Source organism: Pongo abelii, chromosome 10 (assembly GCF_028885655.2).
Source record: "Pongo abelii isolate AG06213 chromosome 10, NHGRI_mPonAbe1-v2.0_pri, whole genome shotgun sequence".
Lineage (NCBI taxonomy): Eukaryota > Metazoa > Chordata > Mammalia > Primates > Hominidae > Pongo > Pongo abelii.
In genome coordinates this window covers 8,374,255-8,518,433 of record NC_071995.2, presented here as the reverse complement: position 1 = coordinate 8,518,433, position 144,179 = coordinate 8,374,255, and the positions used below count along the sequence as shown (strand labels likewise).

The window sequence follows — 144,179 nt, the reverse complement described above, 5'->3', positions numbered from 1 at the left end:
CCCCTCCCCTCTCGTTTCCTTTCCTTTCCTTTCCTTTCCTTTCCTGGAGTCTTGCTATGTTGCCCAGGCTGGACTCAAACCACTAGGCTCAAGTGATCCTCCTGCCACAGCTCCCCCAGTAGCAGGAACTACAGGCACGCACAACAGCACCCAGCTTACACTACTTTTAATGTTTTAAATTACATTGTGCATATTAACATAAACTCTTTTAACCAGCTTAAATGCTTTACATGGCAGATTTGCAAGTAAATCTAATAAATTAAACCTACAAAATGGCAAAACAAGTTTTCTTAAATATCCTAAATATCTCAATGATGTTAACAGATCTAATCAAATTTTCTCAGATCTTTCATCATTTTTGTTCATTTTATTTTATTTTTTGAGACGGAGTTTTGCTCTCGATGCCCAGGATGGAGTGCAATGGCACAATCTAGGTTCACTGCAACCTCCACCTCCTGGGTTCAAGCGATCATCCTGCCTCAGCCTCCCGAGTAGCTGGGATTACAGGCACCCACCAGCATGCCTGGCTAATTTTTGTATTTTTAGTAGAGAGAGGGTTTCACCATGTTGGCCAGGCTGGTCTCGAACTCCTGACCTTAGGTGATCCTCCCACTTCAGCCTCCCAAAGTGCTGGGATTACAGGCGTGAGCCACCAAGCCTGGCCCATTTTAAGGACTTCTTTTTAAAGACTAGTCAAGTGCAGCAGTGGGAAGGTAGGGAAAGAATAGAACAAGGAGTTTCATCTGTAACTGTGAACAGTCAATTGAGGTAACTTGCTACCTTTGGATCAGCCAAATTTTTCATCTTAAAATGCCAACATCTAAAAGATCAGATTCAGCCAGATGCAGTGACTCATGCCTGTAATATCAGCCCTTTGGGAGGCTGAGGCGGGAGGATCACTTGAGGTCTGGAGTTTAAGAACAGCCTGGCCAACATGGTGAAACTCTGTCTCTACTAAAAATACAAAAATTAGCTAGGTTTGGTGATGGGTGCCTATAATCCCAACTACTCAGGAGGCTGAGGCATGAGAATGGCTTGAACCCGAGAGGCGGAGGTTGCTGTGAGCCAAGATCTCACCACAGACCTCCAGCCTGGGCAACAGAGTGAGACTCTGTCTTAAAAAAACAAAAAAAGTAGCCGGGTGTGCTGACATGTGCTTGTAGTCCTAGCTACTCAGGCTGATGGAGGAGGATTACCTTAGCCTGAGAAATTGAGGCTGCAATGAGCTGAGCTGTGATTGGGCCACTGTACTCAGCCTGGGTGACACAGTGACAGCCTGTCTCACAAAAAAAAAAAAAAAAAAAAAAAAAACTGGACAAATAATTTGCATAGCTTGATCTCATTTATGTTTTAACATGTGTATGTGGGTGTGTAGATAGATAACACATACCGACACATATAGCCTTCTTTTCAAACATACACATACATATATACATATGCTTAGCAAAAGGGCTAAAGAGAAACTCCAACCTATTAGCTGTGGTTATCTCCAGGAAGACGAGTAGATGAGAGAAAGAAGCAATGGATATCTTTAATAATTAAAATTAAAGAAAAGAAATACTATTTTAAACTTAGGAAGCAATATAAATTTCATTATTCTATATTCTCCAGCATTTTCTCATTACCCTATAGAATATTTCACAGCTTTAAGGAGTTAAGAAGATTTCAGTAAAATTGAAATCTAGCAGAGGAGATGGCATGGTTCTCTGAGTGTCTAAAAACTGTCCTTCCACATGTAATAGCCTGGGACAGTGATTATAAAGCTACATCTGTAGGACCCCTGTGCTGTAACATTCCACAGCAATGGGATCAGCCTGGATAGGATGGCCTCAAGCGCTCAAGTCCTTGTTCCAACAATGACTTACAAAACATTTTGTGAGGGTTGAGCAATCTGTAGAAAAGAGTTTAACAGTCAGGGTTAAACGGGAGAAAGAGGACTGTAGGTGGACCTATATTGGCATAGGTGGTTATGGGGGATGGTAAGGGAAGTCTCAAATCTGCAGGGGAGGCTGTCAAGAAGGGCAGGATGGAACTCTAGTACATGAACAATGCTATATTCTGTAGGTGGAATTTCTTCTTCAGGGAAGCCTCAGTTCTGTTCTTAACTTCTTTCAACTAATTCAGTCAAGCACACCCAATGATCTAGAATCATCTTCCATACGTAAAATCAATGGATTATGGACTTTAGACATATCTACAAAATACCTCAGAGCAACACCTGCATTTGTGTTGGATTGAATAACTGAGATGGCTGTAGTGATTGGCTACTTTTTCTGTCTGTTTTTCAGGGACCACACGGCCTCTGTCTCTGAATATCTCCTTTTCTCTCTAAGGGTTCCCTCTGCTCACCTCCCTTGTCAGCTGAATTCCTGACTTACTCAGTTTCTTTTCTATAAGATTTTAACTTGCATACAACCCATCATACCTGCCCCTTTCTTCACTTTCTATTTTATATTCTTAATCCTATGGCTACTGGGCATTTTTTTCCCCTCAAATTCCCCAAAGAGAGTCAATATTATCGTCTCTACTCATCTTTTCACAATGAAGAATGTTGATACTAAGGTGGTAGTAGTGAGAATTAGAATGACAGCTATAAAACAGTTTATGAAGAATTAACTTGAAGAAGTGAATGACTAGATATGAAAGTTGCAAAAAGAAAGTGAATTAAAAGCCGACCACCATTTTCTACACTGACTGGAGCTTTGCTCCTTGTTAACAGTTGTACTCAAAGAACATATCGCATCTGAGCCTGGGTCTTACCCAGTGGCTGTAATTCCTTGCCTAACTGGCTGTCTCTCCTGTCCCTGGTCCCATAAGCCAGTATGACTCACAAACATGTACCTAACAGCACTTAAACTCAAAGTCCAAATACCAGCTTATGTTTCTCGCCATCACCCCAGGACACTTTTGCCTTATTTCTGTCCTATCTATGCTCTGATGACCTCTGCTAGGTCTGTATTCTAAACTCTAGTCTCATGGAAATACCTTAATTCTAGTCTCTGTTGTTCTAGACTTTTGTTTTTGAGAAAGGACCTGGCTCTGTCACCCAGGCTGGAGTGTCATGGCATGATCTCAGCTTACTGCAATCTCCACCTCCCGGGCTCAAGGCTTCCCACCTCAGCCTCCCAAGTAGCTGAGACTACAGTCACGAGCCACCATGCCAAGCTAATTTTTGCATTTTTTTGTAGAGACAGGATTTCACCACGTTGCCCAGGCTGGTCTTGAACTCCTGAACTCAAACAATCCGCCAACCTTGGCCTGCCAAAGTGCTGGGATTACAGGCACAAGCCACCATGCCCAGCTCTTGTTCTAGACTGAATTTCCATGTTTATTCCTGAAATGTGCATGTTGGTTTTCCTCTACTCAGGCTTAGCTCAGCCCTACAGTTTCTGATAAAGTTGTTGCTTTGGGTAGGAACAGAACTCTATAGCACAAAGGCTACAGAATTTAATCTCACTTTCTGGTGACTGTGACTGGCTAGATTGGCCATACCTTCCTCAAGCAGAGGGAGATCATTCATTTCTGTATCACATATCTTTTGAGCACCTGCTGTTTGTTGAACCCCATTGTAGGTGCTGGTGCTGCAGAGTTAGTGAAACACAGCCTTTCCCTTTAAAAATGCTCCTAGAGGAAGGAGAACCAACAATACCCAATTTCAAACACAAAATTTGACACCAGCATGCATAGAAAGCACATGGAGGATATCATCTCAAATCAGCTTAAAGGTTCAAAGGTGGCTTCCTGGAGCTTATAGCACACTACGGCCTTAAACTCCTGGGCTCAAGGAAGCCTCCTGACTTAATTCTCAAGTTGCTGGGACTACAACCCCATGCCCCCATGCCTGGCTAATCTAAAATAATTTTTTGAAGGGGAAGTATTAGTTTGGTGCAAAAGTGATTGCAGTTTTGCCATATATTAGTTTTTTGTTTTTAATTTTTTTTTTTTTTTTTTTTTTTGGAGATGAGGTCTCACTGTGTTGCCCAGGTTGGTCTCAAACTCCTGGCCTTGAGTGATCCTCCTGCTTCAGTCTCCCAAGGTGCTAGAATTACAGGTGTGAGCCACAGGGCCTGGCCATATATATAAATTTATTTTGCAGGCTGGGTGTGGTGTCTCATGCCTGTAATCCCTGCACTTTGGGAGGCCGAGGTGGCTGGAACACTTGAACTCAGGAGTTCAAGACAAGCCTGGCCAACATAGTGAAACCCTGTCTCTACTAAAAATAGAAAAAGTAGCTGGGAGTGATGGCACAAGCCTGTATGTAGTCCCAGCTGCTCAGGAGGCTGAAGCAGGAGAATCTCTTGAACAGAGGCGGAGGTTGCAGTGAGCTAAGATCGTGCCACCGCACTCCAGCCTGGGCAATAGAGTGAGATTCCATCTCAAAAAAATAAAAATAAAGAATAATGTTGCATATGAATATGGGCAATTGATATGATGCATAGGAGGGCCTTCTGTAGTGTGTGTGTGTATACACATATAAAATTTTATGTATATCAGCCAGGTGAGGTGGCTCACGCCTGTAATCCCAGCACTTTGGAAGGCTGAGGTAGGCAGATCACCTGAGGTCAGAAGTTCGAGACCAGCCTGGCCAACACGGTGAAACCCCGTCTCTACTAAAAATACAAAAATTAGGCGGGTGTGGTGGCAGGCGCCTGTAATCCCAGCTACTCGGGAGGCTGAGGCAGGAGAATTGCTTGAACCCAGGAGGTGGAGGTTGCAGTAAGCCGGGATTGCGCCACTGCACTCCAGCCTGGGCAACAGAGCGACACTCTGTCTCAAAAACAAAAAAAATTATGATGTTTTAACACGTTAAAAAGTCTTTCTGGCTAAGTGGAGACTGTCTCTCTAGGGCCAGCCAATTCTTAGAGATAGCAGTCTCAGCCAGGAGCACATCTTTAATATACAGAGTAATCAGTCGAGAACCAAACCTCCTCTATCTGGTTCATAAGCCCCAGGAGGCACTATTTCTCTGCAGTAATCATCCCAGCACTAGATGCCAGGAACCGCGTATCTAGTATACTCTAGGTGTACTCTAGATTATAGGCGTGGTTCCTAGTTGCCTGGTATCTAGTGCCGGGATATCTAGAGACTAGATATCTAATTAGCCAATCCTAAACTTACCCCACTCTGTCTTACCTCTTCCCTTTCCCAAAACTGCAAGAAACGCTCTGTCCTAAACCTTCGCTTGCTCCTGTCTTCAGCATCCTGACCACCCCGGTGTTTTCCATGTGGCACTGCATGCTATGCCATGCCTCTATGTCTCTAGGATCTAGTATAATAAACTTTTCTTAAACCTCTCCTCTGACTTCTCTTGTGAACTCACCAGACTAATCATCCCAGCAAAGAATACAAAACACTCCCAAAAGAAGGACCATCGAAGGCCTGTAGGTCTTGAAATTGTTTTGCCATCACCTTGATCCATCACTAGTGATTTTGTCTTAAACTCACCTCTTTCCCAAGGACATGAGCATGTCTAGTTGGTGAAAGATACCTTCACCATCACCTGGGCTATACACTACACTGGGTATTCCCTTTAACCCCTGATTATAGTCCTTGTTTTATCAGATACATGTAGCAGTCTTTTTCTTTTCTTTCTTTCTTTCTTTCTTTTTTTTTTTTTTAAGCAACATAGTGTTGCTCCATTGCCCAGGCTAGAGTGCAGTGGTGTGATCATACCTCACTGCAGCCTCGAATTCTTGGGCTCAAGCAATCCTCCTGCCTCAGCCTCCTGAGTAGTTGGGACTCAAGGGGGAAGCCACTGTGCTTGGCTAATTTTTTTGTTGTGTTTTAGAGATGGGTATATCATTATGTTGCCCAGACTGGTCTCAAACTCCTGGTCTTGAGCAATCCTCCTGCCTCAGCCTCCTAAGTAGTAGGGACTACAGGTATGAACCACCATGCCCATCCCTATAGCAGATTCTTAATCATTCTAAGGTTTAACATTTTCTGGGGTTTTGTTGTTTGTTTGTTTTATTTGAGATAGGGTCTCCCTCTGTTGCCCAGGCTGGAGTGCAGTAGTACAATTATAGCTCACTGCAACCTTGATCTCCTAGGCTCAGGTGATTCTCCCAGCTCAGCCTCCCGAGTAAGTGGGACTAGAGATGCGTGCCACCACACCCAGCTCATTTTTTGTATTTTTTGCACAGACAGGGTTTCACCATGTTGCCCAGACAGATCTCAGACTCCTGGGCTCAAGCAATCCTCCCACCTCGGCCTCCCCAAGTGCTGGGATTACAGGCGTGAGCCACCACGCTTAGCCACATTTTCTGGTTTTATTATTTCCCTAGAGGACTGCTTGAACTTTATTTTAAGACTGGTGTAAAGGAAAACATCACTTAGCTAGTGAGTAAGCCCAGCTGACTGTCCAGAATCTATATTTCAGCATGGCTCTGTTGTTATTTATTTTTTCATCATGTAGGAAGTAACTTCTGTTTCTTTATTTAAAAAAAACTGCCTTGAAGTGATATACTGTGTAAACATTCACTGAAGTTGGCAAAAATGATTACTCTGTGGGTTGAGGATATTAATAGGAAGCATATGATTCCATCGAAATGTAACTTCGGATATGACTAAGAAATTGTACAAACATTTACATACTCAGGGATTTGGATATTCAGTAAGGTGTAATGTTCCTTATTACTTTAAGACTGTAGCTTATTTTATCCCTACTGTTTACCTGATCTATTAGGCTGATCTTACATTGCTCTAAAGAAATACTTGCCAAACATGGCAGCTCACACCTGTAACCCCAGCACTTGGGGAGGCCGAGGCAGGCACACTGCTTGAGCCAAGGAGTTCAAGACCAGCCTGGGCAATGTAGTGAGACCATGTCTCAATAAAAAAAAAAACAAAAAGTTAGCCAGGTGTGGCGGTGCATACCTGTAGTCCCAGCTACTCGGGAGGCTAAGGTGGGGGATCACCTGAGCCCAGGAGGTCGAGGTTGAGGTTGCAATGAGCCATGATGGCACCACTGCACTCCAGCCTGGGTGACAGAGTGAGATCTTGTCTCAAAAAAAAAAAAAAAGAAAGAAAAGAAAGGAAAGAAAGAAATACCTGAGCCTGAGTAATTTAAAAAGAAAAGAGGTTTAATTGGCTTATGGTTCTGCAGGCTGTACAGGAAGCATGACACAGGCATCTGCTTCTGGGGAGGCCTCAGGAAGGTTACAATCATGGTGAAAGGTGAAGGGGGAGCAGGTGTCTCACATAGTGGGAGCAGGAGCAAGAGAAAGAGACTGAGGTGCCACAGTTTTAAACAGCCAGGTCTCATGAGAAGTCACTCCCTATTGTGAGGACAACACCAAGGAGATGGTGTTAAACCATCACGAGAAATCCATCCACATGATCCAATCACCTCCCACCAGACCCCACCTCCAATAGTGGGGATCACAATTCAACATGAGATTTGGGTGGAGGGCTTATATCCAAACTATATCACCCAGTTGTATAATCTCTTATATGGCTCTTTATTATTATTATTATTATTATTATTTGAGACGGAGTCTTGCTCTGTTGCACCGGCTAAAGTGCATTGGCACGATCTCTGCTCACTGAAACCTCCGTCTCCTGGGCTCAAGTGATTCTCATGCCTCAGCCTTCCTAGTAGCTAGGATTACAGGTGTCTGCCACCATGCCTGGCTAATTTTTGTATTTTTAGTAGAGATGGGGTTTCACCATGTTGGCCAGGCTGGTCTTGAACTCCTGACCTCAAGTGATCTGCCCACCTCAGCCTCCCAAAGTGCTGGGATTACAAGTGTGAGCCACTGCGCCTGGCATAGCTCTTACTATTATTATTTTCTTTAGAGACAGGGTTTCGCTATGTTGCCCAGGCTGGTCTTGAACTCTTGGCCTCAAGCAATCCTTTCGCCTTGGCCTCCCAAAGTGCTGGGATTACAGGCATGAACCACTGTGCCTGGGCCCAAGCTTTCATTTCATATCATCGTTACAAAGATCACTGTTCAAATCCTCTACTTAATGGCCAATCAGAAGCTGGGAGAAAATATATGTAATTAATCTGTCAGAGAATATGATTGGTCCACCAATCTTGCCTTCAGAAATCCCGTAGAGTAATTCACTTGTCTACCAAGAATATGCCATGGTGTAGAAGCTCTGGCTTTATCCTAAGCAACTGGCTCATACCTCTGTCACAAGCACAGCAAGAGCTGCAAACTATCCACTAATTTTTTTTTTTTTTTTTTTGAGACGGAGTTTCACTCTTGTTCCCTAGGCTGGAGTGCAGTGGCGCAATCTCGGCTCACTGCAACTTCCGCCTCCTGGGTTCAAGTAATTCTCCTGCCTCAGCCTGCAGAGTAGCTGTGATTACAGGCGCTCGCCACCACGCTGGGCTAATTTTTGTATTTTTAGTAGAGACGGGGTTTTACCATGTTGGTCAGGCTGGTCTCGAACTCCTGACCTCAAGTGATCCACCTGCCTCGGCCTCCCAAAGTGCTGGGATTACAGGCGTGAGCCACCACACCCGGCCATCCACCAAATTTTATAAGATACTCAGTATACTTGATAAATTGTAGCATAAAGTGAAAGCATCAAGCACCAAGAGACAATCTAAGCCAAATGTGTTAACTGATTTGCTTTTTTTGTTGTTTTTTTTTTGAGACAGAGTCTTATTCTGTTGCCCAGGCTGGAGTGCAGTGGTGCTATCTCGGCTCACTGCAACCTCCGTCTCCAGGGTTCAAGCAATTCTCGTGCCTCAGCCTCCCAAGTAGCCAAGACTACAAGTGACTGCCACCAGGCCCAACTAATTTTTTATTTTTAGTAGAGATGGGGTTCCACCATGTTGGCCAGGCTGGTCCCAAACTCCTGGCCTCAAGTTATCGGCCTGCCTTGGCCCCCCAAAGTGCTGGGATTACAGGCTTGAGCCACCATACCTGGCCAGTTTGCTTCTTATTATGTCTTTCCTACCTATTTCAGCCCAAATGAAGCTGTCCCCACAGAGTTAAGAGGAATTCTGGACAGAAATATAATTATAATTAATCATTAATCAGGCTGCTCTTTGGCCCTCTTCCTTGTAATCGATACTCAGTAGCATTAGACACTGACCATTTGCATCCCCATTGTTCCTATAGATAGGGTCCCTGACATTAGAATCATAAGGCTTTTGTTCAAGAATTGCTTAAGATGTTTTTCAGACCCCAAATTCCAGCGAAATAGCTGAGCTAACCAGTTTGAAGACCACCCCCTACCCCCAGAGGAGCCAAATCCGCCTGAGAATGCAGTTTCTTCCTGTGTCCATGATTTCACCCTGAACTCTGACCTATCAATGATCTCCACACTTTGGCTCACTCCAAAACCTTTAAAATCCTTAGCCCCAAACTACCTGGGGAGAGAGGTTCGAGGTTTCCTCCTATTTCCTTGTCAGGCAGCACTGCCATTAAACCTCTTTCTTTGTTGCAACTTGGTATCTTGGTGCATTGACTTGCCATGTGCATTGGCGAAAGACCTATTATAGTTCCATAAATTAGACTTTCTTTCCTTCTTTCTTTTTTTTTCCTACAAAATGACCAATGCAAAACTATTTATTAATACATTTTATCTGGTTAAAAGGTTAATAGCTATTGTCTGGTTAAAGGCTGTTAGGTAGAAAGAAACTTAAGCAGAAAGATAGATTGTATGATGATCAAAATTATTTTAAAAGTTTAATATTACAAAATAGCTATTTTATGCATATATGTCCAGATACAAGAAAGGACAAATTAACAACCTATTATTTTCTCTCTCTTTCTCTTTTTTTTTTTTTTTTGAGATGGGGTCTTGCTCTGTCACCCAAGCTGTAGTGCAGTGGCGTGATCTCGGCTCACTGCCACCTCCGCCTCCCAGGTTCAAGCAGTTCTCCTGCCTCAGCCTCCCAAGTAGCTGGGACTACAGGCACATGCCACTATGCCCGGCTAATTTTTATATTTTTAGTAGAGGTGGGATTTCACCACGTTGGCCAGGCTGGTCTCAAACTCCTGACCTCAGGTGATCTACCCTCTCGGCCTTCCAAAGTGCTGGGATTACAGGCGTGAGCCACCCCGGCCGGCCTATTTTCTCTCTTTTTTAAAGCTACCTAAAGTGATGGAAGTAATGAACTCCTTAGATTTCCTCTCCAACAATCCCTCTCCATTCAGATATGCCCTTCCTGGCTCTTCTAGTCCACAAACCAGCATCCGGCCCCAGTAAAGATGAAAAAAAGAGTAGATACTTGAAGTACTGGCCTTCCTCTGAGTTCTTGGCCGTGTCTAATACTTGATGCAGTGGGAAGGGCACGTGACCCAAAGACAGGTTCTGGGTACTTGCATACTGTAGTTGAGTGTGCAAGAGATGTGCTTACCTTCTAGTCTATTTAGGTATTCATGTCTGCTTTATTGCTAGTTCTGTAAACAATAATAACTCATGCATCCACATCCTGGCCCATAAAGACAATCACCAAATATTACCAATGCCTGCAAAATCTGGGGAAAGTAAGGATGTACCTCCTGTTGATTTCATAAAAACAGTCAGAATCCTGGCAGGAACAGATGGCACACTTTACCTAGGAAACTTGAGAGGTGTTTAATAAAACAATGTTTGCAAAACTGAAGCTTTAAAGGAGCCAAAAAGAAAGAGTGAAGTATCCTGGGGCTAGCAACAGCTCAGGAGCTGTCCCATCCCTTTGCTTGAGAAGCCTGGGGAAGGTGTGATTACCAGGATCAGCAGGTGTTGACCGTAGTGAGGGGGCCACCTTGGGAACTTGTCTGAAGTCACATGTCATCAGGGAGATAGGCACAAAGACTCGCTAGCTTGATGCATAGCAAGCTGTTGTAATCTTTGGACCATGAAATCTGCACAGCAGAAGTAACCACCTTTGATTGCTAATAACATCAAATCTGCCCCTGGGGTTTTAAAGTTGTCATGGTCCATGAAATTTGGTTTCTTTTTCCTTCTAATTGAAATCCTGCAGAGGCTTCATGTATCCTTTACCATAGATGAGATCTGGATATGAAGTTAAGCCAAAAGAGATAGAGTACATTGAAATCCATGAATTACAGAAGTTTGCAAAAACATTAACAAAGATCTATGAAGTTGAACCAGTCTTAGGGGAAAAAAATCAATGAGAAAATAATAAAATTAGAAGGAACCTGTGGTGATCATCTACTTGTATTACAAACCCCCACACTTATTTTTTCCTAAGAAGGTTTCAGTGACTATTTCTAGTAAGATGTGTCACACTGATTCACACAAAGATGAGATTTCATAAATATGTACCACATAATAAATATGGCAGTAACTTATACAGCAATGGAAACTTTAGCTTAAAATTCCATCTTACATCCCAGGATGCCTCAGTTGTCCCATAGTTTTTTTTCTTTTTTTTTTTTTGAGACGGAGTCTCACTCTGTCACCCAGGCTGGAGTGCAGTGGCATGATCTTGGCTCACTGCAAGCTCTGCCTCCCAGGTTCACGCCATTCTCCTGCCTCAGCCTCCCGAGTAGCTGGGACTACAGGCGCCTGCCACCACACCCGGCTAATTTTTTTGTATTTTTAGTAGAGACGGGGTTTCACCGTATTAACCAGGATGGTCTCGATCTCTTGACCTCGTGATCCGCCCATCTCGGCCTCCCAAAGTGCTGGGATTACAGGCGTGAGCCACCGCGCCCGGCCTGTCCCACAGTTTTAATTTTATGAAGCTACCACGAATCTTTCTTTGACACCGTGCCAGCGCTGTCATTCAGGCTTCCCTGAACATTGGCAACTATCAGTTATGAAACAGTGATTCCAGATGAACCAGTGTATGAAAGGTTGTAGTGTACTCTGAGAATTTAAGAACCTAAATTTGAGAAACACTGCCTTGGCCAGTTTCAGAAGATGCCAGTTTTCAGCAAGTACAGGGTCTCAGTAAAGCTAAGTGATTATCCTTGACACTGGACACAGAAGTAGCACTCTTCTTATTATAGTCTGTAGGAAGTATAGAATTTCTACAGGCAGATCAAAGTCCAGCATCCAAGTCTGTACACAGATGTGCACATCTGTGTGTTCACTTGCCGTGAGTCCTGGGGACGAGGTAGGTATTCAGGAAATGACTCCACTTCATCTGTCTCTGTCTCCTATCGTATTTGTTTGCTCTTTAGTAATTAGGCAAGGAAGGAGGACTGTTCAAGCTCAAAGAGCTTATTTTGTTCCAGAAAATTCGTTTTATAATTTAAAGTGAGAAATATATCTTTCATGATGGAGGATCAGATGTTTAAAAATAGTAAATCAGAAAACAAGTCACCACTAGGGTGTCGATTCCAAGTATAGAAAGGATGCATTACTTTACATTAACTGGCAGAATAGGAGTCCACAGCTTGTTTCCTCCAGGGGATATTTTGAATTGTAAAATCCGAAAAAAAATAGATGTGATATGTAAAGAAAGTTGTAAGAAATGCTCTGTCACAAAAGACTGCTTCCTCTTTGGTGAGACGGTACAGTGGGTGACAAGAAACGTAAGCTCTGGAGGCAGAGTGGCTTAAAACTTAGTAGCTATGTTCCCTTGGTCAAATCACTCGAACCTTCTGTGCCTCGGTTTTCTGATTTATAAAGTGAGGATAATACTAGTACTTGCTTGGTGGGGCAGCTGTTAAGATCATACGAGTTCACACATACGAACACTTAGTACCTGGTACATGATGAGGACCCTATATGTGTTTTCTGTTTTTATTATTTCTGCCATCTGACTCAGTACATATAATCAAGTATATGTAAAATTTATTGTTCCTGTTTGTTTAGAAGTCTACCTCCACTAATTATACTGAGAGTTCCTAGCAGGAATAAGCACTTAGGGTATATTTGGAGAAATAAACAATCTATAACTTTGCTGCTCAGGAAGAAAAAGATAGTCAGGATTAGAGACATAGCTCTGGAATAATAAATAATAATAGCGATCATTTATTGAATACTTATAATATGCCAAGCAGTTCTAAATGCTTCACATGTACTATCTCATTCGATTTTCATAACAACCCTGATGATGAGTTACTTTATTATGCTCATTTTGTAGAGGAAAACAACTGGTACACAGACAGGTGAAGTAACTGCCCAAGGTCACACAAGCAGGATGCCACAGAGCTAGAATCAGAGCAGCCCTGTGGCTCCGATCTGCACTCAAAGATGTCATCATATTATTCATAATATTGATGTTTTATAGGGTGGGCTGATATTCAGCCAGCACAACAGAGTGTGACCAGACTGGTTGTCTATTTGGTTGATATCCTGTTCTGATTTAGTTGGTGCTTGGATGATATCAGTTGTTAAATTGATTATGACTGTTACTCCTGATTATAGGTTGAAGTTGTGAAAATAAATGAACTCTCCTGGGAAGTGTATTTATGAGTAAACTAATATTTAAGCACCAAGAAAGCAAAGATAGGGTTTGCTTTTTTTCCCTTCCATATTCTCAGTTCCTAGAAAAGACTGTTTTTACTCAATCTGTTGAATGAATGAATTATTAACAGATGATAACCTTGTAAAACATCTCTATTTAGGGCTGGACAGAGTAAAAGAAGCCTAGAGAAGAAAAATAAGAAGACAATATAGAGGACAATATATGTTATGCATGTCAAGGAGTTTTAAGAATAATGTGGGCCAGGTGCGGTGGCTCATGTCTGTAATCCCAGCACTTTGGGAGGTCAAGGCAGGCGGATCACCTGAGGTTAGGAATTCAAGATCAGCCTGGCCAACATAGTGAAACCCTGTCTCTACTAAAAATACAAAATTAGCAGGGCATAGTGGTGCATGCCTGTAATCCCAGCTACTTGGGAGGCTGAGGCAGGAGAATCTTTTTAACTTAGGAGGCGGAGGTTGCAGTGAGCTGAGATCGCGCTATTGCACTCCAGCCTGGGCAACAGGAGTGAAACTCCATCTCAAAAAATAAAATAAAATAAAATAAAGAAAAGAAGAATAGTGTGGTCAAACACGTGGATGCTACAAATAGGTAAAGGAAGATAATGATAGAAAAGAACCCATGAGTGTCCTTAGCAAAGGATTTCCAAAGGAGTGAGGAGCAGAAGATAAGGACATAGACTAAAGAGTATACACTATTATTTTTGAGAAACTTGGCAGAGAAGAAAAGAACATATGTGTCAGGCACAGTGGCTCACCCCTGTAATCCCAGCACTTTGGGAGGCTGAGGCAGGCAGATTGTTTGAGCCCAGGAGTTCAAGAACATTCTGGACAACATGGGGGAGACCTTGTCTCTAAAAAACCATTTTTTTTTTAATTAGCTGGGTGTGGTGGTGCACTCCTGTGGTCCTAGCTACTCAGGAGGCTGAGGTGGGAGGATCACTTGAGCCCAGGAGGTCGAGGCCACGGTGAACTGTGATCGCACCACTGCACTCCAGCCTGGGCGACAGCAAGACTCTCAAAAAAACCACAAAACAAAACAATAGAAAAGGACCCATGTGAGTAACACATACCTGGAGAATAGAGGGAAGATGATCTTTTTTATCTGGTTTTTAAAGTTCCATTAGTGACAGTTTGAAAATTCTAATAGATCTTAGGAACCCCACAAAATTATTCTAAAGTTCATCTGATAGAAGAAACATGTAGAACACACAAAAAATTCTGTAACAGAAGACCAATGATGGGGCTTACCTTTTAGTTACTTGGCCTCCTCATTTCTGTGTTTCTTCTCTACCTCAGCTGGGACTCCCTTGGTCATACACTTGCATTGTTATCAATTGTAACTACTTTGCTTTCAAAATAGTTAATCCGTCCTGTGTCTGACAATAACATACTTTTTTTTTTTTGAGACGGAGTCTTGCTCTGTTTCCCAGGCTGGAGTGCAGTGGCATGATCTTGGCTCTCTGCAACTTCCGCTTCCTGGGTTCAAGTGATTCTCCTGCCTCAGCCTCCCGAGTAGCTGGGATTACAGGTGTGTGCCATTGTGCCCGGCTAATTTTTTGTATTTTTAGTAGAGACGGGGTTTCACCATGTTAGCCAGGATGGTCTTGAACTCCTGACCTCGTGATCTGCCTGCCTCAACCTCCCAAAGTGTTGGGATTACAGGTGTGAGACACCATGCCCAGCCTCTAATAACATACTATTTTTTAGCTTGTTTGTTTAAGCACACACACTCCACTTATATGATGACCTTATTAAGAAGGCGGCTTCATTACCTTTCTGGCTTTTCCCAACCCACCTTTCTCCATTTTCCTTCTTATCCGGCTCAGAGACTCCTTCCTACCCGAAGCTGCTTTCCTGTCAGTCTTTACATTGATTCCACCTGCCAAAATTCTAAACCTGGTTAGCCCTAACCATCAGTATTCTCCATGCCTGCACCTGAGCAGCTGAGCACTAATGACAGTCACACAATAGATCAGAGTCTATAAAATTATAACCACTATAGGCTCACTCCTGTAATCCTAACACTTTGGAAGCCAACACAGGAGGATTGCTTGAGGATAGGAGTTTGAGACCCAGCCTGGACAACAACAACAACAAAAAATTAGCCAGGTGCATGTCTGTGGCCCCATCTACTTAGGAGCTGAGGCAAGAGGATCCCTTGAGGGGTTGAGGCTGCAGTAAGCTATGATTGCATCACTGCACTCCACCCTGGGCAACAGAGTGAGATCCATCTCTTAAAAAAAAAATACAAACTATGACCACCATAAACTTATAACCAAAATCCCAAATAGGCTCTTATAACTCTACAGTATAGTAAATCTGCTCTAGGCCAGGTGCAGTAATCTCAGCACTTTGGGAGGCCAAGGCAGGTGGATCACTTGAGGTTAGGGGTTTGAGACCAGCCTGGCTAATATGGTGAAACTCCGTCTTTACTAAAAATGCAAAAATTAGCTGGGCACATGCCTGTAATCCCAGCTACTCGGGAGGCTGAAGCAGGAGAATTGCTTGAACCCAGCAGGCAGAGGTTGCAGTGAGCTGAGATTGCACCACTGGACTCCAGCCTGGACGACAGAGCAAGGCTCTGTCTCAAACAAACAAACAAAATCTGCTCTATTTATCTTGTCAACTCACTATCCCCGCCCCAAGTAGCTGGAGATGGAGATGAATAAGTGTATTTATTTATTTATTATTCATTTATTTATTTATTTTGAGACAGGGTTTGTTCTGTCATCCAGTCTGGAGTACAGTGGCATGATCAGGGATCACTGCAGCCTCAAACTCTGGGGCTCAAGTGATCCTCTTGCCTCAGGATCTCAAGTAGCTGAGACTACAGGCATACGCCACCACAGTTGGCTAATTTTTAAAAAATGTTTTGTAGACAGAGTCTCACTATGTTGTCCAGGCTAGTGGTCTCAAATTCCCAGGCTCAAGTGATCCTTCCAAGGCTGGTCTGGAACTTCTAGATTCAAGCAATCCTCCGGGATTACGGGAGTGAGCCATTGTGCATGGCCGACAACTTCTTAAAGTTTCTTTTCTTTTTTTTTGAGATGGAGTCTAGCTTTGTCACCCAGGCTGGAGTGCAGTGGTGCGATCTCGGCTCGCTGCAACCTCCGCCTCCCGGACTCAAGCGATTCTTCTGCCTCAGCCTCCCGAGTAGCTGGTATTACAGGCATGCATCACCACACCTGACTAATTTTTTTGTATTTTTGTTAGAGATGGAGTTTCACGACGTTGGCCAGGCTGGTCTCGAACTCCTGACCACAAGTGATCCACTAGCCTCAGCCTCGCAAAGTGCTGGAATTACTGGAGTGAGCCAACTGTAATCCCATTCTTCTCCTGCAACCCCTATGTTCGATTCATTATCTTCCCTACTTTTACATCCTAATAACTCTCTGGATTCCATCCCCTTCTCTGTATATCTACTATCTTATCCTGATATCATTTCTTGCCTGTCCTACAGTGGAGGAAAGGCAGGATGTGAAAAGAAGAGTGAGATTTCTAGGCATCTGTTCTTTGGTTTGAGTGACTGGGTAAATACTGGAGTCATTTTACAAAATCAAGAATATCTCCTTTTAGGCTGGGCGCGGTGGCTCTCGCCTTTAATCCCAGCACTTTGGGAGGCCAAGGCGGGTGGATCACTTGAGACTAGGAGTTCAAGACCAGCTTGGCCAACATGGAGAAACCCTGTCTCTACTAAAAATGCAAAAATTAGCTGGGTGTGGTGGTACACGCCTGTAGTCCCAGCTACTAGGAGGCTGGAATTACAGGAGTGAGCCACCTGTAATCCGAGAATCGCTTGAACCAGGGAGGTGGAGGTTGCAGTGAGCCGAGATCACACTACTGCACTCCAGCCTGGGAGACAGAGCAAGGCTCTCTCTCTCTCTCTCAAAAAAAAAAAAAAATCTACTTTTTAAAAATTGAGTTTGAATTGCTTCTGCCTTCATGCTTGCAGATGTTTTTAGGGAATTCAATATAATTTTCTTAGGAGAGAGGCCCAATTAAACATGCAGATTTAGAAGATGTCAACATAAAGGTGGTTGTAATACAGAGGTATATATGAGAATTCCTATTGTAAGTGTATATTATGAGATAAAGCCACAGATACACTCTAGAGAATATCATCATTTAAAGACAAGTAGAGGAAAAGCAAGCGTAAAGAAATTGAAGAAGAATAGTCAGGGTTAAGTTGTTTCCACTGTCTCTAGACAACCAGTGAGTGGCCCTTCCCACAGGAAACCAATGTTACATGCTATTGTTACTGTTTTTTTTTTTTTTTTTAATGGCTATCTTCTTCTAAGGAGGTTGCATGAATATTTAAGCAAATACTTGATGTGTGATGACACACAAGTATCCTATGGAGAGGCCTACACAGCAAGGAACTGAATCCTCCTGCCCACAGCCATGTGAGTGTGCCATCTTGGAAACAGATCCTCTGACATGAGCCCAGCCTTCAGAAGAGCAAACCCCTGCAGACAGCCTGACTGAAACCAAATGAGAGACCTGAGCACCAAGGTAACCTACTTGCAAACTCCTGATCCACAGAAACTGTGAGATAATTAAATGTGCCTTGTGTAAGCCACTAAGTGCTGGTATAATTTGTTCCACTTTAATAGATCATCAATACTACAGAGAGAAATAAGAGTTTCTGGCATTCAAGTTTCTTTCTCCTTAAGCCACATATCATCTTGATTTGATAGTGGAGGAAATTAAAGCTTAGTCAAGTTAATGTATTTGTCCAGGGTTACAGTGTTGAAGTGACAGAAGTATGAAAATTTTTAGGCTTTCTGACATATAGACAGTGCTCCTTGTACCGTCTCACATTGCTTTTAATAATTCTAAATAATTCCCTTTTCATCATTTATTAAGTGATTGCTGTAGACAGGTAGGTCTTACATTAGCCATTAACGTAGGTGCTGGCAATATAAAGGTGAAGAAAGCGAGTCTAGTGGATTAGTAAAAAATAGAGCTATGGAATGATGGAATACTGGAGAAATAAGCTTGATAACAACAGTGGACATGAGGCCAGGTGAGGTGGCTCACGCCTGTAATCCCAGCACTTTGGGAGGCCAAGGTGGGAGAATCACTTGAGGCCAGGAGTTCCAGATCAGCCTGACCAACATGGTGAAACATCATCTCTACTAAAAAAACAAAAATTAGCCGTGGCACACGCCTGTAATCCTAGCTACTAGGTAGGCTGAGGCACAAGAATCGCTTGAACCCAGGAGGCGGAGGTTGCAGTGAGCTGAGATCATGCCACTGCACTCCAGCCTGGGCAACAGAGTGAGACAGGCAGGAGGCTGGAGTGCAGCGGTGCGATCTTGGCCCACTGCAACCTCCACCTTCCGGGTTCAAGCGATTCTCCTTCCTCAGCCTCCTGAGTAGCTGGGATTACAGACATGCACTACCACACCTGGCTAATTTTTGTATTTTTAGTAGAGAGGGGTTTCGCCATGTTGGCCAGGCTGGTCTCGAACTCCTGACCTCAGGTGATCCACCCGCCTTGGCATCCCAAAGTGCTAGGATTACAGGTGTGAGCCACCGTGCCTGGCCAAGGTACAGATTTCTATAAAATTTAGCTCTCAGCTTCTTCGAAACCAAAACATATGATAATTTTTTAAAAATAATGCTTTACATTGTTCTTCTTGTATAATATAAGGAAACATATCAGCTCATGTGAGAGACTGTCTTCTAACTTTGAGGGGATTTTTTCACATACATATTTTTTCATATATATATATATATATATATATTTTTTTTTTTTTTTTGATGGAGTCTTGCTCTGTCACCCAGACTGGAGTGCAGTGGCACAATCTCAGCTCACTGCAACCTCCTCCTCCTGGGTTCAAGTGATTCTCATGGCTCAGCCTCCAGGGTAGCTGGGATTACAGGCATGCGCCACCAGGCCCAGCTAATTTTTGTATTTTTAGTAGAGATGGGGTTCACCATGTTGGGCAGGCTGGTCTCGAACTCTCGATCTCAAGTGATCTGCCTGCCTCAGCCTCCCCAAATGCTGGGATTGCAGGTGTGAGCCACCGCACCCGGTCTCAAACAGAAATTCCTTTTTTTTTTTTTTTTTGAGATGGAGTCTCACTCTGTTGCCCAGGCTGGAGTGCAGTGGTGCAATCTTGCCTCACTGCAAGCTCCGCCTCCCAGGTTCACGCCATTCTCCTGCCTCAGCCTCCTGAGTAGCTGGGACTACAGGCGCCCACCACCACACCCGGCTAATTTTTTGTATTTTTAGTAGAGACGGGGTTTCACTGTTTTAGCCAGGATGATCTCGATCTTCTGACCTCATGATCTGCCCACCTCAGCCTCCCAAAGAGCTGGGATTACAGGCATGAGCCACTGCGTCTCAAACAGAAATTTCTTAAAGTGGATCCATTACCTACAGTATCATGCTCCAACTTCATAACTGTTTTTAATCTTACAAACTCCATGAACTTTGTCTATGGTCTCTAATCAAGCATAATGTTAAATTTAGATGTAACTGGCCTTACAGTTTTCATGTTCACAGTGGATTAGATACAGCAGGTCTAAAGAGGTTGAAGGGAAAAAAATATAAAAACCAAAAAGTGACATCAGTGAAAAGAAGGCCGATAATAGTGAGAAATCAAAATATACAACTATCTCAGTCTGGAATTAAATACTCAAGGAAAAAACAATCATATACATGTTAGTATCCATTGCACTGTATTTCTAAACTGTGTTCAGAAAACATCTTTTATAACAATGACCCTAAGTGATTAAGAAATCTCAAATTATTTTCAGTATATTCGGATTAAGAAAGTATGAAAATGAATATCATTGTTAGGAAGATGTTTGCTAAATGTATTAAAAGTACCAATGCAAAACAAAATTTTAAAACATTTTATAATGATATTTAAAAAACTCACCTTAAGAAAAAAACTTCAGTTTCTGAAAATGGATAAACAAGAAAGAAAAAAGCATCCCTTGACATCTGGGAGCTAACCTGACACTCAGAGGACCTGCCCATGACCTTGTTCTGTACAGCAGAAAAATTTCACAGAACGCCAACTTCAGACAAGGAACAAGATAAAAACAGACTATTTCGCAATCATGAACACACAATAAAAGCAGAAAAGCATAAACACTTTTCAAACCACCAAAATGACCACACATCTTCCTATTCTGACTACTAGGGGTTAGTGTTGTTTCTTTACCAAATAAAGCTTCAGACTTCTTGTAGTTTTTCTTCCTTCTAGAGAAGATTTATTAAGATACTCTATGGTAGATTTAGTCTCATTTCCTGTCAGCATCTGCATTAGTCAAAGCCCTCCAGAGAAGCAGAGTCAATAGAATATAAAGAGATATAGAAAAGGAAACTTTTTAGGGGAATTGACTCACATAATTATGGAGGCTGAAAAGTCCCATCAGCTGCCATCAGCAAGCTGAAGAATGAGGAAAGCCAGGGGTGTGATTCAGCCTGTGTTTGAAGGCCTAAGAACAAGGGGAGCTGATGCTGTACTCTCAGTCCAAGGCTAAAGGCCTGAGAACCCCAGGGCTGGGAGGTAGGAGAAGGCTAATGTAAGTCTCCAAGTCTAAAGGCCCAAGAAATCAAAGCTCCAAGGCCAGGAGAAGCTGGATGCCCCAGCTCAAGGAGAAAGAGAGAGAGTAAATTCCTCCTTTTTCCACCTTTTTGCTCTACCTGGGCCCTCAGCAGATTGGATGATGCCCACCCACATTGGTGAGGGTAATCTTCTCCACTCAGTCTACTGATTGAAAAGGTAATCTCCTCCAGAAACACCCGCACAGACACACCAAAAATAATGTTTACCAGCTGTCTGGGCATGTAATTCACTCAAGTTGACACATAATATTAACCATCACAGCATCCAATCCAGAACAAAGCCCTGCTTGCTTAAACCCTCTCCAAAACTACCTAACATCGGCCCAAATACTATAATAAATTATTTCTAACACCCTCTTATGAAGCACCACAAGGTCCTCCATGGCATGTATTTTCCCTCACTGCAAAAAGAAATAAACACAACTTGTTTAACTACAGATGTGTTCCTGGTGGTCTTTGAATGAAGACATTGACAGAAAGCAGCATAGCATGCTGGTTAAAGACTGTTTTTATTCGGATCCTGGCTTTGCCAATCAACAGCTGCATAAATTAAACTCTCGACCTCAGCTCCCTTATTTGTAAAACAAGGATAACAAAAATACATTTTTTATGAGGTTGGGTTTCGGATTAAATGAAATAACAGAAGATTATCTCTTAACTAATTTTACCTGCAGAAAACAGAATAGCTAACCAAATTGGCTTTAAAAATAAATGTTAAAAAGCGGTTAACATTTATCTCACATTGTGTTAGTATAAGATGGCCTAAGAGTTTGATGGGTGGTTCGTTGATGTCAAATGAATGCAAGTGCTTCAAATCTTTCCACTGTAACCTCGCCCTGTGTCCTGAGCACTGCCACGCACACGGTTGCAGGATGCTGCGGCCTCAAGTGTCACGCCTGCAACGCTTCAGTCTTAAAAACCAGGAAGTAAGGAGGACAGCAGCCTTCTCTTACCTCTTTCTGTTTTGGGCGGAGAGAAAATCCTTTTCCAGAATTCCTACCAACAGATCTTCCCCTTTTGTCTCCTTCCTGAGCGTCAACATTGTGCTAGCTCCAAGCTGGGATTCTAGAGCTGCATTGTCTGAAATAGAATCCCGGCTCCACCACTGACTATGTGACCAGGGCAAGTTACTTAAGCCTCACTATATGTTAATTTTTCACTTATAAAATGGGAATAATAGTATCTACATCAAGAATTGGTATGAAGATTGATTACATTGAAGATGGATTACATTGAAGATTGATACATGAAGATTGGTATGAATGAAGATTGATACATTGATATGCATGTATATATGTGACAGAGCACTTAGAACAGTGCCAAACACATGTTAAGTGTGAGTGCTAATTCTTACGATGTGCTGGGTCACATGGCCATTCATACAAAGGAGGCTATGAATGGATGTACGTGGCCTTTTTAGCCTCTTTCTTAGAAGGGGGTCTGTGCTAACAAAGAAGAAATAGAAATGAAAAGGTTCTTGCACAGGCCAACCGTGTATGCCACTATCTGTAGAGTGTTTTGAAGAGTGCTTATCACAGAGTAAGTTCTAATAAATAATTTTCATTATTTGTCATAATAGTCTTTCCTCATCAAGTGACAAAATACTCTGAAACAAGTGAACATTTAATAAATAGATCTCCAAATCCAGCAACATTAATGTACTCCTTCTTTGTGTAGCCAGCCACATTCCTGCACCGCCCTGCGGACTCCATGGACCCAAGCGGCTATGACTCAGCGGCAGGAGATGATGCCATATGCTGCCTAATGATGCAGGTAGGTCATTAGGCTCAAAGAAAGTGTTTTTGCAGGGACTTGTCCCCATCTGTGGAGATGTGCTGAAGGCCTTACTCCTCCTGCTCAGGCACCTGCCTGCTCAGGCGAGGCACCTGTTATACTTACTCTGCCTCTATGGGGGCTGCCACATTGCTGTAGCAAATGGTCCCCAAAAATACCCACTAAGGGAAGAAACAGGGCAGCTTTCTCTATCAGTCATCAGCGTTGGTTGTTCACTCAATTTAATTTCTGAATTTTCTTTATCTCACTATTTAGGTTGCTTGCTCAGCAAATTCCTGATCTATGACTCAGACTCCAGGACCTCAGACCATTGTCTTGAGCTTCAGGCTCTGATTAGTTCATTTCATAGAACTATTTTATTGGTTAAAAAAAAATAGCACACTACGGTGGAAAGCACACTTGACCATCTAGAGTTATGGATTCTAGCTATATCTGGACCACAAATTAAATGTGTGATTAGGTTAAATTAGTTATTCTTTTTTTTTTTTTTTTTTTTTTTTGAGATGGGATTTCACTCTTGTTACCCAGGCTGCAGTGCAATGATGCGATCTCGGCTCACTGCAACCTCCGCCTCCCAGTTTCAAGCAATTCTCCGGCCTCAGTCTCCCAAGTAGCCAGGATTACAGGTGCCTGGCTAATTTTTGTATTTTTAGTAGAGTTGAAGTTTCACCATGTTGGCCAGGCTGGTCTCGAACTCCTGACCTCGGGTGACCCACCCACCTCGGCCTCTCAAAGTGCTGGGATTAGAGGCGTGAGCCATCACACCTGGCCAAATCAGTTATTTTTTATTTTATATTTATTTTATATTTTATTTTATATTTATATTATTATTAAAGTGATGAGTTCAAACCTGATGAACAAAAGTTTTCTTATTTATCTACAATTATAACCTTTGGAGTATATTGCACTCAGTTTTCTAAGGGTCTAAAAAGTCCAGAAACTCTCCGCAGAACTGCGTGTCTTGGTTACTTATTAGATAATTTATCTTAAAACATCTGGTCTTCTATTTTTTAAGTACTGAAAAACATAAATTAGGAATATCTGGGCAATATTAACAACTAAAATCAAATCCTTGGATTTCTGAGTAATTATAAATTATGCAAAATCTACTTAACTTTATGTTTACTGAACAAAACATTTCGGGAGGTCCGCTCAGCAGGTAAGTCATTAGCCTCATCTTCGGGTAATCAATGACAACCTTATAAATATAGGCTCATCTTCAGGTAATCAATGACAACCTTATAAATATAGGCTTATCTTCAGGTAATCAATGACAACCTTATAAATATATGACATTCAAATTCTTGCATTCCTGGGGTAGACATCCGCAGAATACAAAATTTCTGGGTGGGGTTGCCTCAACCCACCTGTCAGAGTGAATTTAATCCTGCCATTAATCCACTTCTCTTGGTCTGAAAGACTTCTCTAAAATATAATGGCTGAAAATATAAAAGGAAGTCTTCATTAATTTCTAACAAAATCATGCCTCATATGAGGTCATGGAGGTAGAGTTAGGTTAGTAGGAAGGACAGATGTTACATAGTAACAAGAAACAGTTACCTCTTAAGGTGAGCTAACTGTGGTGATCCACCAGAGGCGGCGCTAGAGGGTGCCTGGCAAACAAATGGACACGGTATGATTGAGGGTCTTGGTTGAAGCATCAGATGTGGACCAGAAGAACAGTGACAGGGAGCAGGTGCTACTCTAACAAACTTTAGCAACTTTCTGATTGTGCTGAGCAACAGGTCTCCTAACAACACCCCACTGAGACCAGATGCCAAATTTGGCATCTCCTAAAGGCAATATTGTTTTTATTGCTATGATAAAAAGTTTGAGTTCATTCATTAATATTGGTATTACTTTTCTCTCCTTTCACTCTCAAACAGAAATTACAGTCCTTGAGAAGTTAATGGCCTCTGGCTGTGCACCTGCCTCCAATTAGTACCGAGGCAATAGGTGAAAAATATGTTTGGAAGCATGCAAACCTCCAGGGGCTGGTTAATGCCCTTATTAAAACTGATACTTTAGAAAAGTTCTGAGCCATGGATTTGTATTCTGTTTTTGGATTGTCAACAAGATCAACACCTCTGGCAGTTCAAATAATTGCCTGGCCCAAGAGGCTGAATAAATTAGAAAAGTTAAAAAGAAGTAAAAAGTAACTCTGACAAGTTCCTGCAAACAAAATAGACTTTCAGGCTCACTGATGTAACAAACTGAGCCTATGAAGAGCAGCAAAATTAAAAATCAAACTGCAGATTTCCCAGAATATTTTATTTTAAAAGTCTCCACAATAAGCTTTTTAAAAAAGATAACTTCAGAGTTATAAAAGAGTTGCAAAAATAGCACAGACTTCCCTTCTGCCTTTTATGCAGTTTTCCCTTATGTTAATATCGTACATAATAATAAAATAATATTTTACATATTGTACATAATAATAAAATAAATGAAGGAATTATCCTTTGTATGATACTCCTAGTAAATATAGAACTTTTTTTTAATGTCACCAATTTTGTCATCATTTCTTAGCTTCAGGATCCAATCCAGGATTGCACTTTGGATTTAGTTGTCCTGTCTCCTTCGTCTCTTCCAACCTGTGATGGTTCCTTAGCTCTTCCTTGTCTTTGTGACTCTGACACTTTTGAAAGGTGCTCATCAGTTATTTTGCAGAATGCCCCTCAATATGGGTTTGTTTGAGGTTTTCTCATCAATAGATTCAGCTCAAGCGCCACTGGGAAGGATGCCAGAGATTGTGTGCTCTTCCCAGTGCACCCTCTCAGGACGTTCTTGACATGGTTGTATATGTACTTTGATTATTTTAATCTTGTTCACTTTACTAAGGTCATGAAAAATGTTTTATCATTATTTTTGTAGGTGAAGAAAGAGAGGATTAATGAGAAAAACAAATTAGATGGCATAGCCTGGATGCAGAAAGTCTGACTTCAAAATTCATGAACCTTCCAAAATTTACCATGTTGTCCCTCTTCACTTGTAACTCTAGTGACACAGGAAGATGTGTTTTTTTTCATTTGTACTTCCTCTGCTAAGATCTCTAAGTGAGGGGAAGGGACTAAGCTGTTGTCTATTATTTGTTACCGTGTTCTTTCAAAGCTCTAGAAAATACATGAGCATAATTCAAGTAAAAATGTTGGAAGCTTAAAATTTGTGGTCTGTTGGTGTATTAGATATTAACTGTCAATGTCATGTGCTTTCTCCTGAGCCAGGCATAACGTTTTCTGAAGGTCTTGGACAAATATAATTTTGAGTAATGGTTAACAAAAAAATAACAATGCTTTGAATGTGGGTATTAATATCTTCATTATTGAGATATCTGGACATTGACAGACTGAGAAACAAAATTTTCTAGAAAAAATTTCCAACAAAAATTTCAAGAGAAAGTTCAAAAATTTCCAGAGAAAATCCCTCATAATCTTGAGATAATGATTGTGTTAGGCTCTAATACTGGGAAATGGAATAAATTTTCCTTACTCTGTCTCACTCCCCTTTCTCTCCACATCATTTCTATACTTGAGATAACTATGTCCTTACAAATGTGGCACATATAATAGACCTCATATTTTGTTGGAAAGAATTTTTGTCAGTGGTGTAAAAATATTATCCAAAATAATCTAAATATCTGGTATTTGGGGGTGGGGGGGTTGAACTTTTTTATTATTGTTATTAAAGAATCCACTTCTCTGCTTGTCATGATGCGCAGGTTGAGTTGACAGCAATGAGTTCTGGAGGTTACTACATCCACTCTAAATTTTCTGGTTACCATCCCTGTCTTCTCTCTCGACCTCAGCTGAAAGCCCAGACTCATGAGGCCTCACTCCCTGCCCTCCTATTCCTAGAAAATCACAAGGCAACTATGTAGGAGGCTTTCTCAGAGGAGAAAATGACTTTGTCCTCCCGGAAGTCAAACCCTCCACTTTGCATCATGAGGCAGATAGCAACCCCAAAACATAGAGAGTTTGAGGCCTGAGCAGGCCTCAATGAAAAGCTAACTGTTTGGTATGCTAAACATAAAATTGCTTTCAATTAATTTGTATCTGTTTTTATATTTACCCATACCTAGAATAGATTTATTTGAATGAGCTAATATATGAATCTATTGTGAGTACACCATTTCACATTAAGCTCCAAATTGCTCTCAGATTTTTCTTTCATTTGGACAGAGTTATTAATGAGTCATGTAGTTATGCCATTCTTTAAGGCATGAATAACCCCTTTTCAGAATATCCTGATAGAGAGAACTTGAAACAACAGAGAATATCAGAGAGGATATGTCCGGTTCATTCTCTTAAGCTACAAATATTTTATTCTATATCAGGATAATCATGAGCACTGAACCCTGACTTCCTGGACTCAAATCCTAGCTTCCCCAAATACTACTTGTGTGACCTTAACTAAATGATTTAATTTGTCTATGCCACAGATAAGAATTCTTATTTCTTATCTGTAAAATGAGAATAACAACAGTAACTACCTCAAGTGTTGTAATGAAGATTAAATGAGGAAATACATGTAAAACACCTAGAGTAGTTACACATAGAGTGGCAATGCATCCTAGTTTGCTTGGAACAGTCTTGATTATTTCCATCATTCTGGCGTAATTATTAATAGAGCCTTCTCTTCACTCTCAAAAGTGCCCCACTTAGAAATATAAATTACATAATCATCCTAGTTACAAAGCACATAGTAAATGCCATACAACCACTAGTTATTATTGTAACTTTGTTCTAGGCATTGGAACTAGAGCAGAGTAAGTGACCACAACAATAAAACAATCCTGCCTTCATGGAGTTTGCATTCTTTTTTTTTGAGATAGAGTCTTGCTCTGTCGCCCAGGCTGGAGTGTAGTGGCGCGATCTTGGCTCACTGCCACCTCTGCCTGCCCTGGTTCACGGCATTCTCCTGCCTCAGCCTCCTGAGTAGCTGGGATCACAGGCGCTCGCCACTACGCCCAGTTAATTTTTTTGTATTTTTAGTAGAGGTGGGGTTTCACCATATTGGCCAGGATGGTCTTGATCTCTTGACCTTGTGATCCGCCCACCTCAGCCTCCCAAAGTGCTGGGATTACAGGCCTTAGCCACCGCACCTGGCCCGGGGTTTGCATTCTAGTTGGAAGAGACAATCAATAATCAAAATCAGTTGGTAAAATATGTATTAGATGGTGATAAACACTGTGGAGTGCAATAGCAACTAAATTCCTGGAAACTGCCTCAAAGCCTATTGTCTTGGATGTGTCAGGATGATCGTTAAACTTTTCTGAACAGAGAACTATAATAGGGTTCACGATTAAACAAAAATGTTATTCTCAGGACCTGACTGCTAGATTGAGTGAGAGAAGGAGCCAGGAAAGCTGTGAATAGAACCAGTGTGAAGTCACCGCCGTAAAAGATTCCTTCCAGGTGGCAGACTTCCCACAGTGTGTAATCTGACCCGCCCCCACCCCACCAATGACTCCAGTTCTGTGGTCGACTGTTGGTTCTATTCCAAAATCCATTTTTCCTTGTTCCTGACAGTTGGCCACCCAGGTATAGACCCCATTTTATGATTGAGTGCTTTACAATATCTTAGTAGAGAAACAAATATAACCTTTTCCTAAAAGGAAAGCATTTGTCCTGCTTTCTTCTATTTCAGTTTCCTGTGGGCTGGACATGGCAATGACTGTGCTTTGACCAGTAAGACAAGGTGCATTAAGGTGGCCTTTCTCAACGTGGCTCCCAAAGAATTCCCTTAGGAAAATTATTTGAGTGGCCATTTTCTCAATTCTCCCCAGGACAGTACATAGTTGCTACTACTTTATGTGCATGGAAAATAAGTTAATGCATCACATCACATAAAATAAATGCATGGGACATTAGGGCTTCATTCTTTCCCAGAATAGATTACGAAGAGATGGCAGAACTACAAGGTGGAGGGAACCTGAATCCCTGAATTACCTTGTGGAGCAAAGCTACCCAGCCAGTCTAGACCTGCTACAAATATCATTAGTCTTAAGGAAAAATAACATTTTTATCTTAATTAGTCCTCTGTATTGATGTATATTTTTGTTATAACAGTATAGCATTTATCTTCACTTCTATATATCCCTTCTTATCTCTTTTAAGGAGAATACACCTTATTGCACTGAAGTACATTGGGCTAGGGTAGATTGATTGATTGTTAGCTCATAAGTGGTTTGGATACTTAGGTATTTTTACTCTCAATCAACGATTGATTTTGAAGGATGACTGAGTATGGACTCTGAATCTAACTTGTTCTCTAATAAATCACAGCAAGATGGAGAAAGTAACTTATTTGTTTCTCTTACCCATCTTCTTCTTTAGCAACACCTCCACATTTGCCCCCAGTGATAGGCCTTGGTAGCATAACTGGTTGTGATATCATAGAAAATGACTGCATGCATGTAGAAGGATAAAAAAGATGGACAATAACCAGAGTGCATAAGAGGGTAAGATGAAAGGTATGAGGAAGTGGTGATTATCAGAACAGAAAAGAGAGAAAAAGTAAAAAGGGAGAAAGTGGAGGAAAGCAAACTAAATCTCAGGAAACATTGTGAAAAAATAGTGAGAAGTGAGAGACTCTTCCAGCATAGTAACTGTATTCAACAGGTGTGTCTATGCTGTGGCAACAAATAACTTCAAAGTCTCAGTGGCTTAAAACCATAGGAAATGTATTTCTTGCTCACACTACATATCCAACATGAATTAGGGGTAGGAGGTGGTATAAAGCTCTGTTCCATAAAGTCATCCAAGGACTTGGATTAATGGATGTTCTATTATCCCTCGATGCCAACATCTCAACAGGATGCTTCATATTTTGCTGTAGTCAGGTAAGTTAGTAGTAGAGGGCATATCGCCAGAAATGAAATTATCTTTTTGGGGGGTAATAGCTAAGAATGAAAAGAATGGGTCACATGTATATATAATTTTAGGTGTATGTTTAACTTTTTAAGAGACCATCAAATGGTTTTGCAAAGTGTTTGTACCATTTTACACTCCCAGCAACAACATGTGAGAGTTCAGTTGCTCTACATCCTTTCCAACACTTGGAATGGCCAAACTTTTAAATTACACATTCTAATAGATACATGGTGAAATCTCATTATTGTTTTGATTTGCATTTCCCTGGCAACTAATGATGTAGAGCTTCTTTTCATGTACTTATTTGTCATCAGTGTATCTTTCTTGAAGTGTCTAGTTCAAGTCTTTTTCTCATTTTAAAAATGACATTGTTTACATTCTTCTTATTGACTTCTAAGAGTTCTTTATATATTCTAGGTACAAGTTCTTTATTAAATATCTAATTTGCAAATATTTTCTCCCTATGTGGGGCTTATCTTTTCATTTTCTTTTTTTAATAGTGCCATTTGAAAAGCAAATATTAACGGAAATACTTTTTTTGAGGCTGCTGAAATGTTAAAAATGTGAGAAATTTTGGAGTCCTTATATAATTAAGCTAAGCTTTTTCATAACTCTATGCCCCAACGTCCCCACCCAGGTGATGACTGATGCTGTGATAAAAGTGCTTTTACTGCTTGGGCACCTTATTTGATTTACTGTTGGAAAGACCCCGTGATGTGGGGGAAGCTGTCAGGGATCTCCTTGCTCAGCTCCTGAGAATGAGCTTAATGATAGGGAGGTTTCAATTATTAAGAAGAAAGGGAACAATAAGAGTAAACAAAGTGGAAAAATATGGGGACAGTTATATTGAGTGAAGTGTTCAGATGGTTGATTTAAAATGGCATCTTTGTCTCTAATACTAGTCTCCAAAAAGATACCAGAGATCCTTGACAAAATGGATGATTCTAGGACTGGAACAGAATATATATGAGAAGAGACTGAAGCATCTTATAGTGGCAGAAAGTAAGAAAATGCTCAAACGTAATGATGGGCATATGTCGAAGGGACACAGAAGCCAATCAAAAGAGCTCCCAGTCCAAAGCTGGAACAACTTGAACAACAAAATAAATAATGTAGCATTGGATTACAAACCAACCATAAAACAAATATCCATGAGTCTATACTGATGTCAATAAATGAATAAATGAGTAAATGTGGGAAAATAGACAAATCTCCTTTCTCATACAGAAGAATTCCAAATAATTTGTGTAGATATTTCACTTTTAAGGAAGTAGAGCATAACTCCCCACACCCTAAATATGAGCCATGTATGGTGACTTCCTTCTAAAGAACACAATTTAAAAAGAGAGACAAGAGTGAAGAAACCTGACAGATACTGCCTCAGTCGAGTGTTCAGGGTTCACATTAACCATGATGTCGTATTGATAGTAGGTACCCTTGATGCTCTGTGATGACAATGGCACTTGCTTTTGTGGTCTTCCTTCCCAAACCCATAAACCTAGCCTAATCATGAAAAACCATCAGACCAACCCCAATCGAGGAACATTTTACAAAATACCTGACCCAACTGGTACAAAATACCAGTACTCCTGAAAACTGTCAAAGTCATCAGAAGCAAGGAAAGTCTGGGAAACTGTTCATAGCCAAGGATCCTGGATGGAATCCTGAAACAGAAAAAAAAAATAGGCAAAAACTAAGAAAATTTGAATAAAGAACTTTAGTTAATAATAATGTATCAATGCTAGTTCACTAATTATGACAAATGTGCCATATTAAAGTAAGATGTTAATAATTGGGAAACTGGATGTGGGCCATATAGGGACTTTCTGTACAGTGTATTATTGTGACAATTTTTCTATGTAGCTGAAACTATTCCAAAATTTAAAATGTAGTTTAAAAGTCATTTCTAATATTTTTTAAGTGGCGTGAAAGGGGAGGAGATAGATGCGGGAAGTACTAAAATGTTAATGGATCACTGTGAGAGATTAGGTTATTCAGCTGTCCCACCAACTCCTCAAACTGTAAGAAGGTCCACAACAGACTTGTTCGATTTGTCCTAACCTGAATTTTAAAATCTGATTATTACACACACACACACACACACACTCTTTATATATATGTATATGTGTGTATATATATGTATGTATATATACGTGTATATATATGTATGTATATATACGTGTATATATACATACATAATCTCTTCAGAGTCACTGCAGACTAAAACAGTACAAAGTAAAGGAGAGGATTATGAGGAAGGTGAGTGACACGTGGTCCAATGTCTCTTGGCACAATCTCCAGCAGAAGACATAAGACCATATGCATCAGTATCAGTAAAATGGTGAGGGATGATGAAGAAACATTATTGGATTGCTGGACATTGGTACTTAATCTACTGTCACACCTAAATCTGCCAATGAAAAATGAAAGGGAAATATAATTAAATACAGAAAACTTGCAGGTGATAGTATGTCCAGAAGTAGATATAATCATCCCTTGGTATCAGGGGGGGATTGGTTCCAGGACCCTGCTTCGAATACCAATACCTGTGGATTCTCAAGCCCCTCATATTAGTACGGTATTTATGAGTGAAAGTAATGTATGATTTTGTCTCAGTCCAACTAGAATATACTTTAAAAATGAGCATGATGTCTGAATGGAGGACTCTTTCCTTACCCAAACCATTGGAAAAGACTGTGCCAATCTTCTCTTCATCCTGTTTTTAATTGGACCTGCTAGATGGGAACCCTTAGAATTGCTTAAGCACATTCAAATGATTATTTTAAAACAATATAGGATGGGGGGTTCAGTTTTAATTAAGAATAGGTTGGAGGAAGAATTTCAGCTTTAATTAAGAATCAGTTAGATACAGTCATGTTAATGCCCACAGATTCCTTGTTTAATAATCCAGTATGGCCTAGAAGAAAACTTGGTGGATCCTGGAGATTAATTGTATATTAGAGAGGACTGAATAAAATCATGCTTCCAACAGCATCAGCTGTGCCCAAGATGGCATCACAATTCAAGCTTTGCAAAAAGCTAAAAGACAGTAATATTCTGTTATCTAACTGCCTAAAACCTTATTTTCTATCTCTAGGGAGAAAATCAAAGCTAATATACATTCATGTGGGATGGATTCCAGTACACATTTACTATATGTTCCCATAAGGTTATTTAAATTCTCCTTTTTACCACGGCACTTGGCAAGAAGATACTTAGATGTGATCAACTGGAAAGTAATATTATTAATTGCATTAATAATATAATATTAACTCAATTTGAAGACCTAGCAAAGATTGAATTACTGTATAATGCTTGTTAATCATATGAGGCTGATTAACCCAACTAAAGAACAGGGTCCAGGGGAAATGGTAAAATTCTTAGACATCACCTGGACAGGGGAGATGAGAGGCATCCCTCAGACAACCAAAAATAAGTAATTGTCTCTGCCAGCTCCAAAATGAAAGCAAGAGGTGCAAAGATGTTGGCTTGTTAATGTGGTGGAGAAATGGCATACCCCTGTTAATAACGTTATCAACAAAAAAGCTAAATTTGACTGAAGTTTTGAGCAAGAGAATACTCTTTTGTGTGTGTGTGTGTGTGTTTTTGGAAATTAAAAAGCCCTTGTAAAGCCCTGTGGGGCCCCAGGAGTCCCAAGCACAAACGATTTGGGAAGTTTCTACAACACACAGTCAAGCCATGCTGACTGGAGCCGCTGGCAAAAGCCTGTTACTGCCACCTAGTGGCTACCTGTGGGATTTTTGTAATGAAAAGCTACCTGGTTGCAGCTTGAAGTAGCACCATTTGAAAGGAATTGCTAGCTTGTTACTGGGTTTTAGTTGAAACTGCTTTTTGTACTGAAGGATATAAAATTATTTTAAAACTCATAACATCCTGTTTATATCATATCATCATTCCAACAAGAAATGAAATGCACAGAATTCCCTCCTTGAATAGAAAGGAGATAAGAATGTGAAATGGGGTTACCCAATGTACGCACAGTCAGGTGGCTGACAGGTCACCATAAATTTGGTTCCCCTGAGGAGTTGGCTAAACCCATAGCTGAATAGGCCCCTCTCTCTGGTCAGTTGTCAAGGCAGCAGTGTGGCTTACAGATGGCAGTTCAAGGGTAAAGGGCTGGCCGTCAACCTGGGAAGCAGCAGCCCTGGGATCAGTTAGTGACTGCATGTTAGATGAAAAGACAAAAAATAAATCTGCTCCAAGGCTAAAATTGAGTGATATTTCTCATGGCATCAAAAAAAAAAAAATAGATACCAACAATACTGGTATGGCATAGATGTTTACAGCTTTTACTGATTCTTTTTCAGTTGCCTGAAATATTGACAGGCCATCTAGTTTAGAAAAGGGACTTAGACGATAAGTTCCTGGATGATATTTAAAAAGGAAAATCAAAGAATCTAGTGTGGTGCACTATTGTGGAAAACTTTTTGTACTTGAGAGAGGAAAATTAAAGTGGAACTTTTTGACACCCATCAAAAGGACTCCCTTACAAATTTTCAAGAACACTGGAATCAAAAAGCAGATGTCCTTGCTAACTCTTTGGAAGAGGTTTCCTAGGTACGCAAAATGAGTTGCCAAGAGGACACTCAAGCAGCTAATGAAACAATGGGCAGAAAAAGCATGTATGTCATTATTACCTTCAGAAGCTCAAAATGTTATACAATTGTTCTACTTGTCAACAGGAATATCAAAACTAAAAATGTCCATAGGCCACAAACCGGGAGGATTTGAGGATCCCATAGATAGCAGAGGGATTGCATTCACCCATTACTCACGGCTCTGGGTGGATAATGATAGGTGTTGCCTGGGTAGTCAAGAGACATACTCATACTGAATTTGGGATTGCATGTCCAGTAACTAACTGGAGGAAATACCTCTGACATTAAACTTGGATAGTTTCTGTTGCTGTGCCTTCAAGTTCACTAATCTTTCCTTCTGTAGTGTTCAGTCTAATCTACTGATAGCCTTATTCAGTGTATTGTTCATCTCACACATTGCATTTTTCATCCCTAAAAATTTAATGTCTTTTACATTTTTTGTATACCTTATTTACATGTTTTTATTGTATCTTTTTGAACATATGTAATAGAGAATTTTTGTTTTAGTGTCTTTGTCTATTAATTCTATAATCTGTGTCTTTTCTGGGTCCACTTCTATTGATTAATTTTCCTCCTTATTATGGATTGTATGTACCTACTTTGTACGCCTCGTAAATTTTTATTGGATGTAAGACATTTTAAATTTTGTATTCTTAAATGTTGACTCTTTTGTATTTCTTTAAATAATTCTGACCTTTGTTTGAGATTCAGTTAAGTTACTTGGAAACTTTTAAAGGTTGAGCTTTTTAGGCTCTTTTAAAGCTTTGTCAGGTGAGAACAGAGCAGCCTTTACTCTAGAGCTAATTTGTCCCCACCATTGAGGCAGTGCATTTCTGAGTACTTTACCCAATTTCCTGTGGACAATGAGGTTTCTTCATTCTCGCTATTGGAAACATGATCCATTCCTTGCCCAGCATGATGTCCGAGAACTGTTCTGCAAGCTCTGATGGATCCTGATGAATTTCACTCTGTCCACAGGTAGTTTTTTCACACACATGTGCTGATCAGTACTCAGCTGAGGATTTGAGGTCAATCTTCTGTGGATCTTTAGAGCTTTCCCTGTGTGCAGTATCTCTCTGCTGCCTGCTCTGTGAACTCTGTCTGCCTTGTACTCTGAATGCTCAGTTCTGTCTTATCACCTTAGGGAGACTGCAGGGCCCTGTTTTGATTCTTTCTTTCCATGTCGCCACCTGGAACCTCCATCCAGACAGTAAACAGGGGTGATCACAGGACTCCCCTCATCTGTTTCTCTTCTTTCAGGGATCACTGCCCTATGCTGTCTAATGTCTAATGTCTAAAAACTGTTGTTTGTATTTGTTTTGCCAGGTTTTTAATTCGGGTAAGGTATGAGGGTAAATCTGATCCCATTAGTCCCTCATAACCAGATATGGAAGACTTGTCCTTAATTTTCATCACTAAAATATACTCAAAAACTGTATTCTTTACCTATAATTAATGAAGGTATGGAATTGTTCATTGGATTAATATGTTTTGTTCTGTATCATGTCCATTTAACCCATGTTGTCCAAAGTATTTTCTTTCCTGTTTCTCTTGCTAATACTTGTGAGACCAAAACATGTATCTTATTAACACTTTTCAGCCAGACCTCGATAGCTAAAGATACCTTGTTAAGAAAGTGTCTTATTTACTCTATTTGTATTTATTTACTCTATTTGTAAAAATAAGACCATCAAGATTTAGAAAAAACAAAAGGAAATAATAAAAGACCACTCAGGTAAATAACAAATATTTTATGTTTTATTCATTCTCCAAAAGTAGGTTCATTTTGTAACATACAAAAGTAGACTATCTAATAAAATAAATTTAAAATCAATTATTTAAAAAATGATGAGATTTCATCTCTAAATTCTAAATTAGGTGGCCATGGTGGCGCTCCTGTAATTTTAGTTACTCGTGAGGCTAAGGCAGGAAGATCGCTTGGGCCCTGGAGTTGGAGGCTGCAGTGAGCTATGACTGTGCCACTGCACTCCAGCTTGAGTGACAGAGTGAAACCCAGTCTCAAAAAAAAAAAAAAAAGAATATATATGTATATATAAAATTTTAAGAACAATACATCTATATTCATGAAGTTATTCAGGTTAACATTATTTAAGGCTGTAATAAAAGCATAAATGTATAATTTTTGTGTGTATATTCATGTGCACACATTAAAAAAACCAGAAAATACATATATATTCTGTTTTGGGCTCTTTAAATTAATCTGACTCAGCCAAGATGCTACAGGCTCATATCCTAATGGAGATATGCTGATCATTCCCCAAGGCAATTTAAGGCAGTTACCTTGGACTCGATTTTGCTCTAACATTGTCTTTGTCTGACTGTGAGGGACTGGGTCAGTCTCTCTCTGGCCCTGTAGCTGGTCTCATGTTGTCCCATTTTCTCGCTTACCTCATCCTTACGCCACTCTAGAACTGCCTAGTTCAATCTGCACATCTTCCACAAAGCCTTCCTGGAGTGATTTAGCCTGCATGTATTTTTCACCTCTAGCAATTTTTGATAGCATGGAAACTTCAAGTCTCGCTAGAATATGTTGGCTGGTTTAGATGTTCATGTTTAAGACTTTTTTCAAACTAATATATCTAAATTAATTAACATACTTCTCATACAGTCTAAAAGATATCTCCAATGTTATACACATGCCAAACTCAGGAAATGTTATGAGCTATTCACAACTCACTATTTTAACGCTGACTCTCAGGTAGGAAGCTGCTAATAGCTAAGGAGGGAGGGAAACAAGTTCTGTCCCTTTCTTGTGACATTACTGATCCCCTGTATCTAAGATACTTCAGTAGCTTTACTACCTTCTGTCCTTAAAGATCAAATTCCTAAATTTAAATCTTTCTTAACACTAGCTACAATTTATTATAAGACTTGTAATTAGAACTTTAATGATAGCAAAAGACGTAGGAAGTCCCTAAAGAATCTGAATTTCCTTATTTAAAAATGGAAATTAAACGCCTGCTTCATAGAGATTTTGTGAAGGATGGTAAATGAGATAATGTGTGAAAGTGTTTAGCATCTACTTGGGGCCTAGATTGTCAAATAGAAGGTATGTTTAATATGTACATTTTGAATGTATTTTTAAATGGTTTGGAAAAGATACAGGATAAGGAGAATGAGTTGGTTGTAAGTTCTGTGACCTAAGAGAAATGGCCTTTGTCTATGAATGAACTTATATTAGCTTTCAGTGTGAGGGAGGAAGGACACCTATGTGGGTATTGCGGGGAGGAAGAAGGAATTGTTGACATTTCATCATTCCTACCCTTGACTTCTTTAGCCTAGATGCTATTTTCATATGCCTGTCTCCTCACTGGGTCTACTTTCCTCAAGATCACTAAGGATCTTACCTTAGATTATGCCATGTGGAATAGCTCTTCTTCTATCAAAAGCCTATGATTTATTGTGGACCAAATTCAAGTCTTGCTTCTTCCAGGAAATCTTAACTTACTATGGCAATCTTGTTCTTTGTCCTCACAACTATATGTACTACTTCTTTGGAACCTTACAGTATAGTATAATAGAGAGAGCATATCTGAAAAAAAGCAGAAAATCTGGATTTAAATTCTGCTTCTATCATGTACAAACTCGAATACCTAGAGCAGTTCTTATCTTTTCTGCCTTGGTTATATGTAAACTTTCGAGCTACCCTTAATATTCTTTTTGTATTTCTCACATAGTAATCACCAGCATCCTGGTTGATCTGATAAGAACCCAAGGAAGAGGAAATTAACATTGCTTATATACCTACAAAGCAATCTATATAGCAAGGTGCTATAAAGATACTTCTTTTTTACATTTAGACTTTGAGCTTTCATGAGAGGAACATTGAAAAGTACAAGAAAAATCTGTGTGTGTGTCTTTTAAATAAATATTCTGTTGTTTTTTTCCAGAGAGAAACCTGTATCCTGGTAAAGCTCTCTTTCAGTTCTCCCCAGTCTAATAAGTCATTTACCTGCACCCAGAATTACAGTGGTTTGTGGAAGGAAACAATTAGAAGTCTCAGTAACAGTAATATTTCATAAAAAAGAAGCAATAAATGATAACACATTACACATGATTCATATTTATTTAACTTTCAGTCTTTTACTCATAGGAATATCTCTTTAGAAGCAGAAATGTCTACAGGTTTGTAGAAAATCAGTTACTGCAAGTCATTTTATATCCAGTTCAGAGCACGTGGGGATAGAGAAACACCCTGTGTAAGGGGAGCAGACTTCAGCCAAAGGAATATGAGTTAGTTTGTGCATAGCAGGTTTCACTAGAGAAATCCTTACATCCTACCAACCTATTGGTGTGGCTGACATTACTGCAATTTTTTGTTTTGGCCTTTTGAGGTCCTATAGTAAATGGGGCATACGTAACTTTGTGTGTCTGTAACAGTGAAGGACACCTCAGCTTACTCAGTGCATGTAAGCCAGGAAGGAACACAACATGCAACCAGGAGGTTCTGATTTAAAGGCTCTTACAACGATGTGGAGGACTGGACCAGGGAGTGTTGCCCCAAAAGGCAGGGGCTGCACATCTATGAGGCATTAGAAAGGCATAGAACAGAAACAGAAAGTCTCCATCCAAGTTTCTAACAAACAGAAAGGGAACAGTGACAAAGTAATGTTTACTGCTAAAGCACACTTCAGCAATTTCATAATTGTAGCTAGGAATAGGCCTCCTCTGAGAATTTATAGCACTATTGAAAACGGATGCAAGAGCTGCTGCTTCCTATGGGGTCTGTGACTTCCACTGTTATTGGTGAAAATTTTTAATTACTTCATTAACTTTACTGTCTTTTTTTTCCTCCCTTCAACTTCAGACAAAAACTATAGTCTTTAAGAAGTTACTGTCCTGAGGCTCTGCACCTGCCCTCAATTAGAATGGAGACAGTGGATGACAAGTATGTTTGGAATATGCCAGACCCCTAGAGGGAGGCAGCTGCCTCTGGCAAGTTGGAAGCCCAGGGAGAGTTGTGAGTGGGAATTCCAGCCTCTTCTCCCAAGCGGCAAGTCTTGTCTGGGCGATGCCTAAAGTTTCAAATTGCTGCCTGGAGGTTGATGCTGAATAAAGTCAAAAGGTCACAAAGTAAAAGTTAAAGGCTAAAAACTTGGACTCACCAAGCCAAAGCCAAGGAATCATTTTGTAAATTCAGTCAAAAATAGGGTCAATCCTATAAAAGACAAAAACAAAAACAAAACTAGGCAAATACTTTTTAGACTAAACTATTCATCTTTACTGACTGGTAAATTTATTTCAAACAGAAAAATATGTTCAGATACTATTTCAGTTGAACCATTCTGGAAGCACAAATTGATAAAAACACCAATTCTCCTTCTCTTTGAAAAAAAACAAAACTATTAAATCAGACAGTCCGTTTTTTCCCAATCCTTCAAAATATAAGTTCCAGCAGACATTATTGCATTCTCATAGTCCAAAGGGCTACAAGTTTACTGTTAGAAAATTAACTCTCATGAAGAAAGTGTGTTTGGGAAAGGTACAATGGTGATGATTTTGATTATAAAAGAAGTCAGGACATCACAAAGTAACTAGGCATCTCAAAAAATAAATAAGAGGGATTGAAAGTTGGAAAAAGGAAAAAGTTTACCTACTTTACAATTTGTCCAGAGTCTTTGAAACAATTTGTGGACAAAGGAGGGATGAATCCTATTATGGATATTTGAGAATATTGTTCTCACACCCAGTGAAATTAAACTGTATTTTTAAATTTTAGAATGTGATAAGGTTCCGGAAAAAAACTTTCTGCTATAAAAGGGCTTTTTTTAATAAAAAATAATTGGAAGTAGTAGTGTTAATTGCCACAACAAAGGGGAAATGGAAAAACAAAGAACTGTTGTAAAGTCAAGTCTTTGTATTCAAATCTGACTTCTGAGTATGTCAAGCTAGGTGATAGTGATGTGCTGACCAAGCAGCCTAGACGTTAAGACTCTTGTTAAAATTTCTCTCATTATCCAGTTGAGCATTCTTAATAAATATAATTCAACTTCCGTATTTATAAAATATATATAATTGCCACCTCATAGGAATGGCACAAGCATTGAATGGGAAAAGATTTATAAAAGAATTTAGAAAGTTAAACATCTCGAAGATGGCCGAATAGAAACAGCTCCAGCCTACAGCTCCCACAGTGAGCGACACAGAAGAAGGGTGATTCCTGCATTTCCAACTGAGGTACCAGGTTCATCTCACTGGGGCTTGTCGGACAGTGGGGGCAGGACAGTGGGTGCAGCCCACTGAGCATGAGCCGAAGCAGGGCAAGGCATTGCCTCACCTGGGAAGCGCAAAGGGTCAGGGAATGCCCTTTCCTAGCCAAGGGAAGCGGTGATGGACGGCACCTGGAAAATCGGGTCACTCCCACCCTAATACTGCATTTTTCCAACAGTCTTAGCAAACGGCACACCAGGAGATTATATCCTGCGCCTGGCTCGGAGGGTCCCATGCCCATGGAGCCTCACTCATTGCTAGCACAGCAGTCTGAGATCAAACTGCAAGGCAGCAGTGAGGCTGGGGGAGAGGCATCTGCCATTGCTGAGGCTTGAGTAGGTAAACAAAGTGGTTGGGAAGCTCGAACTGGGTGGAGCCCACTGCAGCTCAAGGAGGCCTGCCTGCCTCTGTAGACTCCACCTCTGCGGGCAGGGCATAGCCAAACAAAAGGCAGCAGAAACCTCTGCAGACTTAAATGTCCCTGTATGACAGCTTGGAAGACAGTAGTGGTTCTCCTAGCACGGAGTCTGAGATCTGAGAATGGACAGACTGTCTCCTCAAGTGGGTCCCTTACCCCTGAGTAGCCTAACTGGGAGGCACCCCCAAGTAGGGGCAGACTGACACCTCACACAGCTGGGTACCCCTCTAGATGAAGCTTCCAGAGGAATGATCAGGCTGCAACATTTGCTGTTCAGCAATATTCACTGTTCTGCAGCCTCTGCTGCTGATACCCAGGCAAACAGGTTCTGGAGTGGACCTCCAGCAAACTCCAACAGACCTGCAGCTGAGGGTCCTGTCTGTTAGAAGGAAAACTAACAAACAGAAAGGACATCCACACCAAAACCCCATCTGTATGTCACCATCATCAAAGACCAAAGGTAGATAAAACCAAAGATGGGGAAAAAACAGAGCATAAAAGCTGAAAATTCTAAAAATCAGAGCTCCTCTCCCCCTCCAAAGGAATGAAGCTCCTCACCAGCAACGGAACAAAGCTGGACGGAGAATAACTTTGACGAGCTGAGAGAAGAAGGCTTCAGACGATCAAACTTCTATGAGCTAAAGGAGGAAGTTCGAACCCATTGCAAAGAAGCTAAAAACCTTGAAAAAAGATTAGACAAATGGCTAACTAGAATAAACAATGTAGAGAACTCCTTAAATGACCTGATGGAGCTGAAAACCGTGGCACGAGAACTACGTGACGAATGCACAAGCTTCAGTAGCCGATTCGATCAACTGGAAGAAAGGGTATCAGTGATTGAAGATCAAATGAATGAAATGAAGCGAGAAGAGAAGTTTAGAGAAAAAAGAATAAAAAGAAATGAACAAAGCCTCTAAGAAATATGGGACTATGTGAAAAGACCAAATCTATGTCTGATTGGTGTACCTGAAAGTGATGGGGAGAAAGGAACCAAGTTAGAAAACACATTTCAGGATATTATCCAGGAGAACTTCCCCAACCCAGCAAGGCAGGCCAACATTGAAATTCGAGAAATACAGAGAACGTCACAAAGATACTCCTCGAGAAGAGCAACTCCAAGACGCATAATTGTCAGATTCACCAAAGTTGAAATGAAGGAAAAAATGTTAAAGGCAGCCAGAGAGAAAGGTCGAGTTACCCTCAAAGGGAAGCCAATCAGACTAACAGCTGGTCTCTCGGCAGAAACTCTACAAGCCAGAAGAGAGTGGGGGCCAATATTCAACATCCTTAAAGAAAAGAATTTCCAAGCCAGAATTTCATATCCAGCCAAACTAAGCTTCATAAGTGAAAGAGAAATAAAATACTTTACAGACAAGCAAATGCTGAGAGATTTTGTCACCACCAGGCCTGCCCTAAAAGAGCTCCTGAAGGAAGCACTAAACATGGAAAGGAACAACCGGTACCAGCCACTGCAAAAACATGCCACATTGTAAAGACCATCGATGCTAGGAAGAAACTGCATCAACTAACGAGCAAAATAACCAGCTAACATCATAATGACAGCATCAAATTCACACATAACCATATTAACCTTAAATGTAAATGGGCTAAATGCTCCAATTAAAAGACACAGACTGGCAAATTGGATAAAGAGTCAAGACCGATCAGCGTGATGTATTCAGGAAATCCATCTCACGTGCAGAGACACACATAGGCTCAAAGTAAAGGGATGGAGGAAGATCTACCAAGCAAATGGAAAACAAAAAAAACAGGGGTTGCAATCCTAGTCTCTGACAAAACAGACTTTAAACCAACAAAGATCAAAAGAGACAAAGAAGGCCATTACATAATGGTAAAGGGATCAATTCAACAAGAAGAGCTAACTGTCCTAAATATATAAGCACCCAATACAGGAGCACCCAGATTCATAAAGCAAGTCCTTAGAGATATACAAAGAGGCTTAGACTCCCAGACAATAATAATGGGAGACTTTAACACCCCACTGTCAACATTAGACAGATCAACGAGACAGAAAGTTAACACGGATATCCAGGAATTGAACTCAGCTCTGCACCAAGTGGGCCTAATAGACATCTACAGAACTCTCCACCCCAAATCAACAGAATATATATTCTTCTTAGCACCACATCGCACTTATTCCAAAATTGACCACATAGTTGGAAGTAAAGCACTCCTCAGCAAATGTAAAAGAACAGAAATTATAACAAACTGTCTCTCAGACCACAGCGCAATCAGACTAGAACTCAGGATTAAAATACTCACTAAAAACTGCTCAACTACATGGAAACTGAACAACCTGCTCCTGAATGAATACTGGGTACATAATGAAATGAAGGCAGAAATAAAGATGTTCTTTGAAACCAATGAGAACACAGACACAATATACCAGAATCTCTGGGGCACATTTAAAGCAGTGTGTAGAGGGAAATTTCTAGCACTAAATGCCCACAAGAGAAAGCAGGAAAGATCTCAAATCAACACCCTAACATCACAATTAAAAGAACTAGAGAAGCAAGAGCAAACACATTCAAAAGCTAGCAGAAGGCAAGAAATAACTAAGATCAGAGCACAACTGAAGGAGATAGAGACACAAAAAACCCTTCAAAAAAATCAATGAATGCAGGAGCTGGTTTTTTGAAAAGATCAACAAAATTGATAGACCACTAGCAAGACTAATAAAGAATAAAAGAGAGAAGAATCAAATAGACACAACAAAAAATGATAAAGGGGGTATCACCACCGATCCCACAGAAATACAAACTACCATCAGAGAGTACTATAAACACCTCTATGCAAATAAACTTGAAAATCTAGAAGAAATGGATAAATTCCTTGACACATACACCCTCCCAAGACTAAACCAGGAAGAAATTGGATCTCTGAATAGACCAATAACAGCCTCTGAAATTGAGGCAATAATTAATATCTTACCAACCAAAAAAGTCCAGGACCAGATAGATTCACAGCCGAATTCTACAAGAGGTACAAGGAGGAGCTGGCACCATTCCTTCTGAAACTATTCCAGTTAATGGAAAAAGAGGGAATCCTCTCTAACTCATTTTATGAAGCCAGCATCATCCTGATACCAAAGCCTGGCAGAGACACAACAAAAAAAGAGAATTTTAGACCAATATCCCTGATGAACATCGATACAAAAATTCTCAATAAAATACTGGTAAACCGAATCCAGCAGCACATCAAAAAGCTTATCCACCATGATCAAGCGGGCTTCATCCCTGGGATGCAAGACTGGTTCAACATACGAAAATCAATAAATGTAATCCAGCATATAAACAGAACCAATGAGAAAAACCACATGATTTTCTCAATAGATGCAGAAAAGGCCTTTGACAAAATTCAACAGCCTTCATGCTAGAAACTCTCAATAATTAGGTATTGATGGGACATATCTCAAAATAATAAGAGCTATCTATGACAAACCCACAGCCAATATCATACTGAATAGGCAAAAATTGGAAGCACTCCTTTGAAAACTGGCACAAGACAGGGATGCCCTCTCTCACCACTTCTATTCAACATAGTGTTGGAAGTTCTGGCCAGGGCAATCAGGCAGGAGAAGGAAATAAAGGGTATTCAATTAGGAAAAGAGGACGTCAAATTGTCCCTCTTTGCAGATGACATGATTGTATACCTAGAAAACCCCATCGTCTCAGCACAAAATCTCCTTAAGCTGATAAGCAACTTCAGCAAAGTCTCAGGATACAAAATCAATGTGCAAAAGTCACAAGCATTCTTATACACCAATAACAGACAAACAGAGAGCCAAATCATGAGTGAACTCCCATTCACAATTGCCCCAAAGAGAATAAAATACCTAGGAATCCAACTTACAAGGAATGTGAAGGACCTCCTCAAGGAGAACTACAAACCACTGCTCAATGAAATAAAAGAGGATACAAACAAATAAGAACATTTCATGCTCATGAGTAGGAAGAATCAATATCATGAAAATGGCCATACTGACTAAGGTAATTTATAGATTCAAGGCCATCCCCATCAAGCTACCAATGACTTTCTTCACAGAATTGGAAAAAACTACTTTAAAGTTCATATGGAACCAAAAAAGAGCCCACATTGCCAAGTCAATCCTAACCCAAAAGAACAAAGCTGGAGGCATCACGCTACCTGACTTCAAACTATACTACAAGGCTACAGTAACCAAAACAGCATGGTACTGGTACCAAAACAGAGATACAGACCAATGGAACAGAACAGAGCCCTCAGAAATAATGCCACATATCTAAAACTATCTGATCTTCGACAAACCTGACAAAAACATGAAATGGGGAAAGGATTCTCTATTTAATAAATGGTGCTGGGAAAACTGGCTAGCCATATGTAGAAAGCTGAAACTGGCTCCCTTCCTTACATCTTATACAAAAATTAATTCAAGATGGATTAAAGACTTAAATGTTAGACCTAAAACCATAAAAACCCTAGAAGAAAACCTAGGCAATACCATTCAGGACATAGGCATGGGCAAGGACTTCATGTCTAAAACACCAAAAGCAATGGCAACAAAAGCCAGAATTGAGAAATGGGATCTAGTTAAACTAAAGAGCTTCTGCACAGCAAAAGAAACTACCATCAGAGTGAACAGGCAACCTACAGAATGGGAGAAAATTTTTGCAATCTACTCATCTGACAAAGGGCTAATATCCAGAATCACAAAGAACTCAAATAAATTTACAAGAAAAAAACAAACAACCCCATCAACAAGTGGGCGAAGGATATGAACAGACACTTCTCAAAAGAAGACATTTATGCAGCCAAAAAACACATGAAAAAATGCTCATCATCACTGGCCATCAGAGAAATGCAAATCAAAACCACAATGAGATACCATCTCACATCAGTTAGAATGACGATCATTAAAATGTCAGGAAACAACAAGTGCTGGAGAGGATGTGGAGAAATAGGAACACTTTTACACTGTTAGTGGGACTGTAAACTAGTTCAACCACTGTGGAAGTCAGTGTGGCGATTCCTCAGGGATCTAGAACTAGAAATACCATTTGACCCAGCCGTCCCATTACTGGGTATATACCCAAAGGATTATAAATCATGCTGCTATAAAGACACATGCACACGTGTGTTTATTGCGGCACTATACACAATAGCAAAGACTTGGAACCAACCCAAATGTCCAACAATGATAGACTGGATTAAGAAAATGTGGCACATATACACCATGGAATACTATGCAGCCATAAAAAAGGATGAGTTCATGTCCTTTGTAGGGACATGGATGAAGCTGGAAACCATCATTCTCAGCAAACTATCGCAAGGACAAAAAACCAAACACCGCATGTTCTCACTCATAGGTGGGAATTGAACAATGAGAACACTTGGACACAGGAAGGGGAACATCACACACCGGGGCCTGTGGTGGGGTCGGGGGAGGGGGAGGGATAGCACTGGGAGATATACCTAATATAAATGAGGAGTTAATGGGTGCAGCACACCAACATGCCACATGTATGCATATGTAACAAACCTGCACGTTGTGCACATGTACCCTAAAACTTAAAGTATAATAAAAAATAAATAAATAAAAATAAATAAAAATTAATCCCTCCCCCCCAAAAAAAGAAGAAATCATTAAGCATGGTCAACTTTAGAAGAATGCACTAAGGATAGTTAGGAAGGCTTTTACTTGTCACATGCTTTTCATATTATTAATCATAAAACATATTACTTGTATAATTTGGGGAAAATCAATGAAACAAAAGATATAAAAAAATTTTGGCTGGAAAAAATATTAATTTATTGATTTCTGTTTAATTGTATATTGATAAAAATTAACATACAATTGTTTAGTAATATTGATGGTTGCTGGTTGATTGTAATTAATAAAAGATGGACTGTGGTAATTCTGTTCTTCATTTTATAATTCATATAGCTCATCCACTAGATAGTTTCTCTTTTTTTACTGATCAAAAGCCATTTGCTGAGAATACACATATTAAATATGGGTATATTCTATAATATACACATATATAATTTAAATATATTTTTTAAATTGTATTACTATAAAACAGAGAATGCAGAGAAGATTGACCAGTAAATTGAAATAATAAAAAGTCCCTTTGAGAACAAGAATATTTCCTCACACATGGAAAATTCGTGAGTCATTGGATGTAGGGATTACCAAGTCATGTACATCATACTTATGCCTCCTGACTTGTGAACTTAAATCAACTGAGACCAGTGTGATCTTATTCTTAAGTATCTTTAAGTAAGGAGAAGGCACATATCTAACTATTCTTCCAGAGAAGCATTAAATTCTTTTTTTTTTTTTTTTTTTTGAGACAGAGTCTCGCTCTATCGCCCAGGCTGGAGTGCAGTGGTGCAATTTTGGCTCACTGCAACCTCTGCCTCCCAGGATCAAGCTATTCTCCTGCCTCAGCCTCCCAAGTATCTGGAATTACAGATGCGTGCCACCACATTTGGCTAATTTTTGTATTTTTAGTAGAGGTGGGGTTTCACCATGTTGGCCAGGCTGGTCTCGAACTCCTGACCTCAAATTATCCACCCACCTTGGCCTCCCAAAGTGTTTGTTGGAATTACAGGCATGAGCCACTGCTCCCGGCCCAGAGAAGCATTAAATTCTAATGTCTAATTGAAATTGCTTTTTCTGACCTTCAAATACATTTCTCCTACTGTAGGCTGCAATATAGAACTAAAATCGCCAAATAATTCAGAACAGAATTAAACTACCTGCTGGGTCTCTGAGACTTCAGAAGCTGCGTTATGTTGTGAAAAACTAAGCTGAGTTTCAAAGTGGTCTTATCACATGAGGCCGTCCTGCTGAGGGGGACTCTAGTAGTCAGCCTAGTAGTAGCAGCTTAGTAGTCAGCATAAGATAAGACGGACATAAATCCACAACATTAGAATATTCAAGAGCTGCAAATGAAGAAGAGAGAAAAACCATAAAAGATGAAAAAGAGGCCAGGCGAGGTGGCTCACACCTGTAATCCCAGCACTTTGGGAGGTCGAGGTGGGTGGATCACGAGGTCAGGAGATCAAAACCATCCCGATGAACACAGTGAAACCCCGTCTCTGCTAAAAATACAAAAAATTAGCCAGGAGTGGTGGCGGGCGCCTGTAGTCCCAGCTACTCGGGAGGCTGAGGCAGGAGAATGGCGTGAACCCAGGAGGCGGAGCTTGCAGTGAGCGGAGATTGCGCCACTGCACTCCAGCCTGGGCGACAGAGCGAGACTCCGTCTCAAAAAAAAAAAGAAAATGATGAAAAAGAATTCAGGTTGCCATGTCCTAAATACATACACTATATGCCCGGCTTTGTGCTATGTTGTCTAAGTCTTCTTTTCAGTTACCAAATGTGTGGATGGTACAGATCCAAAGTGAAATTGAGAGTGCAGAGGTGAGCTCCATATTGTCAAGGAAAAACTGGGGGATGAGTTATGCCTTGAAGAAACTAGAGACATTTGGTCCAACAAAACGAAACAACATTTTAAAAAAACTCTCCTATTTCCCTATGGCCAGTTTATTTGTGTTGATGCTTACTATTTCATAATTTCCTCATTTTGTTGTTACATGGAGTGAAGAGAACTGACATGCTGTCCAATAAACTTCCTTGTCCTCCTTATGCAAGAAAGGAAATCCTGACAATGCACAGCCACAGAACAAGTTAATATTCTATGTCTATCCGAGTTGAACTTCCTAAAAGACGAAGTGTTTATCTTTCAAGAGTCATTCTCTCTGAGTCTTACCGACAAAACACCCCTGAGGAGAAAGAAAGAGAGGGAGGGATAGAAAAAGAGAGAGAGAGAGAGAAACAAAAAACCAAAGAGAGAGAAAAAATGAATTCGTCTAAATCATCTGAATCACAATGCACAGGTAAAATTTGCAACTCTTCTTTTTCTTCCATAGATCCCTTTTCGGAACAAGTGATAAATATGGTGAAAAACAGGACAATAGAAAAGTATTCACTGAAGTTATAAAAAAAAGGGGGGACAGAAGAAGAGAGAGAGAGAGAGATTTAAAGACTATTTCTTATACCAGAAAGCCTGCCGGACTCTAGCTAAGGGAGCGCTATAACACTGTTTCCACCCTTTCTGCAATACATTGTGCCCCTTTTGGCAAGTCACTTCACTTCTCTGGAACTCTTTTTGTCTGTAAAATGTTTAATGGGAGGAAGAGAGGAACTATTAGATGACTGTTAATATTTTACCTAATTTACAAAGAGCTTGAAAAGTGAGACACAGAAAAAAAAAAGATCAGGAGAAAGACAAGAAAAGCAAAGACGAGAAAAGGGAAAGAAAGAAAAAGAAAGAAGGGGGGCCTTAGAAAATATTGAAAAAAATTTAACTGAGAGACTTAGAAAGGAAAAATTGTATATCTGAGTTCATGAGTCAGAGTCTTACTCCAAGGGTGCTAAACGTGTGGTCCTCAGATCAGCAGCAGCGGTAGCCCCTGGGAACTTGTTGGTTCCATACAAGCTCTACTGAGTTGCTAACTCTGGGGGTAAGGGTCGGGAATCTGTGTTTCAATAAGCCCTCCAAGTGATTCTGAAGCATGCTGAAATTTGGGAATTACTCAATACAAACAATGGAAGTAGAAGGAAATAAGTAAGGATGAATAAGAATCTCTTCTATCTCTTTTGCACCTTGCTTAGGGGAAGATTGATCATGTTTGTGTCTTTCTTTCTACAGAGAGAGGATGCTTCTCTTCCCAAATGTTCTTATGGACTGTTGCTGGGATCCCCATCCTATTTCTCAGCGCCTGTTTCATCACCAGATGTGTTGGTGGGTTCTGAAGGTCAAATTCAATTTAATTCTTCCTGGTGCATATTAGGAGAAAACTCTTCCATGCTGCCTGTAGATTCTCTTTTCCCTCAAAAGGTCTTTCTATTTCACTCTTTTTCTTTTCTGTTAATCTCTAGGTTATTTCTCAAACCAGAAAGCTCAACAAGCAGGGAATTGTTTCTGAATTTTAATCACCTGTGACTTACTTTTCATGATAGACATTTTTCACTTCCTTGGCAGTCATGAGTCCTCCTCTTTCAGCCTCTATCATTAATGTAACCTTCTCTAGGAGATTCTGCCTTCAAGCTTGAACTACTGTTTGGCACCAGAGATATGACTAATTACTTTTGGAAGGAAGGGTAGAGAGAGTTGGATTTGGCATAAGAGGTAGTGCAAACATATCTATTTTCTCTGGGTGGTAAGAAAAAGCAGATTGTAAGAAAAAGCATGATAATTATTGGCACTTTTGTTGTAAATACAAAACTGAGGGAACTGATTTTTTTAACCAAAATAAGACTAACAAACATTATGCCCTTTCGTTTACAGTGACATATCGCATCTTTCAAACCTGTGATGAGAAAAAGTTTCAGCTACATGAGAATTTCACAGAGCTCTCCTGCTACAATTATGGATCAGGTATAATAGTCCCAAAGGTGAACATCAAAATTTACATAGCAACATTTTCTGGCTTCTAGATTGACTCTGGGACAGGTGAAATATAGTTGGATTAGGTCTTATTTTTCAAAAGCAAAATATAAAATCCTAGAAATTTGGAGATGCAATTAGCATTGGGGCAGAAAGTCTTGGGGACATTATAGTAAACTTTTAGAATAAATTTGAGGTATATGTCTGAAAAGTAAATTCGGAAGTGGAAGGTATTAATCCCAGGAGTGTAGTTTTTTTTCATTCACCTACTTCCAAAATGAGATGAAGGAGAAAAAACGTATGGAGTAGAGAATTTATAAATATCTCACAAATATACTCTCTATGCTCTTCTATGTTATCCTGTTCCAAGTCTTAGCAAAATGCTACATGACACTAAAAAAGTGACTTCCTTCTCTGAGCTATAATTTTCTCACCATTAAATTGAGAGAAGTTAGAAGAATTATTTATAATAGACCTCAAAGGCAAAAGTTCTGTAATTCTAAGAAATCTAACCCATCTATATACTACAGTATGGAGATTTGATTGAGGATATGTTGTTTAGGTAACATAAGAGATGGCTCTTTGGGGTTCACCCAAATAAAATGCATAAATTTCTCTGACATTAGTAGTCTAAGAACAGATAATAAGGTTCTATATCAATAGCATAACTAAGATAGTTTGCATATGTAGTTGCATTTCCTGGCACTGACATCCAGAGAATGAGAATTATGTTCAAAAGACTAAAAAAATTCTGTTTATGTTTCTTGATACTGGAATTATCTAAAGTCTTAGATACTAAGATGTGGAGTATGAACAAGTGATTCCAAGGCTTCTGACTTAAATGAGTACTCCATGGGGCCAGATGAAGCTTTGGGTTTTGTTATTTGGTTCACCTGGGACACTCACTGAAACATCTCTCATCCTAGGTTCAGTCAAGAATTGTTGTCCATTGAACTGGGAATATTTTCAATCCAGCTGCTACTTCTTTTCTACTGACACCATTTCCTGGGCGTTAAGTTTAAAGAACTGCTCAGCCATGGGGGCTCACCTGGTGATTATCAACTCACAGGAGGAGCAGGTAGCTGGAGTCCTCCGATGCCACTGTAACATTCCCCACATGGTCCACCTCTCTTTTCATACATATGCACAGTGCTTGACCCCCAATGACTATTGTTAATGAATGTACTAAAATGCATGCTGTTCTTACTATTTCGGTAAAGTCACTGCCTACCTTAATTCATTTTCCTTCCTAGAAGAACCTAAGAAAAAGGGAATTTCCATGTGGAGTTCCTTTAGTTAGGCAAGGGGAAAAAAGAGGGTTGGAAGTGTTAATTTTAGACGAATCATTATGTTTATGAACATATTATATGAAAGAAGGGAAGCAAATATTGTCCGTTTTCTTTAAGCTGTGATTAATAATACTTTGCGCTAGATATATTCACTAAATTTGGCCACCAACAATAGTAGATAAACTTTGAAAGAATTATTGAGGATCTCCTTCTCTGTTGAAGGTTATTTTTTGTCAGTTTAATTTTATGTTATGCATATTTTACCACAAAAAAAATCAGTAGATAATCCTCATGATCTTACAGTTTCATTTATCTGTTATTTCTCATCCAGATTCTTTTTTATTTTTTGAGATGGAGTCTCGCTGTGTTGCCCAGGCTGGAGTGCAGTGGTGCAATCTCGGCTCACTGCAACCTCTGCCTCCCAGATTCAAGCGATTCTCCTGCCTCAGCATCCCAAGTAGCTGGGACTACAGGCACCCGCCACCATGCCTGGCAAATTTTTTTATACTTTTAGTAGAGACAGGATTTCACCATGTTGGTCAAGCTGGTCTCGAACTCCTGACCTCAGGTGATCCATCCGCCTCAGCCTCCCAAAATGCTAGGATCTCATCCAGATTCTTACCTCTTTTAATAACAATTACCAGCAACGTTTATTCAAAACTGAAATAACTGGTCTCCTTTTATTTTGTATCTTCCATAGGAATTCCTTTCCTACAAGAAACCTAAAATGAGAGAGTTTTTTATTGGACTGTCAGACCAGGTTGTCGAGGATCAGTGGCAATGGGTGGATGGCACACCTTTGACAAAGTCTCTGAGGTAATTACCCTCCTATTGAGAGGAGTTCTTGAAACCTCCTTCTGTTACCTGCAATAGATCAGGTCCATTACTGGTGGTATTAAATGCAGGAAAGAGAAGAGCTAAGGTAGTAAAGATGAAGGAGAAGTACAAGCACCCACTTATCTCCTTTCCTGGGATTGTCTCAAGAATAAAGGGGAAATAATAGATGAAAATGAACTGAAAAATCATTCACTGAGAATGCAAAAGAGATGAGAGGTGGAATTAAGAGTCTTATTCCCCAAAACTGAAGGAAATGAGGAAAAAAATAGTAAGTTGAGAAAGACAGCAGGTTCTTATGCAGTGAAAAATGAGAATCTCTTGATAATGTCTCTTTTCTCCTTAATAATAGCCTCACATCATTAGAACATAGCATTTTTTATTGTGGATATGCTTTTTTTGTTAGATTGGTTAATTGATATATAAAATATTTTGCTATATATGTTGATTCTCATGATTTGTTAGGGGGTAAGTTTTTTTTTCTTTTTTCTTTTCTTCAACTTTTATTTTAAATTCCAGGGTACATGTGCAGGATGTGCAGGTTACATAGGTCAACGTGTGCTGTGGTGGTTTGCTGCACAAATCATCCCATGACCCGGGTATTAAGTCCAGCATCCATTAGGTGTTCTTCCTGATACAGCATAGCATTTTTAAGTTTTTTTCTCATTTATTATTTCATTTTACCTAAATTACACTTTCTTGGAATGTATCAGTATTATTAATCTTTATTTAGCATTTGAGGAAACTAAAACTCAGCAGAGTTAAGTGACTTAGCTAATGAGCAGTTCTAAGAGTACAACACAGATACTCTGACATGTTAGAAATGCTGCTTCACTACCACACTGTAACACCACTGCAGGATGCACCTAAGTTAATACACACTTTGTGCAGAATAAAGAGAGCCAAGCCGATATGAGATATGAGTGTGAAGAAAACAAATCTATCAGAATATCAATCTTCCCTATAACTTCTCATTTTATAGCTAGGGAACAGGACAGAATAGAAAAGGAACAAAGGAACAGGACAGAATAGAAAGTCAGAAAGATCCAGTTCAGCTTCAGTACTCACAAACTGTGACTTAGACAAATAGTTTAGCTTTCCTGAGGTTCCTTTTCTTCTTCAATAAAATGGACATTATAATAACTACCTTGCAAAGTTATTGTGAGGTTAAATAACACAAATGTAATTTGCCTAGTATATTAGGTTACTTTACCTTTTTTTTTACTGGGATTTTAAATCTCCTATGTCATTCTTTTTCAGCTTCTGGGATGTAGGGGAGCCCAACAACATAGCTACCCTGGAGGACTGTGCCACCATGAGGGACTCTTCAAACCCAAGGCAAAATTGGAATGATGTAACCTGCTTCTTCAATTATTTTCGGATTTGTGAAATGGTAGGAATAAATCTTTTGAACAAAGGAAAATCTCTTTAAGAACAGAAGGCACAACTTAAATGTATAAACAAGGAAGAACAAGAACATGGCCACACCCACTGCCCCACACGAGAAATTTGTGCGCTGAACTTCAAAGGACTCCATAAGTATTTGTTACTCTCATATAAACAAAAATAAGTGGTTTTAAATGTTATAATTCATGTTACTGGCCAAAGTGCATTTTCTCTCTACATCAGTCTCAGGTCCTCTTCCCAGAATTTACAAAGCAATTCACTACCTTTTGCTACCTTTGCCTGATTTTTGAGTATTTGTACGAAAGTACAGGGACACGGAGCCAAGACAGAGTCTAGCAAAGAAAAGGATTTTGGAAGGTGCCTTCCAACAATCGCCTGAATCCGGGCTGTGTAGCAGGTCCTCTTCTTTCTAGCTTCTGACAAGTCTGTCTTCTCTTCTTGGTTTCATACCATTCTTATCTCCTGCCCAAGCATATATCGTCTCTGTACTCCCCTATATAATGAGTAAGAAGCTTCTTCAAGTCATGGAACTTATTCTTGCTCAGAATACTGGTGTGGCCTTTCTGGCTACAGGCCTCCACTGCACCTTCTTAGGGAAGGGCATGCTGGCCATCAGCTCCAAACAGGCTGTAACCGAGTCCACCCATCCCTTGGGCTTCCTTTGCTCTGCCTTATTTTCAATTGACTGAATGGATCTCACCAGATTTTGTATCTATTGCTCAGCTAGGACCCAAGTCCAATAGTCAAATTATTCTAAGCGAACATTCATCTCCACACTTTCCTGTCTCAAGCCCATCCATTATTTTTTAACTTTTATTTTAGGTTTCAGGGGTACATGCTAAAGGCTTTTTATACAGGTAAACTCATGTCATGGAGGTTTGTTGTACAGATTATTTCATCACCCAGGTATTAAGCCCAGTGCCTAATATTGTTTTTTTCTGCTCCTCTCCCTCCTCCTACCTTCCGCCCTCAAGTAGACTCCAGTGTCTGTTATTCCTTTCTTTGTGTTTATGAGTTCTCATCATTTAGCTCCCACTTATAAGTGAGGACATGCAGTATTTGGTTTTCTGTTCCTGTGTTTGCTAAGGATGATGGTCTCCAGTTCTATCGATGTTCCCACAAAAGACATAATCTGCTTTTTTAATGGCTGCATAGTATTCCATGGTATCTATGTATCACATTTTCTCTATCCAGTCTATTATTGACTCACATTTAGATTGATTCCATGTTTTTGCTATTGTGAATAGTGCTGCAATGAACATTCATGTGCATGTGTCTTTATGGTAGAAAGATTTCTGTTTCTCTGAGTATGTATCCAGTAATAGCCCATTCATTTATTGCATAAAATTCTACCAATACTGATGACGTTATTAAAGAGTACATCAATAACGTGGCAGCTTTCATAACCATGTTTCTTGCACAAAGTGCCATGAGGAGACCCTCAAAATTCAATCATTGGACATCACGTGTAATCACTGAATGAGAAAATTCAACTGGACAATTGAATGTAACACATCAGCTTTCATTACAAAAGTTTATTTCTCTTAGGCATTGTGACAATCTGGTTTTGAAATCAACACATCTTTAAGCCAAACATTATTTAACATAAAAGTAATTTTAAACATACTTTCAACTTTCTAATTCCCATTTTTAAAATCATGAACATCAATAAGGAGATGTTGAAAGACTTTTTTTTGTTCATTGGTGTTTCCCTGAAGGTGGCTATAATTTAAGTTTTATTTCTAGATTGAAAGACATATGGAAATATTATTCCATATCATTTCTCCATATTATTCTATATTATTTCTCCATATATATTTAGAATTTAAGTTTAAAGACAAGTTTGCCAAGAAAAGAAAGAATTGCTAAGGGTTTAGTGGTTAAAGATTATTGGAACATAAATTATCTATTAGGAAAATTATTTTTTGAGAAGTAGATCATCCAATTGAAATTGTTTTAAAGTATAATATTTTATAAGTGGGGTTACACAAACACTTTACCACTTTAGGCACCAGAAAACCCAGAAATTTTCAAAGAATAATAGATTAATTAATGATACATATTCTTAAGAGCGTATTCCCAAAATAAACCACTGTTAAAATTTACATACTACTATATGGGTCCCCAATTTTTTTAAAGGAAAATTACTCTACTATTTTTTGTAAAAATGATACATGTTCATTATCAAAAATTCCTACAGATCACAATTATAGAAAGATGAAAATTTTTAAGATTCCAATTTCAAGTTGCAGTAATAATTATCATGAACGTCACTCCAGGAAACTTTTTATGCCTTTAATGGGGTGCAGGAAATGCTACCTCAAAATATGGCACCTTGGGAATTGAGAAAACTGCAAAAGCAGGAAGTCCACTCTCATCTTTCTCATGCCCTTCTTACCGGAAGCAGGCCATAGCATCTAGGAAGGTCAGTCATCTCTGACCTTCTTCCTCCCTTCTCCTCTGAACACTCTCCTATGACAGGTGTCCTGCTCTATACCCAAAAGGAAAGAATGTCATACAGGGAAGCCAAGAAGAACCTGAACAAACAAGGCCTTGCTAAGTCTCCTTAGGTTATTATCATTAGATCATATCGCTTTTTGTCTAACCATGTTTTTTTTCACAGCTATCCACTTCATGAGGCTTAGGACAAAATTTACATAGATTTCTCTGTTTTTTGATTGTTCATTTCTGAAGGCTCTCATGTCATGTAAAACACATTAAATACATCTGTAGGGTTTTCTCTTGTTAATCTGTGTTTTGTTATAAGGGCCTCAGCCATGAACCTTGCAATTGGTGAGAAAAAGATACTACTTTTTCTCCCCATGACTTCAAGAGTTAGATGAAAAGATGGAAAAACAAGGAGTTAAAAAAAAACCAAATATATATATATATATATTTATATGTATACACACAGACACACACGCATTGACACACTTTTAGAAAGGAATTATACAACAGATAATACTTTAATTTTTTAAATTTTATTTTGGTTTTAATTGACACATAATAATTGTACACATTTGTGGGATACAATGCGATGTTTCAATACATGTGTATGCTCTATATTAATCAAATCAGGGTAATTAGCACATTCATTACCTCAAACGTTTAAAAAATTGAAGTGAAATTGAAGAATTACTGAGTTCAAGAATGTTATAGCCTTTATAGATTATGAAAAAAAGTTATTTCCCAGAAGGTCCCTCTGAAGTAAAAACAAAACAAAACAAAACAAAAAATTATAAACAATCAACAATTAAGTCAAATGTTTTTGCTCTTCTGTTTCCCAATCCCCTTTTCAGCCTTTCCGTTTCCTGATAATGACTCCTAAAATCATTGCCACGTGCGTGGAGTAGAACAAGGTGGTCTTTATACGTGTGTGCATGTATATGCGGGAGGCGGAGAGGGGCGCATGACTACCCCTCAGAGAGTTAGATCCCAGACAGTGTAAAGGGGAGATTGTGGGGGAAGGAGGAGAGAGTAAGGATGTCAGAACGCCAGTGGGTTCAGCAGGGCATCCTGGTGGGGGTTGGACTGGCCCAAAGTCTCAAAGCCTGAGTTAGAGTGAGGACAACGCCCATACGTGAGGGTGGTTGAGCAAAGGTGTCTGAGCCGAAGCAGGAGGACTGTCTAGGAGGGCCACAGGGCACCGGGCAGGGTGAGATGGATGTCCACACAGGTCATTCAGCACAGGATGGAGAGGTAGAGCCTGAGCGGGTCAGCATATATGTCTTGCAACCAACTTTAAAATTTCGCACAGTTTACTCCTGGGTATCTTAGAATTTTATTGCCATTGTAAGTGTAATATTATTTTGTACATTTTGCAGAGTATTATATTGTTGATTTTTGTATAATAATAATTTATCCAGAAACACTGTTTAACTTTTCTAATTTTTAAAAACATTTTGTCCATACATTCCCTTTTATTTTCTGTGTAGATAATTATACTGTCTAAAAAACTGAGCTATCCAGTACAGTAGCCACCAGCCACAGTAGGCTATTAAGCACTATCCTAATTGAGATATTCTGTAAGTGTAAAATACACACTAGTTTTTTTTGATAATTTGAAAAAAGAATATGAACTATGTCACTAAGAATTTTATATGGATTACATGTTAAAATGATAATATTCTAGATATGTTTATTTAAATAAAATAAGTTGTTAGAATTAATTTCATCTGTTTGGGCTTTTTTTTTTTTTGCTTTCTTGATATAATTGCTGGAAAATTTAGACATACGCAACTCACATTTTTGCCTTTCACTATATTTCCCTTGGACAGTTCTGGTCTAGAAATAATGATAGTTGTGCTCCACACTAATGAAAACAAGAATAGTCTTCTTTCTCTCTCTCTTTCCCATCCCCCTGCTATCACCATATAATCATTTATTTAAAAATCAATATTCAACATTTGCATTGGTATGAATATGTAAATATTATTCATAGCTGAACCATTTACTGTATTCTTATTACATATTTTTAATTACATTTGGAGACGGGATCTCACTCTGTCACCAGGCCAGGGTACAGTGGCACAATCATGGCTTCATTGGAGCCTCAACTTCCTGGGCTCAAGCAATCCTCCCACCCATCTCAGCTTCCCAAGTAGTTAGGACTACAGGTGCACACCACCAAACACAGCTAATTTTTTAATTTTTTGTAGAGACAGAGTCTCACTATGTTGCCCAGGCTGGTCTCAAACTGCTGGCCTCAAGTAATCCTCCCCGCTTGGCCTCCCAAAGTGCTGGGATTACAGGCTTGAGCCACCACACAGGACCCTTTTTTTTTAATATTTATCTATCTTTCTATGTACTGACATAATTCATCTTTTAACTCTCCAGAAATGTATATCACCTCTCAATTCATTCAAATGCATTCCATCTATCCCATAATTTTGTAGGGAAAAAAATCTTTCTTGGAAAATTTCCTTCCTTTCCCAATCTGAACCGAGATTGCTCTGGTGGTTTGCTTCACAGCCATTATTTTGTTAAGTGTTATTAAAAAAGAAAATATTTTGTAATTTTAAGGTTATTTCAAATTATGATACAACAATATAAATGCTATTCACTTATAAGAACAAGATATAAAACAATTTCCAAACTATATTGTTAAGTAAAAAAGGCAAATGTTTAAGAATATGTAGATTATATTTCTATTCATATTTAAAATGTGGATTATATATCTATATATGTTTAGTATATAACATGTATGTAATTATATATGTTTATTATGTATAGTACATAGTTTATATATAGTATATATTCTTACATACTATGTAGTACATATAGTATAACCATTTATGGAAATGTAAATAAGAAACTGATAATCATAGTTACTCTGAAGAGGCATTTCAGTAACTAGACTTCAGGTTAGAAGATTTATTTATCTTATACGTTTACTAATGTTTTTACAGTTTGCCTTTTTAACACACATATATTACTGTTTCAAAAATGAAAACACTGTTTGAAATTTTTAAGAATTTTAAGCTTCTAGGACTACCATAATGTACTAAAATAATTAGAACCTATTTTTATGAAATTACTGTCTTTGTCTTGAAGAGATTGTGACGAGGTACCATGAGAGTTCAGAATAGACTGAAAGAGACTATGGATGTGTATTAGTTCATTTTCTGCTGCTTATAACAGGATATCTGAGACTAGAAATTTATAAAGAAAAGAAATTTATTTCTTATAGTGATGGAGGCTGAGAAGTCTAAGGTCAAAAAGCTGTGTCTGGTGAGGACCTTCTTGCTGGTAGGGACTCTCTAAAGAGTCTCAAGGTGGTACAGGTATCACACAGTGAGGGTGCTGCGTGTGCTAACATGCTAGCTCAGGTCCCTCTTCCTCTTTTTATAATGCCACCAGTTTTCTGCCTATGATAACCCATTAATACATCAACCCATTAATCCACTATTCTATAACTGGGAGTTAATTCATTCATGAGGGTAGAACCCTCATGATCTGATCGCCTTTTAAATGCCCCACCTCTCAGGCAGTGGTGTTCTGAGGCTCCCACGGAAAAAAACCATAATAAGAGAATGGATCCTTCACCGGCAACCAAGATATCCAGGCTGTCTCATCATAATTGACTAGAAGGCTGGTGTGACCGACGGAGAGAAGAGCAGTGTGGTTGGTGCAGCGGCCCACCTGAGAGCCACATGGGGGAAAGGGAACCCCCTCCCCCGAGCCAAGGGAGGCAGTCGGTGAGCACACTACCCAGCCAGGGAAACTGTGCTTTTCCCACGGAACTGCCTAACTTTCGGATTGGAAGATCCCACTCACAAACCCACGCCACCGGGGCCTAGCATCCCAATCCTGGAACGCGCGACTGTCACCGGCTCTCAGCTGGAATATGTGCCAAGGCCTACTGAACTCCGGGGGTTGGGGGGGCTCCGGCGGAGGGCGACCAGCACTGGCTGTGGCTGCCTGCTGTCTAAGCCGTTTGCGCTCTTTGAGGGAGGGGCAGCAGCCAGCACTGGGACTCACAGCTGCTTAACATGCAAAGCTCCCTGGGCGGGGGAAGGGAAGCACCCATTTCTGTAGCTTCAGGCTGTGCTTTTCCCCTGCGGAGCCAGGGAGGCTGGAGAGCTTGGTCCCAAGATTTGTCCCCACAGCCCAACACACTGGTTGTGGCAGTCTGCTGCCAGAGTGCCTCTTCAGGCCTAACCTTGACCCATCCTTCCTCAGCGGGTAGGGCTTCCCTGCACTATCTGCAAAAACTCCAGCCAGAGGCTCGGGAAAGAATATGGTTCTCCGTAGGCCTGGGCCCCTAGCGGGAGGGGTGGCTACGGTCTCTGCAGATCAGCAGACTTAGCCTCTCCCCCTGGTAGTTCTGAGGAATCCGGGCAGCCCAGATCAGTGGGTTTCTCCCCAGCAAAACACACCCTCTCCACCAAGGGACAAAGTGCTTCATTAATCAGGTCCTACTCCCTGTGCCACCCAACTGGGTGAGACCCTCCAACAGGGGTTGTCAGACACCCTATACAGGAGTGATCCTACTAGCATCAGGTTGGTGCTCCTGAAGGTCAGAGGTCCCAGAAGAAGGAGCAGGCACCCATCTTTGCTGCTCTCCTGCTGCTCTCCAGCCTCCTTGAGTGACATCTCCAGGCACGGGAGTGAATTGGATTAAAAGGGCCTGAAGTGAACCCCTAGCAAACTGCAGCAGCCCTACAGAAGAGGGACCTGACCATTGAAAGAAAAAAAAACCAGAAAGTGACAACAACAGCATCAACAACAACAACAAAAGGGCCCCCACAAAAACCCCATCTAAGGGTCAGCAGCCTCAAAGACTGAAACTAAACAAACTCACAAAGATGAAAAAGAATCATTGAAAACATGCTGAAAACCCAAAAGACAAGAATGCCTCTTCTCCTCCAAATGATCACAACATCTCTCCATCAAGAGTGCAGAACTGGACAGAGGATCAGATGGATGAATTGATAGAAGTAAGCTATAGAAGATGGGTAATAAAAAACTATGATGAGCTAAAGGAGCATGTTCTAACCCAATGCAAAGAAGTTAAGAACCTTGATAAACGGTTAGATGAATTGCTAATTAGAATAACCAGTTTAGAGAGGAAGATAAATGACCTGATGGAGCTGAAAAACACAGCATGAAAACTTCATGAAGTGTAAAGTATCAACAGCCAAACTGACCAAGTGGAAGAAAGGATATCAGAGTTAGAAGACCACTTTACTGAAATAAGACATGCAGACAAGAATAGAGAAAAAAGAATGAAAAGGAATAAACAAATCCTCCAAGAAATATGGGACTTCATAAAAAAACCAAACCTATGATTGACTGGGGTACCAGAAATAGACGGGAAGAATGGAAACAAGCTGGAAAACACACTTCAGGATATTATCCAAGAGAATTTCCCCAACCTAGCAACACAGGCCAACATGCAAATTCACAAAATACAGAGAACACCATTAAGGTACTCCACAAGAAGATCAACACCAAGACACATAATCATCAGATTCTCCAATGTCAAAATGAAGGAAAAACTGCTAAGGGCAGCCAGAGAGAAAGGCCAGGTACCTACAAAAAGAAGCCTATCAGATTAACAGCAGACCTCTCAGCAGAAACTCTACCAGCCAGAAGAGATTGGGGGCCAATATTCAACATTCTTAAATAAAAGAATTTTCAACCTGGAATTTCATATCCAGCCAAACTAAGCTTCATAAGTAAAGGAGAAATAAAATCCTTTCCAGACAAGCAAATGCTAAGGGATTTCATTACCACCAGGCCTGCCCTGCAAGAGCTTCTGAAAAAAGCAGTAAATATGGAAAGTAAAAACTGGTACCAGCCACTACAAAAACAGACCAAAATATAAAGACCAATGACACTATGAAGAAACTGCATCAACTAAAGTGCAAAATAACCAAATAGCATCATGATGATGGGATCAAATTCACACATAACAATACTAACCTTAAACGTAAATGGGCAAATACCCCAATTAAAAGACACAGACTGGCAAATTGGATAAGGAGTCAAGACCCATCAGTGTGCTGTATTCAGGAGACCCATCTTACATGCAAAGACACACACAGGCTCAAAATAAAGGGATGGAGGAAAATTTACCAAGCAAATGGAAAGAAACAAAAAAGTAGGAGTTGCAGCCTTAGTCTCTGACAAAACAGACTAAAGGTTAAAAAAGACAAAGAATGGCATTACATAATGGTAAACAAAATGATTCAACAAGAGATAACTACTCTAAATGTATATACACCCAATACAGGAGCACCCAGATTCATAAAGCAAGTCCTTAGAGACCTGCAAAGAGACTTAGACTCCCACATAATAATAGTGGGAGACTTTAACACCCCACTGTCAATATTAAACAGATCAACAAGATGGAAAATTAACAAGGATATTCAGGACTTGAACTCAGCTCTGGATCAAGTGGAGCTAGTAGATGTCTACAGAACTCTCTACCCCAAATCAACAGAATATACATTCTTCTCAGTGTCACATGGCACTTATTCTAAAATTGACCTCATAATTGGAAGTAAAACACTTCTCAGCAAATGCGAAAGAACTGAAATCATAATAAACAGTCTCTCAGATCACACTGCAATCAAATTAGAATTCAAGATTGAGAAAATCACTCAAAAACACACAATTTCATGAAAATTGAACAACCTGCTCCTGAATGGCAGCTGAGTAAATAACGAAATTAAGGCAGAAATCAAGAAGTTCTTTGAAACCAATGAGAACAAAGATACAATGTACCAGAATCTCTGGGACACAGCTAAAGCAGTATTAAGAGGGAAATTTATAGCACTAAATGCCCACATCAGAAAGCTGGAAAGAGCTCAAATTGACACTGTAACATCACAATTAAAAGCACTAAAGAAGCAACAGCAAACTAATCCAAAAGCTAGCAGAAGACAAGAAATAACTAAGATCAGAGAAGAACTGAAGGAGAATAGAGACATGAAAAACCCTCCAAAAAATCAACGAATCCTGGAGCTGGTTTTTTGAAAAAATTAACAAAGTAGATAGATGAATAGCTAGACTAATAAAGAAGAGAGAGAAGAATCAAACAGGGGATATCACCACTGATCCCACAGAAACACAAACCCCCATCAGAGAATACTGTAAATACCTCTAAGCATATAAACTAGAAAGTCTTCAAGAAATGGATAAATTCCTGGATGCCTACACCCTACCAGGACTAAACCAGGAAGAAGTTGAAATTCAACATCCCTTCATGTTAAAAACTCTCAATACACTAGGTATTGATGGAACGTATCTCAAATAGTAAGAGCTATTTATGATGAATGCACAGCCAATATATAATATTGAATGGGCAAAAGCTGGAAGCATTTTCTTTGAAAACTGGTACAAGACAAGGATGTCGTCTCTCACCACTCCTATTCAACGTAGTACTGAAAGTTCTGGCCAGGGCAATCAGGCAAGAGAAAGAAATAAAGGGTATTCAAATAGGAAGAGAGGAAGCCAAGTTGTCTCTGTTTGCAGACAACATTATTTTATATTTAGAAAACCCCATCATCTCAGCCCAAAAACTTCTTGAACTGATAAGCAACTTCACCAAAGTCTCAGCATACAAAATCAATGTGCAAAAATCGCAAGCATTCCTTTACATCAACAATAGGCAAGCAGAGAGCCAAATTATAAATGAACTCCCATTCACCATTGCTACAATGAGAATAGAATACCCAGGAATACAGCTAACAAGGGATGTGAAGGACCTCTTCAGGGAAAACTACAAACCACTGCTCAAAGAAATAAGACAGGACACAAACAAATGGAAAAACATTCCATCTTCATGGATAGGAAGAATCAATATTGTGAAAATGGTCATACTGCCCAGAGCAATTTATAGATTCAATGCTATTCCCATCAAAGTACTGTTGACATTCTTCACAGAATTAGAAAAAACTATTTTAAATTTCATATAGAATCAAAGAAGATCTTGTATAGCCAAGACAATCCTAAGCAAAAAGAACAAAGCTGAGGGCATCATGCTACCTGACTTCAAACTATACTATAAGGCTACAGTAACCAAAACAGTATGGTACTGGTCCCAAAACAGACATATAGACCAATGAAGCAGAACAGAGACTTCAGCAATAACACCATACATCTACAACCATCTGATATTCAACAAGTCTGGCAAAAACAAGCAATGGGGAAAGGATCTCCTATTCAGTAAATGGTTCTGGGAAAACTGGCTAGCCATATGCAGAAAACTGAAACTGGGCTCTTTCCTTACACCTTATACAAAAATTAACTCAAGATGGATTAAAGACTTAAATGTAAAACCCAAAACCATAAAAACCCTAGAAGAAAACCTAGGTAATACCATTCAGGACATAGGCAGGGGCAAAAACTTCATGACTTATTGACAACTGAAGCTCAACCTATATATAGTTCTCTACAAATTAAAAATGGATAATATTAACTATACGAAGCCCACTAGCATTTACATAAAGTTACTTGAACAAGTTTGATAGGTTTCATGCTACATAATTTAGTGAATATGGCAAACAGAATCAAATTTATTTAGCACAATTTCAGCTAAAAGTATCAGCTTTTAACACAGCTACACACATACATCACCACCACCACCACCACACATAGTCAAACACCAGTATTTCAAACCCAAAAAATCAGTAGTTAATTTACAAAATAAATACTGTTTTTAAAAGTAGTAGTAGGAAAGTTAAGTTAAAAAGCTGTTGCTTGGAATTTTTCAGCTTAGATCCAGGTAAAATTAGCAAATTGAAAATTTTAAGAAAGACCACCATATTTTATTAAAGTTGGATGTGACTGCCCTTTGCAATTAATGCTACATGCACCAGAAAAGCATAATTTCTGGTTGTCAAAACAATGACTTCCTTGCTAGTTCAAACGATAGTTATACAGCTCTAAAGAAACATTAACAATTTATATAAATGGGTTGAAAATGTGATTATTTTCTATTCAAATTAATAATGCAAACACGAATACAATGTTACTTCAAATAATTAAGAAATTTTATCCAGTCGTTAGCTAAGTAATGAGGTCAAGTAATCCCCAGTAACTTCCTGTGATACCAAAGGGAACGTATTTTATCTCTAATGAAGCACACCTGGGTGTATCATGAACTAGCAATGTGAAGGTGAGCCCTTTGGCTTCTGGGGAATTTTATTTCCTCTGCTATAGAATTGAAGGACTTTGTTTAAGGTGTCTTACAAAGACTTCTTGCTTTGCAAAAACATGGTGGGTGGAGTAAGAAGTAAATTTTTAAAGGCATTTGGACTTTTTTTCTATCTGTAGAATAGCATAATTCAGAACTATTCCACAGTGTTGTTCTGGAAAAATTTTCCTCATGCAATGTAAATGTAATGACTGACATTAAAAAGTCTGAAAATGAAGCATCAAACAATAAAAATGTGGTTTTAAATCTTTAAAGTGCTTGCAATATTTGGGTTAAAAATGATGCACCACTACCAGTTAGAATATCCCATCTTTGAATTTTAAGAGCTAAGAGTCTGAGCAGGGGAAAAAATGACAAAGAGATTGCATTATTCACCCTATTCTTCCATATGTGCATTCAATGCACACCAATTGAAAAATAAACACCTTGAAATACTACTAAGAAAGCAAAGAAAGATTATTCCTTCCATCAAACACCCTACAAAAACCACATTATCTACACACACACACACACACACACACACACACACGTTGTCTCGAATGAATCAAACAAATTAAAAAAGACCATCATGACTAAAAATGCTGTATGACCCAGCATGTTTTCTGTGTTCCAATGATGCATGTACATTCTGCCCTATTCTAATTGGTTCTTCTTTTCTCTCTCCATCACAAGGACCACTTTGTGGGTTTCTAGTTCAATGTTGTTCCAGGTATTTTACAAATCCTACTTGCTTCAAAGTTACAAGGAACATCATTCCAGGCCCATTTATCTTGGTTATAAACAAGAACAACACAGTTTTCTGCCTGAGAGTTGTCGGGTTCATTCTTATGCCAGAAAGAAAAACAACATAGATAGAGATTTATGGGTATATATAGACAATGTAGATTATAGGTGTAGATTAGATATAGATATATTAGGAGACAATTCAGAGAAATGCCCCTAGTGAACAATTTAGAACTGCACTAATACTATACTCACTAGACACATGTAGCTACTGAGCACTTGAAATGTGGCTTCTCTGAATTGAAATGTGCTTTAAGTCTTAAGTGCTGTATTTTGAAGACTTAGTGCCAATAAAGAATGTCAAAGATCTCAGTAATAATTTTATAATGATCACATGTTGAAATGATAAGATTTGGATATATTGGGTTAAATACATTATTAATACATTATTAAAATACATTTCACTTGCTTCTTTTTACTTTCTTAATATAGCTAACAAAAAATTGTAAATTGCACATGTGGCTTTGCATTATATTTTTACTAAATGATATTGGCTTCAAGAAAGAAAATGACAGGATTTTGATTATCTTTCAAAGCAAATGTTTATCGCTTATATTGTTTATCTAAATGTCAAGCCTAAAACAAATTTTATATCACTTCTATGCTATTCATTCTTTCATTATTGACATTGTACAAACAAGAATACTGAAAATTGCATGCAAATTATAGGACCATTCTGGAACTGGGACATAGCATATGGAAATTACTCAACCTACAGTCGTCTCTCCTAACATTTTTATATCAATGTACCCCACTTCAAAATGAATGTTTCTTGCTACCATCTTCTAACCTTTGCTTATAAATCCCCTTAGCCCACTCAATATACTCACACTCTGCGTGGGTTAAATGGCGTCTGGTCCACCCAGCGCCACTGACCTTTGGCATTCTCATCTCTAAGTCCAAGGAAATAGGAAAGCCGTCTGTCCAGAAACTGAATAATAAAGTTCTGCATAAAAATATAAATTTTAATATAGTTGCATGAATCAGGTGATGGCTATGATGTTGGAAAAAGAGGAAATATGTCAACTAGATTACTGGTTAAGCACAAAAGCTCTGGCATCAGATAGATCTGTTTTCAAATCCTGCCTGTAATGTTAGTAAGTGCTTCAATCTTACCAAACCCCCAGTGCTCTTGTCTTCAGAAGGGACAACTCCACTACTTTATAGAGTTACTATGAAGATTAAGTGAGGTCAGACGTGCAACCCTTTTAGCACAATGCTTAATAAGATTAGATTTTTTAGGAGGTTTTGTTTTTAATATCACCTTCTTTAATTGTGTGCATATTTCATTAAATTCCATTTTATTCAGAATCACCAAACCTATAGATTGTAAACCTATGGAGATAAAATCCTTGAGGAAACTATTAACCAAGAAAAAGTTAGAATCTGAGTCATGGTACATAAATGGAAACATATTACATGAGGAAATAAATTTTAGCCTTTAAAGAATTTACCCTAAGATTTCTTTACTTATCATTAGATCCATACATCTGAATTAGTTTTCCTACACTTTATCCTGAGAAGCTAGTTCAGTCCTGATTAACCATTCATTTATTCACCTACTAACCAAACATTTATCAAGACCTATCCAGTGTGCCTCAAACTCACACACACATTGGAAGCGCAAAGGTGAGTAGAGCATGGATCCAGCCCTCCACGTGTAATCACTGGAAGAGATGCAGCAGTGAACAGACAATTATAGTGGAGTGAAGTAAATGCCATGATCTCGCTGTGCACAAAGTCCCACAGAAGTACCTCCCACTTAGAATAGGGAGGGGTACAATGAGGAAGGTAGTTAGGGTAGCTTTCTGGAGGAAATAACATATGAATCAAGTATAGAAAGACCAAAAGAAGTTGGCCATATGACAAAAAGTTGAAGAGGAAGAAAGGGCTTTCCAGGCAGATGGAGCAGATGAAAACAGACAGAGGCACACAGGACAGAGAAATTCCTCTTTTTCTGGAGAGAGATTCAAAGCAGCAGAGAAACTGATATGATCCTCCCAACACACCTGCTCAGCTTCCATGCTGATGGTCATCAGATGGGCCCCCATCCCTGAACAGTTCCTTTCACTCTCAGCCCACGTCTTGCTGTCAGTAAGAGGAAAATAGCAGTTGGACTGGAAGGCTCTCCAGTCAATAGGACAACAGTTCCAGGTGCTCCCTCAAGTGAAAATTAAAATGGAAATTGGTAACAAAAGAGTATTTCATCTGTAACAGATTGTGTAACTATTCTACCACGTATATCCAATTAATATTTGTGAGAATAATATCAAGATCACCAAAATTATTCTGTTCTCGGTCTACCAAAAGATCCTGAAAATTACATTCCTAAATAGCTTCTAAACATAAGTACTGGACACCACATAATGACTACGAGAAAATTACAAAATATTATCTTAGAAGGCATGACTGTTATTCAATGTTCCTACATCTGTTGACTTGCATATTTAAAGTGTTTCCATTACGAAGCTTTGGCAGGATATTTTACCTAAAGGGGATAAAGAACCTGCTAAAACTTAAGCACTGCCCCGTTCTCCCAAATGAGATGACAAATTCCACAATAATAAAAGAAATAAAGACATGTCAGCAAAGCTGTATATTCTAGGAGGAAACTGTCTTTATCATATGTCTGAATCAAGGGAAAATTGAATTTGATTAATGTTATGTTTTGGATGTCAAAAATAACCCATCCATCTGTAAAGCCATATTCTCCGGTTATTAACTGGATTACAGTAATGAGAAATAATTCTATCTTAAGGTATTGTTATTTACTCCGATGCCAGATTCTCATCTTATGCTATTTTAATCTTTCCTGGTTCACTACTGACATTCCTTAAGTCAGACTATGAATTTGAATGAAAATGGAAATTAAAAAAGAAATTATCTTACGCTCTCTACCTTTAGCACTTTTCAGTTCTGATTTCTCTTTGATGCATTTGAGCTTTGCATGGTGCTCTAACTTGTGCACTCCTGTGCCTCTCTTACAGCGTGAAAAGTTGTGATGAGTCACTGTCAAGGATAAAAGCAAGTTAGGTTTCTTTTTCTATATAACCACTAATTAGGGAAATAGGGGCTGACCTCCCTAACTTTTCTCTTATCCTAATAATTAAGGCCCTCATATTCTCTTTTCTTTCTATGCAGCTTGTTTGTTTCAGCTCCAGGTGAATTGGTTGAAAGCAATGGTGGAAAATTAATATTTTTATTATCATATTGTACTTTTTGTGCTTTCTTTTTTTTTTTTTTTTTTTTGAGACGGGGTCTCGCTCTGTCGCCTGGGCTGGAGTGCAGTGGCGCGATCTCAGCTCACTACAAGCTCCGCCTCCCGGGTTCACGCCATTCTCCTGCCTCAGCCTCCCCAGTAGCTGGGACTACAGGCGCCCGCCACCACGCCAGGCTAATTTTTTCTATCTTTAGTAGAGACGGGGTTTCACCGTGTTAGCCAGGATGGTCTCACTCTCCTGACCTCGTGATCCACCTGCCTCGGCCTCCCAAAGCGCTGGGATTACAGGCGTGAGCCACCGCGCCCGGCCCATTTTGTCCTTTATGGGAGAAGTTTTGCAAACTTTTATGTGCACATGCTTGTAAGCATGTTTTTCTATCAAAATTTGTATTAGAATAGGGGTTATTGGTGCGCGCTGGGTTGTATGAACCTTATGCCTTTCTAAAATACTTTCACCTTGAAATATATAAACAAATGTAAAAAAGTGGAAAACAGTTTAGCAAATTATTGTAAGGTGAACACTCCAGGTAACAACTACTCAGCTCAAGAAACAGAATATTGCCAAAACCCCATATAGCCTTCACATCTCAAACGCAACTCACTCCCCCTCCCTTACAGGTAACCACTCTTGGCTTTTAAAGTAACCACTGTGCTTTGCTTCACAATTTTATCACTTACATGTTCCCTATAGACCAGATTTGCCTGTTTTTGAACGGCAGTCATACAGTATGTATTCTGATTCTGTCTTTTGTTGAGAATTGTTTCTGAAATTTATCTATTTTGTTATGTGCCTGCTATAATTCATCCATTTTCATTGCTGTAAAGTGAACTATTGTCTTCATGAAATAAAATATATTTATCTATTCTACGCCTATTAGATGTGTGCATTGTTTCCAGTGTTTGGCTGCTGTGAACTATGATCTTCTGAGCATTTTCAACCATGCATTTGGAGCGCATAAGCATGCGTTTCTGTAGGGCACATACGTAGGAGTGGGACTGCAGGCAATAGGGTATGAATATTGTAAACTATGATAGTGGTAAACTTTTCCAGAGTGATTGTAATGCCTAAACTCCACCAGAAGCAATTCATTAGAGGTCCATTTGCTCCATGGCATCATCAATATTTATTAGTGCCAGACTTTTTATAGTTGCCATCCTGTTATGTTTGCAAAGGTGTCTCACTGTGAGTTGCATTTGCATTTCCCTGATAATTAATGAGGCTGGCACTTTTGTGTGTTTATTAGACATTTCATTTTTCTCTTTGTTTTAGTACCTATTTAAGACTTTGCCCACTGTATTTATTGTAAGTATTTTTCCTACTGGTTTGAAAAAATTTGTATATAATCTACATGTGAATTATTTATTAATTATATGCATTACAAGTATCTTCTCCTATGGCTTTTTATTTTCAATGTTACTGGTAAGTTTTGTTGGACAGTGACTCATTTTAATGTAGTATAGTTTGTCAATGTTTATTTTCTAGTGCATTTTGTGGCTTGTTTAAGAAATCGTTCTCTACCTCAAGGTCATGAGGATATTCTCCATTTATCTTCTTAAAACTTTATAGATTTACTTTTCACATTTTGGACAATAATCCACTCTAGATTTGTTTTTGTATACAGTGTGATGCAGGAGAACAATTTCATCTTTTAAGTATAAATAATCAATGGGCTCTGCAACATTAATTGAACAAAACTGTCCTTTTCTCATATATCTGAGATATCTCCTTTTGTTTTATATAAAGAGTCTTATATACATGCAGGATCTGTAACCAAGCTCTCCTTTATTTTCCTCGAGTCTATTTGTCTTGCACCTATATCATATTACTTTAATTATAATTATTTTAGGTTTGATATCAGAAAGAATTTTTTTAATGGTGGTGATCCCCCAAATTGAGATGTATACATTAAATATGTACAGGTTTTTATATGTCAATTGTACATCAATAAAGAGGTTGAAAGAAAGGAAAAAAGAAAGAAAGAGAGGGAAAGAGAGAGAGAGAACAATTCCTCCAACCTTGTTCTTTTCAAAGCCCGTCTATCTGAAAGTTATTTTTCTTCTGCTTACTCCTTACTCATAAGATGTATCCCTTTGTAATCCCAGTCCAAAATGGGGGGAAATTTACAATAGTAACCAACTTTCACATGTACAGAAAATGGTCTAAATTCCATCATTCAATCTCTATCACAAGGTACCACCATGGAAAGACAGAAGGTCAAGAATGTAGCTCTGAATATTCAGCGCAAGACCCTGAAGATATTATAGATAGGTTATGCTAGGAAAAATCAAGATACCAAAAGGCTTAGAGCAACTTCAGAAAAGTTGTTTGGAAATAATAATTCAAGAAGAGTTCTACTTTGGCTAATAACTTACCCAAACAACTTACAATAAAACAGACACCGAGAAGTAAGATGAAAACTACAGCAACAACCCAAGGGATCAGCTGGGAATGCACGCCTCCTTCCACCAGGACCAAAAGAAAAATAGAGATTAACCTCCTCTCAGCTACGAGCTAGGATAGCTAATTCTACCAAGGAGCAATCTAAAAATGAGAGCAAACAAAATATTTCAGATCTGGAGAAAAGCATAAATATTTTCTCCAAATAAATCAATTTTAGAGCTTATTGATGAATAAATAAATAAGAAAGAAAAATGTAAAATTTCTTGGTAATTTTGAAATGAAAAGAATTTTATAAGTAAGATACAAAACCCAAAAGCCATTAGAATAGGTAATTTGAGTATGTAAAAATTAAAACTTCTATATAACACAAGCAATGTTAGAGTCAAGGGACGTATGAAAGGAAAGTCTTGTCATAATATTAATATCCACACTGTATAAAGTATTTCAAAATCAACTAGAAAACTGAGCAAAACTCTGAGCAGGAAATTTGCTGAAATTTTAATTTTCTGAAGTTATAAATAGCCACTAATCAAACAAAAATATGCCCAATCAGGGAACTGTAAACTAAAAGATTGTGGTATAACTTTTCACACATCAGATTTTTTAAGTAAATTAAATACATGCAGTGTTGGCAAGGCTGAGGGGAAATAAGCACTCTTAGTGAGAAAATAAATGCTGCTGCCTGGACTGGAAAATTAGGAATGCCTTTTAGAAGGATCAATTTAGTGGCATTTATCCATTTTTAAATGCATTTCATTTGCCACAATAATTTCAATTACAGGTATCTATTCTATAGAAATAATTGAGCTTGTTTATGTTAAAAGATATTCATTGCAGCACTTCTCAAAATAGAAAAAACATACTGTAATCTAATATTTACATGTATATTATCAATAGTGGAAATTCTAAATTATGGTCACTTCACACAATGATATTGTATATAGTAATTAAATAAGCATGTAATCAGTATATATTGATGCAAAAAATCTCTAAGAAATATTGTTACCTAAAAAGGTAACAATATTTTTAGGTAATTCAATAGGATCACACTGTGATTGCAGTTTGCCGTGGTAGGGTGATGAGATAAAGTAAAACTTTAATTTTAATTTAAACATTTCCACATTTGTTCTATATATCTATCAAAAATATTATTTAATATTATCACAATACAAATCCACTGGTGTCACTTAAGTCAAACATAAAATGGGACAATTAGAGCCTCTGATACGGCATAAGCCTAAGCTTTTTTTCTACATCTTCCTTTTCTCTTTTTTCTTTAAAAGAATCTTCTCATATTACTCTTTCTTTTCATCTTATTTCTTTTTTATATATTTTATCTCCCCTCTTGGTCCAATATACATTTTATAAAGAAGTTTCTGTTATCCAACTTATTTGACTCTATGTCCTTCCTCTTCACCAACATCGTTTTTATTTCCTTCTACCTCCTTCTCCCCATCATCATCAACAATCTTTAAAACTACCATCAAGTCATATGTTTTAAATTAGTTATAATTCCATCTGCTTCTTTGAAATTGAAAGGAAAGTACTCACGTTTACTTTGAGGTTTTTCTAGCCCCACTGTCTAATTAGTCTCTTGTTCAATGGTCAGGAGGGCAAGAACTTGTTCTAATCTTTTCCCCCAGAGTATATTTCTGTGGATAGAGGAATATATTCAGAAATACTTGAGCTGGAACCCCAGTGTTACATATTGTAGTGAGATTAGAAAGGTACCAATACAAGAAAGTTAACTCAAAAGAAGTCTTTTTCAAAGACGGGGGTTTCCTTTGATTCATTCCAGGAGATGAGGCAAAAAAAAAAAAAAAAAAGGAAATTGAGAAAGCAATACTAAACAACAGTTAGTAGAAACCCACAAGTATGTTGAGATCACTAGATCAGTGTGTAATGTGGAATTTCTCAATTTGGTTTTTTTTTCATTTAGACAAAAAAATTTAGCAACGCCCTAAAAGAAATAATTGTTATGCCCAATAAAAATTGAGTAAATATCCCCTCTTTTTTTAATTCTTTTTGTGAATATTATATTTTCAAAGGCAATTATATTCTTGGGGTGAGTTCTATACTAAAAAGTTCTCTGGACTGAATAAAAAATTGAGTCTAAGAGAGCAAAAGACAACGGGAACAATGAACAAAAACTTTTAAAGTACACATTGTGTGTACATTGTATGTGAAGACACAGCAACCTTTGTTTTCGAGTTGAGGAAGAGATGATAGAGCTGTTAATTAAATCCCAAGAACTTTCTAGGTGAGCAAAAAGAGTTGTATTAAGGCAAAGACAAAGAAAATGTAAGATTCTGTGATAAAGACACCATCAGAGTCCCTGACTTCATTTATAGCACTGTTAGGGAGTGAATGTTTGTATCTCCTCAAAATTCATTTATGGAAGCCCTACCCTCCAATGTAATGGCATTTGGAGGTCAAAAGTTTGGGAAGTAATTAGGTTTAGTATGAGGTCATGAGAATGGGGTCCTCATGATGGAATTATAAGAAGACACCTGGCTAACCAGCTGTTTACTTCCTGCGGGTGTGCAGGCTGTGGCCGTCTTCCTTGCTGTTGCTCTTCTCATTGGAGAAGATGGCCCTGGAGATGGTGCTGAAGGACCTGCGGCATCTGTGGGCCTGTTTGCTGTGTTCACTGGTCAAGGTACTATAGACCAGTTTGAATATGATGGTTGTGACTATTGTGATACATATCTACAGATGAAGGGTAACTGAGAGATGCTATATGGCTGCACCAGCTCCTCCTTTGATGGAATCATTGCGATGATGAGTCCAGAGGACAGCTGGGTCTCCAACTGGCAGCAAGTCAATAACTTTAAGCCAGGTGTATATGCGGTGTCAACCACTGGTTGCTTGCCCCAAGGAACCATGCAGGAGCTGAAAAGTTGAGGAGTGGCCTACAAATCCAAAGACACAGCTACAAAGACCAGATGCAGGGCTGCCAGCATCTTTGCTCTCCACCTCCTGCCTCTGCTTATTTTTTATTCTGGAACTAAATGGGCAGAGCTTCCAATGCTTCCTGCCCTCCAATTCAGACTCAGCCAACTGTTGAGAGAGCAGCACATCCTTTTATCATTTTACCTTATTTGGACTACAGGTGGGGGTGGGAGGGATTTGGGTTGGTGGATTAATAGATGGAATTGAGGAGACAGTAGGATGCTGATTTTCCTACCTGGGGCCCAAGGCTGCGCCTTGCTCATGCAGAGGTCTAGGTCAAATGTCAATAAATATAAACCTCTAGAAAGTTCTTAAGGCCATGACACCTGACTCGCCTCCCTCTTCCTTTCTCTTAGGCACAGTAAGAGCTTATTTGCCCTATAAGATACCTTCCCAGAGCAGCAAAGCCCCTTCTACTCCCTCTTGACTGTCTCAGCCTCCAGGATTGCAGCCTTTGTAGTGTGCTTCCTTGCTTCCTGTCAGAAGGTGCTGTCCAGAGGCTCAGTAACCCCATCAGCTTGGTGGCCCCGGTGTCTTGCGCTTGTATCCTTCTGCCCTCAAGACCTGGCACAGCAGTATCCCTTGAAGAAATCCTGAGGCTTTGTAGTGCTCCTTGCTCCTTGACCATGTTTAATAATTCTTTTCCCCCTCTGCTCGTCTGTTTTCTTCTCTTTACTGCTCTTCCTATATCTTGGGCCAGTCTCACACACTCACATTTTACATTTTCCTGGCTGGAGACCCTTGGGCCTTGGCCGACTGCTGGGTCCTAGTCTGCCTTGTTTGTGCCCCTGTAGGAGGCAGGTCCTTTTCTCCTCTGGCCCAGTAGGGGACCTTGGGTAACATCCCATTTTTCCGCCGAGGTGAGTTATTTGTTTTAGGATAAAAAATGTACTACAAATTCTCATTTACTTAAATTTCCACAGAAATCCTGTTAGTGTCCCCATTTTGATTTCCCTAAGTTCCTTGTTCTCCCTCTGTAAAAAGAGAATGATTACACCTTGCCTGTTTACCTCAGGAATGTTGTGACTGTAGAAACGAAGCTATGTGAAAATTATGCAGCCATAAAAAAATGATGAGTTCATGTCCTCTGTAGGGACATGGATGAAGCTGGAAACCATCATTCTCAGCAAACTATCGCAAGGACAGAAAACCAAACACCGCATGTTCTCACTCATAGGTGGGAATTGAACAATGAGAACACATGGACACAGGAAGGGGAACATTACACACTGGGGACTGTTGTGGGGTGGGGGGAGGGGGGAGGGACAGCATTAGGAGAAATACCTAATGTAAATGACGAGTTAATGGGTGCAGCACACCAACATGGCACATGTATACATATGTAACAAATCTGCACGTTGTGCACTTGTACCCTAGAACTTAAAGTATAATTAAAAAATTAAAAAATAATAATAAAAAAAAAAGAGAGACGAAAGAGTTCTCCAGAAGGCAGCCATCTGCAAGGCTAGTAGAAAGCCCTCACTGGTAAAGTGGCTAATTTGACAGGACTCCAAGAACAAATTTACATCATTTGAAGGAGGACACTTTGGGATTCATCACAGAAGCAACATGACCCACAGAGAGCAAAGAAGAGTGAGATAGGACAGCTGCCTACCCAGGATTGGCATGGAGCCAAAGGAGGCTCCCCACAATGGGGAAATGATGAGTGACAGTCCCCAGGGACCCACACTTCTGCCATGCTGGCACTCTGTTCTGAGACTTCCAGCTATTAGAACTGTGAGAAATAAATGTCTTGCTTTCATACCAACCAGTCTATGGTATTCTGTTACAGCGGCCCAAGCTCACTAAGACAAGTACGTAACAGCTTAGAGATCCTTTAAGAAAGATCTCTACAATTTCCAGGATATAGCCCTTTCCCTGAATTCTTCCCTAAACTACAATATTACTTTAATTATATGTGTGTATATATATTCTGTGATCTTGAGTGAAATACTACTTTACTATGTTAAATTGGGGATGGGAGGAGGTAAAATTATAGATTTGGCAATCCGTATATTTTCCAGCACTGTCAGTCACTACAAGAAGTATTCCAATAGCAACAATAGCACTAACCCACAAACTCGGATACGCAACCCTGGAAACTAGATTTTTGGTTAAAGTAATATTTATTTCTATCAAAAGGACCTGGGACTCCTACAGAATACATAAATCCTGCTTAGAACAGGAAAAAAATAGAATAGGTCCGGTACACTCTGTTGTTCTCAGAAAGTGACTATAATTTCAAAAATATGAGGGAAACCCTACTCTAGAAACTTCTCAGAGCTGAATGAAAAGCTGTGTCCAAGACAGTTAAGATTACAAAAAGACAATATGAACAATAAGCAAAACCTCCATTAACCTTTATTTTTGATTTGAAGAAGACGTGACACAGCTGTTAATTAAATCCTAACATCTTCCTAGGTAATAGAAATCAGGCTTGTTAAGGCAAAAAAAAAAAAAAGGGAGAGAGAGAGAGATTCTGTAGTAAAAACACAATCTTTATCACAGGTAAAAGGTAAAGTGGTTAATTTGACAGGACTGCAAGAACAAGTTTACAAAATTTGAAGGAGGACACTTTGGGATTCATCACAGAAGTAACATAACCCACAGAGAGCAAAGGAGAGTGAGACAGGACAGCTGCCCACCCAGGATTGGCATGGAGCCAAGGGAGGCTCCCCACAACAAGGAAATGATGACTGAATGACAGTCCCTAGGGACCCACACTTCTGCCATGAACCTGTACAATCCTGGGCACAGGAGATCCCCCTGACACTCCCCCGAGCCCTGCCCTCCACCAGGCGTGCACTTACATGGAGAGCTGCATTGGGTCGAATTCATGGTGCTGAGGAGCAGACAGCCTACAGGCCTCTGCTAAACCTTGCCAGGCAAAGCCCACTGGCCTGGGCCCCCAGCACAGCCACTCTGTCCCCGCCTGAGGACTTGGGCTGGTAGCAGCTCTGCATTTCTATGGGATGGAGCTCCCAGAGGTAACACAACAGGAGCACCTTTTTTTTTGCCACTTCCATAGCCCCCACCCCTACTGCCTTCAGGCTGGGAAGAGAGTGAAGAGCCTAAGGACTATCACAGACCTCCAGCATAGAACAACTGCCTTACAGAAAAGTGGCCACACTGTTTTCCATGCAAGTTCATGTGCCTGCTACTCCTCACTAGGCAGGGCCTCCCCACCTTGAGCCCTCAGCACAGCTGCCCTGCCTTGACCTAGGCACTTCAGGTGGTGGCAGCTCTGCATTTCTCTGGGGAGGAAATCCCAGAGGCAAACCACAGGTTCTCTACATTGCCATGGCAGCATACTAGTCTTGCTGCTCTCGGGCTGGGGAAGGAACAAAGAGACTGATTGCTTTCCTGGCACCTCCAGCATGCTACAGCCACCACATGAGGAGGAGCCGAGTCTTTCTTCCCTGTGAGTCCCTTGCCCCCTACTCTCTACCAGGCAGGTCTCCCATCTTGGGCCCGCAGCATGGTATCTCCACCTCCAGCTGGGCATTCCCATTAGTTGTGGCTCTGTATCACTCTGGGGTGGAGTTCTCAGAGGCCACTGACAGCCACTTTGCCACTGTCACTGCAGTGGTACTGCCCTTGCTGCCCTTGGGCTAGGGAACAAACATGGAACACAGACTCTGATTGCTTTGCTGGCACCTCCAGCATACACAGCCACCATACAGAGGTGAGCCAGTCTCTCCTTCCTGTGAGCCCCTGAACCCCTGCTCTTCACTAGGCAGGGCCTTGGGCTTGGGCCCATAGCGTAGCCACCCCATCTCCAGCTGAACATTCCCACTGGCAGCAGCCCTGTGTCTCTCTGGGGTGGAGTTCCCAAAAGCAACTGACAGCCCCTCTGCCACTACCCACTGCAGTGGTATCTACCCATGCTGCCACTAGGCTGGGGAAGGAACAAAGAGCCTGAATGCTTAGACCTTCAGAATGCCACAGTCACACTACAGAGGAAAGGCCAGACTGTCTTCCCCATGAGCCTCATGCCCCTGCTGCTCTTCACCAGGCAGGGGCCCCCGGCTTGGGCTCACAATACAGCCACCTCACCCCATGCTGATCTTTCTGATTGGAAGCAGCTATGCTCTTCTCTGAGTGGAGCCCATGCAGACGAGTGACAGGCCCTTTGCCATTGCCACTGCCAAGGTTCCTGGCCCTGCTGCCCCCAAGCAGGGAAGGGGACAAAATGCCTGAGCTCACCCCAGAGCTGTGCTGAGCAGCCTGGAAATGCCATGCCAAGATCTGTGGCCACTAATCTCAAGTATGAGGGAAGCCCATAGTATCAGAGCACTGAGAGAGAGCACAGCTACAAATGTGAGGAAACACAGAGGAGCCACATGGATGATCAACAGCCTGCCTGCCAGTCATTATGCTTAGGCACCATCTATTAGATCCCAGCCCAAACTTCAACAACAAAAATACTTTGCTAACATACCTCCCTGTGAAACCAAGAACAAGAATTCAGCCACAAATAAAGATCCCGTGCAAAGCCTCAGTCCTCTGAAAACATCCAGAAATGAAGCCAACTGACTATACTAATTACACCACAGTTAAAGGAACATCAGCCCACACAGATGAGAAAAAAAACTGGCACAAGAAATCTGGCAACTCTAAAAGCCAGAGTGTCTCCTTACCTCCAAACAACCACACTACCTCTCCAACAATGGTTCTTAACCAGGAGTGGCAGGCATAAAAATCAGAATCTAGGTGGCAATGAAGTTAATTGAGACTCAGGAGAAAGTTGAAAACCATTCCAAGGAACCTACAAAATCCAGTAAAACAATTCAAGAGATGAAAGACAAATTAGCTATTTTAAGAAGGAACCAAGTTGAGCTGATATGGATGAAAAGCTCAATTCAAGAATTTCATAACACAATTAGAACTATTAACAGCAGACTAGATCAAGTTGAGGAAAGAATTTCGGAGCACGGAGACCAATTCTTTGAATTAATTCAGTCAGACAAAAATAAAGAAAAAAGAATTTACAAAATGAACAAAACCTCTGGGAAATATGGGATTATGTAAACATACCAAATCTATAACTCATTGGTGTCTCAGAAAGAGAAGGAAAAAGAGCATGCAACTGGGAAAAAATATTTGAGAGTATTGTCCATGAAAATTCTAACTAGAGAGGTTGACATTCAAATCCAGGAAATTCAGAGAACCCCTGCAAGATACTATACAAGACAACTATCCCCAAGACACATAGTCATCAGATTCTCCCAGGTCAACATAAAAGAAGAAAATATTAAAGGCAGCTAGAGAGAAGGTACAGGTAACATACAAAGGGAAACGCTTCATGCTAAAAGTGAACCTTTCAGCAGAAACCCTACAAGCCAGAAGAGATTGGGGGCCTATATTCAACATTCCTAAAGTAGATAATTTTTAACCAAGAATTTCATATTCAGCCAAACTAAACTTCATAAGTGAAGGAAAAATAGAATCCTTTTCAGACATGCAAATGCTAAGGGAATTTGCTACCATCAGCCCTGCCCTATCAGAGATCCTTAAGGGAGTACTAAACATGGAAAGAAAAGACCATTACTGGTTACCACAAAAACACATTCAAGAACATGGACCATCGGCACTATAAAGCAAATACACAGTGAAGTCTACATGACAACCAGCTAACAACATGATAACAGGATCAAATCTGCACATATCAATATTAACCTTGAATGTAAACAGGCCGAACACCCTATCAAAAGGCACAGAGTGGCAAGTTGGATAAAGAAGCAAGAACCAACTGGCTGCTGTCTTCAAGAGACGCATCTCACATGCAATGACACCAATAGGCTCAAAGTAAAGAAACAGAGAAAAACCTACCAAGCAAACAGAAAACAAAAAAGAAGCAGGGGTTGCGATTCTTATTTCAGACAAAACAGACTTTAAACAAACAATGATCAAAAAGGACAAAGAAGAGCATTACAAAATGCCCTAGATGATTCAACTCAATGAGAAAATTTAACTATCCTAAATATATATGTGGCCAACACTGGAACACCCAGATTCATCAAATAAATTGCTAGAGACTTAAGAAGAGACTTAGATAATGACACAATAGTAGTGGGAGACAACAACACCCCACCAACACTATGGGACAGATCATCAATGCAGAAAACTAAAAAAGATATTCAGGATGTGAACTCAACATTTGACCAAATGGACCTAACAGACATCTACAGAGCTCTTCATCCAAAAACAACATAATATACATTCTTCTTATCGCCACATGGCACATACTGTAAAATCAACCACACACTCAGCCATTCTCCACAAATTCAAAAACACTGAAATCATACCATCCACACTTTCAGTCCACAGTGCAATAAAAATAGAAATAAATACTAAGAAGATTGCTCAGAACTATACAATTACATGGAAATTAAACAATTGGCTCCTGAATAACTTTTGGGTAAACAATGGAATTAAGGTAGAAGTCAAGAAATTTTTAAAAACTAATGAAAACAAAGATACAACATACCAGAATCACTGAGACAGCTAAAACAGTGTTAAGAGGAAAGCTTATGCCACTAAATGCTCACATTAAAAAGTTAGAATGAACTCAATTTAATAACTTAACATCATGACTAAAAGAACCAGAGAAACAAGACCAAACCAACCCTAAAGCTAGCAAAAGAAACACCATAAGCAAAGTCAGAGCTGAATTGAATAGAATGGAGATGAGAAAAACCATACAAAAGGTTAATGAAAGCAAAGGTTGGTTTTTTTGAAAGAATAAATAAGATTGGTATACCACCGGCTAGGCTAACAAAGAAAAAAAAGAGAAGATCCAAATAAATGCAATCAGAAATGACAAAGGGGGTGTTACCACTGATACCACAGAAACACAAAAAACCCTCAGAGGCTGTTATGAACATCTCTATGCACACACACTAAAAAAACCTAGAAAAAATGGATAAATTCCTGAACACATAAAACCTCCCAAGATTGAATCAGGAAGAGACTGGATCCCTAAACAGATCAATAACGAGTACTGAAATTGAGTCAGTAAAAAAAGCCTACCAACAAGAAAAAGCACAGGACCAGATGGATTCACAGCCAAATTCTACCAGATGTATAAGAAAGAGCTGATACCATTCCTACTGAAACTATTCCACAAAATTGAGCAGGAAAAATTCTTTCCTAACTCATTCTATGAGGCCAGCATCATTCTGATACCAAAACCTGACAGAGACACAACGAACAAAGAAAACATCAGGCCAATATTCTTGATCAACTTAATGCAGAAATTCTCAACAAAATACTAGCAAATTGAATCCAGCGGCACATCATAAAGCTAATCCACTACAATCAAGTAGGCTTTATCTTTGGGATGCAAGGTTGGCTCAACATACATAAATCAATAAATATAATTCATCATATAAACAGAACTAAAACCAAAAACCACAGGATCATCACAACAAACAAAAGGCTTTCAACAAAATTCAACATCCATTCATGTTAAAAACTCTCAACAAACTAGGCATTGAAGGAACATACCTCAAAAAATTAAGAGCCATCTATGACAAGTCCACAGCCAACATTATACTGAATGGACAAAAGATGAAAGCATTGCCCTTGAAAAGTGGAATGAGACAAGGATGCCAACTCTCACCTCTCCTATTCAACACAGTACTGGAAGTCATAGCCAGAGCAATCAGGCAACAAAAGGAATTAAAAGGCACTCAAGTAAGAAGAGAGGAACTCAAACTATCTCCCTTCACAGATTGTATACTGTTCTATACCTAGCAATCCTCATAGTTTCTGCCCAATGTGTCCTAGATCTGATAAACAATTTCAACAAAGTTTTAGAATACAAAATCAATGTACAAAAATCAGGAGCATTTCTACACACCAATAGTACCCAAGATGAGAGCCAGGTCATGAACACAATCCAATTCACAATAGCCAGAAAAAGAATAAAATACCTGGGAATACAGCTTCCCCACTGGGAAAGTGAAAGTTCTCTACAAAAATCACAAACCACTGCTCAAGGAAATCAGAGATGACACAAACAAATGGAAAAACATTCCATGCTCATGGATAGAAAGAACCAATACTGTTAAAGTGGCCACACTGCCCAAAGCAATTTACACATTAAATACTATTCCTATCAAGCTACTAATGATATTCTTCACAAAATTAGAAAAAAAAACTATTTAAAAAGTCATATGGAACAAAAAATGAGCCTGAATAGCCAAAGCAATCCTAACAGAAAGAACAGGTCTGGAGACTGGAGACATTGAGCTACCTGACTTCAAGCTATATTACAAGGCTACAGTAAGCAAAAAGAGTGTGGTACTTTTACAGAAACAGACAGATAGACCAATGGAACAGGTTAGAGAACCAAGAAATAAAGCTGCACACCTACAACTATCTAATCTGCAACAAAGCTGACATTAACAAGCAATAGGGAAAGGATTCCCTATTCAATAAATGGTGCTGGGATAACTGGCTAGCCATATGCAAAAGATTGAAACTGGACCCTTACCTTTCACTACATACAAAAATCAACCCAAGATGAATTAAAGTCTTAAATGTAAAATCTAAAACTATAAAAACCCTAGGAGAAAACTTAGGAAATACCATTCTGGACATCAGCCCTGGCAAAAGTACCATGACAAAGTCTCCAGGAGCAATTGCAACAAAAACAAAAATTGAAAAGTGGGAACTAATTAAACTAAAGAGTTTCTGAACAGCAAAAGAAACTAACAGAGTAAACAGACAACCTACAAAATGGGAGAAAATGTTTGCAAACTATGCATCTGACAAAGGTCTATTATCCAGAATCTATAAGGAACTTAAATCAACCAGCCAAAAAACAAAAAATCCCATTTAAAAAATGGGCAAAGGACATGAACAGATACTTCTCAAGAGAAGATATAAATGGTCTACAGGCATATGAAAAAATGCTCAATATTACTAATCATTAGGGAAATGCAAATCAAAACCATAATGAGATATCTCACACCAGTCAGAGTGACTATTAAAAAGCCAAAAATAACAGATGGTGAGGTTGCTGAGAAAAGGGACTGCTGATACACTGTTGTGTATCATGTGAATATAAATTGGTTCAGGCATTAAGGAAAGAAGTCTGGCAATTTCTCAAAGAACTTAAAATAGAACTGCCATTTGATCTAGTAATCCCATTACTGGGTATATACCCAAAAGAATATAAATTATTCCACCATAAAGACACATGCATATATATGTTAATCTCAACACTTTTCATAATTGCAAGGACATGGAACAAGCCTAGATGCCCATCAATAGTGGACTGAATAAATAAAATGTGCATGAAATACTATGCACCCATAAAGAAGAATGGAATTATGTCCTTTGCTACAATATGGATGGAGCTGAAGTTCATTACGCTAAGCAAATTAACACAGGAATGGAAAAACAAATATCGAACGTTCTCACTTATAAGTGGAAGCTAAACATTGAGTACACATGGACACAAAAAAAGGACACAATAGACACTGGAGCCTACTTGAGGGTGGAGGATGGGAGGAGGGTGAGGATTAAAAAATCATCTGTCAAGTATTATGTTGCTTATCTGAGAGGCAAAATTATCTGCACACCAAATCCCTATGACATGCAATTTACCCATGTAACTAACCTTCACATGTACCCCTTGAACCTAAAATAAAAGTTGTAAGGAAAAAAATTTTTTGATGAAAAATAAATAATTTAGGTAGAAAAACTGTTTATTTCATTATGATGATTAATTGGAACTGCTTGAATGTATAAGAATTCATGAATTTATAATGATCCAAAAAGGGAAATAATTTTTATAATATAAAATATTAATAAGCATTATGTTTTATTTTTAAGTGATTTTAGTAAAAAAAAGCATGTTGATATGTACATTACACGAATATATGTAAATGTTAGTTTACTCTAGTAAGATTGTATACAATTCCAAGCATAAGTATTTATTTGCTTTGTTTGGTTTTGTAAAATTATATAATAGGTACCAGAAATGATAACTAATCCTGCGGAAAAAGTCAATTCTGTACCAACAACAGGAAAGACCAATATGCATCTGTTGTTACACTCAATGACCAAGTGGAAAGGGGAGCCAAGAGTCCATACTCTGAGTAACTCAGTGGAAAGAGGGCTCACAATGTATGGCAAAATGATGAATTGGTCAGAAAAACTAAGCAAAAGAGCTAACAACATAGATTTACTCATGTCCTAGAAGACAAATCCGAACATGGCCTTACTGATTATGATAATAAAAGAAATGCATCATTTTGGAATGGTGTTAACAGGTTAATCCAATGAGTTATATAACATTTACCAAGCAAGACATTAGAAGTACATTTCTCAGAGAGATATCCGGTTATAAAAAAACCTAAATTAGCCCTCCCCCTCCCCCTCCCCCGCCCCTCTCGCTTTCTTCGGTCTCACTCTCCTTCTTTCTTCGGTCTCCCTCTGTTGCGGAAGCTGGACTGTACTGCCGTGATCTCAGCTCGCTGCAACCTCCCTGCCTTGGGCTCCTGTGATTCTCCTGCCTCGGCCTGCCGAGTGCCTGGGATTGCAGGCAGGAGCCGCCTGACTGGTTTTTGTATTTTTGGTGGAGAGGGGGTTTCACCGTGTGGACCAGGCTGGTCTCCAGCTCCTGGCCTCGAGTGATCTGCCCGCCTCGGCCTCCCGAGATGCTGGGATTGCAGACGGAGTCTCGCTCACTCAATGCTCAATGTTGCCCAGGCTGGAGTGCAGTGGCGTGATCTCGGCGCTACAACCTCCACCTCCCAACCGCCTGCCATGGCCTCCCAAAGTGCTAAGATTACAGCCTCTGCCCAGCCGCCACCCCATCTAGGAAGTGCGGAGCATCTCTGCCTGGCCGCCCATCCTCTGGGATGTGAGGAGCCCCTCTGCCCGGCCGCCCCGTCTGGGAAGTGAGGAGCACCTCTGCCCGGCCGCCCCGTCTGGGAAGTGAGGAGCGCCTCTGCCCGGCTGCCATCCCCTACAGGAAGTGAGGAGCGTCTCTGCCTGGCCACCCCCTCTGGGAGGTGAGGAGCGTCTCTGCCTGGCCGCCCATCATCTGGGAAGTGAGGAGCGCCTCTGCCCGGCTGCCATCCCCTACAGGAAGTGAGGAGCGCCTCTGCCCGGCCGCCCCGTCTGGGAGGTGAGGAGCGCCTCTGCCCGGCCGCCCCGTCTGGGAGGTGAGGAGCGCCTCTGCCCGGCCGCCCCGTCTGGGAGGTGAGGAGCGCCTCTGCCTGGCCGCCCGGTCTGGGAGGTGTACCCAACAGCTCCGAAGAGACAGCGACCATCGAGAACGGGCCATGATGACGATGGCGGTTTTGTTGAAAAGAAAAGGGGGAAATGTGGGGAAAAGAAAGAGAGATCAGATTGTTACTGTGTCTGTGTAGAAAGAAGTAGGCATAGGAGACTCCATTTTGTTCTGTACTAGGAGAAATTCTTCTGCCTTGGGATGCTGTTGATCTATGGCCTTGCCCCCAGCCCCGTGCTCTCTGAAACATGTGCTGTGTCAACTCTGGGTTAAATGGATTAAGGGCGGTGCAAGATGTGCTTTGTTAAACAGATGCTTGAAGGCAGCATGCTCTTTAAGAGTCATCACCACTCCCTAATCTCAAGTACCCAGGGGCACAAACACTGCAGAAGGCCGCAGGGACCTCTGCCTAAGAAAACCAGAGACCTTTGTTCATGTGTTTATCTGCTGACCTCTCCACTATTATCGTATGACCCTGCCATATCCCCCTCTCCGAAAAACACCCAAGAATGATCAATAAATACTTAAAAAAAAAAAAGAGAAAGACTTAAAAAAAAAACACCTAAATTATATAAAAAGTATGATTCAAACAGACTGTTTCATGTCACAAGTGAAGTTTAAGAATAGAAATAATTATGAGTCTTATTTCATGTCCAAAAATCAATTGGTGGGCAAACAGATCACTTAATCTCACTCTCCTCGATGCAATGAATGGTTACAACCTTGGAAAGGAATCAAAATAATATGACTGAAACACAATAAGATACAAAAGTACGTATTGCAACACCCACCAAGAATGCACTGAAAAGTTATGCTTCAGTTTAGGAATGTTGCCAAAATTTACTGTTTGGTTTCAGCTTATGGAGTATCAAAGATCTGAATGTCAACTTGAACTTTTTTCTAGCAACCGTGAACTTGAATGATCACTGATCATAGGATCACATTAACAATGTTAGTAACATAAGAACAACATATTTTTCCAATTCCTTATTAATACCTGAGTATTTGATTTTAAATATTCATAAATATTCTAAATAAAACTTCTGGTGAAAATTCTGTTGTGTATTTACATTTTGAATTATATTAATTCTATTATATTTTGAATTCTATTAAGCAGTTAAAGTTAAAATGCACATTAATTTTTGCCAGAATAAACTGCCACCGTAATAACAACTGTGAGAATTGCTAATTTTATATTAAAAATTATTGAGACTTTCAATATTTAAATAAGGAAATGAAACAGCAGTGAACTTAAAGTATAATAATTTAAAAAAATAATACAGGACCATAGTGTAAATTAAAATATGTGCATATCTTTTTGGCTGTTTTAAAAAGAAACAAAAACAGAAATCAAACACACAACAAAAAAAGAAAGTAAAAGAGAGTGTAGTATACTTCAGGAAGACAATGATCTTTTTGCAAATTGTTTTGAACTTTATAGAATACAACAAAGTAGAAAAATAGGAATTGGATTATTTCATAATTCTATTATTTGTAGAATTGTTTGGTAAACCAGAATTTCTAATAGTAGTCATATATTTCATTTAAGGTATGTTTCTTTCCCACTTTGTAGATTCTTCACATCTTTTAAGGATTAAAGCCCACCCCACAATTCATAAGGAAAAATCATGTACAAGAATTATGATAAATTGTACAATCTAGACATATTTAAGGCCAAGTAATATCAAGGAAAAAAGAAAGTGTTAGAGGAAAGTGAGGTATCAGACAGATATTTTGGTCCTCCATAAATCTCTTTGAAAGTAAATATTTGTTGCAATCCAGAAGCTGAGAGTGTTATGTAATTATTGCTGCATTATATACTCAAGTTCTTGTGATTTAACTACTAAAAACTTAGCTGCAATAATTTTTGATAAGTTTATATTTATTATTTTATCCCAAATAATTCATTCTATGATGTGAGATTTATTTTACCTCACCTTTCTCCAAATGTTTATATTAACATTTAGCCATTCAGCATTCATTTATTCAACAATTTACCGATCACTGCTGTGGTTTAATTGTGCCCCCAAAGTTCACGTATTGGAAACTTAATCCCCAACACAACACTATTGGGAGCTGAGGCCTAATGGTAGGTGATTAGGTCCTAAGGGCTCTGCCTTTATGAATGGATTAATGCTATCATATAGTCGGTTTGTTATCACCGGAGTGGGCTTCTTAGAAAAGTGAGTTTGGCCCCTCTTGCTTGCTCTCTCTTTCACGCGTGTGCTCTCTTGCTCTCCCACCTTTTTCCATGGGATGTTGCAGCAAGAAGATCCTCAACAAATGTGGGCCCCTAGACCTTGGACTTCTCGGCTTCAGAATCGTAAGAAAGAAAGAAATCTCTGTTTTCTATAAATTACTTAATCTGTGGTATTCTGTTATAGCAGCATAAAAAAACTAGGCCAATTACCTGTTTTGTGACAGGCAGTGCTCTAGCCCTTCACAGTCTGATAGAATTGGCCGTGATGATGGATCAATACGGTAGCCATTAACCTCAGGAGACTATTGAGCATTTGAAATGTGGCTAGTAAGACTGAGAAAATAATTTTTTATTGTATTTAAGTTTATTTAACTTAAATTGAAATAGCCACAAGTGAACAGAGGCTACACTATAAAATGGCACAGCTCTAGACTCTTATGAAACAGGGAACAAAAGACGCAAAAATCACCACCCACATAAAATTTAAATTCTAGTAGGATGAGATAAAGCAATTAAAGATAATCATATATTAAGTAAATTACATAGTATGTTAAAAGACGATATGTGTGGTAGGAGATAAAATAGAACAGGGCAGATGGGATTGGAACTACTGAGAGTGGGACAGGTATAATTTGGATCTATTCATCTGGGAAAGTCTCACTGAGGTCACATTCAAGTAAGCACTTAAAGATGATGAGAGTTAGTCACGTGGATTTCAGAAAGAAGAACCTTCCCGGGAGAGGGAGAGGAAACAGCTTGTGTAAAACCCTGAGATGAAAGCTTATCTGTCATTTTCAGGAAGAGGAAGTAGGCCAGTATGACCACCTAACTATATATTTGAGGCACCTTAGTTAGACAGTTAGAAAAGTAAGTACATGTGTTTTGGAAAAAATAATGAAGCATATGGCATTGATATTTTACAATACCTTTAAACATAGCACCAATTTCTGTAATCATTGCATTTGTATCTGCTGGAAGTTTTTGAAGTGTTCAAAAAATCAACCATATGAAATTGCTATTGTTGTTTAAATGCTTTTAATGAAATTAATTTTCAAATATGTAGCTCATGTATCTAAGCTCAAGAAACGCTGTGTTTTAAATTTTTGTTTGTTAGCTATACACTGAGCACCAAATTGTGCCCAAGGCCCTACAGGTATTAGACATATTATCAATAATATCTATGTTATAATATGATTTCATTAGTGGATGCTGAAAGATACAACAATTTTTTCTTCTTTTATTAATCAATGACTTCAATTTTTCTTTTTTTATACCTCTTCCTAGGTACTTGCTATTCAATTATTTTTGTTCATATCAGTATTTATATTTTCAACCCTAGATTCTAAATTCTTGACATCTTGCTATAGTGCTTTATTCCTAATAATTCATTTCTGGGTTGGCTATGATAGTAGGAATGTAAATGAAAACCCTTGATACACTTATTGGGTTCTGTTTTCTAGCTCTATATTAATACTCTAGCTCTCTATACTGTACCTAATACCTGTGTACTTGAGTTTTATTTAAAACTATATAATTTTCTCTTTTTATCAGGTAGAAACAGCCCTAGCAATTAACTCCTCGTAGCTACCTATAAACCCGGCATATGTATACAATTGTTTAGTGGAGATATAAGTAGGAAAAGACTAAACTTTTGAACAAAAAATATATATACCCAAGCACTGTCACTTGTAACAAGTAACAGTCCATCTATTCAACTTTATCAGGAAATCCAACGTTAAATGCTTTTTTGTGGAAACTTAACAGTTTGCAAAAGTTCAACAGTTTGCAGGAACTGAAGCAGATACACTTGAATTTAATCCCTCTTTGATAAAAAGCCATCTTAAAGCACAAAACAGAGTCCAGAAAATCATAAACAGAATTATTGATCTGGAGCATGTCACTTGGCTTCTCTGAAACGAAGTTGCCCCATCTGTAAAATGATGCTTGCCTCCTGATCTCATAAAGTTGCTGCAAAAAGGTAGGTCTGTGTGAAAACATGCATTTTCTTAAATATGTTAACTTTTATTTTAGGTTCGGGGTACATGTGCAGGTTTGTTATATAGGTAAACTGGGTGTCACTGGGGTTTGGTGTACAGATGATTTCATCACTCAGGTAATAAGCGTACTGCCCAATAAGTAGTATTTGATCCTCTCCATCCTCCCACCTTCCACCCTCAAGTAGGCCCTGGCATCTGTCATTCCCTTCTTTGTGTCCGTGTGTCCTCAATAGAACACATGTTCTAAAACTGTAAAGAACTGCATAAATAAGACAACTATCATCTTTGTTAATGTAGATCCTTTAAACTTTACTCTTCTACATCCTCAGTTTAAAGATCAGTGATTATACTGGATGCTCATGCCCTTACAACCAACTTCTGCTACATTAAATAGGGCCCCCCAACTATACTTATAGCATTTTTTAGTTTCCTTCTCTTCTTCACTGCCAGGCCATTAGTGTCACTTTTTGTCATTCCCAAGAAGAATCCACATGTCTACCTCTTACAGTCAGCAGTTGATACCTCCTAATGCAATGGTTGTTAACAATTTCAGTCAACACGCTCTTTGTGAGTATTGCTCCTTTTATCATTCTTCCTCCAAAAAAATTAAACATATATTCATTTTGTGGGTGTTTTATCAAATCCGGGAGAATTCCATAACAACTCTGCATGGCCCTTGTCAGAATTAATTTAACTAGAAGATGGTCCTCTTTTTCTTTATCTGTCTTTTTTTAGAACTCCAAAATAGGATGACAAATAAATAAAATGTTTTATTTGTTAAAGCTTATAATTTAGAGGAGAAAGAAGATGAATTTAACGCAGAGCAAGAAGGGAGAAGTTGCCCTCCTGTGGCTGCTACATGTAAAACAACATTCAAGCTTCCCTCTGCACCACTTCTTTTGCAGGTTAAAATAAAGGAATCTCCTCTGAATAAACCAGAATTGAAACACAAGACCCACAGAGAAGAAAACGTCATGTTAGGGTACAGAATACAAGTTCTAACAAGCTCCCAATAATGGATAGATCCACCTGAAACCCATGTTGAACAATGGGACAATCAGTGGTGATCCTGGTACACTGCAGATTAAAAGCTCTTCTCCCTTTATCCTGTCTTCCTGGACAATACATAACCTTCCTGGATTCTCATGCAATTGCAATGAGGAGAAAAGAGCTCCAAAATAACTGAGATTGAACTTCCTATGAGGCTGGCATAACAGGATCTTAGAACCAGATTTCCTTGCACACTCAGGTATGTTGACAGTTATACCCAACACAACAAAGAGAAAGGCATAGTGTACAAGAAACTGTAAATCTAAACCAAACGAGCTACGAAGGGAAATCCTTGGATAACAACCATGAACAGGACTAAAGGATAGTGAGTCTAGTGTGGAGTAGCAGAAGGAGGATGCTGAGAAGAACAGATCAAAGCACAATGCTGTATAATAGAAAGATTGGGAGGATTGAAGATCAAGGGTATAACAGATAATTCAAGGAAAGGTAACTAGCAATATCAGAAAAAAATTAAAGTTGTACAAGAAAGGAGGATTTAAATAGGAATCAAATTAAAGTGTGGCTTGAGTTGAAATAAGGAGCCTAAGCAAATAGAGGCCATGTGATCTGAGTGATGGAAGCAATCTCCTCTGAATAAATCAGAATTGAAACACAGGAGCCACAGAGAAGAAAACATAATGTTAGCCCATATCTTGGCCCAAAAGAAGTGTGATTGTGTAAAAATTTATTGATTAGAGTTAGCCTTTGGACAAAGCATGGACATTCGGCCATGGTAGTATAGAATGTAAATGTCAAAAACCTTGACATGGTACAATTTAAAATGTGGCTGAAGTAAGAAGGAAAGGGATGAAGGAACATGAGGGGAGTATGGGAACAACTGTTCTCATTTTAATGAGATGAAACAAAAAATAGATGGCCAAGAATATTATTTAGACTTACAAAAGTAACCAACAAATTTATGAAAAGTAATATCATTACGTAATTATCAAAATTCAAAGTAGAAAATGTAAAAATGAAAAGGAAAGTGGAAAAGAATTAGAGGAGCAGGGAGTACCGGATTGCAATTTGCAGAAATAGAAATATGAGTTTTATTTAGAATCATGGAAAAAATCACTAGAAGAACTTAAAAAAAAAAAAGCTGACTAGGCATGGTGGCTCACACTTGTTATCTCAGCATTTTGGGAGGCTGAGGCAGGCGGATCATGAGGTCAAGAGATCAAGACCATGCTGACCGACATGGTGAAACCCCGTCTGCACTAAAAATACAAAAATTAGCTGGGCATGGTGGCGCGTGCCTGTAGTCCCAGCTACTCGGGAGGCTGAGGCAGGAGAATCACTTGAACCCAAGAGGCAGGGGTTGCAGTGAGCCAAGATCAAGCCACTGCACTCCAGCCTGGTGACAGAGTGAGACTCCGTCTCAAAATTAAAAAAAAAAAAAGCTTAAAGAACTTGCATCTGCACAGTAGCACCAGGAAAGATTGGTTGCTTTTTATAATAAACTCTTTGGAACAATTTGAATTATCACCATGTGCATATTTTATTTTAGTGTTAATTTTTAAAATTTATTATTGACCTGTATGATGTCAGAGTTTGCATTCTTTTTATTATTGCATGCTGCCCAAACTGGTGATATATGAATATAAATTATTACACATAATTAAAGCATTACAATGGCAACAACGAATCCCCCTGAGTGTATCAGAGCACAGGAATAAGAATGGGGAATCTATTATACAATGTCCAGAAAACATGTCTAACTCAGCCATGGTTGAAGATATTGTCAGTCTCTGAGGTAGTCTAACTCAGTTGCAGGAGAAAGTTCAAACCACTGTTCATACTTGAAATCAGAGAAGTAACAGCACTCAAAGTTTTAACAGATGCTTATGGGTACAGAGAATATGAAGGTGGGGTTAGAAAAGAGGATTGAGAGTTGATCGAGTAGTTTTTGGCACAGATTCCAAAATTCATCAAGAAACATGAATCATCAACAAACTGAAGCAGACATCAAATCAATGGGTTAAAAATGGTTGTATTTTGGGAATGGTCTGAGGATAAGGTAAAGAATTTCTAAATTCAAAGACTATGCTGTGTGGGGTGGCTCATGCTTGTAATCCCAGCACTTTGGGAGGCCAAGGTGGGAAGATTTCTTAAGCTCAGGAATCGAGTCTAGCCTAGGCAACATAGTAAGACCTTGTCTCAGTAATAAATAAATAAATAAATAAATAAATAAAAATTATAGGCAATGTAAGTGTCTCACACGATAGATAGCAGATCCTATCAGGTACAATATTAATATCAGTCCTACTAATTAGAGGAACTGATGTCCTTTTTGAGTTCTCAGGTTAAACAGCAAAGCTGAGTTTGTGAAAAGACGATATTGGTGAATACAGCCAGAAGAGGCTGGAGTAAAGGGAGTGACTGACAGATATGGATGCTTTGGAAACAGATTCCTAGTAAAGTGGTCTTACAGGTTGTGTCTCTGATTCATTATTTAGATCTTTTGTTGGATCTTTAATGTGTTCGTCCCCTGCCCTCCCACCATTGACAGAGTTTATAACCCCTAAGGACATAATTGTGGCCTTTCTCTGCCCCATCTTCAGTGAAAGGAGTTATAAAAATAAACTTATGTAAATTATTTTAAGGAATTTGGGCCACGCCAGTGTAGGTTTGGTACTGTATAAGTAGTCACGTCATTGTTGTTATTGCAGTGCAGGAAAATAGTTTTCTAGCTCAAATGTTCTTAAACTGAAATCATGTAAACGAGACCAAAAAGTCCTTGATGGTAGTGGTGAAGGCAAATTCAGTCAAATTTTTTTGAAGCAAAAAGCCAACCAAGAGTAAAGTTTGAAAATCATGAATTAAGGCAATGCCAAAATTGTCAAATTAGTATGTCAATAGTACACTCAAGTCACTGGGTGGCTCAGTACATCTTCTAGAAAGAAGAAATAGGCTCCCCAGGGATTGGAAAAGGAGCAGAAATGTACATCGTGGGAAGGAGGACAACAGTTATTCACCGCAGACTGATGAGCTTCATTTTAATAATTGCCAATAAAGCAAAACAAAGCATAAGATATTTTGAAACTGGCTTTTAAGTAACATTCATCTTGGCTTAGAAAATTTAAATGAAGGCATCTTACTTGATCCTCTCTAGTGATGAAAATAGCCACTATTAACAAGAGAGTGAAGCTGCACCCACAGCCTCCCCTTCCCCCGGATGCTCTGTCCTAGGAAGATGGGAGTTTTATCTATAAGCCCCTGACTGGGGCTGCTGCCTTTCTTTCAGAGATGCCCTGCCCAGAGAGGAGGAATCTAGAGAAGCAGTCTGGCTACAGTGGCTTTGCCGTGCTGCAGTGGGCTTCGCCCAGTCCGAACTTCCCAGGCTGCTTCGTTTACACTATGAGAGGAAAACCGCCTACTCAAGCCTCAGTAATGGAGGAAGTCCCTCCCCCTACCAAGCTCGTCCCAGGTTGACTTCAGGCTGCTGTGCTGGCAGTGAGAATTTCAAGCCAGTGGATCTTAGCTTGTTGGGCTCTGTGGGGGTGGGATGCACTGAGCAAGACCCCTTGGCTCCCTGGCTTCAGCCCCCTTTCCAGAGGAGTGAACAGCTCTGTCTCACTGGTGTTCCAAGAGCCACTGGGGTATAACAAAAAAACTCCTGCAGCTAGCTTGGTGTCTGCCCAAACAAACACCCAGTTTTGTGCTTGAAACCCAGGGCCCTTGTGTGGTATAGGCATCACAGGGAATCTCCTGGTCTGTGAGTTGCAAAGACCGTGGGAGAAAAGCTTAGTATCTGGGCTGGATAGCACCATGCCTCACAGCAGGGTCTCTCATGGCTTTCCTTGGCTAGGGGAGGGAGTTCCCTGACTCCTTGCACTTCCTGGGTGAGGCAACGCCCCACCCTGCTTCTGCTCGCCCTCTGTGGGCTGCATCCACTGTCTAACCAGTTCCAATGAGATGAACCAGGTACCTCAGTTGGAAATGCAGAAATCACCCATCTTCTGTGTTGGTCTCGCTGGGAGCTGCAGACCAGAGCTGTTCCTATTCAGCCATCCTGCTTATTACAAAAATTGACTCAAGATGGATTAAAGATTTAAATGTAAGATGTAAAACCATAAAAACCCTAGAAGAAAACCTAGGCAATACCATTCAGGACATAGGCATGGGCAAAGACTTCATGACTAAAACACCAAAAGCAATGGCAACAAAAGACAAAATTGACAGATGGGATCTAATTAAACTAAAGAGCTTCTGCACAGCAAAAGAAACTATCATCAAAGTGAACAGGCAACCTACAGAATGGGAGAAAATTTTTGCAATCTATCCATCTGACAAAGGGCTAATTTCATGTGCGTCCATGTGAAGAGACCACCAAACAGGCTTTGTGTGAGCAACAAGGCTTATTTCACCTGGGTGCAGGTGGGCTGAGTCCAAAAAGAGAGTCAGCAAAGGGTGGTGGGATTATCATTAGTTCTTATAGGTTTGGGATAGGTGTACAAAGTTCATTCTTAAGGGCGGGGAAGAATATTACAAAGTACTTTCTTAAAGGTGGGGGAGAATATTACAAAGTACCTTCTTAAGAGTGGGGGAGAATATATGTATCAGTTAGGGTGGGACAGGAACAAATCACAATGGTGGAATGTCATCAGTTAAGGCTATTTTCACTTCTTTTGTGGATCTTCAATTGCTTCAGGCCATCTGGATGTATACATGCAGGTCACAGGGGTTATGATGGCTTAGCTTGGGCTCAGAGGCCTGACAGCTAATATCCAGAATCTATAAGGAACTTAAACAAATTTACAAGAAAAAAACAAACAACCCCATCAAAAAGTAGGCAAAGGATATTAACAGACACTTTTCAAAAGAAGACTTTTATGTGGCCAACAAACATATGAAAAAAGCTCATCATCACTAGTCATTAGAGAAATGCAAATCAAAACCACAGTGAGATACCATCTCACTCCAGTTAGAATGGCAATTGTTACAAGGTCAGGAAACAACAGATGCTGGGGAGAATGTGGAGAAATAGAAATGCTTTTACATTGTTGGTGGGAGTGTAAATTAGTTCAACCATTGTGAAAGACAGTGTGGCAATTCCTCAAGGATCTAGAATCAGAAATACCATTTGACCCAACAATCCCATTACTGGGTATATACTCAAAAGATTATAAATCATGCTGCTATAAAGACACATGCACACGTATGTTTACTGTGGCACTATTCACAATAGCAAAGACTTGGAACCAACCCAAATGTCCAACAATGATAGACTGGATTAAGAAAATGTGGCACATATACACCATGGAATACTATGCAACCATAAAAAAGAATGAGTTCATGTTCTTTGCAGGGACATGGATGAAGCTGGAAACCATCATTGTCAGCAAACTAACATGGTAACAGAAAACCAAACACCGCATGTTCTCACTCATAAGTGGGAGTTGAACAATGAGAACATATGGACATAGGGAGGGTAAAAACACTTACTGGGGCCTGTCAGGGGAGGATAGGTGAGGGTAGACCATTGGGGAAAAGAGCTAATGCATGCTGGGCTAATACCTAGGTGATGGGTTGATAGGTGCAACAAACTACCACGGTACACATTTATCTATGCAACAAACCTGCACATCCTGCACATGTACTCCAGAACTTAAAAGATAAAGTATAAAAAATAAAAATAACAAAGATTTAGTCTGCTAGAGAAAATCTCTGAGCATTTTTTAATTTAAATATTGGTGTTTTCACAGAGAATTCATGGAGAAGGACAAAAAAAGAATGTCCTTGGTTAAGAAAAGAAAAACTTAATACAAGTATCCTAAGCAATATACCAATAAAAAGATGAGTTCCAGCTGATGCTGGTTCTAATCTTGGAGCATTATGAAAGATGTACCTCTAAAGCAATGATAGGTAACATATGTTGATATGTCAGGTACTGCTCTAAGCACTGAATGGTAATTAACTTGTTTAATTTTCACAAAATGAGGTAAATGCTATTACTGCCATTTTACAAATAACATACCAAACACTTTGAAAAGTTAAAAACTTGCCTGAGCTCCTGAAGAGTGCTGGAATATGCTAGAACTGGAATTCAGATTTAGGCTACATAACACTCAAGCCCATATTGGTAACCTCTGGGTTATAATCCTCTGAGGAAAAAAGAACATCTTACCAGTTAAAAAACCATCAATAAACACTAACAGATAAATTAAAAACATCAGAAAATATCTAGCAGTCAAATGTTGGAATTCATGACTAGAGTAACCAGAAAAGGAGACTGCATAAGAAGGAGAGGAAGGAACAGATGTATACCAACAGTTGTGGTGATGAAACTGGTATCAGCAAGACAGATGGAAACCACAGCAGCAGTTCAGTGACTCAAAAGGGACCCACAACTTCCTCTTTGGGTGGAAAATGTAAAGAATAGTGATCTGGGGTAATAAGCTTCTTAGCCAGGATAACTCAGAAATGTTTACAAGTGAGTATGTCTAAACTTACAGTGAAGATCCATTTTTCCTTCCAAAAGTACTTCTGACACATTCTAGAGGGCAGACTGCAGTCAGAGACATTTTAAATAGAAGAAATGTCTTCAAGTAGTGAGATAGCATCCATACTTCCAGGCTACTGATGGGGTATATATGTAGGAGATGAACTCCTTAGGAAACACAGATTATACATTTACATCTCTAGTTCTTTTATAGTCAGGGGCATACTTAACTTTCCTTTCAAGGTTATAGTCATTTCCCCAAACCACTATAATTTTATATTTCATTCTAATCCATCTCAGGTTATCATTTCCCTACTTCTTGTTATTTAGATAATTTGTGTATTGCGTTATATTTTCATTTGTAAGTGATAGAAATAAGCTTGTGGGCCAGGCATGGTAGCTCAATCCTGTAATCTCAGCACTTTGGGAGGCCCAGGTAAGCAAATTGTTTGAGCCCAGGAGTTCCAGACCAGCCTGGAAAACATGGCAAAATCTCATCTCTACTAAAGATACAAAAAATTAGCTGGGCATAGTGGTGCTTGCCTGTAATTCCAACTACTCGGGAGGCTGAGGTGGAAGGATCACCTGAGCCCAGGAGGTTGTGCTGTGAGCTGTGGTCCTGCCACTTCGCTTCAGCCTGGGCAACGGTGAGATCCTGTCTCAAAAAAAAAAAAAAAAAGAAAAGAAAAGAAAGAAGCTTGCTAAAAACTGCTAATGAAAAATGAATGTATAGGAAGGCTGCTTGTGCATTTCCCAGAATCCGTAGAGCAGAACAACCAGGCCCCACAAGGATGGGGTTAATGTAGCTTGGGGAATCTCAGACACAAAAGCATTCATGGATCTTAAACCTAGAGCTCTGCCATTCAGCAAGATTTGGTTCCCCAAATCGTGGACCCATATTTCTCAGCTGACACTCGGAATCTATGTGAGGGAGAACTTAATTTTGATAGCCTAGAGCAAGTGTAGCCAAAAGATGGACTCATGTAACTACAAACGTGGTTACTAAGCTCTCTGGGGACAAACCTCAAAGGAAATAAAATTGTCAAAAAGTGGAAATGATAGCCCCAAACCTCCTACTTCATCGCAGTGTTTCTGCTTATGCAAAAATTTTTCTTAGGAAATGTGTACACATTACAACCAGCTCATTTACTTAGATATGGGGCACTTTGGTCGGAGCTCTGAGATGACATACAATGGAGCGGAATGATCTCCTACGATCAGAATCAGTAGTCAAAATCTCAAAAGGTTAGATAGGTTAACCAAAAGTAACAAGAAACAACTGAACATGCATAAATATTAAGAGTCATGCTTGTGTCCAGAGATGTAATTGTATGGTCAGTAGTGGTTCGGAGAAAAACCCTCAACACACTGGAATATCTGCTGTTATTTCCTATCCACAATTGAGCAGACTCCATTACATTTCGGAAGTACTCTAGAGATGGAGTTTATGCGTAAAGATTGTTTCATACAAAAATTACAAAACAGAAAGTTGTTTTCACTATTCAGTAAACATGTTATATTTACATATTCAAAGTATATTCCTTACTATAAAAGGGGAAGCTGGTTGGATCACTGAGAAGCCTTACCTTAAACCTATCACAGCCTTGTTATTAGCCAGTTGGGCAAAGGATAACATAAAGTGTTTTAGGCATTAACTAGATACCAGGTCATACATTTCCTTAATTTATTACAATTCCAATAAATTCCAAGAGAAATGGTCAACAGAGAATGATTTATGACTGTCCAATCCCAGAAAGTAATGACTTTTAACTCTTGAAATAGGGAAAATGAGGGTGGATGCACCCTTTTTGCTGCCCCACCTCTCCTCTCCCTATATGTACTATTGACGATTATTGGCCCACTTACTGGAATAAATTTTCAGTGTCAGATTACATTAGCAGTTGAATGCATGACTGAGAACTTTTATAGTTCTCACTGCCTCTCAGACCATTAATATGAAATACTATAAAATAAATTGATTATAAATTTGTAGCTAGGAATGGTAACAGGGTTGAGAAGCAAATCAATTTCAGCCTTTTGTAAAATGTATTAATTTTGCATGAGGAAATGTATTTTTGTAGTTGTTGACTTTGAAATAATTTAAAATAATCAAAAACAAGGTAAAATTTCATTGTGATTAAATTCTGATCTTATCACAGATTAAATAAGCAGATTATTTTAAGAAGCCAATATGCTGCCTTTTTTAATTTGTAATATTTTTTTGAGACAAGGTTTCACTCAATTGCCCAGGCTGGAGTGCAGTGGTGCAATCTTGACTCACTACATCCTCGACCTTCCGAGTTCAAGCAATTCTCCCACCTCAGCTCCTCAAGTAACTGGGACTACAGGCATGCACCACCACACCCAGGTAATTTTTGTATTTTTAAGTAGAAACAGGGTTTCATCATGTTGCCTACGCTGGTCTCAAACTCCTAGACTCAAGTGACCTGCCTGCCTCAGCTTCCCAAAATGCTGGGATTACAGACGTGAGCCACTATGCCAGCCTTCAATTTTTAATTTTTTAAAATTTCATTTTATTGTGGTAAGAACATTTAACATGAGATCCACCATCTTAATACATTTTTAAGTATAAAATACAGTGTCATTGACTACAGGGACAATGTTGTACAGCAGATCGCTAGAACTTACGAATCGTGCTTAACTGAAATTTTATGTTTGTTGATTAACAATGACCCATTTTTCCATACTGACAGTCCCTAGCAACCATCATTCCACTCATTCTATTCTTTGATGTTATGAATTTGACTATTTTAGATTGCTTATAAAGGTAAAATTACGCAAACTTTGTCTTTCTATCACTAGCTCATTTCACTAAAAATAATGTCCTCAAGGACCATCCATGTTGTCACATCAGATTGTCTTCTTTTTGTTGTAATATTCCGTTGGATGTACCACAAACCACATTTTCTTTAGCCTTTCATCTGTCCAAGTATACTTGGGCCATTTCTGTGTCTTGCGTATTGTAAATAATGCTGTAATGAACATAGAAGTGCTAATATCTCTTTAAGATCCCGATTTTGATTCTTTTGGATAAATACCCAGAAATGAACTTTCTGGATCACATTATAGTTCTACATTTAATTTTTAAAGGAATCTCCATACTGTTTGTCATAGCATCTGCACCACGTTGTTATTTCATTTTGTTTCACTTGGCTTCACTATTTTGCATTCCCACCAACAGTATACAAGGATTCCAATTTCTCCACATCATCAATACTTGGAGTCGGCTCAGCACAGTGGCTCATGCCTGTAATCCCAGCATTTTGGGAGGCCGAGGCAGGTGGATCACGAGGTCAGGAGTTCAAGACCAGCCTGGCCAAGATGGTGAAACCCCATCTCTACTAAAAATACAAAAAATTAGCCGGGCACGGTGGCAGGCCCCTGTAGTCCCGGCTACTCAGGAGGCTGAGGAAGGAGAATCATTTGAACCCGGAGGGTGGAGGTTGCAGTGAGCCGAGATCGTGCCACTGCACTCCAGCCTGGGTGACAGAGTGAAACTCCATCTCAAAAAAAAAAAAAAAAAAAATACTTGGAGTCATTTGTTTCTGTGAGAATAGCCATCCTGACAAATCTGAGATGATTTCTCATTGTGATTTTGATTTGCATTTCCCTGATGATTAGTGATGTTCAGCATCTTTTCATAAAGCTATTGTTATTTGTGTGTCTTCTTTGTAGAAATGTCTACTCAAGTACTTTGTCCACTTTTTATTATTATTATTATTTGACACAAGATCTTGCTCTGTTGCCCAGGCTGGAGTTCAGTGGCACAATCATGGCTCACTGTATCCTCCACCTCTCTGGCTCAAGTAATCCTCCAGCCTCAATCCCCAAGTAACCATGCCTGGATAACTTTTGCATTTTTTGTAGAGACAGGGCTCCACTATGTTGCGTAGGCTGGTCTGCAACTCCTGAGCTCAAGCAATCCATCTGCCTTGGCCTCCCAGAGTGCTGGGATTATAGGCATGAGCCACCGTGCCTGGCCCTTTGTCCATTTTTTTAATCAAGTTATTAGCTTTTCTGCTATTGAGTTGTAGGAGCTCCCTATATATTTTGGATATTAATCTCTTATCATATACATGGTTTGAAAAAGAATCTGTAGATTGCCTTTTCACTCTGTGATTGTCTCATTTACTAGGCTGAAACTTTTGGTTTGATGTAGTTTCATTTGCTTATTTTTGGTTTTGTTGCTTGTGCTTTCAGTGTTGTGTCCATGAAATCATCTCCAAGACCAATGTCATGAAAGTTTCCCCAAAATTTTCTTTTAGAAGTTTTACAGTTTCCAGTCATACATTTAATCCTTTTTTATTTTTGTGTTTGGTGTAAGATAAGCATCCAATTTCATTCTTTTGCCTGTGGATATTCAGTATTTCCTACATCATTTGTTGAAGATACTGTCTTTTCCCCATTGTGTATTCTTGGCACCATTGTTAAAGATCAGTTGACCATATATATGAGGGTTTATTTCTAGACACTCAATTCTATTCTATCTGTCTATATGTCTATCTCTATACAAGTACCAAATTGTTTGATTACTGTAGCTTTGTAATATATGTTGAAATTATGAAGTGTGATGCCTCCAGCTTTGTTTTTCTTGTTCAAGAATTATTTGACTATTTGAAGTCATATAAATTGTAGAATTGTTTTATATAAATTGTAGAATTGTTTCATATAAATTGTAAAATTGTTTTTAATATTTCTGTAAAAATGTCATTGGGATTTTGATATGGAGAGGGTGAATCTGTAGGCCACTTTGGTAGTATGGACATTGTAATAATGTTAATTCTTCCAATCCATGAACACAGGATGTCTTTCCATTTATCTCCACCAGCTTTAATTTCTTTCTTCAGTGTTTTATACCTTTCAGTACATAAGTCTTTCACCTCCTTGCTTAGGTTTATTCATAAGTATTGTATTCTTTTTAATGCTACTGTAAATGGGATTGTTTTCTTAATTTCCTTTTCAGATAATTTGTTGTTAGTGCATAAAAATACAACTGAATTCTGTATGTTTATCTTGCATCCTGCAACTATGCTGAAATTGTTCATTAGTTGTAACAGTCTTTGTGAAGTTTTTAGGATTTTCTATATGTAAGGTCATTTTATCTGTAAACAGATAAATTAACTTATTCCTCCTGTATTTGGATGCTTTTTATTTCTTTTTCTTGCCTAATTGCTCAGGCTGGAACATTCAATACTATGTTGAAATGATGAGAGAGGCATCCTTGTCTTGATCCAGATTTTAGAGAAAAATCTTTCAGTTTTTCACCATTGAATATGGCAGTAGATATGATGCTTTTCAAATATGGTCTTTATTGATTAAATTAAATTCTTTCTACACCTAATTTGTTGAGGGTTTTATAATAAAAGGGTAGGAAATTTTGTAAAATATTCTTCTTCATCTATTTAGATGATCATATAATTTTTATGCTTCATTTTGTTGATATACTGTATCACATCGATTAAGTACATTGAATGATACTTGCATACTAGGGCTAAATTAAGTACATTGAATGATACTTGCATTCACTTGTTCATATTGTATTGTACTTTTTATGTGCTTTTTAAGTTCATTAGTTGCAAACTAAGTTAATTAGGGATATTGACCTATAATTTTCTTTTTTTGCAGTGTCTTCATGTGGCTTTGGTATCAGGGTGATACTGATTTCATAAAATGAGTTGATAACTTTCTTTGCCTCCATGATCCAATCACCTCCCACCGTACCCCACCTCAAACATTAGAGATTACATTTCAACATGAGGTTTGGAGGAAACACCCAAACTATATCAGATGCCACAGAAATAAAAAGAACCATAAGGAACTATTATAAAAAATTTTATGCCAACAAATTAGATAACTTAGAGGAAATGGATAAATCCCCAGAAACATACAAACTACCAAGACTGAATCAAGAAGAAATAGCCTAAACATTCCAATAACAAAAAGGAGATTGACTCATAATCAAACTATCCAAAAAAGAAAACTTTAGGATCAGACAGCTTCACTGGTGAACTCTAATAAATATCTAAAAAATAACTAACATCAATTCCCATCAAAGTATTACAAACAATAGAAGAAGAGGGAACACTTATCAATTTTGCCTCTCGTGACAGATACTGACTTAAAGTCTGTTTTGTCTGATGTAATTATAAACACAACTACTCTAAATTTTTGCTTGTTTGTTTTATGTGGTTTTTTTTTTGTGTTATACTTTAAGTTCTAGGGTACATATGCACAACGTGCAGGTTTCTTACATATGTATACATACGCCATGTTGGTGTGCTGCACCCATTAACTCATCATTTATATTAGGTATATCTCCTAATGCTATCCCTCCCCACTCCCCCAATCCCACAACAGTCCTCAGTGTGTAGTGTTCCCCACCCTGTGTCCAAGTGTTCTCATTGTTCAGTTCCCACCTATGAGTGAGAACATGTGGTGTTTGGTTTTCTGTCCTTGTGATAGTTTGCTCAGAATGATGGTTTCCAGCCTCATCCATGTCCCTACAAAGGACATGAACACATCCTTTTTTATGGCTGCATAGTATTCCATGGTGTATATGTGCCACATTTTCTTAATCCAGTGTATCCTTGATGGACATTTGGGTTGGTTCCAAGTCTTTGCTATTGTGAATAGTGCCACAATAAACATACGTGTGCCTGTGTCTTTATAGCAGCATGATTTATAATCCTTTGGGTATATACCCAGTAATGGGATGACTGCATCAAATGATATTTCTAGTTCTAAATCCTTGAGGAATCACCACACTGTCCTCCACAATGGGTGAACTAGTTTACAGTCCCACCAACAGTGTAAAAGTGTTCCTATTTCTCCACATCCTCTCCAGCACCTGTTGTTTCCTGACTTTTTAATGATCGCCATTCTAACTGGTGTGAGATGGTATCTCATTGTGGTTTTGATTTGCATTTCTCTGATGGCCAGTGATGATGAACTGCTCTAAATTATAGATATACTTCAATTTCAAAGAGAAAAAAATCAGAATTTTGCCTCATTAATGGAAATCCAATAAAAGGGGTCGATTTCAGAGAACATTAAGTGTTTAGAAGATTCAAAAGCACAAATTTGGAAAAATAATTAATTCATTACTTAGAAAAAATTGTAGTCCCAGTAATAGGACAGATGTTGGGAATATGAAGATTTATACCATATGTCTTAGTCCATTTAGGACTAACTCTATTAAGACTTCTTATTCCATAGCGATCCATCACTGTAAAGAAATACGTGAGGCTGGGTAATTTATAAAGATGTAAGGTTTATTTGGTTCATGATACTGGATGGCTTGAAAGTTCAAGATTAGGCATCTGATTTGATGATGGCCTCAGGCTACTCCCACTACTAGCAGAAAGTGAAGGGAAATTGGCTTATGCAAAGATCATATGGCAAGAGAGGAAGCAAGAGGGAAAAGGGAGTTGCCAGGCTGTGTTTATCAACCAGATCTTGAGCGAACTAATGAGTGAGAACTCACTCACCTTTGAGAGAAAGCACTAATCTATTTATGAGGGATTCACCCCATGACCCAAACACCTCTCATTAGGCCCCACCTCTAACATTCAGATGAAATTTCAACATGAGGTTTGGAGAAGACACATATCCAAATCTTAGCACCATATAATCATTGCCATCAAGGGTCTATCATCTACTGTCTGGTAGACAAAAAAAAATGGGATTCCACTTGGAATTATTGCATTCCAATGTCTCTGATCAGGAACAGGGGCAGGCTTCAACTAATTGTCAATAATGGCCATATTTTTTACTCCAAAATGTTTATATCCACACCATTCCTCCCCTTGAGCGAAGTGCCATATATGCTATGATTTAAAATAACTTTAATATTTTAAAGACAGAAATAATATTTGCCTATCCATTCATTCTAGAAAAACAGATTGAGTTGTTACCTTCCAAGGCAGAGCATTGTCTTAATTTTCTAAGAATAGCGTCTTCACATCCCTCTCAAAAGCATCACAGAGATTTCAAACTTGGAATGTGCAAAAACAACAAAAAAAAGAAAACAAAAACCTCTGAGTTCCCCTCCCCCACCCCACGTAAAACATTCCCATGCCCCAGGATTCTCTGTCTGTGAAATTTCTTTATTTTAAAGTAAATTGAAATCATGTCATTCTTCACCTCAAAGCCTATAAAGGCTCCTTATCTTGCTCAGAATAAAATTTAAAACTCTTTATTGTGACCTAGAAAGCACTATGTGACCAAATTTCTCTACTTCACTGAACTTCTCTTCCAAAACACACCTCCATTCACACTTATTTTTATTTTAAGGATTGGCAAGTTTTAGCGCCTTGGAACTCGTAATTCAACCAAACACTTTTCCTCAGCTATCTCTCTGGTATAATTTTTCTCTTCCTTGAAGCAATTGCTCAAATGTCACCTTAACAGAGAGGCTTCCCTAAATATCTTAAGTAAATTAGTACCCCACTGTCACTCCCTATTCCTCCATTCTGCTTCTGTGCATTAAACATTTGTTTTGTTTTTTATATGGAATATTTCATAAATTTGCATACTATTCTTGCACAGCAGCCATGCTAATCTTCTCTGTATCGTTCCAATTTTAATATATGTGCTGCCGAAGAAAGCACTGCTTCCATGCATCTTTAAAGCACATATATTATATATGATGTATTTTTTATTTATTTGTTGCATCTTTCCACCAGAACAGTAGAATGCAATCTATATAAGAACAAGAACTCTTTTTTTTACTTCCTTATTCCTATCTAGGAAATATCTTGTCACAAAATAAACCTGCTATATATATTTTCTGAATAAATAGAAAATAAGTCATTGGGTCTACATAGTCTGTATTGACAATATTTGTTTTGTGAATTACACACTATATTATGCATTGCCATACGTGCCTAGACCTCTAAATTCTACAGCCTACAGCACTGATTCCCAAACAGATATGTCACAGAATACTATTTGGTGATATACTTATAAGTATTCCATAAAAAATTAATTGAAAAACCCTTTGGGCTGGGTGTGGTGGCTCACGCCTGTAATCCCAGCACTTTGGGAGGCTGAGGCAGGTGGATGGCTTGAGCTCAGGAGTTTGAGACCAGCAGGCAAAATGGTGAAACCTGTCTCTATCAAAAACACAAAAATTAGCTGAGTGTGGTAGTGGGTGCCTGTAATCCTAGCTATTACAATGGCTGAGGCACGAGAAACGCTTGAACTCAGGAAGTGGAGGTTGTAGTGAGCCGAGGTCGCATCACTGCATTCCAGGCTGGGTGACAAAGCAAAACCCTGTCTCAAAAAAAAAAGAAAAGAAAAACCCTTTATATCTCTACATCCTACTTTGAAGATTTATGATGCATATTGTCATGCAAAAAAAATTCTGAAACTCCCACAAAAATAAATCTGCTTAAATTTGCTTAAGACAAGGGAGTGATGTCAGCAAAATAGCAGAGTAGGAGATACCATCCCTCATCCCCCCCCTCAACCTACACACAAAAACACACACAACTGGACAGATACCTAAAACTGAAGAGAGCGTTGGGAGGGCTCAAGGTTTCCATCAAGAACCTGAAGCAACACAGTGGAGTGGAAAAAAAAAAAGGAGAATAATCACAAATAGAAAAAGTCACTGAGGAGACTGGCATACCCAAGATATCTGGAGATGGCTAGGAAAAAAGAAGAAAGCAGGGGCTATTGGTATCAGACACATGGTGGACGTCAATACAGTCCTTTGCAGAGGATGCTGGTAGCTTTCACCACTGAGGCAACACACAGACATTGTCCCCATGCAAATGCCCTGAATAGGAAGACACTGCTGTGCTCTTAATCCCAAAATGGAGCCACTCTTGTGCCATCGCTGGACTAGGGCCAAAACCCATTCCTGTGTGGACCCCAGACCCTGAAGCTGCAGCTACTCCATGCCTGTGCTGTAGACCTCAACTCCATGGCCACATCATGTACACCCACACTTTAGACATGGGCGCCACCATCACTGAAGGCTGACTCCACAACACACCCTGAGCCATGACCAGTCTGAGCACATCCATGTGACCCAGGCTCTGCCACCACTCCATGAGTGCCCATATTTGCGCATCTAAGCCACTGCCACAGTAAGTCAGCCCACATCCTGGAGTGGAGCAACTATCACTTTGTATATTTCTGTACTCCAGACCCTGACTCCATGGCCACACTATGTGTACCTATGCCTCAGTCACCAGACCCACCGTTGCTGCAGGCTAGCCCCACCCCTGGCCTTGAAGCTATAGTCATCCTTCACCCACCTAAGCTTTGGACCCTGGCTCCATCATAACTTTATGAGTGCCATGCCTCAGACGTCAAAGCCACTACCACAGCAAATGAGCCCACATGTCAGCTCCTGGAGTCACTGTGGCTCTCAGGTCACTCCATCAGCACCTGCACTGCAAACACCAGAGCCAATGCTGCAGCAGGTGTGCCCGTGCCCCAGTCTGAGTTTGACAGAGCTGCACAGAGACTACACTGCTGTGCCCTCACCAAAGCAGAAAGGGCAACATCCCACCCAGCCAGTGTTTTTGCACCCACTCATAGTTGAAAGTTTTCCCCCTCTAAAACCAGTCTATAAAGTCTGTAACATGTAACTTGTTTCATCAGATGCACAGACATCAATGCACAGCAACAAGAAACATCAAAAACAAAGGAAACATGTTGCCAACAAAAGAACACAATAAGCTCTGCGGGCCTGCTGCCTCTGTAGATCCCAGCTCTGTGGGCAGGGCATAGTTGAACAAAAGGCAGCAGAAACTTCTGCAGACTTAAACATCCCTGTCTGACAGCTCTGAAGAGACCAGTGGTTCTCCTAGCACAGTGCTTGAACTCTGAGAACAGACAGCCTCCGCAAGTGGGTCCCTGACCCCTGTGTAGCCTGACTGGGAGATATCTCCCAGTAGGGGCCGACTGACACCTCATACAGGTGTGTGCCCCTCTGGGACGAAGCTTCCAGAGGAAGGATCAGACAGCAATATTTGCTGTTCTGCAATATCTGCTGTTCTGCAGCCTCTGCTGGTGATACTCAGGCAAACAGGGTCTGGAGTGAACCTCCAGCAAACACCAACAGACCTGCAGCTGAGGGATCTGACTCTTAGAAGGAAAACTAACAAACAGAAAGGAATAGCATCAACGACAACAAAAAGGACATTCACACCAAAACCCCATCTGTAGGTCACCAACATCAAAGACCAAAGGTAGATAAAACCACAAAGATGGAGAGAAACCAGAGCAGAAAAGCTGAAAATTCTAAAAACCAGAGTGCCTCTTCTCCTCCAAAGGATTGCAGCTCCTCGCTAGCAATGGAACAAAGCTGGATGGAGAATGACTTTGACGAGCTGACAGAGTAGGCTTCAGCAGGTCAGTAATAACAAACTTCTGTGAGCTAAAGAGGATGTTCAAACCCATTGCAAAGAAGCTAAAAACTTTGAAAAAAGATAAGACAAATGGTTAACTAGAACAGTGTAGAGAAGACCTTAAATGACCTGATGGAGCTGAAAACCATGGCACAAGAACTACGTAAGCATGCACAAGCTTCAGTAGCCGATTTGATCAAGTGGAAGAAAGGGTATCAGTGATTGAAGATCAAATTAATGAAATAAAGTGAGAGGAGAAGTTTAGAGAAAAAAGAGTAAAAAGAAATGAACAAAACCTCCAAGAAATATGAGACTATGTGAAAAGACCAAATCTACATTTAATTGGTGTACCCGAAAGTGATGGGGAGAATGGAACCAAGTTGGAAAACACTCTTCAGGATATTATCCAGGAGAACTTCCCCAATCTAGCAAGCCAGGTCAACATTCAAATTCAGGAAATACAGAGAACACCACAAAGATACTCCTTGAGAAGCACAGCCCCAAGACACTTAATTGTCAGATTCACCAAGGTTGAAATGAAGGAAAAAATGTTAAGGGCAGCCAGAGAGAAAGGTTGGGTTACCCATAAAGGGAAGCCCATCAGACTAACAGTGGATCTCAGGAGAAACCCGATAAGCCAGAAGAGAGGGGGGGCCAACATTCAAAACTCTTAAAGAAAACAATTTTCAACATAGACTTTCAAATCCAGCCAAACTAACCTTCATAAGTGAAGGAGAAATAAAATCCTTTACAGACAAACAAATGCTGAGAGATTTTGTCACCACCAGGCCTGCCTTATTAGAGCACCTGAAGGAAGCACCAAACATGGAAAGGAACAACCAGTACCAGCCACTGCAAAAACGTGACAAATTGTAAAGACTATCAATGCTAGGAAGAAACTGCATCAACTAACGGGCAAAATAACCAGCTAACATCCTAATGACAGGATCAAATTCACACATAACAATATTAACCTTAAATGTAAATGGGCTACATGCCCCTGTTAAAACACACAGACTGGCAAATTGGATATAGAGTCAAGACCCATCAGTGTGCTCTATTCAGGAGACCCATCTCACATGCAGAGACACACATAGGCTCAAAATAAGGGGATGGAGGAAGATCTACCACGCAAAAGGAAAGCAAAAAAAAAGGAGGGGTTGCAATCCTAGTCTCTGATAAAACAGACTTAAAACCAACAAAGATTAAAAGAGACAAAGAAGGCCATTACATAATGGTAAAGGGATCAGTTCAAGAAGAAGAGCTAACTATCCTAAATATATATGGACCCAATACAGGAGCACCCACATTCATAAAGCAAGTCCTTAGAGACCTACAAAGAGACTTAGACTCCCACACAATAATAAAGGGAGACTTTAACACCCCACTGTCAACATTAGACAGATTAAGGAGACAGAAAGTTAACAAGGATACCCAGGAATTGAACTCAGCTCTGCACCAAGCAGACCTAATAGACATCTACAGAACTCTCCACCCCAGATCAACAGAATATACATTCTTTTCAGCACCACATCACACCTATTCCAAAATTGACCACATAGTTGGAAGTAAAGCTCTCCTCAGCAAATGTAAAAGAACAGAAATTATAACAAACTGTCTCTCAGACCACAGTGCAATCAAACTAGAACTCAGGATTAAGAAACTCACTCAAAACTGCTCAACTACATGGAAACGGAACAACCTGCTCCTGAATGAATACTGGGTACATAATGAAATGAAGGCAGAAATAAAGATGTTCTTTGAAACCAATGAGAACAAAGACACAACATACCAGAATCTCTGGGACACTGAAGCAGTGATAAGTGTGATGAGCAGAAATAGGCTTCATTAGAGTAGAGTGACTATTAAAAAATATAACTTTCTAGGAGCTATAAATCAAAGCTTTAAAAAGATGTTTGGATATATTTGAGTATTCAGATCATGAAAATAGAAATTGCCCTGCCTACTGTAAGAACAGACTGATGGGAAATTATACACCTGGTCAACTTAACCTTTAAACAGACAATGCTGTAAAAGCTAATGGTTTCTCTGATATTTATTATAAGTTTTAGTACTGATCTCCTTTTTCAGTGCTGCACACTCCTGTGTTTGGAACTTTAATAGCTTTGCAACAAAATCCTATATCCAGTTTCCTATAATTTAATTAAAGAAAAACACATCCAAATAAAGGCTTTATTACGTTTTATTATTATTATACTTTAAGTTCTGGGGTATATGCGTAGAACATGGAGATTTGTTACGTAGGTATTCATGTGTACAGGCTTTGTTATTAACACAGCAGATAGCATCAGAAATCATGTGACTTTTATGATTATCAGAATATGTCTTAACTTTTAGGGCAAAATTAACACTGAAAGTTCTAGCTTAAGTGTTGACACCTTTGTGGGAAAAAAATCACTTTTGAAACTCAGACTTCAATAATTTAAAATTATGTGAAATGTTTTAAATTTGTGAACTCCTGATTACTGTCTTAATGATTCATTTTCTCGAGAGCGATAATTGTATAAAAAGCTATTGCAGCTTTATTTTCAATATGACATGCCTGTAAACCATGGAGTTTTCCCTTTTTGTAAATAGACATTGTAGATAATCGAATGTCTGATTTTAGAAAGGTCATTAGTTTCTTGTTACACATTTTGTTAGTCTGGTTTTTGTTCTTTATTGGGTTCTTGAAAATAGTTGATGCTATGTTATGTATAACTTTTCTAATAAAAGTTGTGTTATAAGCCGTAAAAAAAATATTTTGGAGCAGAGGAAGTGGAAACCACCTAGTAAGATGACAGATTTAGAACCATATATATGTTGAATTGTCACAAATGTAAATGGATTAAATTTTTGACCTAAAAGGTGATTGCCATATTGAATTTTTTAAGATTTAACTATATGCTACTTATTAAGAAGCACATGTGGAATACAAAGACAAAAATGGTCAAAAATAGAAGATGGAAAAAAGAAATATTTTACAGCACTAACATAATGAAAGTTACCGTATCTATTTTAATATCAGGAGAAAAATTAAAGCCAAAGGCATTACTAAATTTAAAGAAAGTGACTCCACAATGATAAAAAAATTAATTTGCCATGTACAAGTAATAATTATAACATTGTATGTGCCTCATCATGGCTTCAATATACAGGTATCTCTTTCTATAAGAAGCTTTAATATTCAAATATTTGCTAAATTAATTTAAAAAATTGTTGCACCAAATTTCTATTCAAGGGGGAAAAATATGTTAGACTCTACATATGCATCGCAGTAACAACTATTCAAGCTGCTCATGAGTCCAGGTGAGAAGATGTTCAGTACTACCAACTTCCCAATCCTTTCCCAATTTCTTATCCCTTTATAGGCTCCTACTGCCAGATTCTTCTGAGTATCAATCAATATAGGCTCAATTTGGATGATGGGATTCTTCTTTATATTATGGTATTTTCAGTGCAATGGAAAAGAATAACATAATTTGTGTCATATATCATGCAACTTTTGCATATAGTCATGCCCACTAATAAGTTTAATATGCACTAAATAATTAGGTAATTTGTTTTAAAGTATGTTATGCAGAAATCCTTTGTGGATATATATTAATGATCATTTTGGTAGTTGTTTAGAAAATTTGTTGAGGTTTTTATATAAAATAAAGATAAACTATCATTATCATTGCCATTTAAAATGATGGATTACAGGCTCTAGTTATCTCAAACTTTGCTAACCATCATATTTTCAGGATTAGATTAGATTTGGGTAACAAGAGATGCCTGCAAGCAAAGAAAGATTTCACAAATTTAAGTGAGAAATAGACAAATTCCCAATCAGCAAGAGATCTTAACACATATTTCTCAGAAATAAAACAAGTAAACCAAGAATACAGGATATAGCAGTATCAAACATCCTGCTTGCCAAACTTGATTGAATCAACATATATAAAATGCCAAATCCCTAACTGCAGAATAAAATTTATTTCCAGGATACATTAATAGCCAACACCAAGTTGCCAGCCATGTGAGTGAGCCATCTAGAAAACAGGTCTTTCAACTCTTATCAGGCCTTCAGATGATTGTAGTTCCAACTACCATCTTGACCAAAAAGATTTCTTTATGGTATATTGAGGAAGGAAAGTCATAATTTTCAAAAGATACTGCCTTATAAATCTTCTAACAAACAAAATAGTACAGTCTCTGAAACAATAAATGTTTGTGTAATGAAGTATGAAGAAAGAAAAAAATAAATAACAAGTGAAAGAATGGAACAAAGAGAGGAAGGGTGCATTCTATCATTAGTGGAAAAGAGGAAACGAGAAGATTGATTAAAGGGAAACAGGTATCTTTCCATTTCTATGAACCTCTATAACATAAGGATTATGTGTAAATTACAGGAAGAAATTATCATTTCATGATAGGTTTCAATTTTAAAGACGTCAGTTAAAAAATTACATCAGTAATTCTTCTCTTCTTTCCAATTAAGCTTCTACTCATAGGTAAATCTTATTCATCTCACATATTGAATTCCTTCTAGTTTCACAGATAACATCATTCCAGCCCCATCCTGCAGGTTTCCAGAAGACTATTGAAGCACATTGCTCTGCGGAATGATTGGGCTCACCTAGGTGCCAAAATCTAAAGGAAAACAAAAAGGTAAATACACATCTTCAACGAATGCATGGTGAATGATTAGAAAGTATAGAAGTTTGGGGTGAACAAAGTGGGATTTAGGAAGAGAGAACGTTCCAATGATTGTTCCTCCTTCTTATACTACCCTCCTCAAATCCTCAAGTATGGACACATACTTTCACACTTGCTCCTTTAACATTCTCCTGGCAAAATTTTATGAGATGGTTTATTCCTAGATCTTTCTGCTTCAATCATCTTCCTCTTTACAGAGCCTTTATGCTGGCAGGCGTTATTAAATAATTTCCTTCTTACTGACATGAAATAAAGAGGCTATCTCCTTACATCTATGTATTCTTATCACCTTCCTAAGCTTCTTTATTCTCATGGATCTGCCTTAAGTGAATGTTAGGATGCCTGAATCTGGAAGTAAAAGTTACCCTGCCTCCAGGGAATACATTCTGGGTAAAGACTGGGAGGTTGAACATAACTTTTGGAATTACAAGACCTGGTTTTGATACTCACTCATTTTGATCTTGGGCAAGTAATTCAATCTCCCTAGGTATTAGATTCCTCATCTTTAAAAATGGGAATTATAATAAGGTCCCTAACTAACTCACAAGATTGTGGAAGAATCAAATAAGATAATGTATAACTGAATTCTTTTTTAAAGCCACAAGTAAATAGTATTATTATGTAATTTTTCTACTAAAATCATACATAGCTCTGACCCAGATATTTTAAGTTTTATTAATTAGAGATCAGTTTAAGTGTCTACTTGTGTTTAGAAACAGCAAAATATAATAGTTTAGAGCACCATCTCTGGAATCAGATAGACATGGAGTTGACATCCAGTTTCTCATCTTATTAGTTTATTTATTTGGGGCAAGTTATTTAATTTTTTATCTGTAAAATTAGTTCAGAAAAAGAGAAGTTTTCATGAAGTTTAAGTGAGATAATGCATATCCTTAGTAATGCTTAATAATTGTTAGATCCTGTTATCATAATTATCAACATTAACATTATTAGTAACTCCTAACAAAATTTCCCTAGATTTTCTATGTAAACAAGGCCCCAGATCTGCACTCACCTGACATTTTTCTCGTAAGGTGTCTTATCAATCCATTGCCAATTATTATTACCTTGTGGGTCTGAAAGCCCCAGAAAATAAGAAAATGACTCGTTCAGCTGCTGGACAATGAAATTCTGCATGAAGAAAAAAAGGAGTCAAAGACTTTGGTATTTCCAGATTGAACAGAGTAAAGGTTGCTTATAGCCTTCAGAGCTATTCTTTAGAAGAAAACACAAGGTGCAAGGAGCAGTCACATGATGGCCTACTGATCAGGAGTACAGGCCAAAAGTACCAATATCATTACAGGGAAGAAACAGTCCTAATGCAGGAATTCTTGTCTCAGAATTTCATTCTTTTCTTTACCAAGAAACAGAATTGTCTTTAAATGTACATAAATTTAGTTTTGTGTTTTCAATCTTTTTTTTATTTTATATGTTGAGATGGTGTAATGGCTAATTCTGTGTGTCAACCTGACTGGGCCAAGGGGTGACCAGAAGAGAGTTAGGGTGTTTTCAGATGAGATTAGCATTTGAATTTGTAAGCTCAGTAGTAGATTGCCCTCCCCAGTGTGGGTATGCATTAGCCAATCTGTTGAGGGCCTGAACAGAACAAAAAGCAAAGGAAGGAGGAATTCATCCATTTTTTTATTTCTTCCTGCCTGCCTGCTGCTTGACCTGAGACATCGATCTTTTACTACCCTTGGACTAGATTTACACCATTGGTTCCCCTGGATTTCAGGCCTTTGAACTCAAACTGGACCTACACCACCGGCTTTTCTGGGTCTCCTACTTCCAGATGGCAGACTGTGGGACTTCTTAGCCTACATAGTCATGTGAGCCTATTTTTTCATATAAATCTTTTCATATATACATATGTGTGTGTGTATAGACAGACACACACACACATAGAGAGAGAGAGAGAGACAGAGAGTTTTTCTAGAGCACGTTGACTGCTAAGATGTGTTCCATATTAATTTCCTATTGTTTTTCAGTGAAATTGCACTGGGGTTCTTAAAATACAAATTTGTTTCTCTACTCCCCTGAGTACTTCTTCCCTAGAAAGCAGCAAATTACTAACCATCATTCTCAGCAAACTATCACAAGGACAGAAAATCAAACACCACATGTTCTCACTCATAAGTAGGAATTGAACAATGAGAACACTTAGACACAGGGCGGTGAAGATCACACACTGGGGCCTGCGTAGGATAGGGGGCTGGGGGAGGGATAGCATTAGGAGAAATACCTAATATAAATGACGAGTTAATGGGTGCAGCAAACCAACATGGAACATGTATACCTATGTAATAAACCTGCATGTTGTGCACATGTACCCTAGAACTTAAAGTATAATTTAAAAAAAAAAGAAAGAAAGTAGCAAATTACTTGGAAAAGTTAAACATAATAGAGAGCTCACTAGGTTTTAACTATAGTCAATTTATTTATTTCATAAAAAATAATGCTTTGCATCTTTCCAATTAAGCTTCTAAAATACCTTTAGCTATGTCCAGATTATTTTCCTATAAGTAATTTTATCAAGGCAAATGGAAATTAATTTTGAATTGAACATGAAGGCTTAACAAGTATTTGTTGTGTATTGCCCTGAGGCTTCCTGACATAACCTAATATTCCAGGGTGGGGAGTAGTGCTTCTCAGCCAAAAATGTTACATACTACATAGGAAAGTTTTCCTGGTATTAATTTGTATTTTTAAAAGTACCTGCTCAAAAGAACAAAGCCAGGCACATCACATTACCCAACTTCAAACTATACTATAAGGCTACAGTAACCAAAACATTAGAGTACTGCTACAAATATAGACACATAGACCAATGGGACAAAATAGAGAATCTAGAAATCAAGCCAAACACCTGTAGCCATCTGATCTTTGACAAAGTTGACAATAGAAAGCAGTAGAGAAAGGATTCCCTATTCAATAAATGGTGCTGGATAGCTAGGTAATCATATGCAGAAGAATAAACCTGAACCCCTACCTTTCACCATAGACAAAAATTAACTCAAAATGGATTAAAAGTTTAAGTATATGACCTCAAATATAAGAATCCTAGAAGAAACCCTAGGAACCACCATCCTGGACATCAGCCTTGGGAAAGAATTTATGACTAAGTCCTCAAAAGCATTTGCAATGAAAATAAAAATTCTCAAGTGGGACCTAATTAAACTAAAATGTGTCTTAGCAAAATAAACTATCAATGGAGCAAACACGCAACCTACAAAATATGAAAAATATTCACAAATTACACATCCAACAAAGGTCTGATATCCAGAATCTATCAGGAACTTGAACAATTGAACAAACAAGACACAAACAACCCCATTAAAAAATGGGCAAAAGACATAAACAGACACTTCTCAAAAGAAGATATATAAGCAGCCAACAAACATAAGAAAAAATGCACATCTCTAATCATGAAAAAAATGCAAACAAAAAGCACAATGAGATACCATCCCACAGCAGTCACTATGGCTATTACTTAAAAGTCAAAAACAACAGATGCTGGAGAGGCTGTAGAGAAAAGGGAACACTTACATACATTGCTGGTGGGAATGTGAATTAGTTCAGCCTCCATAGAAAGCAATTTGGAGATTTCTCAAAAAACATAAAACAGAAGTACCATTCAACCCAGAAATCCCATTACTAGGTATATATCCAGCAGAAAATAAACCATTTCACCAAAAAAAAGGATGTACTAATATGTTCATTGCAATAGTATTTCCAATAGTAAAAACATGGAATCGATGTAGGTGCTCATCAATGGTGAATTGGATAAAGAAAATATAATACATATACACCATGGAATACTATATAGTCATTAAAATGATTTAAATCATGTCCTTTGCAGCAACATGGATGCAGCTGGAGGCCATTACCTTAAGTGAATTAACACAGGAACAGAAAACCAAATACCACATGTTCTCACTTATAAGAAGTAGGAGCTAAACATTGAGTACTCATGGATATAAACTTAGCAAAAATAGACACTGGGGACTAGTAGAGGAGGAAGGGAGGAGGAATGGAGTGGGGTAATGGTTGAAATACTAACTATTGGGTACTATGCTTAGTACCTGGGTAACAGGATCAATTGTACCCCAAACCTCAGCATTGTGCAATATACCCATATAACAAACATGAACATGTACTTTCTAAATCTGGGACAGAAGTTGAAATTAATTTTTAAAAGTACATGTTCCACTGATGTCAGTAAGATGGCAGAATATAAAGCCCCATGCCCTAGTTCCCCCATGAAGACACTGACTTAACAATGTATGAACCAAATTGCCTTTGTAAACTTCAGAAAATAGTTAAAAGGTTACAGCACCACTGGTAAGACCAAAGCCAAGAAAACTGGCATTGAAGCAGGTAAGAAAGTTTGCTGCATTTACTTGGCATAGTCCTTCCTCATACTGGGGCACAATGCAATAGAGAAAAGACTCCCATCTCTAAATATCTCTCTTGGAAGGGAAAGAGAAGAGTGAAACATGCATCAATTTTCTGGCTTTCCAGGGGACTGCCTTAGGGACTGGTTTCTGTCATACCTAATTCAGACTGTGAATGGGAATCACAACATATTTGGGATACTTGGTGGCTGTTGAGAACAAAAGCAAGCATGGCAGCTTATTACTGCTCTAGAGAGACTGGTACTGCATATAGACACCAGGTAAAGCAAGAGAATACAAGCTCCTAAAAATGAAATCTGTGGAAATTACTTTATCTGGAAAAGTACACACACAGATCCAGAAAAGATGCATCACCAGAAAAAGTTTGAGAGACTCCTAGAATCTATACCCAGACTGATTGGTGAAGGTCTGTATGAAGCCAGACAATAAACACTGGAATAGGTGTTTTTTTGATGCCTAAATGTAAACAAAAGATCTCAAGATGTACAAAGAAACAAACAAAAAAAAAGGCTAAATTAAAGGAAAAAATAAATCTCTAGACACTATACCTAAAGAAAAAAAGATTTATGAATAACCTGACAGAGACTTCAAAGTTACTGTCTTAAAAATCTCAATGAGTTAAAAGACAACACAGATGCAGTAATAAACAAAATCTGGGAAAATGATGCACAAACAAAATGAGAATATCTACAAACAGATAGGATCTATTGAATTTTTTTAAAAAAATACTGGAACTGAAGAATCCAATAAATGAACTGAAAAATTCACTAGAGGGGTTCAACAGAAGACTTGATCAAGCAGAAGAAACAATCAGTGAACTTGAGGACAAGTCATTTGAAATTTTCAAGTCATAGGAGCAAAAAGAAAAAGGAATGAAGTGGAGAGGGCCTAATGACTTGTGGAAATCATGAAGTGGACCAATGTATGTGTTGTGGGAGTTATAGGAGGAGAATAAAGAAAAAAGGGGAAAGAAAATCTATTTGAAGAAATTGTCACCAAAAACTTCCCAAATTTCATGAGAGAAATGGACATACAAATTCAAGAAGCTCAATTACAACCAGAACAAATCCAAAGAGACTCATATTAACATGCATTTAATCAAACTGTCAAAAGTCAGAGAGAAAGAATGTTAAAAGCAGCAAGAGAAAAGTGCTCATCATGTACAACCAAGCTCCTGTAACTGTCAGCAGATTTCTCAGTGAAACCGTGCAGGACAGAAGGGACTGTTATGATACATTCAAAATACTGAAAAAAATAAAAACAGCCAACTAAGAAAATTGTATCTGGGAAAACTATCATTCAAAAGTAAAGAAGAGGCTAGGTGCAGTGACTCACATCTGTAATCCCAGCACTTTAAGATGCTGAGGCAGGTGAATCACTTGAGGCCAGGGGTTTGAGATCAGCCTGGCCAATATGGTAAAACCACATCCCTACTAAAAATACAAAAATTAGCCGGGTGTGGTGGCCCATGCCTGTAATCTCAGCTACTTGGGAGGCTGAGGCACAAGAATCTCTTGAGCCTGGAAGGCAGAGGTTGCAGTGAGCCAAGATGATGCCACTACACTCCAGCCCAGGTGACAGGGAGACCCTGTTTCAAAAAAAAAAAAAAGTGAAGAAATTAAGAATTTCCCAGATAAACAAAAGCTGAGAGAATTCATTGCCACTAAAACCTAAAACAAATGCTAAAGGGAATCCTTTAAGTTGAAGTGAAAGATTCATAGATAGAACCATGAAAGCATATGCAAGATTTCTGGTAAAAGTAAATATATACATAAATACAGAATTCTGTAATATTGTAATGTTAGTGCATAAATCACTTTTAATTCTGGTACAGAATTCAATTGACTTGTCCTCAAGTTCACTGATTCTTTCTTACATTCTTTTAATACATTTCTTTAAAAATGTATTAAAATAGCTATAAAATCTACGTTGTGGAAGTCAGTGTGGCAATTCCTCAGGGATCTAGAACTAGAAATACCATTTGACCCAGCCATCCCATTACTGGGTATATACCCAAAGGATTATAAATCATGGCTGCTATAAAGACACATGCACACGTATGTTTGTTGCGGCACTATTCACAATAGCAAAGACTTGGAACCAACCCAAATGTCCAACAATGATAGACTGGATTAAGAAAATGTAGCACATATACACCATGGAATACTATGCAGCCATAAAAAATGATGAGTTCATATCCCTTGTAGGGACATGGATGAAGCTGGAAACCATCATTCTCAGCAAACTATTGCAAGGACAAAAAACCAAACACCGCATGTACTCACTCATAGGTGGGAATTGAACAATAAGAACACTTGGACACAGAAAGGGGAACATCATACCCTGGGGCCTGTTGTGGGGTGAGGGGAGTGGGGAGGGATAGCATTAGGAGATATACCTAATGTAAATGACGATTTAATGGGTGCAGCACACCAACATGGCACATGTATACATATGTAACAAACCTGCACGTTGTGCACATGTACCCTAAAACTTAAAGTATAATAAGAAATAAAAAAATAAAAAATCTATGTTAACGGATGCACGATGCAAAAATAAGTAATTTGCGACACCAGTAACATAAATGGGGAGGGGGGGAATACCTGAAGGAATAGAGGGCTTTTTGTATACAATTGAAGTTAAGTTGTTATCATCTTAAAATGGTTATAATTTTAATATCTTTAGTATGTTTTATGTAATCTTCATAAAGATAACAACAAAGACTTATAGAAGATACACAAAAGGAAATGAGAAAGGAATCAAAACATACCACTCCAGAAAATCAATGAAACACAAGAGATAGCAGCAAGAGAGGAACAAAATGACAAAATACACAAGATACACAGAAATACTGAGGAAAACGGCAATATTAACTCCTTCTGTATAAAGAATTGCTTTAAATGCAAATGGATTAAACTTCCCAAGACCTAGATTGGTGCAATTATTAATAACAAACAAGATTCAACTATATACTGTATACAAAAGTCTTATGTTAGCTCAAAAGCACTCACAGGCTGAAAGTGAAAAGAAAGAAAAAGATATTCCATGCAAATGTTAACAAAGAAAGAGCTTGGGTTACCATATTTATATCAGACAGATAAAATCTAACTCAAAAGCTGCCCCAAGAGAGAAAGAAGGAAGATATGGCAATTATAAATATATATGCACCCAATATCAGAGCACCTAGATATATAAGACAAACATTACAGAAGTGAAGGGAGAAACAGACACCACCATAATAAGTGGGAGCTAAGCTATGAGTAGGAGACATTGACAAATGCTTATCTAGACTAAGTAAGAAAAAGGAAAGAAGATTCAAATGACTAAAATGAGATGTGAAATAGAAGATATTACAAAATATCTGCAGAAATAAAAGGGATTATAAGAGACTACTGAGAACAATTATATGCCAATAAATTAGGTAACAGAAGAAATTCATAGAATTATAGAAACATACCACCTGCCAAGACTGGATGATAAAGAAATAAAAATCTGAATAGATCAATAACTAGTAGAGAAATTAATCTATAATCAAAACTTCCCAACAAAAAAAAAGCCCAGAATCAGAAGGCTTCACTGGTGAATTCTACTATACATTTAAAGAAGAATTAACACAATCCTCCTGAAACAATATCAAAAAATCGAAGAGGAGGAAATATTTCTGAACTCATTTGATGAGACCAGCATTTTCCTGGTATCAAAACTAGAAAAAGATACTATGAAAAAACAACAGACTAATATGCCTGATGAATATTGATATAAAAACTCTCAGCAGAATACTACAGATCACTCTAATAATATACTAAAAGCGTTAAACACAATGACCAACTGGGATTTATTTCTGGAATATAAAAATTGTTCAACACATGAAAATCAATGTGATAAACCACATTACAAGAATTAAGAACAAAAACCACCTGATTACCTCAATTGGTGCATAAAACCCATTTGACAAAATCCAACATCCTTTACTAATAAAAACACTCAACAAACAAGGAACAGAAGGAAAGTATTTCAACATGCATGATAAAAGTCATATATATAAAGCCCACAACTAACATCATACTCAATTTTTTTTATTTCAATATGTTTTGGGGGAACAGATGGTGTTTGGTTACATGAATAAGTTCTTTAGTGGTGATTTCTGATATTTTGGTGCACCCATCACCCAAGCAGCGTACACTGTGTCCAATGTGTAGTCTTTTATCCCTCACCCATTTCCCACACTTTCCCCTGACTCCCCAAAGTCCGTTATATTATTCTTATGCCTTTGCATCTTCATAGCTTAGCTCCCACTTATGAGTGAGAATATATGATGTCTGGTTTTCCATTCCTGAGTTACTTCACTTAGAATAATGATCTTTAATTCCATCCAAGTTGCTGCCAATGCCATTATTTCATTTCTTTTTATGGCTGAGTAGTATTATAGCCAAATGACAGGCATTTGGGCTGGTTTCACATTTTTTCAATTGTGAATTGTGCTGCTATAAACATGCATGTACAAGTATCTTTTTTGTATAATGACTTATTTTCCTCTGGGTAGATACCCAGTAGTGGGATTGCTGGATCAAAGGTAGTTCTGCTTTTAGTTCTTTAAGGAATCCCCATACTGCTTTCCACAGTGGTTGTACTAGTTTACATTCCCACCAACAGTGTAAAAGTATTCCCTTTTCACCACATCTATACCAACATCTATTATATTTTGATGTTTTGATTATGGCCATTCTTGCAGGAGTAAGGTGGTATCACATTGTGGTTTTGATTTGCATTTCCCTGATCATTAGTAATGTTGAGCATTTTCTCCTAAGTTTGTTGGTCATTTGTATATCTTCTTTCAAGAATTGTCTATTCATGTCCTTAGCTCACTTTTTGATGGGATTGTCTGCATTTTTCTTGCTGATTTGTTCAAGTTCGTTGTAGATTCTGGATATTAGTCTTTTGTTGGATGTATGGATTGCAAAGATTTTCTCCTACTTTGTGTGTTGTCTGTTTACTCTGCTGATTATTTCTTTTGCTATGCAAAAGCTTTTTAGTTTAATTAAGTCCCAACTATTTATCTTTGTTTAGGTTGCATTTGCTTTTGGGTTCTTGGTCATGAAGTCTTTCCTAAGCCAATGTCTAGAAGGGTTTTTCCAATGTTATCTTCTAGAATTTTTATGGTTCCAGGTCTTAGATTTAAGTCCTTGATCCATCTTCAGTTGATTTTTGTAAAAGATGAGAAATCAGGAGCCAGTTTCATTCTTCTGCATGTGGCTTGCCAATTATCCCACCACTGTTTGTTGAATAGGGTGTCCTTTTCCCACTTTATGTTTTTGTTTGCTTTGTTGAAGATGTTGACTGTAAGTATTTGGCTTTATTTCTGGGTTCTCTGTTCTGTTCCATTGGTCCATGTGTCTCTTTTTATACCAGTACCATGTTGTTTTGGTGAATATGGCCTTATAGTATAGTTTGGAGTTAGGTAATGTAATGCCTCCAGATCTGTTCTTTTTGCTTAGTCTTACTTTGGCTATGCAGCATCTTTTTTGATTCCATATGAATTTTAGGGGTTTTTTTTCTAGTTCTGAGAAGAATGATGGTGGCACTTTTATGGAAATTACATTGAATTTGTAGACTGCTTTTGGCAATATGGTCATTTTAACAATATTGATTCTAATCATCCATGAGCATAGGATGTGTTTCCATTTGCTTGTGTCATCTGTGATTTCTCTCAGCAGTGTTTTGTAGTTTTCCTTAGAGAGATCTTTCACCTCCTTGGTTAAGTAAATTCCTAAATATTTTTGTTTTGCAGCTACTGTAAAAGGGGTTGAGTTCTTGATTTGATTCTCCACATGGTCACTGTTAGTGTATAGCAGAGCTACTGATTTGTGTACCTTAATTTTGTATCCTGAAACTTTGCTGAACTCATTTATCAGTTCTAGGAACTTTTTGGATGAGTCTTTAGGGTTTTCTAGGTATAACCATGTCATCAGCAAACAGTGATTGTTCAACTTCCTCATTACCAATTTGGATGCCCTTTCGTTTTTTTCTCTTGTCTGATTGCTCTGGCTAGGACTTCCAGTACTATGTTGAATAAAAGTGGTGAGAGTGGGCATCCTTGTCTTGTTTCAGTTCTCAGGGGGAATGCTTTTAACTTTTCCCTGTTGAGTATAATGTTGGCTGTAGGTTTGTCATAGATGACTTTTATTACCTCAAGCTATGTCCCTTCTATGCTGATTTTACTGAGGTCTTTAATAACAAAAGTATGCTGGATTTTGTCAAATGCTTTTTCTGGGTCTATCGAGATGATCATATAATTTTTGTTTTTAATTCTGTTTATATGGTGTATCACGTTAATTGACTTGCAGATATTAAACCATCCTTGCATCCCTGGATCATACTAAATTTTGAGAAATTAAAAGCTTTTCCTCTAAGATTCAGAACAAGGCAAGAATGCCTATTCTCATCACTTCTTTTGAACATAGTACTGGAAGTCCTAGCCAGAGCAACTTGGTAAGGAAGAGAAAAAAATTATCCAAATAAGAAAGGAAGAAGTAAAATTGTCTCTGTTCACAGATGACATAATCTTATATGTAATGAACGCTAAATATTAAACAAAAAATCTGTTGGAACTCATAAGCAAATTCAGCAGTTTCAGAACACAAAATCAATGTAGAAAAAAAGTATCATTTCTAAACACTAAAAATAAACAATCTAAAAAGAAAATTGAGAAAATAATCCCATTTAAAGTAGCATCAAGGCCACATGTGGTGGCTCACGCCTGTAATCCCAGCCATTTGGGAGGCCAAGGTGGGTGGATCACTTGAAGTCAGGAGTTCAAGACCAGCCTGGCCAACATGGTGAAACCCCATCTCTACTAAAAATACAAAACATTAGCTGGGCATAGTGGTTCATGCCTGTAATCCCAGCTACTTGGGAGGCTGAGGCGGGAGAATCGTTTGAACCTGGGAGGCAGAGGTTGCAGTGAGCCAAGATCACACCACTGCACTCCAGCCTAGCGACAGAGCAAAACTCCGTCTTGGGGGAAAAAATGCAAAATAAAAAAAGTAGCATCAAAAATAATCAAATACTTAGAAATAATCTTAACCAAGGAGGCAAAGCACTTGCACTATAAAAACTACAAAATATTGATAAAGGAAACCAAAGAAGACACAAATCAATGGAAATACATCTCATGTTTAATGATTGGTAGGCTTAATATAGTTAAAATGCAATCTAAAGAGTCAACGTGATCCCTACCAAAATCCCAATGTTATTTTTTGCAGAAAGAAATTCTAAAGTTCATATGGAATATCAAGAAATCCCTAATAGCCAAAATAACCTTGAAAAAGAACAAAGTTGGATGCCTCACACTTCCTGATTTCAAAATATCTTCCAAAGCTACAGTAATCGAAGCAGTGCGGCACTGGCATAAAGACAGACATAGAGACCAATGTAACAGAATAGAGAGTCCAGAAATAAACCCTCACATATATGGTCAAATAATCTCCAACAAGGTGCCAAGACCACACAATGGGGAAAGACAATCTCTCTTTAACAAATGGATCTAGAAATACTGGATATCCACAGGCAAAATAATCAAGTTGAATGCTTACCTTACATCATATAAGAAATTAACTCAAAACGTTTTGAAGACCTAAACAAAGGCCTAAAACTGTAAAACTCCAGGAAGAAAACATAAACAAAAAGATTCATGACATTGAAATTGGCAATGTATTGGATATGAAACCAAAATCATGGGGAGCAAAAGCAAAAAAATACACAAATGGAACTCCATCAAACTAAAAACTTCTACAAAGCAAAGGAAACAATCAACTAATGAAAAGACAGCCTAAGGAATAAAAGAAAATACTTGCAAGCCATATATCTGGTAAGGGGTTAATATCAAGAATATATAAGGAACACCTCCAACAGAGCAACAATAAAACAAATAACCCAGTTAAAAAGTGGACAAAGGACTTGAATAGACATTTCTCCAAAGAAGATATACACATTGTCAACAGTACATTTTAAAAGTTGCCAGTCAGGTGAGGTGTCTCACGCCTGTAATCCCAGCACTTTGGGAGGCCAAGGCAGGTGGATCACGAGGTCAGGAGTTCAAGACCAACCTGACCAAGATGGTGAAACCCCGTCTTTACTAAAAATACAAAAATTAGCCGAGCATGGTGGCAGGCACCTGTAAGCCCAGCTACTCAGGAGATTGAGGCAGAGAATTGCTTGAACCCGGGAGGCGGACGTTGCAGTGAGCTGAGATTGCACCACTGCACTCCAGCCTGGGCAACAGAGCGACACTCCCTCTCAAAAAAAAACAAACAAACAAACAAACAAAAAAAAAAAACACTTGCTCAACATCACTAATCATTAGAGGAATACAAATCAAAATCACAATGAGATATTACCTCACATCCATTAGGATTGCCACTGTTCAAAAAGCAAAACAGAAAATAACAAGTGTTGACCAGAATGTGAAGTGAGACCCTTGGGTACTCTCGCTGGTGATGCTAAATGGCACAGTCATCAGGAAAACAGTATGAAGATCCCTCAAAAAATGAAAAATAGAACTAACTTGTGATCCAGCAATCCCACTGGTGGGTATATATCCAAAGAATTAGAAGCAGAAACTCTAAAAGATTATTTGCACACCCACATTCATTGCAGAATTATTCACAATAGCTGCAAAGTGGAAGCAACCTAAGTGACAATTGACAAGTAAATGAACGGAAATGTGGCATCTTATGTGTTCTCACCACAAAAAAGGAGAAAAAGAAGGCTAAATATATGAGGTAATAGATAATTAGCTTGATTATGGTAACCATTTCACAATATATTTGTATATCAAATCATCACAGTGTACACCTTAAATATATACTACTTTTGATGGTCAGTCACACTTCAAGAAACTTGGAAAATAAGAAATCAAATAAAACAAAGAAACAAAAAACAAGTGTGAGATACACATAAAATGGAATGTTATTCAGCCCTAAAGTGAAAGAAAGTCCTGTCATATATGAGAACATGGACGAATCTTGTGGATATTATACTAAATGAAATAGGTTATTCAAAAAATGACAAATACTATATAATTTCACTTATATAAAGTATTTAAAATAGTCAAATTCATAGAAACAGAAAGTAGAGGAGTGATTGCCAGGGCTTTCAGGGATGGGGAAATGAATAGTTGTTCAGTGGGTGGGGAGTTCCAGTTTTGCAAGATGAAAAAGTTCTAGAGATCTGTTACCCAGTAATGTGAAAATAGTAAATGCTACTGAACAGTACACTTAAAAATGGTTATGACAGTAAATTTTATGTTATGTGTTTTCTCTACAATTAAATAAATTTTAAATGGAAACAGTACCTGCTCTGCTTCTGTGTTGAACACAACCAAATGTGCTCCCATCTTAACACAGTTCTGCTCACTCTTAGACCAAACCTTCTCCTCACTGGAAATGAAGTAGCAACTGGAACCAAATGACTTCCAAGAAGCTGGGCAACATCCCCAGGCTATTTTTGTGTTATGTGAAAAAAAAGAGTGAGTGCAAGATAAGATAAATGAGATTAATGATCTGCGGTTGCTTTGTAGAGACAGTTTCTTAATTCATGTTTTTACTGTTTCCTGAATTATATAATTTGGGGTCCTAGAATTGATTTCAAATAAACATTCTTTAGCATTAAGTCCTCAATATTTACTAAAGTTTACCTGCAGAATTTCCCTCAATTTTTCTTTTGCAAAAAAAAAAAAAGTCACTATTGAGTTTTGTTTTTCATGTCCCTTATACATTATCAGCACCAAGTCCTCTTAGAATTTTAAATGACTAACGCAGACGAACCTAGAAACCCTGTTCTGCTCAGTAATCTTGGGCAAGCCACAGAGCCTTAGGTTTTCAAAATGGTAACTATTCACAGGTTGGTTATGAGAATTAGAATTATGCCTCATTAGAATTCCATTTATCATGTTTGTCTTTGAGCAAATTCATAACCTTCTTGAGCCTCAATGATTCCATCTCTAAAATGGAAATAATAATAGTGCCAACTTCACAGGGGGACTTAATCACATAAAATGTATAAAGCATTTTAAAAGATGCTTAACATAGAATAATTGCTCAATAAATGTTACCTATTACTAATTTTCACACAGTATTAAATGCTTAAGCATCTTAAACAATTAGCAGTTCTCTCCCCTTACAAGTACCAGTTTGCCACTCTTCTAGGATTACAGAAATCCATAGCTAGCCATATACAAATCCACTGATATATTTTGATTATACTTATAATCTATATGATTTTGATTAAGTATAATTTAAGCAAATATATATGTATGCCTAAATAGTAAATTGTTTAGATTTGTTTTGTTTTGAAATTTTAGGCCGGGCACAGTGGCTCACGCCTGTAATCCCAGCACTTTGGGAGGCCGAGGCGGGCGGATCACGAGGTCAGGAGATCAAGACCATCCTGGCTAAAAAGATGAAACCCCGTCTCTACTAAAAATACCAAAAGAAATTAGCCAGGTGTGGTGGCGGGCGCCTGTAGTCCCAGCTACTCTGGAGGCTGAGGCAGGAGAATGGCGTGAACCCGGGAGGCGGAGCTTGCAGTGAGCCGAGATCCTGCCACTGCACTCCAGCCTGGGTGACAGAGCGAGATTCCGTCTCAAAAAAAAAAAAAAGAAAAAGAAAGAAATTTTAAACAGCAATTATAAGATATGTGATCTTCTTGGGCTTATTTTTTTATTTTGCATTGCTAATATTCATCCATGTTATTACATATAGTTCTATTTTATTCATTTTTTACATAACTATATCATTACATATTAAGTGATTAAAAACCAAAAAGCTTATTCTTCCTTTTATAATGTTATAAAATGAATAAAATAGATTAACCATACCTATATTATTTGCATATTGGCTGCTTTTAGAAATATACCTTCATTGTGCATTCTGCTCATTATTAATGATTGCTTTAATATGTCTCAAAGTATGTATTAACATACGATTTGAATTTTGACAGTCAAATTTGACTGACTTTGCCAATTGAGCTATATACACCAGACATTTTTTATAAGTTGAACATGTGAAATTGCTAGCTCCAAGGCTGACAAAAAATATTGACAGCTGTGATCAATAAAAGCATCTGTCAAAAGGGTATGCTAACATTAATAATATTTTATTCTCTCAATTTATGCTGAGAATAATGAGCTGATCAAGTTACTTTGCAAGTGTAGAAAGTAGCAGGTGTAAATCATAATCATTTGATAAGCCTTATTAGAACACTTTTTGGTATACCTTTGAGAAAGCAAATAACTACTGACTGAGAAATAAATCTTTTGCAAAATTATTCTATAATATTTCCTTTTCTTTACTTTCAATAACATTGGGAGTAACCTGATCAAATTCTCAGTTTACAAACCATTATAAATAACTTTTGACAATAGATCACTATATCATCGTAAGCAGATAATGCCGAAAGAATATCCAAAATTGAGTGACATTCAAACAAAGCCTTTTTCATTCTTATCTACCGACTTAGGTGAGCAAGATTTTTCAGTTAATGTCATTAAATTGGAAAATAGGAGATGAATTGGTGTTGAATATGTTAGCAACAATATTATAATTACATTTGATAGTATTTTTTCAAAGTTCCACTCATCTCATTAAGATTTAGACTTCCAATAGTTTTACTTAATTATTAATGATTTATCAAAATCTATAATAACTTTATGATGTTTTGATATTGTGTCCTGATAATAATTATGATAGTAAATCAATGCAGAACACATTTTATAACACTCGAAGCCTAATGGTCCACAGGAAATTAAAATATTAGGCATGTTTAGCTACATATTTTGACAGATGAGAAAAGTATCATGTAAATTTTAGTTCAAGGGGATAGAAGAATGATGTAAAACATCCAACTGTTAAACAATACATGTTTATTATTGTTTTAATGGATGATGGGGGTTAACACTTTGTAATAGTATTTACACACAAGTAAATACATTTTAAAAGAGAAATAACATTTTTGTTTTTTAAAGTCAATATTTACAATGTTCCAGAAATTAAAGCTTTTGCTTCTATAGCATGATAAAAATTCTGATGTCAAATTAAACTGTATTGGAGAGTATATATGTTTTCAAAATCCTTTTTGGGGGTTGACAAGCAAAACAGTCATAACTGGCCTAGGCCGAGTGCAGGTGGATTGAAGGAACTCTAGCTCTTCCTATGCAGCTGAACATCTCCACACTCTGACTAAAACTGAGTGGGAAACAAACTGAAGAAGATACAATGTAGATTTCAATTATTTTTTAACGTTAATCAAAATGGAAATTTTGTGTATGGACTTTTATTTCTATTTTTCATTGTAATTATCATTTGAAAGGATGTTGTTAAAATTGGAGCACTTTTATTTGCTGACATGGTATTATACAAAATAATTGTATTTTATCACATAAGATTTTCTGTAACTTTAAGTAGTTGTATTGAACAGCTTGGCTGGTCATTTACATTGGATATACTTAGGGGGCAAATGAACAGTCTCTTATGCCAGATGGATACGGAGTTAATTTAATTAATATCCATCTCTGTCCCATTTCAGGGCATTCTGAAGGCAAAAGCTAAGGTGCCCATTGTTGCTTCCAGGAAAATATTCATTCAAATGCTAGTTGTTGAAGCAGTGTTCCACATGGGTGAGAAGAAAACTATGCACTTTACTTCTCTTTCCCTTTTTCTTTTCTTTTTTTTTTTTTTTTGACTGTCCTAAATTACTTATTAGGTATGAATTTTACAAACTTTACTTATATTAGCGGTAACGGTGGAGCTGGAGAGTATTGCGCATTCTCCAAGCTGCCAGATGAGAACCACAAATACTGTGGAGGAACTTATGGCCCTTTCCAAGGCCACGGCTCTTTCAGCCTGCAGATGTCAGCCCACGCATCTCCCTGTGCTTGTGGACTGGTTTGGTGATCCACTGGGTGTCAGGATTTCTTCTGATAGCTTTATAGAATGGATCAATGAGGATAACCCCCAAAAATTTCTATGTGGAATCTTCACCAACGCAGTAAGAATTTGGGACTCTTAGAGCCCCACAATGGTGTCCAGCTTGCTCCTCTGCAACAGACTGAAGGCTTGGAGCAAACTTTGGCTGGTTAACACCATGATAGACAGGCTTGCGGTAAGTTGTACCCTTAGGAACTGGGCGTTTTTGGCCACCAGGGAGAACACAAATCCTATATATAAGGTAACCTTGCTTGGCCTTGTAGCCCAGTTGGCCCGCTTTATCAGGCCAGGTGGGGTGGGGAGCCCTGTGGAGAGCAGAGAGCTGGCGGTACTGCCAGCAGCGGACCCTCAGAAGAAAGCTCATGACATCAGACTGCTTCTTTCTCCATAGCTCCTGGATGTACTTGTATGCACCCATCTTGACTTATGTGATGGCTGCCGCCAGACGGAAAGGCTCTTTCCCTTTTCCTTGAAACTGACTGATATGGTTTGGTTCTCTGTCTCCACCCAAATCTCACCTTGAATTGTACTCCCATAATTCCCACGTGCTGTGGGAGGGACCCTGCGGGAGATAATTGAATCATGAGGGTAGTTTCCCCCATACTGTTCTCATGGTAGTGAATGAGTCTCACAAGATCTGATGGTTTGATAAGAGGAAACCCATTTCACTAGGCTCTCATTCTCTCTTCTCTTGTCTGCTGCCATGTGAGACGTGACTTTCACCTTCCACCATGATTGTGAGGTCTCCCCAGCCACGTGGAACTGTGAGTCCAATAAAACTCTTTCTTTTGTAAATTGCCTAGTCTTGGGTATGTCTTTACCAGCAGCATGAAAACCGACTAATACACCAACCATAATCCTAAATTCAACTCTGCCAACTCTCCGCATATGAAGTTAACAACAGTATATTTTGGACAGGCATCAGTCTCATCCTGAACCAATTTGACCAGGAATAAAGCTAGTATTTGGGATGGAGATGGGTAGAATTAATTGGAAACCTTAAATATCAAAGACATTATTTTATGATGGAGGGTGAGGGGAATGTAAAAACTGTAAGAATTGTTATGAATAATTTCCAGGGTTGGCCTGAGCAAATTACATGCATGTAGGTTTATAATATTTACCAAGCTCAAGAAGTGTGAAGAAGGAATTATTTTGGGGGCATGTCTAGAGCCTGATATGAACATGTATGTTTAGAGAAATTATGAAAATATCCAAGCAGAGGATTTAATAAAACATACACACACAAATGTACAATAGAATACACCAATCTTGAGCTCAACCCTGATCTTTCCCTGAGAAAAAAGAAAGTCTATTTCAGCGTTTTAAAGATTTACCTGGCACCTTTGTCCCTTCACTGAAGCAGGTGAGACTTGAATATGAGTGTAGTTCTGACAGCCTTTTGCCAGTTTCACCATATGTAAAATGGTAAGTTACTGTAAAGGAAGAAGAAGGATGAGTGTCCATCTATTATTTTGCTATAAAGCCTTAGGCTCTATACCTGTACAGTGCTGGCTTACCTCTGACCCCCACCACTCTTTCTCTATGCAAGCCCCATAAAAACCATGCCAAATTATTATTTGCTTGTATTCATTTATCTTATTTTTTTATATATGGCCCTCATTTAATTTTTTGGTCTTTTCATCACTAAAATTTAGGCTCCATGCTCTTGGACAGAGATTCTGCCTGTTCCCCACAACAATTAATCACAAACACAACTTAAAAGTATCAAAACATCTCATGTACCCCGTAAATATATAAACCTACTATGTACCCACAATTTTAAAATAATAATTTAAAAATATTTTATTATAAAAAAAGAAGGAAGTCTGAAGGTGAAAACTGATAATTTTTTTTAATCGCAAACACCTGCAAGGGTAACTGTCACAAAGTCATCAATAAATATTTATTGACTCACTGGATGCCTGCTTCTCCTTAGCCTTAATAACCTTGATGCAAGCACACAGGTTATTTTGATGTTTTCTAAATAATTCTTGCTGCAGGTAGCCACACATAAACATATGGGCTAAGTAACCACCAAGGGGAAACTTTAAATGTTTATAAAAATGTTTTTAATATCCCAAATGAACATTAACTTTTATGTTAATGTTCACTTTCAGCAAGACCTTTTATCTCTCAGGATCTGATCTGATTCTTCACTCATTTCTTTTTTGTCCTTCTATAACTAAAGCTCAATACAGTCAAATCTTTCTGCCCCGCTCTTAGTTCATGTTTTGAGATCCTGACTTTGTGTTTCTTTTTATGAAATAACTATTCTTAAACCCCCTTCTCTCTTGCACTTGATTATGAAAAGCAAAACAGATTCTAACTTTGGTGATAATTATTTGTATTTTACTAAATAGTGTGAGATTTATTTAAATCTCTGAGGGAACTATAGCTACGACCTGATTGACAGGGGAAGTCACTTTCACTCCCTCCCAGACTATTCAATAACCATTTTTAATCACCTTATCAATGAATAGAAATCCAAATTGTGAATCAGAGAGGAAAAAGGTCTTTAAGACTTCTCACACAATGAACTTGAGACATGTATTTGGAGGCAAGCAGAACAGGGAAGAAATATTTTATTCTCTTTATCTACATCATTTCTTTTGAATACTTTTTCCTCTCACATTGGAAAGGATCTGCACATGAATCAAAGAATCTAATATAGAATATTACAATTATGACAGCAATTAGAGCTGCACTCCCAACACAAGAGTTTTGTGACCAGGGAACACACAATTACTAGTGAATCCAGTCCTGAAAGATGGTGTCTTAGATGATGGCTACAATGAACAACATGGATATGTGAGGCCATGATTCAGAAAATGCTAATAAAACCAGGTAAAGTACATCTACAAGGATTCAGTTTTCAAAAGATAGAGGAAGAACAACAAAGGGAAAAGGAGAAATCAAGGAAAGTGTGGCATTCCAAGTAAGAGTTGACGTATTAATGGGGCAAAGGAGAATATATCCTAGGAAACCTGTATGGAATATTCAAGGGAAAGGAAGCAAGGAAAATGCACCTCAGTGAAGAACTTACCTACACAGCTCACAATGAAGCAAGCACTGAGGAGTGCAATGGAAATCCCAGCCACAGACCAGAGTCTCAGGGACCACCAGCCTCTTTTCTCTGTCCAATCAGGAAGACAACAAATGCAGTTACCAGGGGGCCAGGGAGCCAAAATCCCCAGGAAGCTTATCATGGAGGTAGTGAATAGAATGGTGGTTACCAGAGGCCAGGAAGGTTAATCAGGAAGAGAAGATAGAGAAGGGTTGCTTCGTGCCTACAAAAATACAATTAGCTAGAAGACATAAAATCTAGTGTCCCTTAGCACAGTAGGACAACTGTAGTTAACTTTTTTTTTTTTTGACATGGAGTCTCACTCTGTCACCCAGGCTGGAGCACAATGAGGCAATCTTGGCTCACTGCAACCTCCACCTCCTGGGTTCAAGTGATTCTCCTGCCTCAGCCTCCTGAGTGGCTAGGATTACAGGCGCACGCCACCATGCCCAGCTTAGTTTTGTCTTTTTATTAGAGACAGGATTTCACCATGTTGGCCAGGCTGGTCTCAAACTCCTGACCTCAAGTGATCCACCCACCTCAGCCTCCCAAAGTGCTGAGATTACAGGTGTGGGCCACTGAGCCTGGCCCAACAATAATTTATTGTATATTTCAAAATAGCTAGAAGAGTAGATTTGGAAAGTTCCAAACACAAAGGCATGATAAATATTTGAGGTGATGGATAATCTAATTTTCCAGACTTTATCATTACACATCATATTCTTGTATCAAAATATCACATGGAGCCCATAAACATGCACAACTATTTTGTATCCATAAAAAATTTTCATAAAAATTTTTTAAAACATTATTGATGGACATGCAAAGGGTTGAAGCTAAAGTCAAATTTTCATGCATTAAAAATGGGAAGCTTTTTTCTTACAAAAAAATTAGAAAAGCAAGTACAAAAAAAAACTCAGGGTAATTGGAAAGAATACTGCTTCCTGGATTTCAAAATTAGTCAAAAGACTTTTAAGAGCAGACATCCAATAATCAGTTATTTCCGTTTACCTTCTATCATGTAAATCTTTTCTGTCTCCCTAAACTTTCAATAAAATCTGATACAAACCTCCCAAAACATATTTGCTTTCTTATTCTTTCAAGTGCTTATGGCTCTGGCTCTGAAGAATTACTCTTTCTTTCAAATTCCTGTGAGTCTACTATATTGGTCCAATCACTAGCTCTTCAATCTGCTCTTTGTCTACTTCTTTTCTCCAGGTGATCTTATTTCACCACACACTTCCACTTTCCTCTGAAACTGAGGAAATACTCACCTGTACCTTGAGGTTGCTGCTCTTGCGTCATTATGCAGGCTCCCTGTGTTGAGAAGGTCCAGGAACCTTTTGTACCTCTCTCCCTAAAGATGTTGCCCAGAGACACAGCTTCATTTAAAGAAGCTAGAGCTCAGGAACAAACTGCTACACACTCTCATAGGACTAAGAGACTTCCAACATTAAGTGTACCTCAAAAGAAGAAGTCACAGTTACAACTAAAGTTTCCAGTGATTTCGATACGTGGGGTTAAAAAAAAACAAAAGAGGAATTGAGAAACATATTGAAAACCATTCATGAGAACTTTGACAAGAATACTTAGATCATTTCTTCAGTTTCTAACATAAAATTTCTCTGTCTGATTCCTATTCATTCTGGCATGCAAAATAGAAAATTTTGTATCTCCTAAAAGAAATCTATTTAGAGACCTTCGTTAAATTAAGTGCTCCCTAACTAAACTTTACATTGGCTACTTATTTTATGCAAGCCTTAATCCATGTGTTGAACAGTGTCCTAGGAAGTAAGCAAAAGTCTGATTGAATGGATGTGGTTTAGATATGAAGGGTAACATAGTAAATAACAAAACCCATGAACGTTGTTAAGGAATGTGACTGCAAAATGAAACATTCTGAAATCAGTCTGCAAACGTGATGAAACATTCTTACTGCATCCAGACTAATATTGGGCAGATGTCAGTGATATTTTGTAATCTCCCTGATTAGGCAAAAGGGAGCCTGAAGTGATATAAAATCAGAAACAGGCTTTATGAATTTTATACTGTAGCACAGAAAATATGATTTGTTTTCTTGTCCTCATAGATTCTTAGTAGAGACACTCTCCTGAAAACAAAAGGCAGAGAAACAAGAGAAAAAACAGGAGTTTATCAATGCGTGTTATACCCATCACTCAGGAGAGAACTCAGTTCAAATGTATTTATCTCTTTCACAGCAGTGGCTTACAGGCCTTACTTAAATAGTATGTTAACAAACAGCCATAAATCTTATGGAGTGCTGAGAATGAAAAAAAAAACAAAAAAAAAACTGTTATTTGAGGAATGTGAGTGCCTTGAAACTATCAAGTCCAGAGTGGACTCATGAGAGAGACATGACAGGAGTCATGCCTCACTCCCACCTTGAGCTAAATTTACCTCTTGAAGCCATTTGCTACATGGGTTCTAGACTAACTGAACCCTACAATTTAACAGTATACAGCTGATTACTAATCAATGTGGTTTCTGTAAACCAATAATTTACTGATGAGTAACTTTTTAATTCACTCCCTCTCCTGATTCATTCTTTTTTTAATTTTTATTTTTCCATAAATTATTGGGGTACAGGTGGTATTTGGTTACATGAGTAAGGTTTTTAGTGGTGATTTGTGAGATTTTTGTGCACCCATCACCCAAGCAGCACACCCTGCACCATATTTGTAGTCTTTTATCCCTCGCCCCCCTCCCACTCTTCCCCTCAAGTCCCCAAAGTCCATTGTACCATTCTTATATGTTTTGCGTCATCGTAGCTTAGCTCCCCATATCATTGAGAACATATGATGTTTGGTTTTCCATTCCTGAGTTACTTCACTTAGAATAATAGTCTCCAATCTCATCCAGGTCAGTGCAAGTGCTGTTAATACATTCCTTCTTATGACTGAGTAGTAGGCCATTGTATATCTATACCACAGTTTCTTTATCCACTCATTGATTGATGAGCATTTGGGATGGTTCCATGATTTTTCAGATTCATTCTTTTTTCTTTAAAATCTTCAGTCTTTCCTTTGTTCTCTAGACCACTTCCCAAGGCAACTTGGAAGTGTTTTCCTGGGTAGCTGTCCTCAACCTTGGCCCAAATAAACTCTCTATATTAATGTGGCTTCAGCTACTTCCTTTAGGATGATAGTGAAAAGACAAAGAAGGAGAGTATCTTCAGGATTCCAAAAGGAAATGAAATACAGGAAGGTATTTTAACAGGAAGAGTAAAATCTGCTTCTAAATCCTTTTACAAGTATCGTGAAGGAGCTAATCCTTAGCTGGGAGAAGTAGAAAGAAGGGCAGGAAGACCTTCGTCTTTGTAAACTGTTGTTCTGCCAACAGGCAAGAAGAAGGAGGGGAAGAATGTTCTCCTACATTGCCACCTTTTTCAGCTCAACAATATGCAGTTATCTTAGAGAAGGTTATTTTGGTTTCCTTCAATCATTACCCAAGGGCTTTGAGATACTTAATCACTCACATGCAGTCTCTAAAATGTAGACCATTCTATTAACATCACAAACAGCTCCACATTCTCAAGTGAGCAATCTTGTATACAAGAAAATCTACTATGAATATTGAACTTGTGATATTATAAGAAACATGCATATTTCATTTTTATCACAGAGCTTCTGAAACCCTAAAACTTCCTGGTTGATAGAAATGATAAGAGCATCTTTGGTTATAATGTTTGGGTTTTTTCCTCAGCTTCTCAACCGTGTTCTAGAGTAATAAAGGTGCAAGAAACATCTTATGTTATCTATTTGTTTTTTGTTCCAAGTTTCTGAAATAGCTCCAGGGCAATAAAAGACAAAAGAGAAAAGTTAACAATAGTTACCTAGCTGAACATTAAAAAAAATTTTAAGATGAAAAGAGAGTATTTTATTATTCATAACAAGTTTAACCAAGCCTGGTGTCTATGCTCCTGAGGTAACTCTTGATGTTCCCCAAGACTGCTTCAGGATGGGAGCTGGTTTCCAGAGGAACCAATCATGTGACTAGAGGATGGAAACTTTCAGCCCCACTCCTCCAGGGAAGAAAAAGGCCTGGAGATTGAGTTCAATCACTAATGGCTAATGACGTAACCAAACATGCCTTCATAATAGGGCCTCCATAAAAACTCTCAACAATGGTTTTAAACTGAACAGGGATTTTTAAAGTGACAAGATAGTTAGAGCTATAGCGAATGATGAAATAGACATTGAGCAACAGGACAAAAGCTCAGAAAACTTCCCCAATGGTTAATTTGAGATGCATTTGATCATAAAAGGACAAGGGAGAAGAAGTGGTTATAAGATGTCAACATTTGTTTCCAGTTCACATCAGAGACAAAGAAACACAAACCCAAGGATTGAATCACTTGGTGGTCCAATAAAAGAATACATTCTCCTTAGCTATCTGGAGGTAAAGTAGTTTAGAGACTCCTTTGTTTCTCATCTGTCTCCTATTATGCTCCCCTAATCACGTTCTGGTCTTGACCATTAACAACCCTATGCTCCATTCTCTTTGCTTCTTTCCATTTATTTGTCCTGTATAAATTTCTAGATTACAGTGGCATGCCTTTGAATCAAGAGTGCTGAAATGGTACGAGCAAAGGCAAAAAGAAGAGATACACCAATATAAAATATAATATAATATAAAACAAAATCAGGAGAGAGAATGCTAAATCAGAGCAAAAGCAGAATTGTGGGCAGGCTCAGGTTACATCTCCAAACAAACATTAAGTTATTTGAGCCTGTCCAGGGAGTAATGCAAAAACAAGCAATGGAGAAGATGGGAACTACTAGAGATTGAAAATAAAAGCATATACTAGTATACCAGTAGACAGAGACAAAGTGAAAATTGTTGTTTTGGCCTGATCTCTTCTAAATGAGATGTGAGAGGTGAACTAACAACATGAACCAAATCCTTTTCCTAAAAGTAGTATTGGGTTGTTCTTTTGAAAACTGGTATCCATGATTGGATCTATCCATGATTGAACTAAGCAGGCACAACTTGATTCTCTTGTATCTGAATTGAGATAAAAACAATTACATCGATTACTGGTGACAAACATTGCCCCTAGGAGATATTTAGACTCAGACATGAGGTCCACACAAATTAATATAAAATATCCTCAAATACCTGCCCGGCCGCCGCACAGTCTGGGAAGTGAGGAGCGCCTCTGCCCGGACGACCCACCATCTGGGAAGTGAGGAGAGCCTCTGCCTCGCCGCCATGCAACCCTCCAGGTGTGAAGTGGCAGCCTTGTTTGTGATCTTTCTGCCCTCCCCAAGTTTGCATTTTCGACAGTAAAATTTATTTTTAAATTTAAATATATATATATCCTCAAATACACAAGACATATAGCATCTCATTATTTTCAATGTATTAGGTTTTTTGTTATTGTTGATTCCTATTACCACTGGATAATAAGAAATTCCTTGGAAGTCTTTCTTGGGACTATCCTCTGTCCCTGGGATTATATCAAGATTCTAGAGATTATGTAGATCCAGAAATTGAAGGAGGGAAAAGTGGCAGTTTATTGTTCATGGATCCACACCGGTCACATCTGTACCCTCATGTGCCCCAAGCCCTCAGTGCCATGATACGTCCCCAATGCTTTGAAGCCGACTTTGTTCTGTTAGTTGTTCTTTGTGCAAGAGTTGGTCTACAACAAGCTAGTTCACCATTACTGGAAGTGGGACAGCTCATTTGGGTAACCCTAAATGATTTTGTTTTCCCTTAACCTTTATCAGGGGTTTGAAGTAGTGGAGTTGAGTTGTTGGGAAGTTGAAACCAATCTAGATGAATAATGATTAAACTCTTATGGGCCAATGACCCATGTGAGATTCTGATTAAAGCTTTGACTCAATAACAGGTTATTATTTTCATAAATACATAACAAAAATTATATATATTTTTATCAAAAATTAACCTCATTAACATCAACAGCATAAACTATTTTTACCAAAAAAAGGTCTCATTTTAATTTTTATATAAATATTAAGGCCCTTTCTTTTTTCTTTATATTTCAGCTTTTATTTTAGATACAGGGGGTACATGTGTAGGATTGTTCATTGAGTATATTGGACCCAGCTAGTGAGCACAGTACCCAAAAGATAGTTTTTCAAACCTTGCCCCAGCCTCCCTCTCCCAACTAGTAATCCACCGTGTCTATTCTTTTCATATTTATATCCATGTGTGCTCAGTGTTTAACTCCCACTCATAAGTGAGAACGTGCAGTATTTGGTTTCCTGTTCTGATGTTAATTCCCTTAGGATTATGGTCTCCAGCTCCATCCACGTTGCTACAAAGGACATGATTCCTTTTTCTCATGGCTATGTAGCGTTCCATGTTGCATATATACCACATTTTTTTTATACAATCCACCACTGATGGGCACCTAGGTTGATTCCATGTCTTTGCAATGGTGACTAGCACAGCAATGAAAATATAAGTGCATGTGTCTTTTTGAGGTAATAATCCATATTCCTTTGGATATATACTCTAATGGAATTTCTGCATTGAAGGGTAGCTCTGTTTTAAGTTCTTTGAGAAATCTCCAAACTGTTTTCCACAGTGGCTTAACTAATTTACATTCCCTCCAGCAGTGTATAAACACTTACTTTTCTCCACAGCCTTGCCAGCATCTGTCATTTCTTGACATTTTAATTATAGCCAAAATGTGTACTTTTTACATTCAAACTAGTTTTCAAGGAAAAAAAACAAATACAAGCCTAAGTTAGTGTCCCCAAAGTAAAGAACTTATCAACAGCTCATCTTCTAAAAGAACGCAATTCATTAAAGGAAAAAACCATTGGTTCTAATTCTTTTTCCTTTTCTTTCTTACAGAAGTTCAAGATTGTCTTTGATAAAAGAATATTTACCAGGTGTCGAAAAGTATGCTGAGGAGGAGCCAAGATGGCCGAATAGGAACAGCTCCGGTCTACAGCTCCCAGCGTGAGCGACGCAGAAGACGGGTGATTTCTGCATTTCCATCTGAGGTACCGGGTTCATCTCAGTAGGGAGTGCCAGACAGTGGGCGCAGGTCAGTGGGTGCGCACACTGTGTGTGAGCCAAAGAAGGGCGAGGCATTGCCTCATTCGGGAAGCGCAAGGGGTCAGGGAGTTCCCTTTCCTGGTCAAAGAAAGGGGTGACAGACGGCACCTGGAAAATCAGGTCACTCCCACCCGAATACTGCGCTTTTCAGACAGGTTTAAAAAATGGCACACCAGGAGAGTATAGCCCGCACCTGGCTCAGAGGGTCCTACGCCCACGGAGTCCCGCTGATTGCTAGCACAGCAGTCTGAGATCAAACTGCAAGGCGGCAGCGAGGCTGGGGGAGGGGCGCCCGCCATTGCCCAGGCTCGCTTCCGTAAACAAAGCAGCCGGGAAGCTCAAACTGGGTGGAGCCCACCACAGCTCAAGGAGGCCTGCCTGCCTCTGTAGGCTCCACCTCTGGGGGCAGGGCACAGACAAACAAAAAGACAGCAGTAACCTCTGCAGACTTAAATGTCCCTGTCTGACAGCTTTGAAGAGAGCAGTGGTTCTCCCAGCATGCAGCTGGAGATCTGAGAACGGGCAGATTGCCTCCTCAAGCGGGTCCCTGAACCCTGACCCCCGAGCAGCCTAACTGGGAGGCACCCCCCAGCAGGGGCAGACTGATACCTCACATGGCCGGCCAGGTACTCCAACAGACCTGCAGCTGAGGGTCCTGTCTGTTAGAAGGAAAACTAACAAACAGAAAGGACATCCACACCAAAAACCCATGTGTACATCACCATCATCAAAGACCAAAAGTAGATAAAACCACAAAGATGGGGAAAAAACACAGCAGAAAAACTGGAAACTCTAAAAAGCAGAGCACCTCTCCTCCTCCAAAGGAACACAGTTCCCCACCAGCAACGGAACAAAGCTGGACGGAGAATGACTTTGACGAGCTGAGAGAAGAAGGCTTCAGACGATCAAATTACTCCGAGCTATGGGAGGATATTCAAACCAAAGGCAAAGAAGTTGAAAACTTTGAAAAAAATTTAGAAGAATGTATAACTAGAATAACCAATACAGAGAAGTGCTTAAAGGAGCTGATGGAGCTGAAAACCAAGGCTCGAGAACTACGTGAAGAATGCAGAAGACTCAGGAGCCAATGCGATCAAATGGAAGAAAGGGTATCAGTGATGGAAGATGAAATGAATGAAATGAAGTGAGAAGGGAAGTTTAGAGAAAAAAGAATAAAAAGAAATGAGCAAAGCCTCCAAGAAATATGGGACTATGTGAAAAGACCAAATCTACGTCTGATTGGTGTACCTGAAAGTGACAGGGAGAATGGAACCAAGTTGGAAAACACTGCAGGATATTATCCAGGAGAACATCCCCAATCTAGCAAGGCAGGCCAACATTCAGATTCGGGAAATACAGAGAACGCCACAAAGATACTCCTCGAGAAGAGCAACTCCAAGACACATAATTGTCAGATTCACCAAAGTTGAAATGAAGGAAAAAATGTTAAGGGCAGCCAGAGAGAAACGTTGGGTTCCCCTCAAAGGGAAGCCCATCAGACTAACAGTGGATCTCTCAGCAGAAACTCTACAAGCCAGAAGAGAGTGGGGGCCAATATTCAACATCCTTAAAGAAAAGAATTTTCGACCCAGAATTTCATATCCAGCCAAACTAAGCTTCATAAGTGAAGGAGAAATAAAATACTTTACAGACAAGCAAATGCTGAGAGATTTTGTCACCACCAGGCTGCCCTAAAAGAGCTCCTGAAGGAAGCACTAAACATAGAAAGGCACAACCGGTACCAGCCGCTGCAAAATCATGCCAGAATGTAAAGACCATCGAGACTAGGAAGAAACTGCATCAACTAACGAGCAAAATAACCAGCTAACATCATAATGACAGGATCAAATTCACACTTAACAATATTAACTTTAAATGTAAATGGACTAAATGCTCCAATTAAAAGACACAGACTGGCAAATTGGATAAAGAGTGAAGACCCATCAGTGTGCTGTATTCAGGAAACCCATCTCACGTGCAGAGACACACATAGGCTCAAAATCAAAGGATGGAGGAAGATCTACCAAGCAAAAGGAAAGCAAAAAAAGGCAGGGGTTGCAATCCTAGTCTCTGATAAAATAGACTTTAAACCAACAAAGATCAAAAGAGACAAAGAAGGCCATTACATAATGGTAAAGGGATCAATTCAACAAGAAGAGCTAACTATCCTAAATATATATGCACCCAATACAGGAGCACCCGGATTCACAAAGCAAGTCCTGAGTGACCTACACAGAGACTTACACTCTCACATATTAATAAAGGGAGACTTTAACACCCCACTGTCAACAACATTAGACAGGTCAATGAGACAGAAAGTCAACAAGGATACCCAGGAATTGAACTCACCTCTGCACCAAGCAGACCTAATAGACATCTACAGAACTCTCCACCTCAAATCAACAGAATATACATTCTTTTCAGCACCACACCACACCTATTCCAAAATTGACCACATACTTGGAAGTAAAGCTCTCCTCAGCAAATGTAAAACAACAGAAATTATAACAAACTATCTCTCAGATCACAGTGCAATCAAGCTAGAACTCAGGATTAAGAATCTCACTCAAAACCGCTCAATTACATGGAAACTGAACAACCTGCTCCTGAATGACTACTGGGTACATAACGAAATGAAGGCAGAAATAAAGATGTTCTTTGAAACCAATGAGAACAAAGACACAACATACCAGAATCTCTGGGATGCATTCAAAGCAGTGTGTAGAGGGAAATTTATAGCGCTAAATGCCCACAAGAG

General features: G+C 38.7%; 3 protein-coding genes, 1 long non-coding RNA gene, 1 other non-coding gene and 1 pseudogene across 13 annotated transcripts; 2 read left to right on the top strand and 4 right to left on the bottom strand.

The window, feature by feature from the left end:
• Positions 1–21,861: 21,861 nt before the first annotated feature.
• On the top strand, positions 21,862–25,891 carry LOC129049043 (uncharacterized). The gene is made up of 3 exons (XR_008511808.2): positions 21,862–22,477; positions 22,616–22,711; positions 25,604–25,891. It is a non-coding gene; the product is annotated as an uncharacterized LOC129049043 (long non-coding RNA).
• A 7,311-nt stretch (positions 25,892–33,202) lies between these two features.
• On the bottom strand, positions 33,203–73,407 carry CLEC4D (C-type lectin domain family 4 member D). The gene is made up of 6 exons (XM_054527793.1): positions 73,366–73,407; positions 71,896–72,034; positions 69,201–69,311; positions 68,312–68,463; positions 67,133–67,248; positions 33,203–37,773 (listed from the first exon to the last, which is right to left on the bottom strand). Exons 1-6 carry the CDS (start codon positions 73,405–73,407, stop codon positions 37,728–37,730), a joined length of 606 nt encoding a protein of 201 aa, XP_054383768.1. The 3' UTR covers positions 33,203–37,727.
• On the top strand, positions 48,173–54,040 carry CLEC4E (C-type lectin domain family 4 member E). 2 transcript variants are annotated; one of them, XM_002822866.5, is made up of 6 exons: positions 48,173–48,771; positions 49,587–49,679; positions 50,226–50,315; positions 51,251–51,402; positions 52,314–52,429; positions 53,708–54,040. In XM_002822866.5, exons 1-6 carry the CDS (start codon positions 48,573–48,575, stop codon positions 53,877–53,879), a joined length of 822 nt encoding a protein of 273 aa, XP_002822912.3. In that variant the 5' UTR covers positions 48,173–48,572; the 3' UTR covers positions 53,880–54,040. The 2 variants fall into 2 exon arrangements, with proteins under 2 accessions (XP_002822912.3, XP_054382742.1); XM_054526767.2 differs by lacking the exon at positions 51,251–51,402 and having other exon boundaries at positions 50,226–50,332.
• On the bottom strand, positions 55,307–136,591 carry CLEC6A (C-type lectin domain containing 6A). Of its 8 annotated transcripts, none has more exons than XR_010135711.1 (9): positions 135,640–136,591; positions 134,345–134,434; positions 132,636–132,734; positions 127,668–127,813; positions 114,916–115,031; positions 113,652–113,834; positions 71,909–73,575; positions 69,201–69,311; positions 55,307–67,248 (listed from the first exon to the last, which is right to left on the bottom strand). XR_010135711.1 is itself a non-coding variant. In XM_002822865.4 (7 exons), exons 1-6 carry the CDS (start codon positions 135,668–135,670, stop codon positions 113,690–113,692), a joined length of 627 nt encoding a protein of 208 aa, XP_002822911.1. In that variant the 5' UTR covers positions 135,671–136,591; the 3' UTR covers positions 55,307–73,575; positions 113,652–113,689. The 8 variants fall into 8 exon arrangements, 1 of the variants encoding a protein (XP_002822911.1); XR_010135710.1 differs by having other exon boundaries at positions 55,307–69,311; positions 71,896–71,982; positions 73,475–73,575; XR_010135709.1 differs by having other exon boundaries at positions 55,307–69,311; positions 71,909–71,982; positions 73,475–73,575.
• Positions 106,339–106,445, bottom strand: LOC112135897 (U6 spliceosomal RNA). Its single transcript, XR_002917130.2, has one exon. It is a non-coding gene; the product is annotated as a U6 spliceosomal RNA (small nuclear RNA).
• LOC129049042 (large ribosomal subunit protein eL15-like) lies at positions 129,502–132,548 on the bottom strand (annotated as a pseudogene).
• Positions 136,592–144,179: the final 7,588 nt, after the last annotated feature.

Bases quoted from the DNA above. Each gene is read 5' to 3' on its own strand.
- CLEC4E (XM_002822866.5), top strand. From the start codon at position 48,573: ATGTCTATCCGAGTTGAACTTCCTAAAAGACGAAGTGTTTATCTTTCA. The intron at 51,403-52,313 runs GTAGCTGGAGTC...TATCTTCCATAG, and splicing joins TCAACTCACAGGAGGAGCAG to GAATTCCTTTCCTACAAGAA. The intron at 52,430-53,707 runs GTAATTACCCTC...ATTCTTTTTCAG, and splicing joins CCTTTGACAAAGTCTCTGAG to CTTCTGGGATGTAGGGGAGC.
- CLEC4D (XM_054527793.1), bottom strand. From the start codon at position 73,407: ATGGTAGTTTTAAAGATTGTTGATGATGATGGGGAGAAGGAG. The intron at 69,312-71,895 runs GTAAGTTATTAG...TATCCTTGACAG, and splicing joins TTTTATTGTAAGTTGTTTGG to TGACTCATCACAACTTTTCA. The intron at 37,774-67,132 runs GTGAGTATATTG...GCTTTTTTTCAG, and splicing joins CCATTTAACCCACGCAGAGT to ATATGCTCTCTCTATTATAC.
- CLEC6A (XM_002822865.4), bottom strand. From the start codon at position 135,670: ATGACGCAAGAGCAGCAACCTCAAGGTACAG. The intron at 134,435-135,639 runs GTGAGTATTTCC...CTGATTGGACAG, and splicing joins GCAGCAACCTCAAGGTACAG to AGAAAAGAGGCTGGTGGTCC. The intron at 127,814-132,635 runs GTAAATCTTTAA...ACACAAAAATAG, and splicing joins TGAAGGGACAAAGGTGCCAG to CCTGGGGATGTTGCCCAGCT.